Genomic DNA, 139953 nt, shown 5'->3' on the forward strand with positions numbered 1-139953 from the left:
GCTGAAGGGAGTGACACAGTGTCTCTTCTTTAGAATACCTTCCCTCCTGCAGTCGCTTGTGTACCTTTCTTCCTACTGCAGTCATACACAGCCCACTTCCACGAAGTGATTAGAATTGTGTTTGGAACATATCACACTCAAAAACGATAATAAGTTATTGAAATATTAGAATGAGGGCTAGAGAGATCACAGTAAAGGCCCCTGTTCTTGTCCTGCTCTGCCTTCCAGTCAGCAGCTACACAGCAGCTCACAAACCATGCATGATTTCAGTTCTAGGGAATCTGATGCACTCCGAGAGCACCAGGCATGCAGGTGGTGCACATACATATACATGTATGTATGTGTGTGTGTATATATGCTAGCAAAACACTCATACACATAAAATAAACAAGGCTAAGAAAAACATTTAAATGTTAGAATAACTGTAATAAGACACTTTTGCCTTAGAAATTTTCGTTTAAAACAAACAAGCTGCATTCCGAAAATAGGAATTAGTGACTCCAGAACACAAAACTGCCATCCTCAGTCCCTAATTCTAGAATTTCAGCCAATCCAAATCCTTTGCCAGACCAGAGAATTCTAGTATTCATCTTCCTCTGCGAGGGATTTTTTTATATATACATGTATGTAGGTCTGTGGAGATATGTGTGCTATATTATATATTTATTATTGTGTGTGCGTGGCAGACGACAACTTTTGGGGAGTCAGCCTTTTACACGGGGTCCAAGGATTGAACTGAGTTGTCTAGATTTGAGCAGTAAACACTGGCCGCTCCTCACTTCCACAGTGAGCCATCTCGCCGGCCTACATACTTTTTCCCCCCTTCAAGTTAAGAGGATATTTAACGCTCATTTTCGTTTTTTATATCTCAGTTCTCTAGCCTAGAATCTCAGTCAGAATAAACCGAAATTCTTTCAACGGTACTATTTCCTCGCCGCTTCCTCCACGCAGCAAGGCCATGCCGCTGCTCCCTTTCAAAGCCTCTCATCCCTCTCTGTCTAAGGCTTGCGTGAGCGACAGCTCCGCAGCGCCTTGGAAGTCTCTACTTCTCCGGTGTGTAAGTCTGGGTCCGCAGCATCTATCCTTGGGACCTTACTTCCGGCTCCTGCTATGAAGACCTGTGGGGAAATAAAATAACGTGGGGCGTGGTTGCAGTTCCGCGAGGAGCACAGCCAGGCCAGCTCCCAAGTCTTGCATTCCAGGGGCTAAAAGCTGGAGCGGCCGCTCCGAGAGCGCCAGAGCGCAGGCGCACTCAGGCTCCGCTCATTTCCGGAGGCTCAGCGCCTATTGGCTCAGAGCCGCGGTGACGCCCTATGAGGGATGGTTACGTGCCTGGAGGCGGGACTACGCCGCCGCGTCCTAGCTGTTGCGAGCTCTCGTGTATGGCCCAGTAGCGCGGGTGGCCGGGTGAGCCTGGATGGTGCCTTGCCAAGGGCTTGCTGACCCCTTGGCCTCTCGGCCTCTCGGCCTCACCCTCTCTCCCTGACAGACGCTGGGACCGAACCCGCTGCCGCAGCGTGCGCGACCCGGAAGCCCCGGCTGCAGGGTCCAAACGCCGGAAGTGCCGCCCAGGGCGGCCGGGTAAGCTGGCGGCCGGGCAGCGCGGCCTTTGGCGATGCGGGGATCGGGGACCGGGTGCCACGCCTCTGATGTCAGGAGCACAGTCAACGAAAAGTTGGCAGGAGAGCCCGTAGGACTGTCATGGCGGTAGCAATGAAGCCGGGCTTGGAGGCAGTCTGTAGGCTTCCTGAATGTCGAGAGAGCCAGGGGCGTTGGGAGGTCCCTCCCCCCCCCCCCACAGTCTTAAGGGCGGAGATTAGTTAAACTGCCGAGGAATCTGTTTGCAGAATCTGCTTGGTCAGAGCATTACATAGTCATTTTTAGGGGCCTTGATTATAAGTAATCTTGCATTCATGTATCATATTCCTGGAGTTTTAGTGTGCGAAGAATGAATCCTTGATCTCAGAAGTTGAAATAATACTGTACCTATCAGTCACCTCAGCGTTTGTGAGTTGGAGGCAGGAGGATAGGGAAATCAAAGCCAGCCTCAGCTGCCTAGCGAGTTTGAGGCCCGCCTGAGCTACATGAGACCCTGTCTTAATAGCAAAAAATAAATGATAACAAACAAAAAGAAGTAACAGGAGGAAGACAAGGCCTAGGGTTTTGTTGTAAAGTTAAAGTTTCTCCGAAAATTTCTTGTTATTTTTTGTAGCGCATGTCAGAAAGGAACTGCTTCTGGCAGAAGGAACTAGTATAAGCAAACATGAGAAGAAGAAAAATATGGCTGAAGGATTGGAGAGTGCATGGGACAATACTTAAATGACTTGCTGTAAAAATTTGTAAGCTCTGCAACCCTGTTCAACATTGTTGCTTTTTCCTCTAGGAGAGGGAAGAATTGAATATTATGAGTAGTTCTGGATTAGAAACCTGGTGGAGCCAAAAGAAAAAGTCATTGAGTTCTTGTTATGGTAAGTGGTATATATCTGGTTTTATATAAGTGAATTTTGAAGTAGGGATGGGATAAGAAAGAGGTTAAAACATACTTGAGGAAAAGAAATGGCTTTATTGCTAACATAGTGGTGATAAGACCAGACCCTGTCATACCAGTTAGAGTACACTTTACTTTTCCAGCAAGCGTGTGTATGTTCACAGTAGGCGTGCAACGGTTGTCCCTCTTTTGATTTGCCATACAAAGAAGGCACTGTGCCCAACGCTCGGGCAGGCTGTGGGAGAGGATGGATATTGAAACCCTGGCTCTGTTACTTAACTACCTGTTACGTCTTGCATAACTACCAATAGAAACAAGTGTCCTGTCTGTAAGATGCAGACATTGGTGTTGATAGTTGATTTTACATTGGTCTTGGGAGGATTACATGTCCATAACCCATGTAAACAATGAAAATAAGTGAGACAATCCATGGTCTAGGGCTATACAGCAAGTGTGGGTTTTCAGATAATAGTTTAAATATTTACTGTGTGATTGTCCCGTATGTCCTTTAACTGAAAAAACTCTTGAGCTCTGAAGTTCTGTTGCTCACTTTGTATATTTGAACTTTTGTTTGCTCTTTGCTTATGAAATGGTCTGATGTTGCTCATGAAAAGAGAAAAGTTGCTCCTTCCTAGGAGGGGGTAAGAAAAGCATTTTAGAGACAGCAACCTGGAGTTAAGATTCGGAGGATGTGTTTGTGTTTGCCAGATGGACAACTTAGCTTGTATTGTTGGAGACCCAAGGGTAGTGATAGTCCTTTTTTTATTCTGATACTTGTTTATTTATGGGTTTTTGGTTTTGTTTTGTTTAGCAGATATAGTCTAAATGGAACAGATAAGAAATTGCAGTAACCAAAAGACAATGTCTTAACTTTAGTCGATGTTATGATATAGTAGGAGAAACAAACAAGGGAACGTACATAAAATACATATGGTAAAGTTGGATAGTGATGTTGAGCAGTAAGGTGGTATGAAGTCTTTCAGAGAAGGTAATCAAGGTATGCTACTTTTTGAGGTAAATTTCAGTCTCACAGTGACTCACACAGTGGAGAACTCTTCATGAACGAACAGCAGTGTAGGCAGAAGAAACAGTGTTAACTTTCTGAGGTCCTGTGAGGATGAAGATGGCAGAAATTCCATATTATGGAGGGCAGTAAAAACCTTGGATTTTATTCTAGATAAATGGTAAGAAACCACATTTCAAACATGGGAAGTGTCATGGTCTTTTGAAGTTCGACAGCCAGATTGTATTTTGTTTGCACAGGAAAATTGTTTTCTGGTTTTAAATATTTTTGTTTGTTTTGTTTTGTTTGTTTTCCTTGTGCACCACACATCTTGGCAATTGAGGGCAGTTGTGACACTTTGGATTAGTAGCTGAATGAGACAATCTGGTCCATTTTCCAAGCTGTGAGAAAGCTCAGTTAAAGAGTTGACTGTAGGGTTGCAAGTTACAAAGCTAGTTTAGGTGACCTAGGGAAAACCTTTCTCAAAATGCAAAAAGTATAGGGTATATTGCTCAATGGTACTGTGTAAAAGTGTTTTGCAGGCCTTGGGTTCAATCCCCATTACCACAAGACAGTTAATAAATAAATAAATAAACAAACAAATAAACCAGCAAATCACATTTCTGTTTGAACATGTCTACATTTTGGTTCAACATGAATATTAATTTTAGGCTGGTTTGAAAACTCATATCTAACATGTCTCCTGATTCCTTTCAGGGACGAATGGTGTCTAGAACCCAGAATCTCAATGTTCACTAAGTACATTATTGCTGGGATTGCATTTCTATAACGTGACAACTGACAGTATTAGGATAAAAACACGTTTTTATGTGCACACACGTCTGTTTTCTCTATAAGTACAAACTGTGACCTCATTCTGCCCTTCAGTTCCATCTAACTACGATACAAGTTTATTTCTATCTTGTTCTTTTGTACTTGTAACTTCCCCCTGTGACTGTGGGGAATCTGTGTTTCATTATTCCACTCCGGTAGACACATCAGTTGGTATGTACTATGAGGAAAACCCTCTAAAACTCAGTAATTCCCTGCAGTTTGGAAGGCTGTGTGGGCCTTTAATCTCAGTACTCAGGGATCTGAGGGGTCAGAGTTTAAGACCTGCCTGAGCTACATAGTGAGCCTATTTCTAAAAAAGTGAAAGAAAGTAAAAATAGTAATTGCTTATTATTTTATTATCTTTAGCTTGAGTTAATATAGTCTCTTACTGTGTCAGAGTTACTTTTTCCATTTCCCTTCTTTTGGGTGATCATGTTATTTGTTTGAAACAAACTGTCTTTTGGTTTGTTTTGAAACAGGGTCTTACTTTGTAAGCCAAGCAGGCTTAGAATTTTATAGCCCAGTGTAGCCTCAGACTTGTGACAGTTCCTCTGCCTCAGCCCCCAGGTTCTAAAGCTAAGGTGTGAGCCACCATACTCAGCTGCCGTTTGCTTTTATGTGTCACTTTGTAGCTCCCCTAAGCTTTGCTTCCTTGGCAGTGCTAGTGATAGAGCCTAGAGTCCCATGCACGCCGCACTACAGAGCCCTGTCCCAGACCACCCGTTTTTTTTTTCTGTTGAATGTATATGTATGCAGAAGTGTGTTCTTAGAGAAATATGACTCTTCCTATTTCAGTCATATGAATTCTGTCTTCCTAACTTTTGATCCCATTTTCACCTATGTTGTGATGATCAAGTACAGTCATTTCTTGTTTTTCTAAATTTATTTTTTTGCTAAATCATAAATATTTGTACAGTTTTTTAAATTTCTACTTTCTTACACAAAATATAGCAGCTGTTTGCACTTTAAAATTTTTAAAAATAAATACTAGGTGGTGACGGTGCTGACCTTTAATCCCAGCAGTTAGAAGACAGCAGCAGATGGATTTCTGAGTTTGAGGACAGCCAGGGCTACACAGAGAGACCCTATCTTGAAAAGCAAAAAATTTACAAGTGGAGGTGGAGAGATATCTCAGTTGTTAAGTGCATTTGCAGAGGACCTAAATTTAGGTTCCAGTACCGATTGTAGCTAACAGCTGTCTGTAACTCCAGTTCCAGGGACTCTGGTACATTTTTCTGGCCTCTTTGGGCACTGCACATTTGTGGTGTATGGTTTGAATGACAGTGGCCCCCACAGGCTCATATATTTGAATACTTGTCCCTAGTTGATGAAACTGTTTGGAAAGGATTAGCAAGCACTTTCCTGGAGGAGGTATGCCACTGAGAATTGGTATTGAGATTTCAAAAGACTCACACCTCACTAAGATGTGTCACTAAACTGCTGTGATTGGCTTTGAACCTGTTCAATTTTTATGATTCTCTTTCTTCATCCCCCCCCCCCCTTTCCAAGCAGCCAGGATCAAACGCTTCTGTCCTCAGGCTAGACATAGTACTAGTATTTTGATTTATAACTAAGCTTATTGGATATAGAGAGATGAGTCAGTAGTTAAGAGCATTTATTGCCCTTGCAGAAGACCCAGCCAGGTTCTAGTCCAAGTACCCACATGGTGGCTCATAGTTTTAGGGGATCTTCTCATGCCCTTTTCTGATCAGGCATGCACTGTTTCATATACATACATGCAGATATACAGGCGAACAAAACAGTTACACACATAAAAGAAATCTTTTTTTTTTCCAGTATTTTTTCTGTTTTCTAGTTCATTGATTTCCTAGTTTATTTTCATTATTTCCTTCAATTTGTTATTTCTCAGTATTTGACCTAAGAAGTTTATATCTATGTAATTATTTAATTGTTTCACTTCAAGTAGTTCTACACCTATAGTTATGCTCTGAGTTGGGTCAGTGAGATTCCAAAAGAAAATTCATGTGCTTTTTTTTTTTTTTTTAATCTTTCTTGAGATTTCATTTCACGTATATGAGTGTTTTGCCAGCAGGTATGTTTGTGTACTGTATATGCATGCCCAGTGCCCAAGAGTGGTGTGTGAAGTCCTTCTATATGTGTTATTTTTATTGGTTAATGAATAAAGAAACTGCTTTGGCCTATAGCAAGACAGAACAGAGCTGTGGGGGGGGCACAACACAGGGGGAGGGGACACTAAACCGAATTCTGGGAGACAGAAGCCAGAGTTGGGGAGACGGCAGAGGGGGAAGAAATGCGAACTGCTAGTTAAAACCTTGCTGGTAGGCCACAAGCATCATGGTAAAATATAAAATAATAAAAATGGGTTAATTCTAGATGTAAAATCTAGTTAGCAGTGTGTTTAAGTGACTGGCCAAACAGTGATTTAATTAATACGGTTTCTGTGTGATTATTTTGGGAATGTGGGCGATCAAAAACCAAACAAGCGGCCTCCTACAACACAAGAGACCAGATGAGGTTGTTGGATACTTTGGAACTGGAGTTACAGAAAGATGGGTGTTAGACACTATGCTGGGATTGAGCCTGGGTCCTCTGGGTGAGCAGCACATGCAGCTGAATATGTCTCCAACCCCCATCAGTCCCTCCCCCTTTCTTGGGGGCGGTGTTTGAGACAGGGTTTCTCTGTGTAGCTTTGGCGCCTGTCCTGGCAGTAGCTCTGTAGACCAAGCTGGTCTTAAACTCACAGAGATCTGGATTCTGCCTCTGCCTACCAAGCGCTGGGATTATAGGCATGGGCCACTACTACCCTGCTCTCATTAGCCCTTTCTAAGGAAAATGTTTACTCACTGTTAAGTCCTTTGTGTATAAATGACCTAGCATAAAATTTGTTTTGTCCTTGTGTTTTACAGAAAACTGTTTTTTAATTTTGATTTCCTCAAGACCAGACAGTGAATGCTGTTTCTCGTTTGTCTAGATTCTGTGTAAGCGACAGTTTATTCAATCTTTAGACCACTCTTTCACCAGATTAGGGTCCATCTTTGTGATGTGTTAGCCTCTTTAGTTTGTCAGCTAAGGGGGGAATTTTATTTCTTTTTTTTTCTTTTAATTATTTTATTATGTGTATTGGTGGTTTGCTTGGAGCACACAGCTCCTTTCTCCCCATGCCCTTACAGTCCTCACTCTCTGGGTGTGCATCTTTGCTAACTCTGGTATCCTACTCTCTTGTTAGAACATTGGTCCACTTGAGTCAGGGCCGTCCTCATTCTAGCTTTAGTCATTCTTAAAGATCATGTGGTCAAATGTATCACATTCTAAGAAGGTAGGGATTAGAAGTGACACACAGTTTGGCCTATAACAACCAGCTAAGTTATAATACTCCACAGGAAAAGGAAGAGTGGTTTGAACCAGATTGGTAGCAGCAGAAATTGGTGAGAAGTGGTTGGATATGGATTTATGAATTTTGAATTGGAGCCAACAAATTTTTGATACCTTGATTGTGAGGTACAAAACAGAAGAGATTGCAAGGTAACCCTTCAGGTTTTTGGATGAGTTGAGAGTTTATTGTCAGTGTAAGGCAGGCTTTGTTTACTTCCTTTGACTGGAAGGCAAGAGTAGATTCTAGACAGATTCTAGGAACTCATTTCTGTAAATGCAGCCTCATAAGGTAGGAATAATGTTCTCTGGTGGTTTTAGGATTTGAGGGTTGATTGTGACAGGGACAAAGCATGCTCTCTGCTCAAGACATTAGTGGTTTTTCTGGTAACTGTTTCCTACAAGGCAGTCAGTATTTGGTGCAGCTTCCTTCCGCCAGGCAGACCTGCAACCTTTTGATACCCACCATGCGTGGGTCAACAAGGTGAACTCTGATTCACCATGTTGGTAAGAAATACATAGAGAAGTATCTGCTTATGTGACAAGGGTGGATATTCTATTGTCTAACAAGGATTCACTTAATGGGTATATTCACACACCCTAGGATACTATCAAATGCTGAGTGAAAATTAGAAATCTGGAGTTAGTAAATTGATACAGTAGGAAGTCATGCATTATCTTAGCAGGGGGTAAGAATAACCCTACTGTGCCTTTGAGATCCCTTTGGTGTGATATCTGAGTTCTGCTCCATTTTATTTATCAGTGTGCTGAATTTGGTGAGCATTTACATTTACTACATACCATTTTCAGCCAGTTTTGATACTGTTTTCATTTATAAACTTTTATGTAGGCTCCAGTCCATTCTTAGATACTTGAGCTTTGTGACATTCTCCCTAGAAAAATGGATGTATAGTGAGCAGTAAATGATTCATAGGTTATACAGTCGCCTATAGATGCCAAATAAGAAGGTCTGTTGTGAGTTTGAGAACTTCACGTGTGCCAGGCATTGTCCTAGGTGTTAAACAGCAGTTAACAAACTAAACAATAATGGAAATATGTATGGAGGATCTTGTCTATTAGGGTTCACATTCAGTGGAGAAAAATAAAAAAGAAAGGATGGAAAGGGTGTTATGTAAGTCGAGGTGGAGAATAAGGTGATTAGAAAAGGCCCCACTGGGTGTATGTAACAATTGAGCAAAGATTTAAGTGAGGGAAAGGAGAAGCATTGAAGACATCTAGAGGAGGAAAAGTCCTTAAGCAAGGGGGGTGGGGAGAGAGAGGGACAGAGAGGGAGAGAGACAGAGAGACAGAGAGGGACAGAGAGAGACAAAGGACATTAAGACCCTGAAATGGAAATACTTCTGGCTTGCTTGAACTGTGGCAAAGACCCGGGTGACCAAAGTAGGGGAAGAACACAGAAGTGACTTAAGCTGGGAACTAGGGTTCAGATTTCCTTGATGTTTGCAGGTTTCTAAAGGAATTTGGGTAGAAGTTAAGGGTCAAATGTCTAATTGGAATATGTTCTAGAAACCTTAAAAGACAAGATTTGGAGGCAGATAGTGGGTGATTTTTCTTTTGGTAAGTTCTAATATAAAGGAAACAGAATGGGAAGACTAGTTTGAGGCTGAGATCATTAAGGAATTTTGCTTGTTGGTTGTGCCTTTTTTTTTTCTTAAAGAAGAGAAAGGATAGCCTGTTTACTAATGAGAATGACCCAGTAGAAAGGAATAAATTGATAATGCAGGAGAGTGGCTGTAGAACTGCAATCAGGATGCAGATGTGAAGGAAGCAGGTGGGAGTCCCATACAAAGATGAAAGTTTATGGGTTGAGCAGCAGCAACTTGTCCTCCTTGGTGAGAGATGGAAGCAGGCCCTGCTTTAGCACACCTACAGGCTTGCTAGGTGGTGGCAGGAACACAAGGAAGGGTGTCATTTGCACTGATGTGTGTGCTTTATTCTTATTCTCCTTGTTTACTTTCACTTTCTTAATATAGTAAGTTGAAAAGTCATATTTATATTACCAAATAAAAGATGGTGGTGCTGCGTGAAAAAGACTACACACAACAACAAATGTGAAGGACCAAATAAGTTGGCTATGAAACATGAATAAGTGTTGTGTAGATATGCATCCCATCTCCAGGGCAGCTCGTTATGTATATGCAGGTATTTAAAAATCTCAGATCCAGAACATTTTGTTCCCAGGCATTCTGGATAAGGAATCATGCAGAATATACAGTTTACTCCTCCTCCCCTCCTTTCTTTTCCTCTCTTCTCTCTTCCACCTACCTCCTTCCCTCCCTTCAGCCTTCCCTCCCTCCCTTCTTTTCTCCTTTCCTTTCCTTTTTCCTTTCCTTTCCTTTCCTTTCCTTTCCTTTCCTTTCCTTTCCTTTCCTTTCCTTTCCTTTCCTTTCCCCTTTCCTTTCCTTTCCATTTATTCAGTGTGAAGGAGGTGCGTGTTGCTACATGGTACCAGAGTGGATGTTGGAAGACAGTGAGTTCTCAACCTCTACCGTGTAGATTGATTATGGGAGTAGAACTCAGGTCATCAGGTTTGGCAACAAGCGCCTTTATCCACCGAGTCATTTCTCCCATCCCAAGAAAAAGTTTCTATCAGTCTTTCCTGCAGTGATTTTTTCTTTTAGACTTCTTAGTGATAGAGATATAAATAATATTTCTACTTTGTCTCATAGGTTTGGAGGTTCCACGTAAGAAATTAATTATATGATGCTGGAAATTTGTAATCGCAAGCTGCTAATGAATGAAAGGCTTGAAACAGATATGTTTTTGAAGTTACCAGTAAAGTGACTATGAAAACAGGGGTCAAGAAGACCAATGGAAAACCACTTAGGAGAGAACCATAGAAAATGTACACTTCAGATGAGAGATGTAACCAGAGAACTCAAAAAAGGAAAATATACCATGTATGCCCTCAGAAGGGGAAAAAGATTTATATTCATGTTCATGAGATTACTCAAATAGATAATCAAATTTGTCAGTGCCTTGACCGTGAACAAAATTTTTGTGAAAACTTAGCACGTATGTGTGAGAAAACATATACTGGGGAGAAATCTTACAGATGTGATATGTGTGAGAAAACCTTCATCCAAAGTTCAGATCTTATTCTGCACCAGAGGATTCATAATTACGAGAAACCTTATAAGTGCAGCAAATGTGAGAAGAGCTTTTGGCACCACTTAGCCCTTTCAGGACACCAGAGAACACATGCAGGTAAAAAGTTTTATACCTGTGACATCTGTGGCAAGAATTTTGGTCAGAGCTCTGATCTGCTTGTCCACCAGCGAAGCCATACAGGTGAAAAACCTTATCTGTGTAATGAGTGTGATAAATGCTTCAGTCGAAGTACAAATCTCATAAGGCACCGAAGAACTCACACAGGTGAGAAGCCATTTAAGTGTCTGGAATGTGAAAAAGCTTTTAGTGGGAAATCGGATCTTATTAGCCACCAAAGGACTCATACTGGTGAAAGACCCTACAAATGCAGTAAATGTGAGAAAAGTTATCGACACCGTTCAGCCTTCATTGTACATAAAAGAGTTCATACCGGGGAGAAGCCGTACAAGTGTGGTGCCTGTGAGAAGTGCTTTGGCCAGAAATCAGACCTTATTGTACATCAGAGAGTCCATACTGGAGAGAAACCATATAAATGCTTGGAGTGTATGAGAAGTTTTACTCGGAGTGCCAACCTAATTAGGCACCAGGCAACTCACACTCATACTTTCAAATGCCTTGAATATGAGAAAAGCTTCAACTGTAGCTCAGACCTTATTGTACATCAGAGGATTCACATGGAAGAGAAACCACATCAGTGGTCTATGTGTGAGAGCGGATTCTTCCTAGGTGTGGACTTTGTTGCCCAGCAGAAAATGAGGACTCAAACAGAGGAGCTGCATTATAAATACAGCGTATGTGATAAAAGCTTTCATCATAGCTCGGCCCTTCAGCATCAGACGGTGCACATCGGTGAGGAATACATCTGTAATGTGGGTGAAAAAGGACTTGATCTCAGCTCTCGTGCATCAGAAACCTCACGGATGTCTTGACAAGACGTCACATTACCTTAAAAAGGGGATTTACACATCAGAATTCATTAAGAGAAAGACTCCTAGGTGAATTTCAGATTTACCTCAGACCTCAGACTTCATTGGGGACCAGAGAGAGAGTCTACAGTCTTTGGAACTGTAACAAAAGCTTTATGCAGAGATTGGCCCTATTAGGACACCATTATTAGCCACATTTGCGAAGAACTCCACAAATGCTTTGGGTTTTGAGAAACCTCCCACCCAAGAAGGTTCATACAGATAGGAAGCCTTACATGTGCAGTATGGGAAATCTCCAGCAATGTTAAACCATCACCGTTACAAGAGAATTCACACCAGAGAGCAGCCATTTAAATGCTCTGTGTCAGCAGTAGTTTGAATAATATGTACGCCTTGGGGAGAAACCCCAGAAATTGCAGGAAAATCTTCTGACAGAATTCTGACTCTCTTACCCATCAGAGAAGCCATACTGGTATAAATGGATATTTGTCTTGAGTGTGGCAGAAACATTTATTGGAGAGTCTTTCTTGGGTTTGTATCCACCTAAACAAAAATCAGAAGAAAGATACATGTCTGACTGAGAAAAGCTTGTTAATTTTCAGCTCTTGGGGGTGTATCAGGGAACTCACATCAGTGAAAAACGCATAAATGCTTTGTGTCTAAGAAGCTAGAAGCTTTCATCTAATCGGGCCCCAGAGAACCGGTTCTACGGAGGAGTTGCTCCAGCGAGAGATCTAGTTGTGGGTGAGAATCTGTATATATGCTATGTATGAGAAAGCTCTTATAGTTATAAAGAACTAAATAGAGTTGTATGGGAGGGAACAGTGTCTTAGTGACCCAGAAGCTTGTTCTGGAGGAGCTGGGACAGGTCAGCATGGATCTGAAGGGTAACTCAGGTAAAGACACTTTTCTTTTGTCTGAACCACTTAATGATTGCTCTAGTTTCACTCTTAAAAACTCATAAATTCAATAAAGAAAAGGATTGTAATCTTGTGTATAAGGTAGGGCATGGGTTATTGTTCTAAGAAAGACGTGCTTTTGATTTTTGCTTCCTTTCTTTTTAAAGTCTTATCTAGAATGGGAATGGCGTGTTGCTAGCAGGATATGAAAAGAACTAAGAAGCTAGGGAGTACTTAGTATGGGTTAAAATTCTCAGTTGTTTCCCCTTTGCATAATCAACCTCAGCAAAAAGCAGAGTACTCAGCTCTTAGTGTTGAGATCTGCCCACAAAATGGTCCAAAATTGTCCCTAAAGTATTTTTTTTTTTGAGTTATCACTGGTCCTTGAAATTTCAGATTTAGAGGTTCATTTCTTTTCAAGCCCAAACAACCAATTCCTGGATACTGGTTATGATCATGTTATAGTATCCAGCTTTTTGTGACTTACTACATCTCAGTGATTGATACTGTATCAACTGGCTCAGAGCAGAAGAAATAGGGGAAAGTTGTAAACCAGAGAAAGCAGAGGAGAGACAATGAAGCATTTTTAATAGAGGAACTGGACACAGATTTCGAGGGTCCTGACTCCAAAGCTCATGTTCTTCTTCATTCTATTATCCTGATGCTTGCAGCAAATTAAGCTTCATAATGACACATTTTTTTCATTTATTCCAGTTCTGTCAAGGAAAGAAAAATACAGTTTAATCCCAGGGAAAGGATTGCAGTCAACACAATATAAGGTATATTCTTGGCTTGAAATGCAGGACTATAAATGTTAGAAAAGTGGTTGGCAGATTCACCTGAGGTTTAAGGATAACATTTGTTTGCAGTACAGTAGGGTAGTTGATTGTCTTTATCATTCCTTGGATAGCTCATGACCCAAGCATCTTATGTTCACTTCTCATTGTTTTTTATTTAAAAGACCTTTAATTCAACTATTTCAAGTTCCTGTAGTATTTGGGACTCTGTAGAGTATTATTTTCTTGCTAATTATAGTCCTCTAGTTTTGTTGTAATTTGTATTCCATGGGGTATTAGTGTTTCAATTCATGCAAGTGATCTGGTAATACCTTACATTCGGCTGGCTGTAACCTCTTAACCTGATAGTTGTTGATAATCATAATCTTAAGGCCAGTGAATTTAACTCAGTAAAGAATCTGGTTCCAGTGTTTTTCCTTTTAAGAAACAGGTTGTGTCAGTTTTAATCAGACATGTTCTAGTAGTTTTTACAAATAACTTTAGTACTATGAAAATTTATCCATTGTGATAAACACACACTAGATATGTATTTTTTTTCTTGAGGAATATCATGCTTATTACTAGCAAAAGTTTGATAATTGTGATACTTAAAATAATATTGGATATATGACAGTGGCAGTAAAAAATAAATTAGTCATTGTGACTGCTTATTAATCAGTAAAGAGACCATGGAGAAAGAGACAAAGCTTAAAACATTAGTAGGTTGGTGACTTACCCTTCCTTCAGCCTGTCTCACTGGAAATTGTCTGTAGTCTCTAAATAAACTAACAGTGGACCATTCCTCAAACAGAACTTTGAGGATGTAAAGCAGGCCTGAGGCTTGTTAACTATGGTGAGAAGGTGTTGGTATTACGTAGCGTAACCTGAGGTTGGAGAGGACCACTTGGGAGCCTGTAACCAAAGCTAGAAGGTAACTTCTGGGATGGATGGAGGTTCCCTTGAAGCAGTGCCAACCCAAATCTACCTCAGGTAAGTAGTTAGAATAACTTTTTCAAGATTTCAGACCAAATGAAAATAAAGTATATTCTGTCCATGTACTCCTCTATGCTTTATTGTTTTGTTTACCTTTAATTTTTAAATAAACATTTGTTCTGAAAAACTCTATTTTTGTCTTCACTATACTATGAGAAATTAACTAGTCTCCTGCATTTACATTGGGGTATTGTACTTAATGATGGATGTGTAGGTGGTAGCCATAACCATTGTAGAAGGGCAGAAGGCAACCAACCACATTCTTTGCCAAAATATCACAAGAAAGATCTTTAGCCCAGTTACTAATATTCTTCCTCTCTGAAACCTCTCGAGCTTAGTTTTTTAGTTTCCACAGTCTGCATAGCTCTCAGCACTGCTGTCTTCCAGTTTCCTGCTATGATGGCCCATTAAGTTCTGGTTACAGAGTGTAACTGCCTTTCTAGTTCAAAATCCCAAATTCTGCCACCTTACTTCAGGAAAACCACATGGTCAGGTCTGTCACAGCAATAGCCCACTCTCTGGTTCTGTTCTGGTTACTTTTCTATTGCTGTGACAGCATACCATGACCAGGGCAACTTATAAAAGAAAGTTTAATTTGGTTTGCAGTATCAGAGGTGTGACTCCATGATAGCTCACATCTTAATCCACAACCACAAGTCAGAGAGAGCTAACTGGGAATCACAAGAGTCTTTTGAAACCTCAAAGCCCCCCTCCCAGTCACACATACCTCTCCAGCAAGTTCACACTTCATAAACCTTCCCAAAAAGTTCAGCCAACTGGGGACTAAGTATTCAAACCACCACAGCTAAGATAACCTGAATGTGGGTCCCCAGTACCTGTGTAAAAGTCAGGCACAGTGGTGCTTGTAATCCTAGCAGTGAGAAGGCCTTTGTTAACCAGTAATTTTTGCTGGCTCACAGACAACTTGTGTAAGTGTGAAGTATTTTTTATCAGTTTTGTTGGACTGCTATTGCTTCATATATATCCAAGAGTATAATTTCAGACAATGACATTTTAAGAGAAGAGAACATTTTTTTAAGTAAAGATGGTCATAAAGGAAGAGACTGTCGTCCGTTAGCTCAACAGTGAGTAAGTGTAGTAGGTAGAATCATTTCATTAGAGAAACTCTTAGCTTCCGAGAAGCTCCTGTCATATCTGAGTAGGAGAATGCTCACATTTCTAATGGAGTAGCCATTGTTGGAGTATAATCTTTATTTTGGGAAAAACTATTTGGAAAAATTATGGAACTTTATAGCTATAGACTAAGGAAGTATTATTTTGAAATACATTGGACATCAAGAATATAATTTGTAAGAAATAAGGAGGTATCCTAAGAATTCAACCGAAAGTTTGAGATGTGGCCCAGTGTTAAGTGCTTGCCCACCATGTTTAACACCAAAAGTAAAGAAAGAAAAAGAAAAATTTTTCATTCTAGTTTTTATAAACTAAATTTATCTTCGATTTTTTAAAAACCTTAAAATTCTAATTACATATACATGTGTGTGCATTCCTGTGTGGGGATATGTACACGTGTGGGTGCAGATACCTTAGAATCTAGAAGAGGACGTCGAATCTGGAGTGGGAATTACAGGAGGTCATGAGCTACATGATGTAGGTATTGGGAATGAAACTAAGTCCTCTGCAAGAGCAGCAAATACTTCTCTTCAGTCCCAATTATTGTATTTTTTTAATCTCAAAGTAGTAGCTTATTTCTAATTATAAATTTTCATACTAAGTCAAAAACACTTGTTTTATATAATACTATAGAGTCGATTTGTTCTGCAGGGAGTGTATACAGCACATAGAGAAATGTGTTGTGTTGTTGAATGCTGAGAGGTGAACTTAAACTCTTGCTCCAATGAAGAACCACAGCCCTCAGGTAGTGCTTGTGGTATGATAGGCACAGTCACAGAGAATAAGAGCCTTCAGAATGGTCAGCCCTAAAAAGAACATGTATCCCCCATGCCCCTTGAAGCTCACACCTTGAACTGTGAGCTTGAAGCAGAGAGAGCATACTGGAAATAGATGATGCTTTTTAACCTTAAAACCTACTCTCAGTGATGTACTTCCTGCAGCAAGACTGAACCTTCTAATCCTCCCAACAGTACCAGCAAATGAGACCAAATGGACTATGGGAACCTAGGAGAGACAGTTCTCATTCAAACCACAAAAGTGCCTTTTAAAAACATGTTTTCTAAAGCATAGACGTCCAACTTTGTGTCCTATTTTTTTTAAAAAAAAAAATCCTCAAAACAAATTTGTGCTGCCCTTATGTCCTTAGATGGTGGTCTTTTACTACAACATAGATGACTCACCAGGGTCTTTACTCTTAAACTGACTCTCCCAACACTAACAATCACTAATAGTTCCATGGCTAGGAATGAGGTTGTATGCCCCACCCTGTTCTCCATGCTGGGATTTGATCTGTCTAGGGCATGTGTGGGTTTTGTACATCATGCTGTTTCAACCATTATGAGTTCATATGCTCAGGTATTCTACTGTATCCAGAAGATAATGTTTCCTTGTAATTTTTCACTGACACTCTCTCTCTCTAACATTCCTTCCAGATTCTATTTCACAATGAGCTTTGCAGGAAAGTGTGGGAGAATTATCTGTATTCTGTCAATCATATTTTAAATAAATGCTGATTGGCCAGGCAGGAAGTATAGGCGGGAAAACCAGACAGGAAGTAGAGATGGAGCAAAGAGAACGGGAGTATTCTGGGAAGCAGGAAGCTTCCTCTGCCATTCCTGCCCAGACCACATACATGTTCTCTTTAGGGATGAGAATTCTGAGATCTATTCTTCTCTATAGACCTTGACCATTGTTACTTTGTTAATCACCGTCTATTGCAAAGTAGAGGCTTCTCAGATGAGGGCAGAGAGGTGCATTGATGTATAACAATAAGTCATTAGTGCTATATCAATTTAACAATATAATAGCAGTAGGTTTTCCTCTAGGGCCTATGACCTGTCTAGCCATAGGTTCTTTGCCCAGTGATGGTGCCAATTATGGGTTTCATCCTGTGGAACTGGATTTAAAACCAATCAGTGGTTAGTTATTTCCATGGTGTTCATCCCACTACTGCACCAGTAGACATGTCTTGTCAATCCAGTCATTATTGGAACTTGCAGGGTTCAAATAGCTGGGTATTAATGTAATCATTTTTCTCCTCTGGAAGCTTAAATAGCATCATCCAGTACTATGAAATTTAGCCAGAGAAATGAGGTTTCCAGGTCTATACAAGCTTAAATTTGCCATATTCTATGAATCAAGTGGTATTTTCAGCAATAGCATCCTACCATCAAGTTCTGGAGGCTACCCAAGAGCAATGGCAATAGCTTGTACCGTTTAGTGGTCTATGGGGCTTTGCTGGACAAAGCTCCCAAAGGAGTCACGAGTTCTGCCACTGGGATTATTGGGGGGGAAGGGACTCTGGTATGTTCATGTATACATAATAAAGAATTAAATGGAGTCACCCTATAATAGCAACTTTTTTGTCTTTTTGAGTGCATCTTTTCTTTGTGCTGAACCTTTTGAATACCTCTCTTCTAGTTCTATGTACAATATGTCATTCATTTATCATTTATGCTTAAGCATGCATTGTCAGCCCATTTATAGCAGTTCTCCAGTTGTTCCTATCTTGGGCAGTCCTAGATGCTTGTGTTACTGTCATACCTGAGGTTCCACAGTCTTCCTTTATGCTGTCTGTCTATCCAGCGTTTTGGGCCACCACCTATCTGCACGTCCATCTCCTCATGCTCCAGGGCTGTTGCTATTTTTTTTTTGAAAACTTTTGTGGTTTTATTGTATCATGAGGCATTGAAACATCTGAACAAATCAATATCTGGGTGGTGAGGCAGCTGCTTTCTCCTTCACTTCTTTGGGTTACTAGAGCAACTTGTCAGTAGATTAAAAAACGAAATAAAACAAAAACCGACAATCTTTTGCATTACTTAAGTCTTTCCAAGGCATGCGCTGGTACAACACAAACGTCTCCTGTCAGATGCAACTAGTCTAGCATCCAAACATCATGCACAACACCGTGGTAAAAGAAGCGCACTGCACCCACTCCCACCTCGACCCTGCTCATTTGTGTATGATATTTGGAGCATCTGGAGGAATGAGATAGTATTGGGAAGAGGAGGGAGGAGGAAACAGCGTGAGCGTCTGGCCAGGAGGTCAGCCGAAGTTGTGCAGGGCAAGCCTGAACATGTCATTGGTGCAAACCCAAGCGTCATTGATGTTCTTTAATAGAAACATCTGGTGGAAACCCATGATGGGATCTTCATCGGCCTTGAGCTGGCCTACAACCATACTGATGATACAGCTATCTGGTGTAGGCTGATGGTCCTGCGCCGTGATACTATGCTGGATTTTCTGGAACGGAAGTCTAGACAACTCCACAATGGCAGCTTTCCCCTGGAACTGCTGTCCTTCCCACGTAAGGCATGATGCATCAATGTAAATTGCGCCTAGTTGGGTTCTGTCGTTATCAAATAATTGGTAGTAATGCTGAATAAAGCTGGATCCAATCTGCTCCCAAATTGGCTTGTCTCCCATCCTGGAGAGTCACCCACCTCACCAAGACCCGTGGGGCTGGCACGATGGCGGCAGCGGCAGCGGCAACCCAGCGCGGTCTGCCCAGGGCTGTTGCTATTATTAATTCCAGGAATATATTAAAGAGTAGTGGTGAGAGGACACATCCCTGCACCACTCCTGTGATTGTCTTAAACTGATCACTTAGTTCCCCACAGACTTTGACTGATGCAAAAGTATCTTTATAGGTGTTGTCCAGTATCATGATTTTCTCGGGTACCTCATTGTTTCCCAAAGTCCTTTCCTACAGATGCTATTGAATGTCTTCCTGAAGTTGATGCAACAGACATACAAATAATTTCTAGATTCTTTGTACTTTTCTGCCAGTTCTCTCAAAGTGAAGATCTGATCTATTGTGCTCCTATTAGCTCGAAATTCTCACTGGGCCTCTGCTTGGATTTCCTCTGTTCTGCCCTTGATCCTTTGCAGGATAATGGAGAAGATCCTGCTGCTATGCCACAACAAACTGATGCCCCTGTAATCTGAGCAGTCCAACTTGTCCTTCCTCCTGTGTCTGGGAATTATGACTGAGTGCTTCCACTCTATGGGAATCTCTTCGTGTTCCCATAGCCCTCTCAGGTCTGAGAAGCACCTCAGCCCAATACGGGCATACAATATGTAGCAAATTGTAAATTGGATCTGCTCCAGTGTGCTATAGACTATTAGTCTTTATTCCCATATACATTTCATCTTGTTCCATGATGTATGTGTACTAGGGGCCTCTGAGGAGCCAGAGAAAAGAAAACAGAAAATAGCCACACAGAATGAGCAATGACCTTGAATTTATGTAAGTTGCACCACATCCTCCCTGCAACCTTATCTTTACTTAGGAAGTCTTCCCAGAAGTCTTAGGGGGAAGGACAAGGAGACCACCACACCATAATTACTGCCAAAATGCTTATGTGTCCTTGCTACACTCCTAGTAACCCTTTCTTCCTCAAAATAAGTCATTTTCAGAATCTCAGTAACCAATAAAATTATGTATTACCATGTATGGGAGACAAAGAAACGAAACCCTGAGTGTGGTGGCGCATGCCTTTAATCCCAGCACCCGGGAGGCAGAGGCAGACAGATATTCTGATTTCTGGGCTACAGAGGTAGTTCCAGGACAGCCAGGGATACACAGAGAAAATTTATCTTGAGACAACAAAAACAATAAAATAAATAAGTAAATAAATGAAGCAAGAAAAAAAAAACCTTCTATAAAAGGTTCTGCTTTACTAGGTTGGGTCCTCTGGAAGAACAGTATGAGTCATTTCTCCAACCCCAATTTGCTCATTTTATTTTTGGTTGTAAGCCTATCCTTTAATGGCTGAACCATCTCTCCAGCCTCCATTTGCTCATTTTAAAATAAGAATTTGGAGCTGGGCAGTGGTGGCTCACATTTTAATTCCAGCATTTGGGAGGCAAAGGCAGGCAGATATCTGTGAGTTCAAGACCAACCTGGTCTAAAAGAGCTAGTTTCAGGACAGGCCCCAAAGCTACAGAGAAACCCATTTTCAAAAAAATTAAATTAAAAAATAAAATAGGAATTTGGGTTTGTTGGTTTTGCTGTTGAGTGATTTGATTTTCTTATATATTAAGGGTAGTGACCAAATGAATCATTTGCAGTTGTTTTCCTTCCATACTGCAGTGTCTCTTCAGCTAAAGATTTCCTTCATTGTGAAGAAGACTCTTAATTTAACATAATACTATTTGTTTACTTTTGCTTTTTTTTTTTTAATCTCTGCTTGTGGGTTCTTATAAGTCTGCCTGTTCCTGTATCTGGAAGTGTTTCCAGTGTTTTCTCTAGTACTTCGTAGTTTCGGGTCTTCCACATAACTCTTCTAATTTAACTCTTAAAACTCTGTTGTGACTCTATGTATCTGGTGACAGAAAGGGATCTAGTTTCACACTTCTGCCTGTCAACATCCAGAATTTATTTTGGAATTGGTTCTTCCTAAGTGGAGAAAATTTAAATCTGTTTTGAAAGCTCTCCTGCTGGTTATCTTTTTCCCTTTTAAGTTTTCCATGTGGGTCTCGTACTAATCTCAGCCTCCCCCACCCTGCTCTCCAATACCACAGGAAGGGATATAAGTCCCAGGATCCTCTGAAAGCTTTGCTAGATACCTTCTTTTAAAAATTGTTTTAATATGTAGTGGGGTGTGTGTGTGTATGTGTGTGTGTGTGTGTGTGTGTGTGTGTGTGTGTGTGTGTGTAAGCATGCCACCGAAGACAATTTGCAAGAGTTTGTTCTCTCCTTCCACCTTATGGGCCCTCGAAGTCAAACTCAGGTTGTAACATTAACAGCAAGTCCTTTTACTTGCTGAGTCGTCTTGCTCTGACCCGTTTGCTAAATTCACTCCTGGTTGGCACTTTCCCGCCTTTAGTACTTTACACACGTCTTCTCTCTGCCTTCTCACCTCTGTCACTTCTGAAGAGAAATTGGCTATTAATATCATTGAAGAATATGTTTTACTAAATTAATTGCTTCTCTTTTGCTGCTTTTAAAATTCTGTCTTTATATTTGCCCTTTGGGGTTTGATTGTAATGGATCTTGTAGCTTTTTATCTTATCCTGCTTGGAGTTTGTTGAGATTCTTGGATGTGAATATTCATGAGTTTTGTCAAATTTGAGAAGTTTTCAGCATTAGTTCTTCAAATACATCTCTGCCCATCCAGCTCCTCCTTCAGTGTCTCTCATGAAGAGTGGCAGCCCACCTGCCACTAGCCACAGGCCATTTAGACTCTACTTTCTGCTCTTTAGAAAGCTTGTTTTTTCATACTTTCTGCTTGTTTTAAAAGTTTCTGTCAAGAACTTAGTCTCCTAGTCTTCCATCTTACTCCAAAGGCTTCTTGTAGAGCAATTCAGACCCTTGCAGGGAGATATTTCTGGGTTGATTTTAAAAATTCAATGTAATTGAAGAGCTTTTCCTTTCCTTCAGCTGAAGAACAATATTTTTTAATTAATAGTAATAAAACCCCCCACAAAACATTTCAGATTGCCAGGTAATAAATAGATAGCGCTTTGTTCATTTAAGACAAAAGAAGCCCTCAAAACAAATTGTAACAACTTGAAGAAGCTGAGAGAAGACAGGAGGGGAGGGGAGCAGGAAAACACATTTGGTGGCTGCTCTCTGGAAAACCGCTACAAGCTGCAACATCTTACAGTAACTGCTCAGCCATCTTGTCACTAGGGACTTACCAGAACCAAGAGATCTGATGAAGGCTAAACCAAAAGACAAGACTTTTTGGCATTATTGCTTTCTGAATAAAGTGGCTGTCCTTTGCGTAGAATTTTTGCTGTAGCTGACTCTCTTTCTGTTGCATATTTGGGAATTAATTCCCATAGTTGAGAACAGTTTCTTTCCCCTATGTAAACGCAGAGATCCACCTTTCTGCAATTATCTTTACCAGCGGGTATTCGGTCAGTGCTTAGGGTCCAGGCATAGACTATCTCATTTAAGATATGATCTCCAAGGACATAGAATTACTACCTGCCCAAGTTGCTGCTCTGGTTTTACCTCACTCAAAAGACTCTTAACTCCTTACACTCACCTTCACCTCGGTTTACTGATGACTTTAGTTCAGGAAATTTATGGCTGTGTTTTACTCACAAGGACAGCAAAAGAGATAATTGTCTGCAACCCAGAGGAAGACCCACAACACCCACGAACATAACGTTGATAACTGCATAACCTGGAACTCACAATTTAGAGGGCTGGGGCAGTAAGTCTAACTCCAGACATCGGCCCATTGAAACTACAGCATTTGGTGTATGTGCTTATCTGATCCAGAGCCATCAGCTTCTCCCTGACTGTTTAGATAGGTTGCCTGGTTGCCTGGTAGCCTCTATGCATACTGGGAGAAAAGAAGTGGCATACTGATTTAAGCTATCAGTGCCCTATTCATAATTTTACTGAAAATAAACCCTTTGGCTCCTTCTAACCCTCTAAAAATGTAACATGGAGTGCTAACCTTCCCCTCTAGAATCCCCTGATGATTTAATTCCTTTCTTAACTTTCTCCATTAGGAGTTCACTTGATGTGTGCTAGCCACTCCCATAGATGTGTGTGTGTGTGTGTGTGTGTGTGTGTGTGTGTGTGTGTGTGTGAGAGAGAGAGAGAGAGAGAGAGAGAGAGAGAGAGAGAGAGAGACCCTTATCTGATTTTCTATAGGGCAAAAGAATCCAACCCTGGAACCTGCTAGGGCTGGGGAATTGCTGGTTTTAAGGATATATATATATATCATATATATATATATGAGAATGTTTGTAACATGTAGAACAGGGAACAAGAGAGAACAAGGAAGAATAAAGATTGAGAGAAGAATAACCATGGACAGATGATTCCCGTTGTGAGTAGACTTCTTTACTTTTTAATTTATTTTTTGCTTGGTGTTTTGAGACAGGGTTTCTCTTGTTGCTTTCCTGTCCTGGAACTAGCTCCTGTAGATCAGGCTGACCTCGAACTCACAAGAGATTTGCCTCTGTCTGTCTCCTGAGTGCTGGGATTAAAGACATACAGCACCGCTGTGAGTAGACTTCTTTACCCTCAGAGTTGTAGCCCTCCTTTAGCACATCCTGGCATCTTCAATTGAACCCATTGGAAAACAACTAAATACAGTCATTCAGCCAACACTCTAGGTCTGCAAACAGCTCTGCTCACACACCTGGATGCAAAGAGAGCCTGTGGTTTTAGTTTACTTGAAAGTATGTAACAGACTCTTGACTGTGAAACTATGCCTGTGAGGGAAATTTTCTCCTAACATTCCCTTACAAGACAGACATAGCAGTTCTCGAGACAGAGAAGACGGCTGGACCCTCCCTGTATTCCAAAGGCAATTTTTATTGATGTTAGAACAATCAAAGGGTTGACCATGTGGTGGTATGATGACGCCGTTGGAGTGTTGCTGTCTGTGTTCCATTGGGAGAATCCTTTTTCTTCTCTTTCCAGCTTCTAGGTTTCACCTCTTCCACCATTTTCAAAGCTTGTATAGAAGGACCAGTTTGTACTCACATACATCTCTAAATCTCCTGCCCTTGAATTACTTTGCATAATAAAGGGAGAGGTTCTCTGTTTTTATCGACTCATCTGATTCTATTGGACTGACCTGGGTAATCCCAGACAGTCTGTCTGTGGTGATGAGGGTGACAAATGCCCACCTTAGGCTCAGGAACCTTGAAGACTTGGTCCCCAGTTGGTGGAGCTGTTGGCAGAAGCGGTGCTGCTTTGCTGGAAGAGTCCCAGGGCTCAGCTGAGACTTCAGGGACTCACCCTGCCTCCTCCTCTCTCTGCCTGGTGCTTGCAGTTGAGCTGTGATTTCTTGACTTCCTGCTCTTGCAGCCATGTCTGAGGCTTCCTTGTCAGTCTCTCACCATTTTGGCCTCTTAGCCCTCTGGAACCCTAAGCTAAATTAAACTCTCTTCCCGACTCTGTGACCTTAACACAGCTACAGAGCCATCTTCCCATGCAAAGCAACTCCTCATTGGCTCCAAGAATTCAGACAAGAGGATCTGGGGAAGGGATTTTACAATGTGTACAATTTCAGGTCAGGTGACTGCAGTGTAAGAAATTCTAACATAGGCCTCAAGGCAGGGACATCTGGAAGACAGGAAATGCAATTATTTAAAGGGTAGAAATTTAACAGAACCCCTGTTTTGTCTGCTTAAGCTATTCTTAAGTGAGACACTTTTTTTTTTTTGAGTGTGAACTAAGTAAGAGCAGGATGGGTACTATAACTCAGCAGGACCACACCTGGTTGCTGCCTTGTCCCCACCCCCACCCCCAAGAGACAGGATTAAAAAAAAAAATCCTTTATCTTTTTTGGTCATCAGGGTTTTTCCATAGCAGATTATCCTGATGTCATTGTGGAAGCATGGCTGGGCATTTTGTCTCCTCAGAAATATGAAGACTTCTGAGGCCACAGTTAAAATTGCTAACTATGCAATATCTCCTTAAAGACAGCGCTCCTCGGGGTCGGACCTCTCTCTTTCTTGGACTACTCCTACAAGTCCCGTGTGTCAGGTCCTCCTTAGGATAACAGAAGCTTTGCAGTTTTTCACCTAGATCCACCTGACCCCAGACCAGTTTTCTCACAGCCTGGATTCTCCCTGTTCTAGACGAGGGTTAGCCTGTTTCCCAGTTTATTTCAGTACAAATACCAAATCAGCTAGCCCAGTCTTCTAGTTACCCTCAAAGTTGACTTCCGGTTGCTGGTAAGTATGGAACACTGGAAAAAGGAAGTCCAGCATCTTGTTTGCCCCCTCCCCGTCAGACCTCGTCGTAGAGCGTTCCTGTCCTAAGTATCAGAGGAACCAGAAATACACTAGGGGACAGTTCCATTTACTGAACCTTCATGTCTCTGTCTCTACGTTCTATAAAGGTTCACACAGAAAGACATCCTGTTAGGCAGTTCTCAGTCGCAGGGTTCCTAAAATTTCTGCAGTACTCGTTTGTCCATGAGTCTAGCTTTAAGAACGTGTTGAAAGGGAAGTCATCCAATCAGCAAAAACTGCCCTCTCTGAGGCTCGAACTCAGGACCTTCAGATTATGAGACTGACGCGCTGCCTACTGCGCTAAGAGGGCTGTGGAAGTTAGCTTTTGGTTATACCACATAGATTCAATCCAATGTGTTCTATCTGTTCCCATTTCTATCATCAATTCTCAAGTCTGTATTTTTAGGTGTTTGTTTTAAGGTGGGGATATTTCCAAGAGAACCAACAGAGACTCTCTTAGCCCTGTGCCCTTGATAGCCTCACAAGCCCTGAAGTCATGATGTAGGACTGAACAAGGGTGCCGAGTTTGCGCTACTACTTGTCATCTTACTGTACACATTTTACATCTTCATTGTTCTCAATCTCCTTTTCTTTCCTGTCAGCCCTGCCCTGTTGGAACAGTGCCTATCACTGAATACTTAAAAGTGTAAACAGCTCACATCAGTTCTTTGAGACAGGTGTGCAGGACAGTTCATGCAAGCTTGCAGGTCCAACCATTTTTGTCTTGAATAATCCCTCAAAATGTCACACAATGATGCTAGTGTGTGTGTGTGTGTGTGTTGTTTTTGTCACACAATGATGCTAGTGTGTGTGTGTGTTTGTTTGTTTTTTGTTTCTTTTCTTCTTTTCCACATCTATGACCCCCAAACCCATTAGAGATCTTGATATTATTTCTCTCAACCTATTTTCCCCACTAAGCCTATGCATCATTATTCAAATTTTACTGTTAAAGCCGAGGCTCAGTAGAACTAATCACTCACTGGTGATTGACAAAGCCAGATGAGAAACAAAACAGGGCCAACCTTTCATTTTTGTTTCCTTGAAAATTTCATCCAGGTTGTCGTAGTTAGGGTTGTCTTTGTTATGATGAAACACCATGACCAAAGCAACTTGGGAGGAAAGAGTTTATTTGGCATACACTTCCACATCACTGTTCATCATCAAAGGATGCCAGGACAGGAGCTCAAGTAGGGCAGAAAACTGGAGGCAGGAGCTGATGCAGAGGCTAATGAGAAGTGTTGCTTACTGGCTTGCTCCTCATAGCTTGCCTAGCTTGCTTATAGAACCCAGGACCAGCTGCCCAGGGGTGACCCCACCCACAATGAGCGGAACCCTTCCCCATTGATCAGTCACTAAGAAAATGCCCTACAGGCTTGCCTAAATCCCAATCTTATGGAGACATTTTCTGAATTGAGGTTCCTTTTCCTTCAAGGACTCTAGCTTGTATCAAGTTGACACGGCCAGCCAGCGTACAGGAATACAATGTTTCTTTATCATATGCCCCTCCCACTCTTTCCTACTTTCCCTGTGCTGCGATTCCTCACCCAATTTCATGAGCTCATGAAGGTGACGCTTTATTGTTGTTATTTTCCAGAAGAAAAGCTTCTGCCTTCTGCGTATGTGTCAACACAGATTCAAAAGACCCCCCCCCCCCCCCCCGCTGCCCAGAGCAAAGAAAAACAAAACAAAAACACATGGCAGCTCCATACTGTCTTACCTAGGGCATTTGTCTTACCAATTTGCTTCCCCCTCCCCTATCCCCACTTCTCTTTATTTCCTGGGTCTCATAGTCTGCCTGGTCCTCCTCACAGTCTTTCTAAACAATCGAGTGCCAAGAGAAGAGAGGAAGCAGAGTTCAGTGCCATCCACAGTTTTTCCTCACCGAAGCAGGATTCTGGCTCAATACTGAAACATGGTCACTTTCTCTGAGTATAGCTAGTATCAGGGTAAGCACTTGATTTGTGAAACAGCAAGGTCTACAGTTTAGTATACATTCCAGGATAGCCAAGATGACAGAGAGATTCAATCTCAAACAAAACAAAACAAACAAACAAACAAAAAGATACGTGGAATAAAGAAGTGCTAGCTAGGTAATTTAGAAACCTTGAAGTTTCAGGAGAAAAGGTAGACAGAGACAGGGTCTGAAAAACTGGAGCCTGAGAAATAAATGTCACGGGGGAAGAGTGGGAGAACATTGTCCTCAGAGTGACTGCTGGGAACAGACAGTAGCCAATGCCTTCCACAGAACTGTAAGTGCTTTGGAGCAGGGGTTCAGGACCCTTGTTTATGAGTCTATTTGGTAAGAGGGCGAGAGTGATTGTATGGACTCATGGAATTAGCAGAATGTGTCTTCTATTATGAGTCACATTCCACAATTGAGAAAGTCAATTGCGTGAGATCAGATGGGGGGAAAGAGACAGTGTTAAGGAGAGGGTCAGGGACCTGGAGGAGCTTCTGAAGCAAGCCATCCCTTATGAAGATCCAACACCCTCTCCAGCACACTGGCTGTGCTATGGATAAGTGGCCTAAATCACATGACGTGTAATTAATTCATTATCTCATGCAAATTCTTTAAACAGGAAAGGATGTTATAATTATAAAACTACATTGTAGAGGTGGTTAAGAGCACACACTTCTGTGCGGAGGAACAGAATTTGGTTCCCAGCACCCAGTCAGGGCAATCCAGTATCTTCTTCTGGACCTTCTTATGCATTTACACTCATGTGTACACAGATACACTTACATTTATAAAACTTTAAATAAATAAAATAATATATACACATTGCATTAAAATGAATAAATATATACCACTTTCACTTGCCTTCTATTTATTTACTAAACATTTTTTTTTTAACGACAGGGTTTCTTTGTGTAGCCCTGGCCATCTAAACCAACTCTGTCGACCAGGCTGGCCTGGAACTCAGAGATCCACCTGCCTCTGCCTCCTGAGTGCTAAAATTAAAGGTGTGCAACACCGCATGGCCCATTTGCTTTTTAAACCGTCAAATATACCCCAGGGCAGGATCTAAAGAAAGGTAAACCCCTTGAAGGTATTTACCAGAGAATAAGGCCCTAGAGTTGTAACAGGGCCCCAGACCATAGTATGCCCTCAGACCTTAGCACAGCTGACTCCATGATGGAAATACCATTCAGGGTGTAAAACTCAGCACAGAGGCAGCACCATCTGCTAAAACTGAAAACAAAGACTTAATCTATCAAAGTACATAGTTCTGGGGCAGTCCCTAATGTGCTAACTTTGTTTTGTTTGTTTTTTGTGTTTTTGTTTTTGTTTTTTTGCTGTTTCAGTCTGACTAACTGTTCTTGTTAAAGGAGGTGTGTCAACCCAGAACATGGTTTTTGTGCTTATAAGCTCACCATGAGAAAGACTCAGTGCTACACTCGGATCAGAATGCCCAGTGTCGTCACCGGCTGGCTAATAAAGACTTTCCATTAGCTTAAGCCCATGTGTGGAGTCTTCGCTGGGAGTACCTCCACCACAAGGACTAGGGAGGAAAGCGCATGCCTGGAGCTGGCTGGCATTCCTGCTTCTTCTCATTCTAGATCAGCCACTGCTCTACCCTAGAGCTGCCATCCCTCAGGCATAGGCCTTTCCAGCACGCAGTTATTGACTGTTTTGTGGTGCTGGAGATGAAGTCCAGAGAATAACATAGGCCAGGTCAGCTGCTCTGCATGGTCACCCCTTTAATCTGTTATGTGTGACTTCTGTGTTTGGAGGTTGAGGTCTTTGCTAATTCCTCTTTTCAATTTAAAATTGCCAGAAGGAGCCCTTTCCTTTTCATTCAGACTGAAGAACCCGGTTGCCTTAATTTCTTTAACACTGCTCAATACATAATGCGTGTAAGAACGGGTCAGCGGCACTGGAGCCGTTCGAGATTTTCCCACACTCTGGAAAATACTACAAGTGTCTGGAGCCCTGAAATCTGAACCTGAGGTTCCACAGTCTCCCCGATGGAGATTTCCAGATAAGAACCCGGAGTTCCGTTTTAGGGTGCGATTTCGCAGGCATTTTAGCAGTACTGAGACAGCTCAACGAGAATCAGGCAGGTATTTAAGAATGTTCACTTCCTATGGAGGTGTGAGGCAAAACTGATTTATGTTGTCTAACACATGCTAACGGGATCCGAGAATATATTTACAAAAACAAAAAAAAAAAAAACCTTCCCACTCACGAGGACCAATATTCTGAGGAACTCTGTCCCGGTCTCCCGAAGAAATTAACTATTATCCCGCTAAGATGTCCTAATCAAGCTCGCTGTGACCAAGAACCCCATCTCCACAGACCCTCAGTAGTTTTGAAAGAGGGTAAATGAGAACCCGAGACGCAGTTCCTGGGCTTTCTCTGGGATAAACCAGAGAAAGTTTGTAAGGTCCTTGTCAGCTGCGCACGCGCAGGTTTTCTAACCTTAGACAGTTACAGGATCCACATCTGAAGCAGGGCGTTGAAATGAGGGCCGCGCGGAGCTCTTGGCCCGGCCTTCGGGGACCTTGGCCACAAGGGACCTGACAGCCTGGCGGTGAAGCCGTTCGAGTTTAGAGTGGTGAAGTAGATTGTGACGTTCTAGGAACTGTGCGTCACGCGTAGCACTTTTCCCGAATCCCCCTTTGTTCGGGTCTCCTTCTGTGGTTGTTGCCTCAGCAAGACCCCCAGTTAGGGAGCGGGAGGTCCGAGGGTCGGTCCCTCGTGAACAGAATCAACAGTTCTTTTCACCAAAAGTGGGACGGAAGAACAAAGGTCTCGGTAGGTGGAGGCTGATGCCCGGCGTTGACCTCCTCGAAAACAGACTCCGAGGTTGGGGGCGACTTTGAAGTCACAGGTACTCCGTATCACCAAAGCTCCTGGTTGTGGAACGAGGGGCTCTTTCGGATGTCAAGATGAGGAGACTTCAAGTCAGCATCCGGATCGGAGGAAACCCAGGCTTCAGATCCTGCAGCCCCGGCTGCATTCAGTTCCGTGGGTGTCGCCTTGGGCTTGTTGCGGGTTTTTTGTTGTTGTTGTTGTTGTTTCTTTTGCTTTGTTTTCTTTTGTTTTCTTTTGTTTTGTTTGCCGAGGGTCCGCAACGCTCAGACCAAAAGCGCCCAACGTCAGTGTTTTTGGGGCGACTTGAAAATACTCATTTCAGAATCGCAAATAATTGCTACCTGTAGAGTTCGACAGTCAGATAGTTCTCAATTGGCCGGTTAGCTCAGTTGGTTAGAGCGTGGTGCTAATAACGCCAAGGTCGCGGGTTCGATCCCCGTACGGGCCAAGTGGAAATTATATTTTAGAAGCAATTCCATTTACTGGAAGCTAGTGAAGCATAGCACCTTAGAAAATTCAGCTTCGACTGCTCTGTAGTCCTCACATCTGCAGCTGGAGGAAGACTTGCGATCTGAGCAAGTATACTTGCTTGTCTAGGCTCAGCAATCATCGGAATGTGACACATACCCTCTTCGGTTTTCAGGTTTAGAACTCTTTTGTTTCATACCTCTTTTCAGAAAACCTTAAAAATTCAAACAAATAAAAACACAAGACCTAATGGTAATTGGCATTTGTATGCTTACCCTTCTGAAGTTGTAACAGAAACATCGTTCTTGTTGGCCGGTTAGCTCAGTTGGTTAGAGCGTGGTGCTAATAACGCCAAGGTCGCGGGTTCGATCCCCGTACGGGCCACGTGAGAAACTTTTTTTTTTAACTTGAACACACACATACACACACACACACACACAAAACAAAGCACAGTCTAGTCTACTAAGTAGTAGTCATTTCAGTCAGAATGCTTTCAAAGAACTTCATCTTTATTGACCCCAGCCCCACAACTGCCGAGACTTTCCGTGGTTTTAGTGGCCTTAAAGCACAGATGGAATCCATCTGAGAGCAGAGGGAAACAACAGAAAAATGTCCCATTCACTCCAGTGTCCCTTCCGTCCAGCCACACTGACCCGTCACCACCTGACTTCCTGGGTGGGTCAGAAGGCTGGTAACTCCTGTTTCTTTCCTGCCTTCTGCCTATCTAGAGACTCAGCTGAGGAATACCGGGTTCAGAACCCCAAGCCATTCACCAATGTGCAACAGCTTAGTGAGGTCCAAAGCGTATTTTCGCAGACATCTTTTCCTGTCAGTTTTGAGACTGAGCCTTGTTCCTCCAAGCACTCCTCGGCAGAGATCTGTGCTACGATATTTACAATGACCCTTTTAGTGATCTTCCCCATCCATTACAGAGACACGTGCAGATGAGTGCAATGCAATAAGTCAGATGTCCTCTGCTATTTCTCCAAACTTTAATTATGATGGCATTGAATTAGGTTGGGCTTTCCACACTAGGCAAGCACCATGGCATTTAGCCACATTCTCAGCCCTTAGATACTCGGAAAGGTCGTATCGTGAATTTGTGCTCCAAAAGAGAACACACAAGTCACCCCCATTTCCTGAGAATTGCTGTGGAGTGTGAGTGACTCTCAAGAAGCCTAAAAATTGGAGGATGTGGGCATCGATCCCACTACCTCTCGCATGCTAAGCGAGCGCTCTACCATTTGAGCTAATCCCCCGACGTCTTTCTTTCCTTGCTAATCCCTTGATGTTTTTACAATTTTCCATGTACTTTCTTGTATGCCAGATGAATCCATGCGTTCTCCTAAAGTTAACTGCTACTTCGTGGCCTAAGAAAGTATGCCGGGAGTCAAGTGGCAAATCAAAGACCCGAGATTTTTTTATGGTAACTACTCAAAAGTGTAAGGAATGAGTTGAGAATCTGGAAACAGAAATTAACAAAAGTAACTTTGTTTCCGCCCGGTTTCGAACCGGGGACCTCTCGCGTGTTAGGCGAGCGTGATAACCACTACACTACGGAAACTTCACTTCTACCTTCGCTTTGCCTAGTTTGTAGAAATAGATTCTTTCTTTACCTAGGAATAATTAACGATAGCGTACGTTGTATATCCTTGTATCATGGGTTAGCTAAATCAAAGTAACTAAGGTGACTGCGCCTTCCATGCCATGTTCTTGGTGACTCCGCTCTGCGGGTGCCAGATGAACACTCCGATTCCACGTTATAAGTGAAGTCCTGTGGAATTTTTCCCTCGGTGGATCGATCACCTCACTTGCCATGTCCTCAGCTTCTTGGTTTCGAGTGACAGAACCTCCTTATAATGTTGATCCTTCCCGGAATAATCCTTCTGGGAATTTGCCTTCTGTGGATGTGAAGAAGTCAGCGTCTCAGCAGTCAGGGATTCGTTCCCGTGAGCCAGCAAATGTCTCAGAACACCTTGTTACACTACGGTGGCCACGTGCCCACGAGAGAGATGACGCTGTGGCTGTTTTCAATTTCTAAAGGAATTGTCACGCTAGAGGAGCTTTTTTGATTCTCAGCACCCACATGGCAGCTCATCGCTATTTTAACAGTAGTAGGCGTCTGTCGCCATCTATTGTCTACCCTGGGGACTACCATTCAAATACCCACATACATAAGAAATAATTGACCTCTTTTCTGCGAATCCCCTGAGCCTTCCCTTCCTTTGGGTCACCTGCATGTGCATCCACACAGCTACCACCCTTGATTAGGATTCAGAGTGGGCAACAGCATCCAAAGAACAGAACACCCACCAGACAGGGACAAGATCAGATATCTACCCCAAGAAATACCTCAAATACCATAACTCCATTGCCTACATGGACAGGCAAGACAGCATGCCACCTGGAGAAAGCAGGGACCTACTGCAATAGGCCTTTAGAAATGCAGTAGAGAGGAAGCATAAGATGGCGTGGGCTGCATGGCAAATGGCCACCTCTTCTGCTTGACAAAGTTCCAGCATTTCGACATTGCAAACCACACTTCCCTAGCAAAAATTTCTACTTTCATTTTTAACAAATCTTGCTGTATTTAATTGGAGTTCTATATGCCTCTTTGGAAAATTTTGTGGGGCTTTGGAAAAGGATGAAAATCTATACAGTGGCAGCTTCTTTAAACAAAATAGTTCTTTGCGAAAAGTTCCCACCAATGTGGAACCATATCGCGTGATGCCTCTGGACACAGGATTCCCTGTTGTGTCCCCCTGACTACACCGCGAACAGGAAGGTTAGAGATTTACTAACTGGCACACCTGACCCCCAAGGATGAAAAGTGAACAATCTAGACCCAGGGCCTGAGGCCATTAAAGGCAAGAGTTCCATCAATAAGCAGATAGGAATCAGAATGGTAGGGTGTAATGGAAAAGAGTCAGACACCAGGACCTTTCCCTTAGGGAGCATATGAGAAGTGACAGTCCCAGTATAGGATGAGAAGACGCAAAGGAACGCAACTAGGATACACCTCAGTGCTTATTATTCTGCCCAGTGGAAAAGCTACAATACATCCCCCTTACAAGTTGTAGTGGAGTGTCTTGTCCCCAGTTTATTTCCCAAGGTCATGCATTTGCACAGGGGCCTCCATTCCTTCAGGGGTCCGAGGAAAGTCCCTGCTTGCCAAAGGGAGTCATTCTCCTTATCTCCAGCGGGAGGAACTTGTGGCTCTTGCCTTGACGGAGGAGGGTGACTGGTGGAGTTATTGAACCTCAGAGAACACAGGCACTTGGATACTAGCTGAACCTAGTGTTTTTGTCTCAGGGGAAAAGCTGCAATGAAGTTAATGATGGCTTTCATCCCTGAATCATCGAGTCTGCTTCCAATCTTGCCTGTAGCTAAGCTATTGCACAATTATAGGGTATAAAACATGCAGCCATTTTCTAATAAAGCGACATCCATCTGGTTCACCCTCAGGCCTGTCAGTCCCTTCCTTCCCTTGTCAGCAACTCACCTCCTCTTTGGGACCTGAACCCCCTGGAGTCCCTGGAGCTGGAATCCTTCAATAAGACAAGGACTTCAAAGTAGCAATTATGAATTATGTTCAAGGACCTTAAAAAAAGGATCTGAACAAATGCATTACCGAAAATGGTGAAAACGAAAACAGTTGGATCAAACAATGAAAATCGTTTAAAACCTGAACATCAATACGAAATTATGAAAGAAAACCCACACTGAACTAAAACTGGAGATAAAAAACTTAAGGTGTCAAACAAAAACCTTAAACTAAGCCTCATTATAAGACTATGACATTGAAGAATTACAATAATTTCTCAATTAAAGAAAATGTTAAATCTAAAATAAAAAAGATTTCCCCCTTTTTTCTTTTTTCTTTCTTTCTTTCTTTTCTTTTTCTCTTTCTTTTTCTTCTTTTCTTTTCTTTTCTTTTCTTTTTTTTTTTTTTTTTGAGGCAGGGTTTCTCTGTGTAGCTCTGGCAATTCTACACTCCCTTTTTAGACAAGCAGCCCTCATACTCAAAGAGATCTACCGGCCTCTGTGCCCACCACCGGATTAAAGGCATGAGCTACCGCCACCTGGGAAAAAAAAATGCGTTTAATGCAATCTTAGAAGAAAATTTAACCAATCTAAATAAAGAGGTTCCTGTTCAAGTACAAGAAGCACACAGAACAACAAATATACAGGAGCAGATAAGAAATTCCCCATAACACATAATAATCAAATACTTGATATACAGAACAAAGAAATATTAGAAGCTGCAAGGGGAAAAGATCATCTTATAATGTTATATCTTTATAAGTCTTACAAAAATATTTTAAAGACTTATAAAATTCTTTTAAGTTTTATAAACTCTTATAAATTCTAAAAGTTTTAAAAATTCTCATGAAGGCATGCATATTAGAATAGCACTGACTTCTCAGTGGACACTCTAAAGACAGTAAAGCCTGGACAGACAGACGTGCTAGAACTCAGAGAGAGGCCAGCCCAGACTGCTATACCCAGCAAAACTATCAATCACAGTCAACAGGGAAACAAAAACATCACCTGACAAGACAAATTTAAGTAATTTCTATCTCCCAATTTAGTTATATAGAAAACATTAGAAGGAAAACTTCAGTGTGGGGTTAGCCACATCCAAAAAGACACAAGAGAAAAATAATTCCAGGACAGGAAATCATGAGGGGGATAATCTCACACACGAACAGGAAAAGACAAGAAATCAATAAACACTGCTCATTGCTAACAGACTGACTAATTAGATTAGAAAACAGAATTTGTCTTTCTGCTGATTCCAAGAAACAAGCCACATTGTCAAGGATACATATCACCTCAGGGAAAAGGATGGAAAAAGGAATTCCAAGCGCAAGGACCCTAGAAGCAAGCAGGTGTGATTATTTTAATATCAGACAAAACAGACTTCTAGTCAAAACTGACCAGAAGAGATAGGGAGGGGCACTCCACACCCTTTAAAGGAAAACCCACCAAGAGGATATTGTAATAGTGAACAGTTATGCACCAAACACAAGGACACTCAAGTTCATACAAGAAATATCACTACAGGCAAAACCACACATTTGTCCTCACACAGCGGTGGTGGTGGCCTCCGTTCCATACCTTCCTGCGGACACAGGACACAGACACATCATCCTGCGGAAACCCGAGAATGCTGGAGATGACGTCACAAGTCCAATGGACCTAGCAGATGCCTACAGAACATTCCAGCTAAACACTACAGAATACACTTACTTTTCAGCAACTCACAGGACTTGCTTCAAAATTGGCCACGTACTAGGATACAAGGCAGTTCTTGACAGATACAAGAGAATTGAAATAACATTCTACCGTAGCCTATCCAATCCCCATGGACTAAAGCAAATTATCAACAGTAGCAGAAAGTATACAAAGGGTGGAAACTGAACAATTCACTACTGAATGAAAAATGGGTTAAGACAGAAATCAAGAAAGAAATTAAATCATTTTTAGTCTAATACAAATAAAGCACACCATATCCACACCTGTTGGACACAAGGAAGGCAGTTCTAAGAGGCCAGTTCACAGTTCTAAATGAATGCATAGAAAGTCTGGAGAGATCTCCCAGTAGTAACCTAGTGACACAAGTCTTGTTCTGAGAGCTAGAGACAATGACAAGGAGTATCACCCCACAGAGCAGTCGTCGGGAAACAAGCTCCAGCGTGAACTCAGTGAAATAGAAACAAACAAACATATAAAACACAATCCAAAGAATCAACGAAATGAGTTAGTTCCTTGAGAAAATCAACATGATTGACAAACGTTTAGCCAAATTAAATAAAGCACAAGGAGATCATCCATGTTAACAAAAGTAGGAATGAAAAGGGGACATTACAGTAAACACTGAGGAAGTTCTGAGAATCATCAGGACTTACTTTGAGAATTTTTATTTCACCAAAGTGTGAGAAACTTAAAGGAAATAAAAAAATGAATTTCTTGTATGCATGACCTATTAAAGTTAAGTCAAAATCAATTTAAATACGCCCAGGACCTCTAATAAAATAGAAGTACTCACTCAAACAAAACAGAACAAATAGCAAAAACAAAAGAAAACCAGTGCAGAAATCTACCAGACCTTAAAAGAAGAATGAACAGCAATTACTTCACAAAATAGTAGCAAAAGAACATATCTTAATTTTTTTTCAAATGTTCTATTACCCTGACACCAAAGCCACATAAAAACCAACAAAAAATTATAGATCAATATCACTTATGGACATATATGTAAAAATTCTCAGTAAAATATTTGCAAACAGAAAGGACATGTTCAACAAGGCAAAACGGCAGCCTACATAATGGGAAAAGATCTTTACCAATCCCACATTGAAGCGAGGGCTGATCTCCAAAATATACATAGAACTCAAGAAATTGGTCATCAAATAAGAACTAATCCAATGAAAATGAGGTACAGACCTAAACAGAGAACTCTCAATAGATGAATCTAAAATGGCTGAAAGACACTTAAGGAAATATTCAACATCCTTTGTCATCAGAGAAATGAAAATCAAAACAACTCTGAGATTCCACCTTACACCTGTAAGTATGGCCAAGATCAAAACACTAATGAAAATTTATGCTGTCGAGGTTGTGGGGTAAAGGGAACACTCCTGCATTGCTGGTGGGAGTGCAAACTTTGGAACCCAGTATGGCGATTTCTCAGAAAATTAGGAAACAACCTTCTTCAAGACCCAGTAATACCACTTTTGGGTATGTATCCAAAGGATGCTCAATCATACCTCAAGGACATGTGCTCAACTATATTTATAGCAGCATTATTTATCATAGCCAGAACCTGGAAACAAACTAAATGCCACTTGACTGAAGAATGAATAAAGAAGATGTGGGACATTTACACAATGGAGTACTACACAGCAGAGAAAAACAATGACATCTTGAAATTTGTGGGCAAATGGATGCAGAAAACATCACATTGGGTGAGGTAACCCAGACCCAGAAAGACAAATACAATATGTACTCACTCATAAGTGGCTTTTAGATATAAAGAAAAAAAAGTCGACAATTCACAATCTTAGAGAGCCCAGGCAACAAAGAGAACCCTAAGAAAGATATACATGGATCTAATCTACATGGGAAGTAGAAAAAGACAAAATCTCCTGAGTAAATTGGAAGCATGTATGGGAGAGGGTAGAAAGATGAGGGGAGAAAGGAAGGGGAGCAGATAAAAATATATAGCTCAATAAAAACAATTAAAAATATTTGCAGGGGCTGGATAGATGGTTCAGAGATTAAAAGCACAGCCTGCTCTTCCAAAGATCCTGAGTTCAATTCCCAGCAACCACATGGTGGCTCACAACCATCTGTAATGAGATCTGGTGCCCTCTTCTGTTCTGCAGGCATACATGCAGACAGAATACTGAGAATGCTGTACACATAATAAATAAATCTTAAAAAATATTTTCAAACAGAATTCAAGAATCTAGCAAAAATAATATCTACTGTGGTTCTTTAAAAGAAAATGGTCCGCAAAGGAGTGGCACTATTAGGAGATGTGGCCTTGTTGAAGTAAGTGTGGCCTTGTTGGATGAAGTGTGGCACTGTGGGGTGGGCTTTCAGGTCTCTCTTGCTCAAGCACTGAACAGTGTGACCCAAAGTCGTCGTCTTGAGGTATGCAAGATGTAAGACTCTCAGTTACTTCTCCAGTACCATGTCTGCCTGCATGCCGTCATGTCCCACCATGATGATAATGGGCTGAACATCTAAACTGTAAGCAAGCCACCCCAATTAAATGTTTTCCTTTATAAGAGTTGCTCTGGGAGTGTTGTGGGAGTGGGGAGAAGGGAGAGGAAACTGTGTTTGGTATGTAAAATAAATGAAAAATTAAAAAATAAAGTTCTCCTGGTCATGGGTTCTCTTCATATTATTAGAACCCCTAAGACATATACCATGATCAAAAAGGCTTCATCCCAGCAATGCAGGGATGTTTCAATATATGTAAATCAATCAATAAATTCTACCACATAAACAGACTGAAAGAAAAGAAACACCATCATTTCATTAGATACATACAGTGCCTTTGACAACATCCAACACCCCTTCATGATAAAAGTCCTGGAACAAATAGAGATGCAAAAGAATATAATAAAAGTAATTTCCAGCAAGTCCACAGCCAACTGAACCTAAACAAAGAGAACCCAAAGCATTTCTACCAGTATCATAGAGAAAATAACGATCCCCATTCTTTCCACATCTGTTCAGTAAAGTATTTGAAGTCTTATGAGAACATTAAGAAAACTGAAGTAGATCATGGGGATACAAATAGGAAAGGCAGAAATCAACATGTCTTTATTTATAGATGACATGATTTTATACATGAGAGACCCTAAAGAATGCCTCAGGAAACTTCTATAGCAGATAAACCCTTTCAGCAAAGTAGCAGGGTACAGTTTAGCACATAAAAATCAGCAGCTCTCATATATACAAATGACAAGCAAGCGGAGAAAGAAATCAGGGAGATGGTACCTGTCACAGTATCTTAAAAGAAAATATCCCGGACAACTCTAACCAAAGGAATGAAAGATGTGTGAAGAAGACCTTCCATGCTCATGGTCTGGTAAGATTAATATTGCAAAATGAACATCTTGCCCAAAGTAACTTACAGCTTCAATGTAATTCCCAACACAATTCTTCATAGAAATTCTTTTTAAAATCAACTTTCTATGGAAATTAAAAAAAAAAACCTCAGGATAGTCAAAACAAACCTGAATGATATCTCTGATTTCAAGTTGTATTATGGAGCCATAAAAAAGTCTGGTATCAGCATAAAACCAGACATGTTAATCAATGAAATTTATCTGAAGGCTCTAATCATAAGTTCACACACCTATGCACAACTGATGGTTAACAAAGAAGTCAAAAATATAACCTGGAGAACAGCAGAATCTCCAACAAATGAAGCTGGTCAAACTGGATGTCTGCATATACAAAATGAAAGTAGACCTATGTCTATCATTCTGCATAAAACCAAACTCCAGATGGATAAAGGATGTCCACATAAGTTCAGACACACTGAATATGATAGAAGAAAAAGTAGGAACTAGTTCGGAACCTTGTGTAGTTGCAAACCTCTGGACAGTAAAGGATACCATCGCTGGGACAAAAGAGCAGTTTAGAGGATGGGGGGAATTCATTGTAAATTATACTTCTAATAGAGGGTTAATACCTAGTATATATAAAATACTAAAAATCTGAACTTCAGGAGAATAAGACAATTAAAAACAGGCTATAGGGCTAAGCATGAAATTCTCCAAAGATGAAATAGAAATGACTGAGAAACACAGAAATGCTCAACATCCTTAGCATCAGAGAAATGCAAATCCAAACTATTGGAGATTTCATCTCACCCCAGTCAGAAAGGCCAAGATCAATAAAGCAAATGACAGCACATGCTGGTGAGGATGTGGGTAAAGGAGAACACTTATCCACTGCTAGTGGGAGTACAAACATGTCCAGCCACTATGAAAATTGAAGTGGTGGTTCCTTAGGAAGATGGGAATTGATCCACCTCCAACTACCTAAAACCAACACAGCAGCACATGTCTTAATTCAGCCCTTGTGATGCAGAGGCAGGCCGAGCTCTTGAGTTTGGGGACTGGTAGTCGACACAGCGAGTTTCTTGACTGTCACGGCTATGCAGAAAGACCCTGTCTCTAACAAACAACAAACTTTTAAGATCCCGCTAGACCACTCTGTGGCATACACCCAAAGAACTCTATGTCCTGCTACAGACATGCTTGCTCATCCAAGTTCATTGCTGCTTTATTCATAATATCCAGGAACTGGAAACAGTCGAGATAACCATTAACTGATGAATGAATAATGAGAATGTGGTACATTTATACAGTGGAATATTATTCAGCTGTTAAGAGAAATGATATCATGAAATTTGCCACTAAATGGATGGAAATAGTAAAAAAACAAAAAATTCCTGAGTGAAGTAACCCAGATTCAAAAGACAAATAGTGTTTGTTTTCTCTTATATGTGGATGTTGTTTTTAAACTTTTGATATGCTTATTACAATAACCACAATCTGAATAACTACAGAGATTAGGTACCTAGTACAGGACTGGGGCAGAGGAGAAGCTCTACCAAGGAAGGGGAAATAGAACACAGGGGGACAAAGAGGAAACTAGGATAGGAAACTAGAAGAGGCCTTTACTGTTAATGGGATACCTAGGAGGGTGTATGGGGAGGGACATTTAACAGTAAAGGCCATTTGAACAACCATATGGAAACCTACTACTGTAGAAGCTTCCTAAAATTTACTCATATATGAAAGGAATCTAAATGGAGTTAGCAATAATGAGAGAGACGGTACTCTAACAAGACATCCAATAACACCAAGTAAAATCTCCAGGACCAGGAATGGGTTACATCTTGTTGAGATACTAGCCTAAGGGGCCCCATGGAAATCTTCAAACATCACAGGCTTCTGCCAAGGGCATTGGTTATCCCTGCCCCCTGATGGTTAAGCCATATTGCTGAAGATAACACTTTTGTAATTGAACATGGAGAAGTCGAGGTGGTTTAGAGAGGGAGTTACTTCCTCCTCCATACATCAGGACCTCAGGGAAAGCCTCAGTTAATCAACCCAGCTCTCAAATATTTCTGAATTTTCTTTACTTTTGAAGCATTACAACCATAGCAACCATTGTACAATGTAGATCACCAGGATTCATTGTTAGATGAATAAATGAGAGAAGGAACGCACATCCCCCTCTGTGCCTTAACTGCAGCCGTGCATCTTCACCAAGAGCACCAAGCTGAGAAGGGATTTGCCCTGCTCGCTCCATCACACAATAGGATGGAAGAGCAAATATATTCTTTTTTTTTAAATATTTATTTGTTTATTATGTATACCACATTCCTTCCATGGATGATGCTTGCATGCCAGGAGAGGGCACCAGATCTCATTATAGATGGCTGTGAGCCACCATGTGGTTGCTGGGAATTGAACTCAGAACCTCTGGAAGAACAGTCAGTGCTCTTAACCAGTGAGCCATCTCTCCAGCCCCGAGCAAATATATTCTTGCAGTGCCCAGTGTAGCCTGACTCTCCTCACTACCCACCTCATCAAACAACCAGGAGTTGATGTCAATATGATCACCATCAGCAGTTGTGATTGTATTTCTTCAGATGAGACTCAGAATTCTCCACAGTCCTTCCTTGTCACCCACCATCAACACAAGCAACTAATAGATCCTGGGTAGAAAAGGAGGCCTCGTTCCTCTGAGGATGGACTTCAGGGTCTTCTGGTGAGGAGATTGACAGACCTGAGGTTGCATCAAATAGCCCCTCCCATCAGCAGCTTCACATTAGAAATACTGAGTCTGAGTCTCCAAGTACCCTGCACCCACTTGCAGCTTTTAATGATCATAGCATCACTTGGAAATTGCACCATGTCAGCTCGTGCTGAATCTGAAGCATTTCATACACAGAATGATGGTGTCCACACCCCTCTGATTTTTGTCTAGACAGCAGAAACAGTTACAACTGCCCTTTGCCCCTCTCCTCCCACTTGTTTCGGTCCTCTGGCTTTCTCTTCCCTCAGAAGTCTTTCCTTCCTGCTCTCCTTAGTTGAAAAATAAGATAGAGGGTTCTCCATTCCCTGAAGAGTAAGTAAATGGAACTCAAGGTTGTGCTCTGTGCTCACCATCCTGTTGTGCCATTGCTTCCATCTGGGTCTGCATGTAATGGCTATTCGAGATTGTCAGTGAAGAGCCAAAGTTCCTACATTTTGTCTTGTGTAAGCTATTTCTCGTAAAACATTCCAGTCCTCAGAAATGGCTAGGGGCAAAAGTAACAAGGTAGCCAACTAGAAAGTAGACATAACCTCGGAATGTCCCCACGGGAAGATCAGCCGACAAGCAACAGGTGAGGTTCGAAAATAAAATTTTTGAAAAGTCTCTAGATACAAGCCAATCAGGATTGAACCCGTCACCCGACACCCTACTAATGTAACTTTTCTGGTTTTTGCCTTTAAATAATGCCCTCTAGAAGGGTGGGGTACCTCCTCTTGTCACTGCTGTGCCCCTTGCTTTGACAAGGTCCATGCTGGCCTGCATTGTGCACACAATAAACCTTGCTTTTGCATTTAGTGAGTCGGTCTCCCTGGTGGACATGATAACCACTACACTACAAAAACACCTCTATGGGCAGCTTGTTACTCTACTATCCAGGACAGTTACAGTCTCCTGCTAAGCTGCCATCCAGAAGTTGCATGTGTACATCAATAGAAAGAATCACAAAGAAAGAAATCAAACCACAGAAAAATGCCATGGATGAGAGGCGAGTTAATGGCACAGGGAAAGTGCACTGGGTGATTTTGTGTGTCAACTTGACACAAGCCACAGTCCTCATAGAGGAAGGAGCCTGAGTTGAGGAAATGCTGCCTTGAGCCAACTGTAAGGCATTTTCTCTGTTAGTGAAATGAGGGAGAAGGGTCCAACCCACGGTGGGTGGTGTCATCCCTGGGCTACTGGTTCTGGTTCTATAAGGAAGCAGGCTGATCAAGCCAGGGGAAGCAAGTCAGTAAGCAGCATCCCTCCATGACTTCTGCATCAGCTCCTGCCTTCAGGTTCCTGACCTGTTTCAGGTCTGTCCTGACTTCCTTTGGTGATGAACAGCAATGTGGAAACATAAGTTGAATGAACCCTTTCATCCCAAATTTGCTTTTTTGTCATGATGTTTCATCATAGCAATAGAAACCCTGACTAAGAAGGAGGAAATAAGGAGCAAACAGATTCAAAAGTAACAAAACAGCGGGTCCTGGGCTTCTGCTCCCTTTTATTTGTACTGGCTTTCCCGCCCCCAGGGCCTCCTGGCTAGTCATCAAGTCCCAAAAGGCAGAGCCGAGGTTCTCATAGACAATATTCTCAAAAGCTGTTCAGACAAAAACTTATGCTTATTCCATTTATTAAGAGAGATGTTCTCAACCTGTGGGTCACGACCATTTCGAGGGGTGTGTGTGTGTGTGTGTGTTCGAGTCGCCCAAAATAACCTGGGGAAAAAGATATTTACATTATGATTCATAAGAGTAGCAAAATTATAACTATGAGTTAGCAATGGAAATAATTTTATGGTTGGGGGGGTCATCGCAATATTAAAGGGTTTCAGCTTTAGGAAGATTGAGAAGCACGGCTCTAAGACAAAGAGAAATGATGAGAGGGAAGCGGGGATTGAAGAAACGTGGAGAGTCAACAAATGACTGGTGGCAGTGGGATGGAAAGTCAGGCTTTCTTTGCTTGTTCTTCTTTGTGTTCCCTTAGGGCTGATCCAGAAAGAAGGGCTCCATTGAAAAATCAGAGACCAATAAAAAAAAAAAAAAACACTGTTTCCGCCCGGTTTCGAACCGGGGACCTCTCGCGTGTGAGGCGAGCGTGATAACCACTACACTACGGAAACCCACTGCCTTGATTATTTTTACGGTCAAAGACATAAATTTGTATACTTTCTAAAGAGCCTTCCAGAAGTTACAGATCCCCATTTAAGAAAGAACTGCAAGGGGAAGTCGACCAAACCAAACATAAAAGCTATGGTGGAGAGGCGACATGGCCCGGGGGAAGATTAATAAATGAGGCTTGGGCGGCGCGCCAAGCGGAGAGAGCTCAGGGAGGGAGAAGCGCGGGTGCAGGAATTCCGGGGTAGAGATGTAGCGTGCATCGCAAGGGAACTGCGTGCGAGAAAAACACACGGAGGGAAGGAGCCTGATCACCCAGAGACACCTCGAGGAGATCGCTGTTGACACTGTAGAGCTTTGGAGAGAACCCGGACAGGTGACGCAAAAAGGCACAGCAACCTGTTAAGCAAAGGATTTACACTTTCTCTCTCTCTCTCTCTCTCTCTCTCTCTCTCTCTCTCTCTCTCTCTCTCTCTCTCTCTCTCTCTCTCTCTCTCTGTCTGTCTTTAGCAGAGCTTAGAAATGGAAAATTGAGAGCAGTAGAGCGGATTCCACTCAGGCTGAGATTGTTCAGGCGAAGCCGTCGGTGGCAGTGCAGGGCTCCCTGCAGCAACAGGGTCGAGGGGGCAGAGAGAGAGACAGACGAGGAAAAAAAAGATTCCAGTAGAGGCCGGCAGGGAATTTACAGCACGGCGTGGATTAGGAGAAAATCCTAAGGCTGGTGGCCCAGGAGAGGTTCTGACTTAATGTCTGGCCAATGAAGTAACTAATAGAGACGCTTATGAATATTTGCTCAAACGCGCAGAAACGCGCAGAATAACCATATGCTCAAAAGAGTGATGAAACAAGGTTAATTTTCAGTTCTCAAATCAATGCAGTTGAGAACATTTCTAATCTCAATAGAAACGAGGTTTCAGAGAACAAATAAACTGGAGGATGTGGGCATCGATCCCACTACCTCTCGCATGCTAAGCGAGCGCTCTACCACTTGAGCTAATCCCCCGATGTCTCCTCCGGTTTCCTTGGATTTTTTTTGAGACCCATTGATCCTCACAAAGTTACCTGCTATATCCAGGACCCATGAAAACACTTCAGTGAAAGCAAAACTTAAGAGCCGAGATTCTTATGTGGTAACGACTGAAAAATGTACGGAGTGAGGGACGGTCTGAAAAAACCGAAGTGAGGAAAAGGTACCATTCCTGTTTCCGCCCGGTTTCGAACCGGGGACCTCTCGCGTGTTAGGCGAGCGTGATAACCACTACACTACGGAAACTCGCTGGAAGGCAGTAATTACTTAGTTTAAAGATACATTTCTAAAAATTGCTCAGTAAATGATTCGGTGATGGTATTTGTTGTCTACATTTGTATCGTGGGCTAGCTAAATAAAAGTAACTAAGTTGCCTGCCCCCTCCATGGCCAGCCCTTAGTGGCTCCACTCTTCTCTGCCGCTGCCAGCTGAACACTCGGATTCCACACTATAAGTGAAGTTCTGTGGAATTTGTCCCTCAGTGGCTGGTTCATCTCACTTGACATCGTGTCCCCAGCTTCATTCCAGTGGTTGCAAATGACAGAGCTGCTTTATAAAAGACTGAGTAGCTAACGTTCCATGTTTATCTGCTGTTTTCATCTGTCCTGACGGACAGTTAGCTTAATTCCGTATCTCGGTTGTTGGGAATAATCCTTCTGAGAATGTGGAAGAGCCTGTGTCTCAGAAGACAGGATTCTTACCATGGACAGAGCAAGAGTGAGCCAAGCCTGGCGGTGTGCCCTATTCCTAAATTTCTAAAGGACTTTTCAGGCTAGCGCCTTTAACGACTGTAATAATTTACCTCCCATCAAAACTGAGCAAGCATCCTCTTTTCTCCACGCCTCAGGAACACCAGCTCTTTTCTCTTTTCTCTTTCTGGTAGGACAGGAGTGAGGCGTACCTCACAGGGCTTTGATTCTCGTTTCCTTGGTCACCGATGAACTGGGCACATTTTCGGAGGTCAGTTTGTCATTTGTCTTCTTTGAAACGTGCCCATTCTGATCCTTTGCCCCACTTTGTCAGGCCGTTTGTTTTCCAGCTGTGGTGCTTGGTGTGCATGTGGGCGGCAAACCCTCATCCGATGAGCGATTGTCCCTGCTTTCCCCCACTCCGTAGGCGCCCGAGGCTCTGCCGGTTCCTTACTTCTCTGTGCAGAACCTTGTGTTTCAGGGTAAGAAACGCGTGCGTTCTGTCTTTGCTTTGGTAGCCTGTGCTTTAAAAATACACCCAAAATCTCACCCAGACTCATGCCATCGTGTTTTCCCGCTACATTCTTCTGGGAGTTCTATGGTTTCAGGTCTTACATTTAAGTTTTCAATACATTTGGTATTTGCACCTGCTGTGTGAGATGCACTCAATCCCATTCTTCTGCACGCAGATATCCGGTTATCTGAACACTGTGTCCTGGAGAAAGCGTTCTTTCCCTGTGTGCCCTCACATTTTTCTTCTCTTTTAGTTATGTTATTGTTTTGTTGTTTCTTGAAGATGGTTGCACCCTACAACCCCAAGCTGGCCTAGAGCTCACTGTATAGCCCAAGCCTGTTCAAACCTCCTATCAATCCTCCAACCTCAGACTCCTGAGTGTTGGGATTGCAGCCATGAGTCAAATCCTTCCCAGATACCTCGCCCCCTCCAGCTGTGTCTTAATAATCTTTTGAAGAATGGACTGAGTATATATTCATGGATTTATTTCTGGATTCTCTATTCCGTTTCGTTGGTCTACACGTTTTTAATGACGGTATCATAGTGTTTGGGTCACTATAACCTTGTAGGATATATTTATTTTTGAATCAGATAGTATAATGAATCTACTTTTTTTCCTTCTGAAAGTGTTATTGTTTCTTTCACTGATTTTATGCCATTTTAACTGTCTTATAGTTTTCAGCCTGCAGGATAAATGCATTGTTTTTTTTCTCAACCAGGTAGATATTTTATTAATTACTAAATCAATAAACATGAAAGTTATATAATTGCATACAACATTACCATGGAAAATTTTAGTAACTTTTTTCTAATATAAATGCATTGTTTTTATTTTATAGCTACTGTAAATGGAATTTTTTAACTCAGGAATTTTGTTGCTAGTGTCTAGAAACGCCGCTGCTGATCTTTGTGCTGATGCTACAGCTTCCCTGAATTTGTCCATTCTACAGTGTTTTAGATTCTTCAGTTCCCACCTGAGGTTACCATTCTGCTACCCAGCATGCACTTGAACTTTTTAAGTGAACACTTTTGCTTGCCAGTCTCCTGGGTCTCTGTCTAAATTCTTTTTATTGAAGGTTCCAAGAAAAGAGGCTGGCCTCCCTCATCAACTTCCCCTGTTCCAGCAGCCACATCTGCATTTCCTGAACTGGCTGAGGCAGGAGAATCTCAAGTTTGAGGTCAACCAGAGCTTCACAATGAGACCCTGCTCTAATGGTCCATACAGTCCCTTTAAGGATGGAACTAGAAAACATTATTTTGAGTGAGGCAACCCAGACACAGAAAGATAATTATCACATGCACTCACTCATAGATGGTTTTTAAACATAAAGCAAAGAAAGCCAGCCTACAAACCACAATCCCAGAGAACTTAGACAACAATGAGAACACTAAGAGAGACTTACATAGATCTAATCTACATGGGAAGTAGAACGTATAAAAAGACAAGATCTCCTGAGTAAATTGGGAGCATGGGGACCTTAGGAGAGGATTGAAGGGGGGAGGAGGGAGGCAGGGAGGGGAGCAGAGAAAAATGTAGAGCTCAATAAATATCATGAAAAAAAATCACCCACTCCCCTCCCCCCAGGAAAGCAGATCTTCCTTCCACTTCCAGCCTGAGTTCCTTCCTTTCCATCTCCTCCTGAAGAGGTAGCTGTCCCCCCCCTCTTCCCCCCCTCTCAGTTTCCCTATCTATCTATCTCTCCACCGACCTGTACACGCCCCCTCTAATAAACTCCTAAGCGGGTTTGCTGTGTGCTCCATATTTCCTTTTCACTCACACCAGGTAATTTCAGTGAGGGGAGTGGGGGTGGAGCTCTGTAATTTTGAGGCCAGTCTGGTCTACATGGTAAAGGCCTGGCCAGCCATAGCTGCAGAGTGAAACCTTTCCTCAAAAATAAATTTAAGAAAAGAAAAAAGATCTTAGTTGGCTCTATTTCCAGTTTGGGAGTGGAGCACAGGGCATTCTATAAAATAAACGAGTTTACTGGCATATATAACTGGGGCATATTCAAGGCCATCCTGGTCTATGTAGCCAGCTCCAGGATGGTCATGGGAATATATCACGTATGTGTGCAAACAAAATAATAAGGGAAAAAATATAAGAGTAAAAACAGAATGCCTATTCCCCCTAACCTTTTAATGTGGATGCAACAACTTCCCCTGCACTTTGACAAAGAATGGTTAAGCTTTTTCTAATGAATCTGAAAGTTCTAGTGTGGCTCTTCACGATGAATTTGATTTTTATGTGTGCACAGACTGTACTTACTTCACAGAGCAGAAAATGACTCTAGTCTGTCGGGGACCAACCTCGACAAAAATACCTCTTGCCAGCGTAGAGGCGTGGGGACTTAGAAAATAGTAAAGAATATGAAGACACGAATGAAAATAGTAAAACAGAGAAACATATAGGATAGTATCAGGAGAGAATTCCAGTGAGTACTGAAAATTTGCCTGCATTTAATTTCCAACTGCTTAAAATACCCCTAACCCAAAAAGGTAGGAGTAAGACAAGAAAACTGCATTAACAGGGTACAAGGAAATGAAAAGACCAGTTGAAGGTCATGGAATACAGTCATAGTTAAACATTCTGTTGCTAGAACAAAACAAGTCATGTTCACACCCTAGACCAAAACATTCTGTAGGCAAACCACTCCCTGGGGTAGAATCCAAAGTTATCTCCTTAAGTGAACTGAAACTTAGTTGGATCCTTAGACTTTTGTTTGAGGTAGGAACAGATCTACTTCTCTCTTCCTGAAGTACAGGATCTGGTTATTAGCCACACCTGTTGACAATAACCTTGAGAGAGCAGAACTCTCGTGGGTCTACGTCTAGGTGGGACCTTTGTTTGAGGTAGAAGCACAATAACCTTGAAGGAACTAGAGGTGTGTTCCAACTCTTTGACCTTTAGTCAACATGGAAATAGGCTCAAATTTTCAGGCCTCCACACTAGTCAATGGAAACACCCGAGACACACTTCACAGAGTAGAAAATGGCTCTAGTCAATGGAAACAACTGAGACACACTTCCACAAACAGAAGCCTTGAGGATAACTCCTGAGGTCAGCTCACATTTCAGGAGAATCAACATTGCTCCCTCTGGCAAAACTGAACGCAGGTGGGCTGAGAATGGGGTGAGGGTGGAGCAGAGGACTGTGCATGGTGCAGGTGAGGCTGGGGAGGGGAGGGGGCAGGAGCAGAGGGAGGACTGAAATAATTCCCCCTTCCACATTTGCTAAACATGGCTGTCTTGATGAAGGGGCAATGCCATCTTCAGTCAGCATCTGCGTCACGAAACATTAATACTGAAGCTGTCCTGGGACAGAACAGTGCGAGGACATCGCAGGGGAAGCTGCATTTTGTCACGAGTCATCACCAGGCAGGTGGTGACATCTGGAATTGACACGGGCAATTGTTAACACTGCGGTTTCACAACGGCCAAAATCTCAGGCTAAAAGTAAGAGAAGGTTATATTAGGAGTCGTCCTGATGAACATGAGGACTAGGGAGGTAAATGCAGGGCTTTCTCTCAGCATCCAGGCACTTGCTTCAGAGAGCCAAAGATGGAAGAGGTTTTGGAGGCTCAACAGGTCAGACCGTGTTTACCCGTAGAGATTCTAAGACAGCTGGAGGCATCGCTGTTACAGGAGGCCTGGCACCAGTGTGTTTGAAGCAGAGGAGAACAGGAGTGTGAATTCACAGATACTCTGCCCCTGAATTAGCACACAAGGACTAGGGGGAAGGTGGAGTGGGCAGCCCCAAGCTATGGCACTGACCTCGGAACTTGTAGCCCAGGAGCATATCTTCTCTGCCAACCTTCTTTTTAATTTCATAACACACACACACACACACACACACACACACACACACACACGGTAGGTTTATTCACCAACAATGACATAATTTAGACTTCTAACATACTGTGAAAACAAAGTTCCTCTGAATTTTCAGCTAGATTCCTGGCATGCTCTTTTTTTGAGATTTGGGACAATACATGCCAGGTATCATCAGAGTATCCAAAATTGTGACATTTTAAACATACTCCCTGTAATGGTCTGTCCTGTCCCTTTAAGAGACAAGCCATGCACCTTTCCCCATCTGCCAAGGCAAGCTATCTTTTGCTTCTAGCCTGAGTCCCTCTCCCACCCTCTCAGAGGCAGCTTCTCTTTTTCCCTTCTCCTCACTTCTCCCCTTTGCCCTCTCTGTTTCTGTTTCTCTCTTCTTTCTTTCTTTCTTTTCTTTCTTTCTCTCTCTCTCTCTCCCCTCTTCCCCCTTTCTCCTTCCCTTCCATAACCCACTAAATAAATATCCAACTTCACTCTGCATGGCATGACTATCCATCTCAGTCTCTCACCCAGCATAGGGTCCCTGCCTGGGACCCAGCTGCCTTCATGGCCTGCTATGCTCTTGGGGGCTTGCTGCCTGCCGCTGCTCTGCTTTGAAACCTGTCGTGTGGTCTCATGGCCCACTACCCACTGCCGCCACTTGGGGACCTGCAGCATTTTACTTAAACCATTACACTCCTAACACTCTTCACACACTATAATTCAAACCACTATGATACCTTTTATAATAATAAACTATAAATTATTGTAGTACAAAGAACAAACTACACTGCACGGAAACATTCAATGAAAAACATAATTAAAAACATAATTTTTAAAGTCTTCCCAATTAAAACAAACAAACAAACAAACTTGAGCTATACGGCCCCACAAGGCCACAGAACAACCAGAAGAGAGAAGACCCGCTGAGATGTCCAAACTCCAGTCTCCTTTTCTGGCCTGTATGAGCCCTGATTGAAGGGGCTCTAACATGCCTACTTGCACTCGCTGCTGCTGCTGCTGCTGCTGCTGCTGCTGCTGTCGCCTTTGCAGTTCCCCATCCCCGCTTGACCCTTGGGGTAATAATCTTCTTTGTGCTGAGATGTCTTCATTTATTTGGTTTGGGTATGTCCTGTGGGACTGTGAGGGGGGCCAACCTTCATTACATTGGTGATCCTTTCAAGGTGTGGATCCTTCCCTAAGGACAAATCCAGAGAGTCCTCCCGACACCGTGGGAACCCAAAGCGCAGAGGTGGCGCATGCACACAGTAGAGTATGGTTCAGGACCCACAGAAAAGGATAGCTCATTTTGCCATGCCCGGGACTTACACCTCAGCCCCAGGCCCTGGGCAGAAACACAATCCACATCGCCCCCTTGCGGCGGGAAGTTCCCCTCGGTCAGGACGATTAGATGCAGCTCTTGGGTAGTGGTGACACCTGCCTGTTTAGGAGCATTCCACTTGCCTACAAAGTCTCTCTCTGTTGGTTATGAAGCTGTGGTAACTTCTTTCGATGTGAACTGCAAAAGTTGCTTATCAAAGAAAATTGAGCTGTCGTTTTTGTGTTCATTCTCGGAGGGGAGGTTTAAAACAGAGCCAAGAGTCCTTAGATGGACGCTCTCCTTGCAAAGTGGGGCGGTATAGGAGATGCTGCTTGCGGACCGGTGACAGGTTCTTACCATTTCTTTCGGAAACCTTTTTGGACCTCCCCTCAGACCTTCCTAGTGTGTGGTGACCAAATGCAAGTTATAACAGAGCTTTTCGAGAAGCTTTCTGAAGATTTCGTGACGTGGGTGGAATATATTGATACAGACAATGTCCCAACTTACCGGCAAAAAGGGTACACTTTAAACCAGGAACATGTTCATGGTAGGCAAGTGCTCTCAACGGGCCACATCCAGGTAACAACAAGAATTTTTTGGTCCACAGACAGGGTCGCTGCCTATTGTTCTTGGAACGTTCTTGGAACTTTCCCGTACTTTCTCAGTGATTCACTTCCTTAACGTTGTTGACATCTACTGGCCTTCCCGACATTTGTCTACTCTCTAGCTTCTCAGCTTAGCAGATGTAAACAGTCTTCTGTTTTTAACTCTTTTACATGTATTTATTAGGAAGCAGGGGAGGGGCGAGTGGCGCTCTCCAGTGCAGAAATCAGGACAAATGCAGGAGTTGGCGCTCTCCTTCTCTCTCATGGATTCCAGAGACCAAACTCATGTCCTCAGGCTTGGCGGGAAGTGCTTTTACCTGCCGAGTTCTCTCATTGGTGCTAGATCATCTCTCTTGAAGCCCCGTTTTCTGACAGATTCAAATCCCTAACCTCATTGGAAGGGAGAAACCTAGAAACAGTCCATATGGTCTCCAAACAGGAGTCCAGGAGTCTGAAACTGATAGGAACGATCTGCCTGATTTCTCAGCACTTTGAGGTGGAGTAGGATTGAGAATTTAAGACCATCCTGGTCTACGGAGGAAGGCCCAAACCGATGAGGACTATGAGACCCTATCTTTAAGTAAAAATAAATAAATAAGTAAATAATAATAGAAAAAGGCCTCATTGGTTGGGTTTTTGTCTGTCCTTCTGGAGAGCAAATGCCTCAACTCTGATGCTCTTCACTCTGCTTGTTCTGCTGCCCCCCTTTTCCTGGTCCGTTCCTTGGAGCAGCACCCTCAGTGTCTACAATAACTACCCTAGGTTAACATCTGCTTGCATGAGGAAAGGGCTGAAGCAGACATGTCAGCATCAGGAAAAAGATTAACTCATGGTCTAGGTAGCTCATGGCGTGGGATTGTATGCTATCCCAAGCCAGGTGTTTAATGAAGAACAGTGGTGACCACACACTACAGTGATGTTTTCAGGTAGTAAGGTTTATAAGCCTTCTGCCTGTCTATTTCCATTTTAACTTTTTACCTTCAGGATTTCCTTCCATTTTAAGAGACTGAGGATAGAGTTGGTGCTGGCATGTATCAAGTAAGTAAGACCTAAAGATACTGACAATCGGGCAGGGCTGGGCTCCGGTTAATAGAGAAGTAGTCCTGAAGGGAAGGCCATCTCAAAGGGCGGGAGGTCTTCCTGACCCTTGGCACACAGTCTGTCACTGGCTTGGACTTCTCATGCCACTGGCTTGGACTTCTCATCAGGTAGAGGTCAGAGGAAGTGGGACACGAGGCTTCCGGTACTGAGCTTCGAGAGAGTGAGCCTTGAGCCTCGGAAGCTTTTAGCAGCAGCAAAGGCTTAGACAGAGTGGCTGCTACCACAGCCCACACACCTGGGGTGTGACAGAGATGCCGGTGGTTACCTCTGTGTCTCCTGATGTCACCGGGATCTCTGCTCCTCCTGAGGACCTGGGTTCCCAGCATTCACATGGCAGTTCACAGCTGTCAGCAGGGGATATAATGAGCTCTATGCACAGACATACATGAAGGTATACATACACATAAGAATTAAAAAAAAAAAAAGACTAGTTTAAGGAGCTGGAGAGATAGCTCAGCAGTTAAGAACACTGGCTGTTCTTCCAGAGGGTCCAGGGTTCAATTTCCAGCATCCACATGACAGATCACAACTATCTTTAACTCTAGTTCCAGGGGATATAACATCCTCACGCAGACATACATGCAGGCAAAACACCAATACACACTAAAAATTTTACTTTAAAAAGATCGTTTTTAAAAGTAAAAGCACTATTCCTTACATTTAATCCACATCAGGCTATAACTAACTTCCAGGGATAACCATCACAAAATCAAGCCAGTCCACATCCTGGATGTATTTCCAGCTGAGATCCAGTAAATATGGGCACAATGACTTTAACTGCACTCGACTCCACACTGACTTACAAGCTGGGGTCATTTTTGGCTGTAACTCCACACTCAGATCCTACAGCTAGTGACAAAGTAACAAGATACTTTCATAACCTGGCCTATACCAGGGAACACAGAATCACAGTGCGGAGCTCTGGAGTCAGTTGAGGGAGCAGGCTCCATTTTCCTCCACAGGATAGGATAAGAGCCCTAAACACCCAACTTTGAAAATCTGTAAAATATCTACAAAGTAGAAAATGCTCATTACTTCCCTGTCTTATTTTTGAAGCATCTCAACTAATGCTTGGTTTTTTATCTTGTTTTTTTTTTTTTTTTTTTTGGAAACAATATGGCCTGGTTGCCCTAGAACTCACCAGCAAACTAGCTTGACTTTGAACTCACAGAGATCTACCTGCCTCTGTCTCCTGCATTAAAGGGTGCACAAAGCCCCGCTAACAATGTCTCATTACTGCGCTCTAGTCACACAGAACCAGGTGTCTTCCGTTAACTTTCACTCTGTTCTTACCATTGCTTCTGTACAAGAGGCTTAATGTGGAAACAGTGGGTTTAAACAGCGACCCAGATGAAGATGCAACTCTCCCTTTTATTAGCTATGTGACTCTTTAGACAAAGAACTTCCTGCCACTCCTTACCACTGTCACAAGTAGAAATAGTTCCAGAATTGGTTGTCAAAGTAAACATCACAGGTAATGTGCAGAACATATTCTTCAGGATTTTTATAATCTCTCTCCTCACAGCAACTCAAAGAGTTAGTGAATATTTATTAACTGAAACCCCAAGGAGCGAAAGATAAAAGTTCAATCTTCATTCCTAAGAACACCAAGGAAGCAAATAACAATTACGGTAAAATAGGAGGAATGTCACCCCAGACAGAAATCAGTGTTCCAGCTCCACAGAAGCAGAGCACCCACCTAGGGAGGGGAAGCCAGGGAAGCCAGCCTGACATCCTATCTGACTTGATCACGAAGAAGAAATACACCTGAGCTTGTAGAGAAGGGAGCAAGAGGCCAGGTGTCAGGCTGTTGGAAGAGAAGTTTCAGAAGGTGCTGAGGAGGGTGGTTCATGTGACAGAGCCACAGTGTGGACTGGGCTGAGGAAGAGGAATGGAGATAGGAACAGGGGCTGTAAAGGCAGGCAGAAAGGACCCATGAAGGTCTGGCTCATACAGCAGCTGTCTTTTTTCCCTACATCTAGTAGTATCTTTCTTACCACATGTATAATTTTTATACATAAGGCACAAACCAAAATGAGTACTGAAACATTTTAAAAGATAGGGTTCATAACTTGTAAACATCTTTTCAAGATGAGAAACTTATCGTACAAAGAAAAGGAACATAAATTATTTTATGTATATATGTATGTATGTATGTATGTTTAACATTGAAGCTAGGTTTGTTGACACATACCTATAATCTCAGCTCTTTGGGAGCCTGAGACAGGATTTCAAGTTCAGGGCCTACCTGGCCACAGAGTTAGCTCAAGGCTTACCAGTAACTTACAGAATAAACCCATGGCCCTGAATACTTGAGTGAGGCCCTATCTCAAAATGAGTCATGAGTAGACAAGGATTATGTCTGCACCAGAGTAACTGAGTTTGGCTTCAAAAGAAGCTGAAACTCACTCAACGATTCCCACCTAAAAAACTAAACACATACAATTTTTTTGTTTTGTTTTTTTGAAACAGGGTTTTTCTGTAGCTTTGGATTATTTTTTATTTTCAAACAAAAACTTCAAATTGGGCCACTAAGTCAATTCCTGTTAATTCTGTCGCCTATCACAGTGAATGAACACCATAGATCACATGGACTTGTCATGGCTACGCTAGTGGAAGGCAAATCCACACTTTTCAAGCCAGAAATTGCTAGCAGCCCACTGAGAAAGAGGCAGGCAACCAGAAGTCCAACAAAAGAAAACAGGCACTTCCAGGAGTAATCAGCCTGGAGAGTAAGAGTAAGTTCTCAGCTGGGCACTTACAGGATTTGATCAGGGTGGGTAAAAGAGGCCTACAAAAAAAGGCCCTTTTACCAGACCCTTGGTCTGCAGAATAGAGAGAATATATCTTCCTGGGCTGTTGGTTACACTCTGTGGGAGAGAGCAGGGCTGGTAGGTACAAGTGGCTTCCTTTTCAACCAGGAGTCCCTTGCTGGCTATGGTTCTTCTTTGCTCTCTGCAGGAGGAGGGGCTCCAAATATCCTGGCAAGGAGCCCTTTGTTGGATCGGGCCTGGTCTTGGAAGTTTGCCAGTCGAGCTCGTTCCCGCCCTCCTGGCCGCGCTGCCTTCCGGGCCCTCAGCTCCTGCTCAGTGGGACGTTGAGCAAATGTCCAGGAGCTATTCGGGCGAGTAGCATCCCCATCAGTTGCAAGGAAGCGTTTTCCCCGTTCAACACTTTGAAGATAGAAGTCAGTCTCTCGCTTTGCTTGGGCAACCTCTGCTCTTAGGCGCTGCCTCCGCACCTGGCGCTCAAAGGCAAGGTGTTCGCTGAGATGAGACCAAGTAAAACGATGCAAATACTGTGGCCAGGAAAACAAGAAAAGGTCAGGACAGGGAAGACCAATCAGAACTGGAAAAGAAACTGGGAGCTGGGGAACAGTATGCTAGGGCTGGAGGGGACTAATTAAAGTGTGGCAGAGAAACCTAGAATCTCACCTTGAGGTTCCAGAGGTCATAACGGAAGGGGCTGCGCCTGCGGGCACCCATGGGCGTGTTATGTAGACTGGCTGCCACTCGCTTGGCTATGCGCTTGTCACGGAATTCCACCCAGCCTTCTGTATAGTCCTTGCTGTATTTAGCTGCCTTCTTCCCTCCTGCAGCCGCAGCTGCCTTCTTTTTGCGTCTCACAAAGCGGTCTGTGGACCAAACACAGCGAACATCCTGGTCAAGCATCCACCGAGACACACCTCCGCTTGATCGGAAGTTCAAACCTGCTAGCTCGGGTGTTAGTTCACAGCTGCTGATGGAAAAGGACGATCTGTAAGGTGCAGACTGTCCTTTCACTCACTTCTCTCTTCAAATGCAACTCCCTGAACACCAAGAGCCCAGTTCCCACCCCCGTCTCCAAACTGCGCATGTCAAGAGGTGGAAGAGGCTGAAGGAGGCTAATACACTGTTTCATACACTGTTTCATGGATTACCTGAATATCACGGGTATCTTTCAGGCCTTATTACTGCACTCTATTCGCCCACCCTCTCCATTTTCCTTCCCCTGCCTCAGCCTTCTAAGAGACGTGGATGGTACAGATTTCACAGCTACTAGGGAAAGTCCTTCCCACGCCTCATGCGTGTACACCCTTTAATAAATTGTGCCCACCTGCCTGCATTGCCACCCTCTTCCTTCGACGCAAGGCTTACCTTCGGCCTGGAAGAAAACGCGTCCCACCTCACCGTAGGCGCTGAGCAGGTTGCGAACGTGCAAGGGCCGGAATCGCGGCGGGACGTGTCCCAGGTAAACAATACCCGGCACTACCCTCTTCTTCTTCTTGCTGCTGCTGTCGCAGTCCGCTTCCTCGGGCTCCTCCTGCTCCTCCGCCGCATCTGTATTCCGCTCTGCCTCTTCCTGCGATCCTCCCTCCATCGGCGCCCTTCGCTCCTCCACCAACTCCGCGGCTTTCATGATGGCGGATACGGGGAGCACGACAGCCGTAAATCCGTCGCTACCCGATGACGCACATCCTGCGAGCGGATCTGCGTTCTGGGAGGGGAATAAAAGTGGCCTATGACGTAAATTTCGTGCGCTGGTCTGCAGCGTGAGGCTGGGACAACCCCGTGAATGCCAATCAAAAGATGGCGTTGTCGGTTGCGAGGCAGCGGAGCCGACAAGGTAAACGCGAAAGGACGTTCAAAGCCAGATTCCAGGTCTGGGGCGAGGCAGAGGCGGGGGCGGGGCGGGCTGACCTCACAGACTTCTCTCTTGCGTAAGAGGCGGAGCCACGGGCAGTGAGTCTCTGCAGAATAGTCTCGAGGACTATTTTTATTTTTTTTTTAAATGTGCACGAATATTTTTGCGTTCATGCACCAAATGCGTGTCCTGGTGCGTCTCACGGTTTTTTTTTTTTTTTTGCAGAATTTATTGGGAGGTTTTTATATTGTAGAGACCAAAACAGTATTTTATTCTAGGACGGTGGTGCAAATAGGGTTGAGGGGGATAACTCATCTTTTAAAAGCTTTGTGATGTTCGACTTGTAAAATTCAGTCAGAGCTTTGAAGTTTTCATTATTTGAAATTTCAACTGAGTTTTAAACATCTTAAAATTAAAGTTTTTGAAGCCGCTTATAAACTTGCACGTATAATTTTGGAATTGTAATTGGGTTTGTCCTTATAAATTTTAAACGCGCCTCTGGTGATTTCTAATTTAACTTGGTGAATATTGAAATCTTTAAATGTATTAGTTATTTGAAGACCTCTCTCTGACTACTGTCGTGCGCGAATCTATTTCTATTGCCTGTTGATGAGCGAAGGGTGAGGGGTAGCGTCGCTCAGTTTGCTCTCCGGCAGCTCTTCGGTCAGTACCCTGCGCAGCCTCTGGGCAGCCGCCAGGGGGCGCGATCCTCACACCAGTCGCTCGCCTGCGCCGCTAAGTGGCCGTCTCTTGGTTTTGGGACCCAGCGCGGTGGCAGCTGCGGTGCCTCTGGCTCCTAAGGCCGGCTGGCGAGGATGCTGCTAGAATTCGTGAAATAACCGTCCCTCCTGCTTTACGGAGCCTAGGGACGACCCTGAGGATTAAGTGTTCCCTCGCCGAGGCCCGACATAATTTCTCATCCTCCATAACCTCGAAAATTATAGAGAACAGAAGCCGGGACAACTGTGTCTGCAGGCTCCGGGCGTTATTTGTAAAACTCGGGTGCATCTGAAGGCCTAATAATTAAACCTGGGTTTCTCGGGAGTTTGTTTTGGTGCTTTCATTGAACTTCCTGTTGGCTACCTCTGCTCCTTGTCGGGTGCGGGGAGAACAGACTCCTGCTTTTAATTTTTAACTGACTACTTCACCAGCAATGGTGACGCTTGAGAACACCTCATAGAGTTACTACAAAACATTGAGAGCTGGGGGGAAGGGGAGCACATGTGAAAAAGATGCCAGAGTGCCTCACGTGGCGACTAAATGGCAACACCTAAAGCTATTTCTCTACTTTGTGTGTGCTTGGAATTATTGTTAACGAAATGTTTATACATATTAATTGCCAAGTCAGCCGGGAGTTGCAGCCATCATGTGATCCTCAGCTTTTGGGAGGTGGAAAAAGGAAGATAAGTTCCAGATCAGCCTGGCCTACAAGAGAGACCCTTTTAAAATTCAATTACTATTTTAAAAGTATGAATATTTTAAAAGTAGAGGATCGTGGAGAATCATTGACTCGTCAATGAGGAACATATAAATTTCATGGAGTTGTTGATTGCATTGCTTACTTCACACCAACTTCTGTAATTGTGTATATTCACATGACATTGGTTCACGGTGTTTTCCAATTTTCCTTTAAAATCCTGGTAATCCAGCGGATGGTAAGACAGTTTCAAAAGGCAATTCCTTCGAGCCGGATTCGAACCAGCGACCTAAGGATTACTAGCATCACACCTACAGTCCTCCGCTCTACCAACTGAGCTATCGAAGGAACATGCCAAGACTGTTTTTAAGATTTGTAAAATAGCTGGCAGACTTGCTGCAATTCATCTGATTTGTTGTAAAAATAAATGATAAGGAAATGTTTTTGAGGTAGTAGAGAATCTAAAATTAGCTAATGATCACACCGCAGGTGTGTAAGAACATGTTTGAAATGTGTGCTCTTAATGCATAAATGTTTCACATAGATTTCCAAAAACTGCTCCTAGGAATGTGCATGCACTGAATCCTTCCGGAGTGAACCATCATCCCCTTGATGCACGTTCCCTGCTGTGCTCGCCAGTCTCCTTACACCTCCTTTCTCTGCTAAAAGTGAGAGAAAATGACAGTGATACCATAGGCAGACAATACTATCCTGAAGCACAGCTGTCGCCCATTTCACCAAAGAAACGCGTGATTCGCTCCTTTCTGAACAAGGAAAACCAGGGGTAGACACAAGTGCACGAGAGACCTTTAACGTGGATCTAGAAAAGGAAGGAAACTTGCTATTTTGCACAATTGTAATGGAGCAAATAAATGAAACATTACACATACACCTCAAACAGTAATTTTAACCACTCCATTTTTAAGTATGCTGTCGTGCTTGGCTAATAAGCACCTATGGTGCCATTCAGCTTCCTGATCCTAAGACAGAAAATGAGTACCATTGGGAAAAACAAGAAGCCATCCAGGGATATTTGTATGGAATATATGAATTATGAAAGGTTTATGTTTATCTATAAAAAATTATCTCGTTAAAATAGCAAGTATAAACTGAATGTTGTTTATATGCACGAACTTAAATAGCCTCCAAATCTGAACTTCTAAAGTTGGTTAAGTTTAATAAATATCGGTGTATAGATACTATTTTTTGACAATGGAGTCAATTCAATTGAGTCTGTGCCACTAAAACAATCCTCCTTCGAGCCGGATTCGAACCAGCGACCTAAGGATATCAATTACTCCTACAGTCCTCCGCTCTACCAACTGAGCTATCGAAGGAAGCTGCTTAAGTTGGCTGTCAAGCACTTGATGATTTATGGAATAGCAGGTTTTATTCTACTTTTGGATTCATTCAAAATGACAGCTACCAGGAAAGTCTCTTAAGGTACTAGGACATTGCTTTTATTGTCCCACTGTGTTGTCCTGTCCCTCCTCCCTCTGCTAAAAGTGAGAGAAAATAGCAACAATATCATAGATAATGCGTCCTGATACAGAGCTATTGCCCAGTTCAGAGACAAGCCTGATTCTCTTTTCTGAAGTCTAAGGAAGGTAAGTGTGAATGCAACTGCATGAGACACAAAACTTGAGAGGCTTTTGACATGTATTTTAGTTCTGTTCCTGACACTGTGTTAACATGCTATGACCAAAAGCGACTTGGGGAGGAAAGGGTTTATTTAACTTACACATCTTGCTCAGTCTGTCATAAGGGAAACCTGGGCAGAAATTCAAGCAGGCAGGAAATGAAGCAGATAACATGGAAGATAGCGTGCTGCTTACTGGCTTGCTTACTCAGCCTGCTTTCTTATCCAAGCCAGGACCACTTGCCAAGCAGTGGCACCACCCACAGTGGCATCACCCACAGTGGGCTGAGCCATCCACATCAATCATTCATCATGAAAATGCCCGCGGAGACTTGCCTACAGGTCAATCTGATAGAGGCATTTTCGAGATGATGAGCTGTGTCAAGTTGACAAAACCTAACCAGCACTGCCATGCATTTAGGAACGGAGCGGCCCTTGTATATTGAACAATTACACTGGAACAAATAAACAAAACATAACATATACCTCAAAGTTAACAAATGTAATCACCTCATATTTAAGTATGCTGTTATGCTTGCTAGCGACCACCTGTGGGCCACTCAGCTTCCCGGTGCCAAGACAGAAAAATGAGTCTCGTGGGAGAACATGGCAAGGCGTTCGGGGCAGCTTTTATTTGTTTGTTGGAATTTATGCATTTTAAAGTTTATTAATTGTGAGAGGTAAGGAAAGCATATAACATTTATGGAAATATTTCTAATATTCTGGAGGTCTGCGACACGTACAGCAATGTCGAGGACTCCGGGTTTCGGGGCCTGAAGAGGAGAGAGGGTGGGGAGCTGAGGGAAGGTTGGAGGGAGCTGAGGCGGTCTAGGTGCTCCAGAAAGCCTCTAAGAAAGAAAAACCAAAACGCAGACACCAACAGCAAAATCAAAACCTGCAGATATTTACGAGTTCTGCCTAGATTCTCCCGCTTCAACCTTTCCAGTTGCTGGGATCCCAGCGTAAGTATCTACAGCCATCAGCTGTCGTTTTGGTGAACGTTCATCGTCTTCGCCCGTACTGGGAAGGAAGAGGGAGAGGAGGAGGACCAGTCCCTCTTTTATACCCTCACTGGGACCTTTTCTCAATCTCACGGTCTCTAGTGAGAGGATCTCACATTTTAGGTGTGCTGTGCGTAGTACTGTCAGAGGTGGGTGGAGTGTGTTGGGGACACACTGTGCAAAAGGGACTGAATTGATGGCTTTCTCTCAGAAATGGTACGTGGAGTTTTGCTTTGGGGTATGCTTGGCATAGCCTCATAAAATTCTTCCTGTGCCAAGACCAACTGATCCCGATCGCAGAGGACCCCGCTGGCTGTCACCTATGTCCTAATTCCTGGCAAAAAGTAAAGTCTTGGGAGCAGGGTCCCTTGACATTCTACATGCCCAGTGGATATAAATTAGAGAAACTAGAGCAACCAGGAGGCGGTAAGTGACAGGTTGTCAGAGTCTGTCTAAACGATCCTTACGCTTTAGGGGAGACTGTTATTAAATTATATGTTCATTAACATCAAAATACTTGTCCTTCGAGCCGGATTCGAACCAGCGACCTAAGGATATCTCAGGAGAGGGTGAAACTCCACTACAGTCCTCCGCTCTACCAACTGAACTATCGAAGGAGATGAGAGACTCATTCTTAGGAATACTGTATTATCTCTATTTTGCTAAGTTGTCATAGCTATTTTTAAAGGAATCTCTTTAAACACTTGAAATATTTTATATAATGATGTTGATAGTTTCATGGGTATATATAAGAAACCAAAACAAACTAGTAAGATTAGCTGTCTCCTAGATATTCTGTAGCCTGTCCTTTCTCTTAGACTTGTCCAGGTTTGCTAGATAAATGATATGATTGCATTACCGTTTGAGACAACTGAGGAACGTAGTTGTGCGTGGGGGAGAGCAATGACCTTTGGTCATTTTGGTGCCCTGGCATTTCTTCCCGAAAGTGGGGAAAGTGGTACCATTTAACAACTGTCAACACTTCAGTGTGGGTTGTAAAACATTCCTCATCTTCGAGCGCCCTGGAAACTGAGAGTTTGGAAAGGTAACACCCATCCCAGTGTTATTGGAAACCCAAACTTTGTTCCCGCTGAAGACCTCAGGCCAGAGTGTAACCAAGTCAGCAGATGGGAATGCGCCTTGGAAGTGGACTAACCTGCCCCTGTTGCACGCCTACACTTCTCATTGTCGTTTGAAGGTTAAATATTGGCCAGAGTGAGCAGACTCTGTCCAGTAAGGAGAAAGAATCTTGACAGTAGTGAGTAGCAAGTCAAGTCTATGAGAGGAATAATAGTTCCACAAGATCGGAATACAGTTTTAGCATCTGAGATTTAAAATCTCTTATGTGGAGGGAGCTTCTTTCCACGGAAAGTAATTTTCTTTTTGTCAACCTTAACTGTAATAAATAAGCAAAAGAGAGAAGCAAACGTTAAGGGTGGTCTAAAGACCCTGGAAAGGCCTGCTTGGGCGCCTTGCACAGCTCAGAGACACAGGATCGGGTTTTTGATTGTGTGTTTCTCTTTCTTTCCTTTTCCTATTTGTTTATTCATTATGTATCCTATTTAAAGGAAACGGTTTTCTAGTTCTGACTGACCTGGTATTCAGGAAATTACCCAGACGGGCCTCCAACTCAGCCCCAACCGGCTTAGAACCACTGGCTTAAATATGTCTCATCTTCTCCCTTTCAATTTTTATTATCTTACTCCGATTTTAATGATTTTTTTAAATAAAGTTTAAGCTCACAAGAGGAAGCCTCTTTTGAAGAACTTTCAGAAGAAGAGGCAGTTGTGCTTATTGAGTGGGGTCTCACCTGATATTCTCCATGTCTCTGAGCATGTCTAGCCCAGCCCTCTGCTCACCCCCAGAGAGAGCCCTAGCTAAGACCTGGAGCTCCACCCGATACTCGGCCTCCAGGTCCGAGATTGGGCTCTGGGCTAGCCATTGCCAGCTCCGTAAGTCCAGAAGGAAAAAGCAATTACTACTTCTCTCTTTTTGCAAAAACGTCTCTAGTCTGGAACCATATATATATATCCACTTCTAGCCGAAGGTGGTGGAATATTCCTGAAAGAAGGCAGGGCGCCAAAGCCCAGCCTCGCCGTCTGGGAAACTATACTGTCTTTCTCGGCCGAAAGCTTATTTTCCCTCTGGCATCTGGTTTGTGTACACAGGGTCCCAGCGTCAATTTCTTGCCAATTCCAGCACCATTGTTTCAGTGATCTCCGCGTCCTGTCCCCCTGTGCCCTCCGCAGAACCGGCGGTACCGTCTGCAATCTGTCCTGGCAGAAGTCACCCCGGAGCTGTTCCGCGACTACCAAACCACAGTCGCACATTTTTAGCTTCGTTTTAGCTTCGTTTTGAGACCCAAGCTGGTCTCAAAAAGGCCATTTTCCTCCTGCCTCAGGACCCCTTTCTTCTCCCTACTTGCAGTTCTGGGGTTACGGAACACCACACTCAGCCCAGGAAAAACTTTCATAAATACGACATTTCACCTTCTCCATTTCAGTTTTATCATCTTGTCCATATTTCACTGGGCTTTTAAAAGCAAACGTTAAACCCCGAAAAAAATAAAGTCTCTATTCGGTGGATTGAAAATACTGTCTGGTGTTGAGTTACATCCAGATATGAAAAGGGAGCAAGGCAGCAAGTGTGCACCACCAGGTGGGGAATTAGCTCAAATGGTAGAGCGCTCGCTTAGCATGCGAGAGGTAGCGGGATCGATGCCCGCATTCTCCAGTTTTTCCACCCTTCGGAGTTTTTTTTTCCCCCAATGATATTTTGCCAAAGCAAGAGCAGCCTGCTGGAGGCACCACCTCCCTCACTCAAAAGACCCCTTTTAACTTCTTGGGTTCCCTCAACAACCCGGGAGGGCCTGGTTGTTGCCACACACTTCCATAGGAAATGGCCGACTTCTTCGAGAGATTTCCCTCACGACTTGGGAGAGCTGGAGTTTTGTTACTTTTGAGAGAATTCGCAGGCCTACATTCGCAATAGTTATTTGATAATATCTTTTTATTCACTATTTCCCGTTTTCCTATCAAGTTCTTATAGCATTCCCCTTTGTTAGTAAGAAGAGGAGTCTAGGTGTGTCTGAATCTAGGTTTGCTTATTTCCTTCAGTTCACCCGTTCTAGAATATCCCAGAACACCGTACAAGGTATGGAAAGAAATGGGTGGGAACTTACTGTGCCTTGCAGAGAAGCCCAGTCCAGGGCTATCTAATACATTTTGTATCCGAGGCCCAAACATTATCTTTGAAAAGAAAATTGGATTTTTTTTTTTTCCCCTCAACACACTTTCAAAACACAAGAGCTTCCGGAGCTGCCAGCTCAGACAGGTCTGCAAGTAGGCCGACCTCGTGGTTTTTCATGTTGGTAATTTAAGATCGTTATGGTTTACAACGAAAATTGAAAATAATTTGCTACGAGAATAAAAGTTCTGACACATGGGATGGAAGGTACAAGAAATCTTGTACAACTTCTCATCGACCTAAAACCTTTGTCAATTACGTTGTCTTACTTGCTCTGTTTAACAGTCTTCCACAGTGTATCTGAGAACCACATTTTTGTATCTGAGATCACATTTTTGAGAGCAGGAGTAACGTAGTTTAATGGAATCAGCACAAAACTAGCAAATACGTTCTACTGATACTGAGTTGTCTTTAATCCCCTTTTGCATTTCTCTCCTAAAACTGCCATTTCTTTTCAAGTAGGGCCTTTTGTTTTGTTTTGTTTTGTTTTGTTTTGTTTTGAAAACAAAGGTTCACCTTACCGCCAGGGCAGGCCAGAGACTCCTGGCTGATAAACCCGCTGCTACACCAGCCTAGCAGTGTTTTAGAAGCCCTTGCAACTCATTAAAATCATCTGCATACCTTTTGAAATTAGCACCGGTTGTAAAATATCTCCAGGTGATTCTGGTATGCGCCAGGTTTTCCCAACTGCGTGAAAACAAACAACAACAAACCACGGTAATATGATATGGCATACATAGCCAAGCAGACTGAATGGAGCGTTGCGGCTGAGGAGCTTGAGCCTGAGGTCCGGCTGCTGAGAACTCTCCGGCCACTGGAGGGCGCGCGTGCCCCACCGATTGCCCTAGGGTCCCGCGCGGGGTTTGAGGACGCACTCCCGGCTCCAGACCCGGCCGAGACGACGTTCCTGGTCTCCGTCCTCAAGGGACAAGGATCTTCAAAGGGATGAGATTATGTGAGCTATGAAGTCGAAGCCTGCTTGCAAGCATTAAAAATTATTACAGCGAACGAGTTTTAAAAATTATATTCGTTTCTCTGTACATCGAGAATAGTGTTAGTCTGATTCAAAAATTGAAGACTCCACCCAATTCTCTAGAGGGTGCACAGAAAAATAATCGCAAAAACTAGGGACTCCTTCGAGCCGGATTCGAACCAGCGACCTAAGGATGTCTGGATTGTTCAACTACAGTCCTCCGCTCTACCAACTGAGCTATCGAAGGGCCCACGTGTATTTGCTTCCCACTGGGGATGCCATCTCTGTGTCGTTAGACCCTGTGTCTTACTCATTGTTTAACAGTTCTCTCTCTCTCTCTCTCTCTCTCTCTCTCTCTCTCTCTCTCTCTCTCTCTTTCATTTTTCTTCTTTTTCTTAATTTAGTGCCTCCTCAAAACCAAATTTCTGTCGCTTAGTGCCTTGGCCCCAGAAGAACATGGGAGTTTGAAAATCAAGGAAACAAAACTATTCAGGACTTTGCGAGGACCAACTTTTATTGTGGTGAATCTAAACAGCCAGGTTTTGCCCCATATCAGCAAGATTTGAAACGTGTTAACCTCGATTTGCAGCAAGAGTCTATGACTGGCCCTGATGTAGTTGCGTACGCCTCCAATCCCAATACCAGGAAGTCAGGGCAGGGAGAACTCAGTGAACTCCAGCCCAAGCCTGGTTCACGGAGTGAGTTGAGGGACGGTCAAAGTGAGAGCCTGTGTAAACAAACAAAGATAGGATAGGGTAGGGTAGGGTAGGGTAGGGTAGAACAGGCTAGGATAACGGGAAGGATTTTCTGTTTCCCTCACTTAAGGCCCAGTCTGCCCTGCAAAGTGCGCTGAGTCCCTGCATCTCTGTATCCTTTTTTATGTCTCTCAAATTGCCACGGTGGTCTGAAGAACGCACTTGCCTGGACGGATGGAAGAAACACTGTCCCTGAATAGGCTCAGTTGCTCACAGTGATTTCTCAGCCTGTGCCTTTCATCCAGAGCCTTGCTAAGTTCAAAGCTGTACCTATACGGTCCAGCCCCGGGCCCCTCGGATGATTACCTTCTGGTTTGTGTTTCTTATCCGACCACTCTCTCGCCAAGGAGCACGTGCGCTGCCTGCAGATGATCTCTCATGAGAAAAGCTCACAGAAGACTTTTTTTTAAGTCAATCCAATCACATTTACTGACCTATAAAAGATGATATGCATTCAGTCAAGCAAACATTCAAGTGCCTCCCACACCAGGCTAAGCTCCTGAATCATAGGTTGTTTAGCTTGGCTAGTTAGTTGTCTTCCTGTTGTGAACTAAACTGTGTCTGTATGGATTTCAGAGCATGAAGCCTTAACCCGCGGTGGAGCTGTATTTGGAAGAAGGAAGTAATTAAAACTAAGTCAACCTAAGAAGACTTCAGGCCGGATCTAATAGAACTGTGTCCCCAAAAGACCCTGCGAAGGAGCTTGTGCCGCACCCCAAAACAGCCAGAGCATTGAGCACGGACTTCCTGGTCTTCCACTAGGAGAAGAATCCATCTTTTTATTTAAACCACCTGGAATCAGCTAATTCCATTTGTCAGTCGATTTGAAAGACACTAGGTCTTCCTGCACTGTAGGTTAAATCCACTGTTGATGTTCGGGGCCCAGTTTCACTGCGTACATTCGAACAACATCAACAAATCTAGGGAATCCATCCTCGTAGTTTTCTATACATGATTGTGTTTGCCAGACCTAGGGAGCTGCCTTTCTGAACAGGGAGCACGCGAGTTGGTGTTGTTGTTCAATGGAATGGTTAGAATATGGTGAGACATGACATATCAAATGGAGACATTAATATTCAGGTTCTTAGGGAAAGGGAAAAGGAAGACGTGGATGGGAGAGGATGGGGAGAGTGAAGGTCACTCAGAGGTGGGTGTGTCTGCAAGGCAATCTCCATGGCCTCCTGACAGGTTTAACGCGGTGTCGAGTGTTAACTGGATTTTCGAAATGATGTAACCGTGACCATCTAAGCCCCTTCGCTTTGATTACCTACCAGTCTACTTTGGCTAAGAATTGGGTCTTTCAAAATTTGAAAACAATTGAAAATGTGTCAAACCACATAGTTCTGTCTCTTGCTATGAGTTTATGAATTTGACAGACAATCGAGCCGACTCGGCCTTCCTGACAGACACGTGATCAGATGTCTTACGGCTACTTTGCTGCGGCTCTGCGGTGGGTCATCACCTGCCAGCAGAAGCCTCCTCACCGAACTGGTCTGCATTATTGTTCCTTCAGGTCTGTTCTTAACACAAAGAGGAAGGAAGCGGGTCGACTTGGTAGGTGGTGAGAACGCCAGCAGAAAGCATTGGTGGATCACAGAGAGGGAGGGCCCTGGATGAGGCCTTCGGAACTGAGCTCCTCTGGCACTGTGCGTAGAGTCAAGTTAGCAGCGAGGTCTGGGCTCTGGAAAAGCCCTAGTGATCCAGGAAACATTCTGTAGTTAATGGGGGCGGTAGGGAAGAGGAAGAGAAGAAGGAAGAAGAAGAAAAAAAGAACAAGATAGAAAGAGAAATAGAAAAAGAGGAAAAATAGGAAAGAAAAGATGGACACCAGTGAACGAGAGTGTGAAAAGAAGGAAAACGTAAAGTAGAATATAGAGTAATAATTTGCTGAATTTTTTTATTATTGGAGTTTCAGCTTACCTAGAAAGCTAATGTAAATGATAAAATAAAATTTAAAATTGCAATTCATGACTACCTTAAGGGGGCGGAAACGATACACATCCTCCTATGAAAGTGTAGAGACACATTAACACATGTGCCCGGCTAGCTCAGTCGGTAGAGCATGAGACTCTTAATCTCAGGGTCGTGGGTTCGAGCCCCACGTTGGGCGCAACTTTTTAAACTTGTGACAATTTTATATTTTTATGTATCGTCACCATTACTACTGATAGAAGCAAAAATTATTTTCAAAGTCTGTAACTTTAAAAAAATCTATTCTAAGTATGACATCACTGCGAGCAGTTATGGTACTGAATGTTGCGCCATGCAGAATTTAGAACCCCTGACTTTGGACGGCGAAGAGACCTAGCGAGACTCTGAGACCCACTGAAGGAAAAAGTGAAAGTCAAATCTGAAAACAACCGATTTTAATTATGAGATTTCAAGATACAACTAAAAGGAGTGCATAGAAAGCGGGCTTACAAAAAAGAATGCGACACTGCCACCATTATGGGTACAGCTGAGTTTAAACTTTCAGTGACGGAAAGACAAAAACTGGGCTCGTCCGGGATTTGAACCCGGGACCTCTCGCACCCTAAGCGAGAATCATACCCCTAGACCAACGAGCCTCTGATACCAGCCGTTTGATACTTTTCTTAATTATTTAACAAATTCTATTTCTTTCTCCTGAATAGATCTTTAGTAGATATAATTTTCATTGCCTTTAACTTTGGTGATGTTTTGTTTTGTTTGTTTTTGTTATTTCCGATAAGCCTGGTTACTTGGCCCTTCCGGAAGTTCCTTCGGTAAATCTCTCTTGACACACCCTTGTAAGAGAAACAATTGTCCTGTTTATTAAGAACAGTCTAATTCCTTCTCTGATTTACTTAATGGTTGTCTAGAAGCGAAACCCAAAAGGGCCCATTTGTGAGCAAACACGAAACTGAACACGTGTCAGTGAGAGGTTGATGGGGAAGCCGCCTGTACCGTCCACAAAACCACCTGGACCTCAAGACGACTTGACCTGGGAATTTAATCCCTCGGAAGATGGAAAACTTCACTACCCGAGATATACAACCAGGAGTTCACGAACAAACAGAAAAATCAGCTGTCCAAGGAATGTAGCGGTTAATAGGATTGGAATTCCGAAAAAAGACAGAAGGAAAATGGGTCCGGTGAAAGGAGAAGAAAAATGTCAAGAAATAGACTGAGCGAAGGGGCGCCTAGTTTCACCGAACCAAATCAACGCTCTGACAGGCTAGAGCAGATTACGGAATGGGGTTTAGCCTTTTCTTATTGAGGCATCAAAGGCAGAAAGAGAGAGGGGGGAGGAGGGAGAAGGAAGAAAGGAAGGGAGAGGGGAAAAGAGGAAGAGAAGGAGAGAGAGAGAGAGAGAAGAGGCGAGGGGTTCCTTCCCCAGTCTCGCCCCAGCAGAGACACGCAGTGTAGTGTCTGCTCACACTAACCCTGTATGCCAGGACTGGATACTTTGTTTACAGACCATTCCCAGACAAGGTTCAAGCCCTCAACAAAGCGGTGAGAGCCTTTTTCCTTCTAATGAACTCATACTCAACTCGAAAGATGCACTGCACTGTTCTGCCAGTCTCAACGTGAAGCTACTGAGCACTCTGTCTAGGGAAAATGAGTCTCTTACAGTTTAGCGTAGTGAGACGGACTCGCTGCAAAACATTTGTAGCCTGGTTGTAACAGCTGTCCTTTAAGACTAATTCTTGAGCAATTTGCTTTTCCCTCTGGAAGTTTCATGCAGTTCATTTCACGAGGTTGGAGGAGAAGCAGCAAAAAAAGGCACAACTGGCCCGTACGGGGATCGAACCCGCGACCTTGGCGTTATTAGCACCACGCTCTAACCAACTGAGCTAACCGGCCGGTGGTGTTAGGCCCTCTTCAAAATTATCATAACAAGTTTATACAGCATTTTTTTTCTCTCGGTTCTGCTGGAAATGATGTTGGTATATTCGGGCACCTGCATTTGCCCTCAAGGAACTAGACTTTCTCCGTTTTCTCAGTTCTATACTGAACTTTTTTTGTGCCGTGAAATATTGGATTTGTGACATCTCGTTTTTTATTTCAAAACAATATTACTTCTGCCCCAGCCAAACACCACAAATAACCATTCATTCTGGAAAACGGTCCATTTTCCGGAATTCTTTGCTTCTTTCATCATGCATGGGGGTGTAGTTTTCGACGCTCTAGAATACGTTTGTTTCAGATAAAATGATATTAAAATACCTTAAAGCAGTACTAGGCGCCTCGGTACCAGCATCCGGCTCTCTTAGCTGTAGTTAAAAACAATAATATTGTAGAAAATGTATGTAGTGCAGGACGTAATATATAATGATTTGAAATTTAAAAATGTTAAGTATCCTGTTTGCAGAGACAAAATGTAACTGGAGATGCCGGGGATCGAACCCGGGGCCTCATACATGCGAAGCATGCGCTCTACCACTGAGCTACATCCCCAGGCGCTGTCATGTAGGCTTTAAGGATCGCTCCAATTCCTGAAATCGTTTTTTTCTTCTGAAACTAAATTTTAAATGTTTTTGTTTCTATTTTCTGCATAAAACAAAATCTTGGGGAAAAAATCTTGAAATGGTTAGAGAGACAAAAGTCACTAGCCTTTTAAATACAGGATACCGTTTAGCCAATTTCCCTACCTGTATAAAGAGGACCACTTAGAAATTCGACGAGAAAAAGGAGAGAACCCTTATTTAAAAGCTTCTTTCTTTTCCATTTATTTCAAAAGCTTTCACACTTCTTCCACCTCTCATATCATATTAAAAAAGTGTAGCCCTGAACAATTCAGTTGCTCACTTACAAGGTTCAGCAGAAGTTTGAAAATGATTTTGCTTGGGCCTACATGTAAAGTATTGGTATTGTTCTAGGAAAAACCTAGGAACAGAATGTGGGCATTGTTAGGTCTCAACTAACATAATTCGATACATATATACACTACACGCGCGCGCGTGAAGAATATATGTGGTAAAGCATAATATAATGTTCATCATCCTCAATTCCCCTAGTCTAACAGTTCATATACTAGTGGCAGTGGATTAAACTAAGAGACATATTACCGATTTTCCCCATTCTCTTCATCTCTAAACCTCGTGAGCTTGGTTGGTTTCAAACACAGAAAACTCCACTACTGCGAACAATTCATTGTTGGGAGACAGCTCTCTGTGGGTTTCGTAGCTCCGTGTGTTTCATATCTCCGTGTTTTACTGTTGACAAACTGATTTCTCTTTGTTCCAGATTCTTTTCGAGAACGATTACAAAGCAAGTAGCCTTAGAAAACAATGTCTCCAAAGCAGCGGGCAGTTACACTTATTGCTTGCTTTCTAAGAAATGGGATTCCCAACTTTGTAGTTCCTTCCCCAGACACAACTCACTACATATACAGGGTCCTATAGCTTTATTGGTGTTTTCTTCTGAGAACCCTGAGCGGGGAACCAAAGTACAAATACTGATACTCCGCACCTCTGTTAACTGTTTCCTGTTCTTTCCTTCTGCCGTATGGACCCTGCGGTTGGAACTTAGTTCATCTGCCTTGGCTCCTCACGCTGAGGCACTGAGTCATCTCCCTGGCCCTGGTTAGCTTTTTTGAAACAGGGTCCATATAGCCCAGGATGGCCTCTAACTCACAATGTTATGGACATTGCCCTGGATCTTGATAAATTTCCTTCCTGAGTGCTGCTATTCCAGGTCTGTGGCTCCTACCCAGGCCCCTTGCAGTCCATCAGTCTCCCCATCCCCCTTCTTCTCATATATTCCTTACCTTCTTCCCCATAATAGAACCATTACTTAAATTCTAAAAGATAGGCATTCGGATGCCTTCCTTCCTTCCACATCCTCCAGAATTCGTGTACTTTACAATGTTTAAGTGTCGGAGGAGGGTAGCTTTGGAGATTTTTGTGAAAGTCAGCTTAATTGTTCCAAAGGTAACATAAAGAGAAGCATGCAAATTTCCTTCTGCTATGGCGGTATCCTAGAAACCATAGAGCACAGTCGTGCGTTTCTTCGCTTTCCTTTTGTAAAAGCCTGTCCACAAACGGGATAGCTTTCCACACTATGAAGTGAGTCCCTGACTTCTCTCTCTGGTGAGGGAAAGCCGTGGGCCTGCCATACAGTCTTGGCACAAAATCAAAGCTCTAAATGTTCAGTGACTACACCAGGAATTAATTTTGAAAAGCATGTCCTCTTCTGAGAAGTTTTCCCCCAGCCTGTCTCCTCCCATTGTCCAGATTCAGCGGCCATGTCTGAGTGTTCACAGGAATAGGCTGGACTCTGATTGATCTTTGTGTGCTGTCGATATGTGCTGGGTTATGCAGTCTGCCAAACAAGGTAGTCACTTCAGACTGTGATTCAGGCTTAGCAATCAGCAACAGGGGAGCCAACTTCTAGTGAACTGACTGTTCAGAGCTTTGGAAAAGGCCTTTTTATTGTCACACAATTTATACCTTTTAGCAAGTCAATTTCTGCATACCAAAACCCCTTATCTGAAGTTGTTTGAAAGAACCATTTGCTCAAGTAATTCTTAACCATGAGACTGCTTGGTTTGCTAAGTACTCTCAGAACTAAGCTTTGCAAAGGCACTAGGATCCTTCAGGAAGGCCCCAGTTAAGAATTAAACACTTGAAACAAAAAGTAACAATCACATCTGGCGTTGGATGGCGATACAGACGGAGACCCACATTGGAGCACCAGACTGAGCCCCCCAAGATCCAAATGAGGAACAGAAGGACGAAGAAAATGACGAAGGACTGCGAGGGATGCTATCACCCACTGATACAAGGGGTCGGATCTAATGAGAGTTTACAAAGGCCAGTTGGACTGCGACTGAACGAGCACGTGATCCAACCAGATTCTCTGAATGTGGCCGGATTCTCTGAATGTGGCTGGCCTGGAGTCTTTCTGAGAAGCCATTGACAATGACACTGGGACTAGTTTCCTCTGCATATACTGGATTTTTGGGATCCAGTCTGTTTGGATACTCACCTTCCTGGACCTGGAGGGAGGGGGGAGGAACTTGAACTTCCCACAGGGCAGGAAACCCTGACTGCCCTTAGGGACAAAGAGGGAGGAGGAGAGGGAGGGGGGGAGTGGGAGGGTGTTGGGAAGAGGGGCGTAAATGGAAACTTTTATAATTTAATAAAATTACTTTCAAAAAAAAAAAAGACAGACAAAAAAAAAAAAAGTAACAATCACAAAAGGTAGTTCAACCACTAGATGTTAACAACACTCCAGAATTCAAGCCAGATGCACTGGCTCTGTGGGATCTTCTTCTACAGTACACCCATGGCCCTGCCCAAGAGTCCAAGAATAAGAATACAGAAATGTAGTTTCCAGAAATAAGAATGTAGAAATAAAGAAATATAAAGCATAAGCCTAGGAGGATGAGAGCAGACTGTCAGCAGCTGAAGGATTAACTATTAACCGTGGGTTACTTTGCTCTACAACCGATAGTTCTGTCTGCAAGGTTGAAGCTGCCCTCTGCAAACTGAGGTTAGTTCTGCGTACTGAGGGTCAGCTTTTAGATACCCTCCCCCTCACACAGGGTACTCATGACCAGCAATTGATGTGAGCTGGGTTAACTTTTAAATGACGGGATGTACCTTTTCGGTTGTGCATTTTCCAATACCTTCCCTACACAAAACCAAAACTAGCAGCATTGGGAGAGTGCAGGGCTTTGGTAAACAACTTCAGGGGACGCCAGGAGAGAACAATGGCGTAAATACAAGCACCCTGCAACTAAAAATACTCTGTTAATGAAAATTGCAAAGGGTATTTTGTATCTGAGTTTTACCTCAAATTTTTCAAAATTCCTTTGTTCATGTCTAATGCTTGTTGCTTCTTGCTATAAAAGGGGGGAGTTTGGAAACTGTCCTTTGCCACAACCTTACACGCCCATCTCTGGCTGTGGTCTCAGCAAGTTGATAAGCTTTTTGTGACCCATGAAGATTTTTTTTATTATTATTTTCCTTGGAATAAAGTTTGCTTTTGGTTAATAGACCTTGGTGGTCTGTCCCCCATCTCTGCACACCCCCAGTGGACCTAACACCCAACATAGCTCCTAGTCCCTACCATAGGAGCCCTAGTGATTGAATGAGCATACATCATTATGATGGGACTTAACTATTTCTCTCCCCATCTTTCCTGTACTCAGTATTTCCTGAGGAAAGACAGAATAGCATCAAGTGTGCAGAGAAAGTTCCAGCACTGCAGTCCAGTCTAATCTTACACGCTATCATCATGTGGTTAATTCCATCACAGTCACCAGGAGAGAGAGAGAAAGCATACCTGAGTAGGTGGAAGAAAAGCAGAATGACCCACCCTTCTGGAAGTTTATACACAGCTCAACAGCCGAGTTGCTGAGAAGAAGGGATAAAGATGCCATACACCTATAAACAACTCTTCTATGTTCCTCTAACCAACCATGATGAAACTCTCTCTCTCTCTCTCTCTCTCTCTCTCTCTCTCTCTCTCTCTATCACACACACACACACACACACACACACACACACACACGTGTGTGTGCACCGACTTCTATGCAACCGGAAGACGGGGAATGGGGGTGGCTAACTGGGGAAAAGGGAATTATCACGAGTGAGAGGGAGATAACAGAAGGTAAAGGAGGTATGTGATCATCAAATGACATTATATACATGGATGAAATGTCATTATGAAACAATATAATGCATAATTAATACAAGCTAATACAATTTTTTTTACCATACACAAAGTTTTATTGACAATTTTGATTACAGAAAAATAGAAATGCATATTACACAACTTCTTATACGGAATAAGCTAGACAGCTAACATAATTACCAGGCACCATCTGGTTTTTCATGAGAAAAATCCTGAAGAACTTTCATCCTGAGTACTGGTGTGGGCCACCTCGACTTGAGAAACCGTGTTTTTAAAAAGATTGGGAGTTATTAGTGTAAATTTTAATTACAACCTGCTTCCCCCTCCCCCCCAAAAAGAATTTGGTTTCTCCGAGTAAATTAAGAAAGTTGCAAGATACCATTGTGCAACTATCTGTTTCGAGTGATTACAGCATTCTGCAAATTCAACAATTAGTTTCCAGCATAAAGGAATAAAGACAAAGAGACAGGGAAGGACGTCAGCCCTTCCATGGCAGCACAGACTCTGAAGGATGAATATATTAGATGTATTATTTGCCACGGTGCATGACTTCACATATGCATGCATGAATATACACAGATAATATTCCTGTAGTGGGAACTGGAAGGACCGCCTGCAGTGTTCTATATAGTACAGGTAACTATGCTTGGCAATTAGTTGAGTATTTCAAAGAAGTTGGTAGAAAAGATTTTAAACGTTAACATAAATGTCAGACATCTGAAGTTAATACCAATCATGTTACTAGGTATTGCATACACATATTAAAACCTCAACTTGTACAGTACAGATATGTACAGTAATGTGTCAATTAAAAAGAAAACATTACAAAGAAAGGGAGGCAGAAGGGAGGAAGGAAGGAAGAAACAATGAATGAATGAAAGACTATTTTTTTTATTGTCTCATAGGCTCATCCTGTCTGTAAATTCATAAATAGCATCCTGATTTGTTTCTACTTTGAGCATTTGCGTGCCTGCCATGAATCACGCTGAGTGCCCAGCAGTTTTTTTGCTTTGAACCTCAGCTATTGGCGCTGGAGAAGGGAAACATTTTCTGTACTTGCGCTCGACCCCAACACCTTTTCTTCAGCTGACATGGTTATCGTGATCCCAGTAAATTACATCATTCCTTTGTCAACATCCCATCTCCAAAGGGCTTCCTTGGTGGCTCATAATGATCTCCAAAATTCCCTTTCAGCTTCAAGCAAGAAGCAACCGGCGGCAACCCTACCTCCTAGGACACCTTCCTAGTCAGTGTCCTAGGCCCTAGTCCAGTCCTGCGCTGGAGGTGAAGCCCAACAAGCCTCCCTCTTCTTAGTGGGTCTGAAGGGAGAGGTCATCAGCTCATGGGGACCACGCACAATGTTTGACAAACAATAAACACTTCAAGGCTTATCTTTTATTAGAACAAGAAACCTACTATAACTTATTTTCTTATGTATTTTAATTATTGTCTGGGCAAAATAGTTCATTGAATATTGATTACATCTTTGAGCGTGGTATCAATCTTAGAAAATACATTTTGTCACTTTCTGACTAAGCAAACTGTTACATCCACTTTGGAAATCAGTGTGGCGATTTCTCAGAAAATTAGGAAACAACCTTCCTCAAAACCCAGCAATACCACTTTTAGGTATATACCCAAAGGATGCTCAATTGCACCACAAGGACATGTGCTCAACTATGTTCATAGCAACATTATTTGTCATAGCCAGGACCTGGAAACAACCTAAATGCCCCTCGACCGAAGAATGGATAAGAAAAATGTAGTACATTTACACAATAGAGTACTACACAGCGGAAAAAAATAATGACATCTTGAAATTTGCAGGCAAATGGATGGAACTAAAAAACATAATATTGAGTGAGGTAATCCAGACCCAGAAAGACAAATATAATATGTACTCACTCCTAAGTGATTTTAAAACATAAAGCAAAGAAAACCAGCCTACAATTCACAATCCCAGAGAACCTAGAGAACAAAGAGAACCCTAAGAGAAACATATATGGATCTAATCTACATGAGAAGTAGAAAAAACGAAGATCTCCTGAGTAAATTGGGAGTGTGGGGGTCAAGGAGAGAGTGCAAGGAAAGGGGGAAAGAAGGGAGGGGAGCAGAGAAAAACAATTTTAAAAAAGAGCTTGTCTAAAAAAATTAAGTTCAGGGCAAACTAAAGACAAGTGTGAAAAACAAAACAAGAAAATTACAGGGCAGTAAAGATTATCTTTAAACTCCAGGTATAAAATGTTCCCTCTACCCCATCAAGCCTGCCTATATCTAGGTTTACATTTGTCAGTTACAGATCCTCACAGCAGGGTGTGCAGGGTGTGCAGGGTGTGGGGGCTGCGCAGCAGGCAGGACTTTATCACAGTTTCCAAGCTCCTTCCCCCCAACCTCAGCAGCGGACAAAGTGCTTGCTGCTCTGAGAAGGAAAAGCCACGGGGGCAGATGCTCTCACAAACCACATGAGAGCTTTTCAAGACCAGCTCTGAGGAGGAAATGAACTAACGTGATGATTATTCTTCACAGGATGGCCGACAAGACAAAAACAGGAATCTTTGTTCCTTTGAGTGGCGGCATCACGATGTTGTAGAAAACCCAGTTATTGTTACTTGAGGCGGGCATGCCTGTGGCTTTTTGTTCTTGTTTTATAACAATTCTCTGCCAAACGTTTTCAAGTATGAATTTCAGAGAACTTTTCTTGGAAACCAGTAACGAGAGGGAGAGAGAGAGAGAGAGAGAGAGAGAGAGAGAGAGAGAGAGAGCGCCCCATTTCTCTCACTTCAGTTCAGCTTTTGGGATCCACTCATTGGTATCCCTGCACCTCCACCCTTCCAAAAACTAAGTCTCCTTATGTACTAACAATGTAACTTCGAAAAGAAATAAAATTCTACACATTAAGGAGAAAAAAATAAATTTGATTTTCAAAAATATTATTGTAAGAGTAGGGTCACTAACATTTTACTTGGCCTCCCTAGTGATGTTCTCTTCCTGGGGCTGAACTGTGGAAGCATGCTGAGTTTTTGCAGGATTGTTCCAGCCATTGCCAGCATCTGCTTCCCCTTTTCCTTCCGGGTGGCTCTTTCAGCTTCTTTCCAGGGACCTGTTTCGGCCTGTGACTCAGACTCCTTTCCTTTGTCGTTCTTGTTGTCGCACTTTGCGTACTTACTTGGCAGGCAGCTTGCCAGTCGTGGATACTTCTTTCTCACACCACTCCTGGGAAGACACAAAGCACACAAACCACCAAGGAATCAACACGCTTAACACTTAAAAAATAAAATTATACTACAGCTAGCAACTTGTGGGTATCAAGTAAAATACAAAGAATATAAAACACTCTGCCTTCCAGTCCTCTCAGATAAGCGCCTACCGTCAAGACTGTGAGCTCCACCTGCCATCATGCCTTATACCCCAAAGTAAGAGTTAAATAAATCCTCCTTCTTTTAAGTTGCTTCTCGTCGAGGATGTAGTCATTGTAATAAGAAAAGTAGCTAGTAGTTTATAAGCTGACATTTAATTTCTTGGGTCACTTTTAAAAATTAGATTCAGTTTGTCAATTTACATTCTTTATTTTTATCATTGATTATAGCAAACGTGGATCAGTTTTGATCATATTTAAAGTTGAAGCAATTATCAGGATTGTGTGAGAACTAAGTTATCGGGCAAACATATTTGTGACACATACCTAACAAAGGCTTAGAATCTAGAATGTAGAAACATTTTTGTAGATCCACAAAAAGGGCACAAAATGTAAATTTAAAAAAAAAAAAACCACCTATGGCTAAAAGTGCTAAGTACTACTTAGATCTAGGAGCAGAGGATGTGTGACCCAGAAAATGCATGTGTGAGCTACAGGATACAGTTTCTTACCCACTAAATTGATGAACACTTGCTGGGAGCCATGCGACTTTTGGGGGGACAAGACCCGAGAATAGCAGGAACAAGTGCTCCTTTTGCCAAGGCCTGGGAGAATTTAACCCATTTTTAGCGAGGCCTATGGGTAGTTTGCTGGATAATTCTGGGCATGACCCCAGGAACATAAGTGCTACCTGCTCTTCTCGCTTTCCTTACACAAACGGTTGCCTCTAGTTTCACTTTCTTAGAGCCATAGATGAAATGACTATTGCATTAGTCAAACTTTTCCCTGAGGACCCTTCTCTGGGTGAGCCAGAGGGGATGTTGTTTAAAATACACAGCAGATCTGAGTCAGCTCCAAAGCCTTTGATGTTTCAGGTGTGACCATGAATTCAGGCTTCTCAAGAACACGATGTTGCCTTTCCAATTCACCTCGTGACTGGCCTGAAAGAGTCACAGACGTTCATGACAAAATTACAAATTTGCAAAATTGTCCTGGACAAATTGATTTTAACCACAAGGGTCTAGGAGAAATGTTAATAAGTAGATGATATCAGGAGGTATGGGAACAGTCTAGGAACAGGGAATGATGCAGAATCATAGAAAACCACAGCGCCCTCATCTCTACAGCTGTGTCAATACCGAAGGAAGCTGAGAGGAGGGGACCTGACAATGAAATATAAGCAGAGCCAACTATTAAGAGTACACTTTTAAGTTAAGTCGTTTCTAGGATGACGGGAGAAAGCCTGGTATATCCCCCATGGAAGACTGAGTAGTACAGAATGAAGAATGGATTGATGCACCTTGGCTGATGATTTGCCTGCGAGAGTTTAGATTTGACCAGAGGAAAACATTAACCATTAGAGGCAACACTTTCTCTCACTTTGCATGATGCTGTAACTGCAAATGCTGCCGACCGGGCACACTGTTCTGCCCGTAGCTGTGCCAAGTTAGAAAGATTCCTTTGTTGCTTGCTGTACTGCTTATGCTTCTAATATCAAGGCTATGAATCAAGAAGGCAATGATTACAGGTGGGGAAGATGAGGGGTGGAAGGGGAAGGAGGTAAGAGAGCAAACGGGCAATTATTAGAATTATTATTAGAGACTTACGGAAACAAATGATTATAAAACTGTTCATGCAAGCTATTGAAACTGTATAAATAAAAATGACTCAGGCTATCCGGGGCCACTTGCTTGAAACAGGTGGCCAGACTTTTCTTTGTTATGCTGACTTCACACATCCGTCCCAGGTCATCGGACCCGTTAAGAGCAAAAACTAAGTTGCCTGACAATATGAAGGGCTCGGTAGATGTGGAGCAATCAAAACATATACACACTGCTGGAGGGTGTGTGTGTGAAATTAGTAATAGTTGTAAAACAAAGTTGCATCATGTAAAGCAATTCTTCTTCCTGAAGTATCTCTATAGGAAGGTTGAAAATTGTGGACAGATGGGGTTAATGATAGTATTATCATTTTTAAAAGTTAGAAACCACCCGAATGTCTTTAATAGAAAAGACAATATATTTTAGTAATGTGTGTGCAAGAGAATACTACTCAGCAGCAGAAATAAGTAGATAACAGCTACATGCAAAAAACATAAACAAGTACCAACATAACACTGAGCAAAACCAGCAAGTTGCAGAGGAATATAGACAACATGAACCTATTTACATGATGTGACACATGACAAGTTCAGACTTTAATAGAAATAGAATAAAGCTATCTTGCTATGGTGGTGAATGCCTTTAAGACCAGCATTCCAGAGACAGAGGAAATGGATCTCTGTGGGTCCAAGGCCAGGTCCGCAGAATGAGTTCCAGGCCTGCAAGACCTATGTGGTAGATCTTGTCTCAAAAGCAAAGTAAAATAAAGCCCAGATAAATAGAAAAATTGGAACAGTGATCAATTTTACAATTGGAGGAAATGTGGAGATGAGGTCAGAAATAAGACATAAGGTGGGAATGATGTTCTGATCGAAAGGAAGTGGGAAGGCATGTCACGTGTATATTCGCCATATATCACACAGAATAATTTATCCTTTGCTCAAGAACTCATAGTAAGTTCAGAAAGGGGAAGTAATACAGAGCATAGACTTAAAGTCACAGGTAGGAATAGAAACATCTTCTGAGATTGGGTAATAAGGCTGACATTCTGGAATAGTCTGAATCTAAAGCTCCTGCCACACCACTCAGAACATTCCCTGGGAGAATTCACTAGATCCCCATCTAAAAATGTTTTATTTTGAGAAAAAAAATTAATTATCTTGTCTTTTGCTTATCACCTAAACAGAGTCAGCAAACATGGTCACATGCAAGCAAGTTGAGATTTGATCTGACCACTATGAGGCTAACAGAGTGGTCATCTATAAACGGTGCTAACATGTTAAACTCTCTAGAAATCCTGAAAACCTTACACCTCTCCTCCTTTCGTGTAGAAAATAGGGAGAGATGGGTTAGAGTGAAGAAGAGGGGCTAACTAGAGCGAGTGTGCCTTGACTCAGTCGTCACATCTTCCCTGGGAAAAGGGATTAAACTTGAGGAAAGAAGTGCCTGGATTCCTGTCAGGTAGGTCTCCACTGCAAAGGCACTGTGAAATCTGCTGGACCACCCTCACTTTCCTTCCGACTTCCCTTGAGGGAGACTCAACTACGGAGTGGGTCCCCACTGCCACCAAGGCACACGGCAATTCTACTAAGCCAACTATGGCCAACTTCCTCTTTTGAAAACGTTGTTCCATAAACAGAGCATGAATTTACATGTGGCTTTTTCCCCCCTCTATCCCCATTGTACATATAAAAAGGCATTAGGTTGGAGAGACGGTACAGTGACTTAGAGCACTTGTTGACTTTGCAGATCTGGGTTTGGGTCTCAACATCCACATCCCTAACTCCGGGTCCAGAGAACTCTGTGCTCTTCTCTGAGAGCACCAGGCACGCACGTGGTGCACAGGCATACATACACGCAGGCAAAATGCTCACACATATGAAGTAAAATAAATATATCTAAAAAATTAGGTGATAACAATCCTTATAGAATAAAAGTTCTTTGAAAGTATAAATTTGGACACAGTAAGAAAAAAATGATTATAAAAGAAAAACTGAGAAATAATGCCAGAGATCAAAGAGGTCATCTTCTAGTATGTTAAGAGAATATGACCAGAAAGGAATGGGTAAAAAAAAACCTACTCCTTTTAAAAAGGAAAAAGGAACCAGTCTGGTGAGATGACTCACTGGGTAATGGCACTTGCTGCCTAGCCTGACAAATGGAGTTGAATTCGTGGGCCCATAAAAGGAGTAGAGAAATAATTATGATTTTCACACTTGCCCTGGCAGATATGTCCCTCATCCCTAAAAAAAAAAGAGGAAAAAAGTGATTTTACAAATACAGTTGACAAATATACAAGTACTATTACAGGGCCAAAGGAATCAAACCTCATTTCATTTCTATCAAGAACAAGGAAGGATGGGAAGGGCAAGAGCTCACATCACATAATAATGTTGAGAAATCATTTGAGGGCCGAAGGTGTAGCTATGTGGGAGAGCCCTTGCCCAGTGAGCTCAAAAGATCCTGGGTTCAAGCCCCATCACCACAAAAGGAAGGGAGGGAGGGAGAAGAAACAGAGATTTAAATGCCAATGTACAAATACTTTGACATTGTCCGTGAACGGCTTTAATAGCAGCCGCTGTATAATGGTTGAGAGCCCACAGGGCATCACAAACTGAGTGAATTGTCAGCCCTGGATTTTAGAGACTAGAAATGTGGCTCTTCCAGAGAACCTGAGTTTGGTTCCCATAACTTCAGCTATGCAGTCCCTCTTTGGCCTCTGCAGGCACGCACACATTCATACACACAAATCCTACCAATAAGAATTAAAACCGGCCCGGGCATTGGTGGCACATGCCTTTAACTCTAACACTCTAGATAGATCCCAGCGGATCTATGTGGCCTTCAAAGCAGATGCCATAACAGTCAGGACCGTTACACAGAGACAAACCCCAACTCAAAAACCACCCCCCCCAAAAAAATAAAAACGAAGTGCGTGGTGGCACTTCATACACCTTTAACCCCAGAACTGGAAGATGAGGTAGGTTACAAAGTGTCTCAGAAAACAAAACAATATCATTTTTAGGGGGAGTGATATATAGGAACTCTTTGTTTAAATCTTCTCTAAAAATGTCTAGTGATATAAAACATGCAGTTTAGAAACTACTTGATTAATAATAAAATTATTAATTTTATTATTTTATAAAATTATTTTTATATAAAATTATTAGAAATACTTGCTCATAAATGTTTAGAGAAAGTAGTTACTGCCTAGCAGATAATTCTTACATGTGATTTTATTGCCTATAGAACTACACGTATGGGGAAAAGTACAATATTGACTTTTAGAGGTATGACAAAGGCAATAAATAAATAATAATCAGATCATTATTTTACTAAGATTTGTCAATCACTTTTAAAGACGTAGGGCTATAATAATTTTTTCTTCAAGAACATTTGAACTACTTACCTTACATTACTTGTAAAGAACTGGGCTTTTTCCCTCCAACTTCCCTATTTAACTCTTCTTTCTTTCTTTCCTTTTTTTTTGGTTTTGTTTCGCTTTGTTTTTTGAGACAGAATTTCTCGAATATAGACAGAAATTCTGTATAACAGTCCTGGCTGTCCTGGAACTTACTTTGTAGACCAGGCTGGCCACATAGAGGTTTCCCCTGCCTCTGGAGGCTGAGATTGAAGGCATGTGCCACCACCACCCAGCTCCAATTTAACTCAATTGCTCTCTTCAATGACAAGTTCAGGTTTGTGCTAGGCAAGAGATACATTCCCACTCAAATTGCTAATTTCATAGTATTTTATAATATAGAAGAGTGTTTCCCTCCTCTCAGCAGTGGCAGGGAAGAAGGAATATTAGCTTTATTCTTCTTTTGAGACAGCGTCTCAATAGCTCAGGCTAGTCTGAAAGGTGATCCTCCTGCCTCAGTTTTTCCAGCGCTGGGATTAAAGGCATAAACTACTACAGTCCATTGGATATACTTTTCTATCTATCCTAATGAAGTCTTCTAATAATGGAGGATTCAAAGTCTCAACTGTGTTGCATTCAATCGAGTTGTTGGCCAAGGGGATCATATGGAAATCCCTAATTCAGATCCTGATCTTTTTTTTTTTTTTCCCCCAAAGCTGAGATTTGAACCCTGTGCCTTCTACATTCTGGGCAAGCACTTACCAATGAACTAAATTCTTTCCCCTTAAATTGGCAAGTTTTCATTTGGGAAAAAAAAAAAACAAAAACTGAAGTTTACATTAACTGACAGAAATAGCTTTTGACAAGTGAAATAAAAAGCAATAGTATTTTCTTCCAAAATAAACACATATAAATGTCAAATGAGGACATATATATATCACATATTATATAAAACATATTATGTATTAATATATAATATAATGTATATATTTTGTTGTTGTTTGAGGAAATGTGACTTCCGTTCTTAAGCATGGGTCCTTCAGAGTCCCCTCGCGCGAACCGGCACCAGGCCTGCGATGGCCTTTTTTAGATCCTTCCAGATGCCTTCATGAGAGCATTTGTGGAAACGCCGAGGCTTCTTTACCATCCTCGCCAAGCATAGACGGAGGCCGCGGCGCACTTACCTGAGTGGTGGGAGGGGGCGATCCCGGGCGGTGGACACCTAACCGTCCCGGGACCGGAAGAAGCCCCGGATGCACTTCCGGCAGCAGGTGAGGGCGAGAAAAGGAGTCTCCATTCGTAGAAAGCGGTCTGGGCTAGGGTGTGGGAAATGGGATCTGCCGAGAGAAGCTTCAAATTGCACACTGGGAGCAAGAGAGAATATATTAGATGAAAATTGTTTAGAATTAGTTCTGAAGTACTAAAAACGGAGAGCTGTTTCCGCCCGGTTTCGAACCGGGGACCTTTCGCGTGTGAGGCGAACGTGATAACCACTACACTACGGAAACGAGCTGCGCTTGTGCTCTTGCCTCGAGATATTCTTTCGATATGTTTCGTTTCTGTTGTCAAGTGAATGTTGGTGACCTGTAGAGGCGTCCCTCGTGTTTAGCTCCGAGAAACAGGGAGAAGCACAAACTTTGGGCTTCATAAACGGGACCTGAAATCAAATTCTTATTCTACAAACGACTGAAAAGGAAAGACTGAAACAGAAACTTCAATAATCTCTCCAGATTACCCTTGTTTAATTAATTGTTCTGAACAGATTTTAATGAAATAAGAGGTCACTTAAAATCACCTAAAGCCAAAATGGACTGGCGAAACAGCCCGGCCTGGGGATCACGGCTCCGCAGATAACGCTGGTGCCGCCACCGCATGGCCGGACGTGGAATTTGGTCTAAAAAAAAAAAAAAAAAAAAAGCGCTGAGCCGTAAGGGAAGCTGTGGCAGGAGGATTGCTATGAATTCAAGCCGGCTGGGTTACAGAGTGACCCCAAAACACCCAGCTACAATAAAAGTGACGGTCTCATCGTAATCCTCATGTTTCTTGTTTTGTTTCAGACAAACTCAGACGTGTATGGATTTTCTTCATTAAAAATCCGTGTAGTCAAGAAAAATATGTAGTATGCACTCCGAGCCAGCCAGGAGTCGAACCTGGAATCTTCTGATCCGTAGTCAGACGCGTTATCCATTGCGCCACTGGCCCTGCACACGTAAGCCTTTGGGTGGGGCAGACAACTAGTGATGCTGCTCCCCGAGTTTAACACTGCAGTGTCTTTTTGATTTATGTTTTATTTAGGAGAGACTCTATTATTTTTACTTCTAGATTTGTTTCTGCCCCACCCCCTCCTCTTGTCACCCCCCCCCCCCAACAAAACAGCGGTGAGAGGTGTCCCCATGTGGCTTTTCTACTCAAGCCCACATTCATTCAATCCCCTGCTGGATGCACGGGACATAAAATAATGAAGAAAACGGATCTTCCTGTACCCTACAGAAAACATGATAGTTTTGACATAGACAGTAAAGCTCTAAATAAAACTGTGATAGATATGGAGGAAAAAATAATACAATAAGGAAGGAAAGTGGAACATATCATAGTCCCGAGGCTCCCTACCCCAAACATTTACCAAATAAGACCTCAATAGGCAGTCTCCACTACACGTCTCAGCATGCTATATCTTTCTAGGAACTGTCAATTCCGGTACACATTTGTATAGATTTTCTAAGCAAAGATAATTGTCATATGCGTGTTTCAGTCTTCAGTAGAGACTTTTGAAAAGGGTATCTATTCATGCCCTTTAAATAAATCAAGGGCTGTTAAAATAGAAGTAAATTGCTTGATATTGAGGCTATACATCTTAAGATTAGAAAACGATTTAGTTTGGGTTCATACAGTTTCAACAACTCTAAGCACGTGTGCAACTGTTTTTACACTTAAGCATTAAGGGAAGCCTACTTAATGCTTTGTCCTAAAAAACATGGCTCTTTCCCTTCAAGTTTTGTACTCAGACCCCCAAGGTAATTTGATGTCTTTTTCTACTCCATCTCAGAACGATGCTAATATATGTAAGGAAAAAGAAATGATTTCAAAAAGAAACCAATTATGTTGAAATATGTTACCAACACAAAGTCACAGGCACACATGGTTACACTTCCAGCATTGAGGAGGTGGAGGGAGACAAGATGGTCAGAGCTAAAGCAGTCTTCCGATTCTTCCTTTAGCAAGCATCTTTCTACCTCAAACTCTGTCTCCAAACAAACAAACAAACAAAGCATGAACATTTGTGTGCTTAGATTTTCAGTAATGAAGCAAAGTTCAGCGGCTCCAGGTCCTGTTTATTCCCATCACACTCAGAGATGGGGCTAGATCAGAGGGCATCTCTGAAAGTTATTGGGCTCATTCTGTTTGTCCAAAATAGCTTTAACCCAGATAGCTGGATACTCTGTCCACATGCCTGTCTTATTGTTTTCAATCTACAGAAACGCCCTTCATTTTGCAAAATTTCAAGGCCTTTTCTATCTGCCTCAATTTACTGAATAATGTCCAAAGCAAGGTGTTGCTTCACCTTATTTGGGTGAATCTTATTTGGCTCCAGTGTGAGTGTGTGTGTGTGTGTGTGTGAGAGAGAGAGAGAGAGAGAGAGAGAGAGAGTTCCAGCTTTTAGTCAGTGATTGTATTAGGTAGAGAAACCAAATCCAGAAGAGTACATCATTAGCTGCCTTACATGATTGACAGGATTAAAACTTCTACAGCCTGTCTGCTGAGTAGGTAGCCTGGGTTTTGGGTGAGCCCACTATGCCCAGCTATGTTAGTGTTTAAGTACATAACTGGGCATTACAGCCTGACCAAGCTGACGTACTAATCTACTACTATGTTGAACTCTTTCCTGGGTCTCAATGTACTCTCTTTTGGTTTTGCTCCAAGGCATAAGGAAAACTGCTGTCTGTCTCTTTTCTTTTCTTTAATGTGAACAGTATGTGACGTAAGACTCTGTCCTGTCTCCAATCTCAGATGTGTGGAGCAGAGTAAGTATGAGGTTTCTATGAGCCTGCCTTCCTACTCCATAGTGGGGGCTGCAGGAAAATAACATCCACTCTCTTTATTTCTGTTGCTTACTTACTTGTTTTGATTTCTTGAGACAGAGTCTCCTATTGCAAGGCTGACCTCACATCCTCTGTAGCTGAAGAAGATGACCTTGAACTTCTTAACCTCTGGTCTTTACTTCCCAAGGGCTAAGATTATAGTGTGAGCCCAACTCACGCAGGTCTGTAAAGGGTTAATCAGAGTTTCGTTATTTTCCAGGAGTTCTCTCAGGCTCAACAATTCCTTGACTTCTTAGAAATTCCATGCAAATGTCACCAGTTTTCAGTCAGAGGAAATATACAAACCAAATACAATGTTGTTGTCTGACATCTGCCACAATTTGGTTAAAGCTGTATTTTGCGACTGAGCCTTTGAACACACCATTAACAACATGCTGGCTAACTATAAGATTAATAAGTGGGGTTTGAAAAGATGACTCGGCTACTCTTCCAAAGAACTTCCGTTCAGTTCCCAAGTTAGGCCTGAAGCTCCAACTCCACGGGATTTAACTGCCCCATCCAGACTCCTCAGGCGCTGCATTCAGGGAAGCACACACATACACACAATAAGACATCTAAAATTTAAGATGAAAGAAACAGGTCCTTATTTCATCAAGTTCATCATAGATCATAAATGAGTTCATAGTTCATAATTCTTCTAATGAAAGTAAGAGCCCTAGCACTCTCAGACTGTCACCGTGCCCCACCTTTGTCGTCCAGTGGCTGGCTGTCTTACAGTCTGATAAATTCTTCAACTATCAACACAGTTTAGAAATATTGAAATGTTGAATTTAGCGTCATTGCTGGGACAATCGGTCTTAGGAAACCCAACCGACCGTACCTGCAGGTTTCGTTTGTGAAGTTACTTTTACAACGCTAACAACAGTTTGTAAACTGTCCGTTTTCCTTTGTCTGAATTATACTCCAAGGATGGGAGAACTGAGTAGGTTGGAAGCAGACACAAATGCACAGCTCCGGAGACAATACGGAAATGTTGCAAATGCTCTTTACTCGACCTTTTGTCAAACCAGACCCTTTGGCCAAACGTACGAAGGCTTTTCCTCCACAGCTGGTGAACACCAGCCTCTCCTTTATTCCTTTCCATGTACGGGCTGTTGATTATGAAGTCAGATTACAAATTTTTAAGGCTTGTGTTTGGAATTCTTTTCGTTAATTTTAGAACAAAGAAGGAGATAGTTGAAACCTAAATTTACAGGGGGACGGAAGAACATGGAGGTAATTAAAAAATGACCAAAATCTTACATTTCAGGTTAACTTAAAAATCATAAAACAAAAAAACTTGCTGCATGGACCGTTTGGGAATTGGGAACATAGGTGTAACACACACACACACACACACACACACACACTTTTGAGGGCCCCGACTACTCGCTTTTCCTGGGTTTTATCAGCGTGTTGATGGGCTGCAGAGGTGCATCCAGCCTTCACCCGGGCTTCTCCCAAACCGCGCCGACGAGGACTCACTTCTATTGCAACCGAGCGGTTTCTTAGGTCTTTGACGCGTAGCTGGGACCATTTTTAGGATCGGAGGATCTGCTTGGGCCGCCTTCAAAAAGAAAGCTGTAAAAATAAACAAAAGCGAGGTTCATTCCTTTTCTTTGTTGATTTGAAGCCCGAAACGCGTGCGGGCTCCGTGGCTTAGCTGGTTAAAGCGCCTGTCTAGTAAACAGGAGATCCTGGGTTCGAATCCCAGCGGGGCCTTTTTGTGGTTTTTCCGGTGTTCAATGAACCGCTCTGCCAAGTGTAACATCAAAATTATCTTCATGCACTGTATGCACTTCACGAAAGTATTAATGCAGATTGGGACGTGAATTCTAATAAAACAACAATAACAAGGAGATGGAAGCTAAAGTCATTTCTTTAGGGACAAATTTATGCATTTATTAGTGTTCCTATAATTTTGTTTCATGTAGTATACAACCTCCCTCCCACCAGCAAACACAAAAATTATTATCAGGGAAAGCAGACAGAAAAGAAAAAAATCCTGCAAGAACTACAGGACCTCTGGCTATTCTATTTTCTTTGCCAGGAATCTTGAATAGGTGTATTCTCATACTCTGTCCCAAATGGCTTGTTTCTTTCATTTGTTTATTTTTTAAAACCCGGTTTTGAAGTGGTTGATAAATCTGTTGGGGAAAGCCCCATAGCACCTCTGACAACTATATAAACCTTCATGATTCATTTTAAAGCTGTATTGTGTTCAGAGCTTTTTGGAAAGGAACATCTGAAAATCTGTAGCATCATTGACACTCTGAAATACAGAGACTTGAAGAAGATTTAGGACTGGAGAGCCTTCTGCAGCATAAAGAATTTCAGAAGTTTGAAAAAATAAAGAAAAAAAAATGTATAGTTATCTTAGCTGAGTGTTCTCACAAGATCAGGAAAACAGGAACTCACTGAGTAGTTGCCAAACCCCTACTCATTTCCCAAGATCCAGCTCCCAGCACTTGGCACAGAAAATTCCACATGCCTGACTTGACTGCTTTTGTAGAAACAGAGCGTCCTGATACTCTGAAGGACAGCTCCGGAGGTAGTTATGCTTTCTGACTCCCACTGTGTTGTAAGCAGCAATGATTATGAGAAGGCAAATTCTCTGATTTTTCTCTCTGCCTACACTCCCCCTTTCTCCATTCTAAGAGTAAAGACTATTCTCCACTTCTTGCACACCGCGGTCTCCTCCTCTCACCAGACCTGCCTATCTGCCCCAGGCTGACTGCAGAAACTGAGCACTTGGGCACCATTTTTGGATGGTGGGTCTAGCACAAAGCTCAGAGGCATGGTATGCTAAGATCACAAAAGGTTCATCCAAACAGCCTGCCTTCACTTTAAGACTTCAGCTTTGTTGTTGTTGATAGTGGACCTCAGGGAAACAGGTTACACCAAACTGGGGAAATAACTGCTATAGATTTTAAATGCCTCTGATGTCGTTCTTAGCTTTTGGGTTGATGAAAGGGAAAGCTTTCCTAAGTTAATACATTCCCTGATCAATACAGAAAGTAGTCGATAAATGGTTATTTGGGGACTAAAGATATAGCCCAAGCTAATTTTGGTACTTGATTTTTAACATGCCAACTCCCCAAACCACAGAGGGCTAATCATACCTTTCAACACAAATGTGTGATCTTTTTTGAGGGAACGTCAGTTCACACACTAAAAATGTCATTGAACCTCCTTTTGTCACAATGTGTATGGATTTCTCTGTCATAATAGAACTACCAACATTTTCTTCCTTCTCAGATTTACCAAAAGCTACCCTGGCCTGTTCGTGCATATCATGCTTTACATTTTAGTCTTTGTGGTGATTAGATTTTGCAAGTTTGACAAACTAGTAACTTCAACTGAAAAAATGCCTCCATCAGAACTGCTCCTAGGTGTGATCAATTAATGACTGGAGCAGGAGTGCCCATCACAGTGAGGGCAGTGCCACCCCCTGGTAGATGTTTTGGGGAGCAAGGCAGTAAGCATCGGTCTCTGCTTCAGTTTCTGCTTCCAGGTTTTGGCACTGACTTGGCTTGATTAGTTATAATGTGTAAACTGGAATAACCCTTTCCTCCCCAGGCTAATTTTCATCAGCATTTTATCAGAGCAACAGAAAGCTCATAGACTAGACTTTACTTCCAAATGTGCCAAATAAAATTCTTTTCTTAGAGGTTCTTTTCAATATTTTTCTTTGAAATATATACCTGAATAATATACCTGAGTAATACACAAGGTCTCCTGTGTCTCCGACATCCACAACTACACCCAGTTCGTGTCTTTGTAACAGTTTCTTACAAATCTCCTCAGGGCTGGGCCTGAACATGTCCTGTTTACTTGTCTCTCTAGAGATCAGCCCTTGCCTGGCCATCAACCATGTGACCACCAACAGTGTGATGGTTAAATTTAAATGTCTAATTGAACAGCCGTGGGGTCTCCAGAGTTCTGGAACTTCCTAACTCAGTAGACTGACGGTTCTAGTATGGTCGGGCTTGATCCAGGCTTAGACTGGGTGTGGGTGTGGTAGGGTGTGGGTATGGTGGGGTGTGGGTATGGTGGGGTGCGGGGATGGTGGGGTGCAGGGATGGTGGGGTGCGGGGATGGTGGGGTGTGATGGTGGGATGTGGGGATGGTGGAATGTGGTGAATGTGGGGAGCTACACGATCTGACTGACTTCATAGCCTCTGCTCTCTAGACTTTCAGTCCTTCATATCTGGACTGAACTAGGCCACCTACCTTCCTTGTTCCCAACTTACAAGCAGCAGATCATGGTGATTCTCAGCCTAGATAACTGTGAACCCTGCCTTCGTGTTAAATCTCTTTATGCATCTGCCTTTCTCTGTCTTCTTGTATCCCAGTAGATATTGATAGATAGACAGACAGACAGACAGACAGACATATACATACCAGTTCTGTATCTTTGTAGGATCTTAACTAGTATTAGTATATATGCAATTCTGACAAAACCAGAAACTTAAAAAAAAAAGTTCAGACCAGTGATTTGCGTAGCCAGTAAGGATGCAGACATAAGTGATGATAGTGAGTCATGAATTAAGAATTAAAATTCATCTAAATTTTCTTGTAAACAAAGAAAATATTAAAATCTCTAGCCTCCAAGTTATCTTGCAACTACACAGTGCATCTATTGTTTAAGTTAGACTAAGAAAGAAAAATAAAATGTTTACTAAACAAAACAAAACTAAATTAAGTTTGAGTAAATTTTTAAAAACAAACATTTGTCAGGAGTGGGATTCGAACCCACGCCTCCAGGGGAGACTGCGACCTGAACGCAGCGCCTTAGACCGCTCGGCCATCCTGACTCGTTGTGAACCAGCCTGCTCCGCTCTTACTTCTATCTTTTCCAAAATGCTATTCGCCACGCTCTGCCACCTTTCAGTCGAGGTTTGACAACGTTTCAACTCTGAACTAGTCGCTGTAGCTAAGTGAACACCTCCTGCCGCGACCACAATTAACAGCTCGGAACCCTCCGCCTTCTGGCCGGGACGGAGCGCGGGCTGGGTTGCAGCCTGGTCTGCTCCGAGTCCTCAGCGGGAAGCCGGTGGGTGCTCACCCGCCTGTCTTTCCCGGACGGGGCACTCTGTCACCAAGGTGACGGTCTCCCCGTGTAGGCACATCCAGAGGCTGAGAGTCCGAGCTGTGCACCGCTGTGTGCATTGGCCTAAGGCAAAAGCTTCTTAGAGACAAAAACAAAAGCGAAAACCAGAAATCGTTTCTCTCCTAAACCCATCAATGTACTTTATAGCGATCCTCGACAACAGTGGATTTTCCAAACGCAAATCAAGAGCAGGGCGACCGATTTCCCTACTGTTCGACTCAGCCGTGGGGATGGTGTCCCCGGAGTCTCACTGGAAGTCGAAGGAACCGAGCTCTGGTTTCAGACAGCTTTAGGTCCAGTCACCGAACTGCCCGAAGGACCCAGACAAATCGTTCTGTCCCCGTGGCCTTAAAAAACTGTTTCACCCATTCCACCACGACCTTAGTTTTAGATTTTGAGATTTAGGAAACTCGTGTCGTCCAAGCCGGCCTCGGCTTCCGAAACACTGGCCTCACAGGCTTCAATCTTCGTGTGTAGTCTAGAAACTGCTTTTTTCTTTCTTCTTTCTTTCCTTACTTTTGGACGGTTTCTGGTGTTCAAATGTCATTGACGAAACATTGCTTAATCCCTTACACTGTGAGTGAAATGTCCAGCTCTAGATATCGAGGTAGATGCAGGCGCTCAGCTCCACCCAGACCTACTGAATCTGAAATTTTGCTGTTTAAAAACAAGAATATGGTTAATAACAATGTTCCACATACTTGGTAATTGCTGAGAGATTTTAAAGGTTGTCGCCACAAAAATATGTGTGGTAACAGTTATGGCTTGTAACTTCAGCTTTTCTGCAATGTTCCACATATCAGAACATTTTGTACACCATAGCTTTATATAATCCTGACTTGAGAATTTTAAGTAAGTTTAGGAGATAACGTTCCACATTATGGGTCTAACAGTTCCTCCACACGGTTGTGAAATCCATGACTTAAATAAATCATAGTATTTCTGTAATTCTTAGAGAAACTCCCCCAACATTAGCAGAAAGTAGGGAAAGTTTGTAGGTAACGCTTTTGACAACGCTTTAGGACAACAGTTCTTTCCTGATCAATTAAATCAGAATGTCTGGGAGTGTCACCAGATGACAGAAATTTAAAATTTATTGTTGTTGTTGCTATTATTATTATTATTATTATTAAGAGGAACACTCTATGTCACCCTGACGATGGCTGGGTTTTTAACGTGCCCTTATTACCTGAAGAAACTCTGTATGCATCCAGATTTGAGAGCACGTTTTCAGGGTTAAACTTTAGTGAAAGCCGGAATCTCTCTTTTAAAGTTGAGAGTGTAGCCACATTCATAACAGTGTTCAGGACAGTATGGAACAGGACTCTGGCTCAAATTATGCTTTTGTTTTGTTTTGAGGCAAGGTCGCATACAGCTCAGGTTGACTTTTACACCACACCAGTAGCTGAGGTTGTTGTTAAATTCTTAATCCTCCTGCCTCCACCTCCCAGGAGCTGGAATTACAGACAGATACTACCACATCCAACTGAGTTTGGTTCTTTTTAAAGGCTGCTGTTACTGTACAAATGAGGTGATGTTGGTGAGTAACCCTCCTCATTACTTAGGGTGATACAGGTGACATACAGGTCACCTTAGGACATACAAGTGACATACAGGTGACATACAGAGGCTAGAACTGGAGCAGCAGGAATCAGGACTCGGTGTCCCCTAGGAATCTCACTGTTTAGTACACCCAAGACCTCTTGCCTTGAATACAGTGGGGCACAGGGAAGCAGAGGTAGAGCTGACTGAGATCTGAGCAATCCTTTCTCCACTCCACCATGCCCCCTTTGGTAGGGCCCTAAAATTTACTATGTAGCTCCTCACTCAGTTCCCAGAATGCTGATATTACAAGCATGCACCACCATGCCCAGTTCTGAGACCCCTTTTCTTTCTAATCTCAGAGATACCGTTCCATATATATTCCGTGGGAGATTTTTACAGATGCCGGTTAGGATACATATTACACATTAAACACAATGACGCACTCGTCTACCTTTCCTAAGCATGTAACATTTTAATTACATTTATTCACATATTTAGCATGTGTATGTGTATGTGTGTACGGGTGAACATGATCTGGGCAAACGTGTGACCATCACCCATTCCACTGTGTGAGTCACGACAACTCCTTCCACTGTGTGGGTCACTGGGACTGAACTCAGGTCATCAAGGTTAGCAAGTGACTTTATCTGGTAAGTCATTTCCCCAACCCGCCAATGCCTTTTTTAAAAGGATGTCTTGACTATGACTTCTATGAATTTCTACAAGTAAAATCTGAACACAAATAAACACACCTGCTTATGCATTTATTTACTGAGATGGTGTGTGGCTATATGTCCTGGGTGGACCTCTGAACTGACTGTGGAGTCCAGGCTGCCTTCAAATGTGACAATTCTCTTGCCTCTGTCTTCTGAGTTCTGGGAATACAGGCATGTGTCACCATGCTCACCTTAAATTCATTCTTTTAAAGCAAAGGTAAAGCTTTCCCCCCAGGAATACAGTGTACGACAAGCTGCATAGGGTGGCTAGTGTTTGAGAAAGAGAGAGAGAGAGAGAGAGATAGAGAGAGAGAGAGAGAGAAGGAAGGGAAAAAAGAAGACACTTGGTGCTGGGAGGTGATGGAGGGAAGAGCCTGCAGTGGTCTGACTGTGTCCCCCAACTTTCATGTGTTTGGAGACTTAATTGTCAAAGTCATATGGGGGGAGGGGCAGCGCCAAGTATGGAGTACAAGACTGGGGCACCGTAAGCAAGAGCTCTGCTGGGAGCTGTACCCTCCTGGTTCATCTGAGCAAGTGACCAGGTTTACTCACCAACACAATTACCTTAGCAGCCATAGAAGTGAAGTAAGTGACCCTTGGAACAAGGCTGAGAGCAGGAAGCTCTCTGCACAGCGACCTTTTTGAAGGTAGTTTGATCCCCATGAGTAGCTACCGTCCCCGCCTGAATCTGGTGAATCTCTCCTGCAGGCCTAGACCTGGGACCACACAGATCAGCACTGGTGGAGCAGGCAGAGGGTCCCCGGGCAGCTTTCAGTCCTGTTTCCCTTTAATCTAGTTCCTCTTACCGGGATAAACAAATGAAAGTTTGGAAGCTGCCTTCAGCAATCAGACTTTATTTACTTACTTATTTGTTTGTTTGTTTATTATTCTGGAAGCTGGAAGAAATACAATAGAAATGGAAGTGCTTGAACACACAGGCAGGCCATTGGATACATACAATTCCAAAACAGGCAGGAGGACACTGAAGCAGACACAAATAGGAACAAGCTGTCCAGTTGTGTTGAACATCATGGTGCAACACTGGGGGTCCTAACACAAAACAGGATTTAGGAAGGCTGGGTAGGCTATATTAAGCAATAGCACAGCATGGAAAAGAATGGTGGTGGAAGGGAATTGAAGGTACCTGTGAGGTGGCTGAGCATTGCAGTGGAAGCTGAGGGAGCATGCAGCTGAGACTGACAGAGATAATGATGTTACCCTGAGCAGGCTGAATCAAAACTGGTGGATTTACTAGGCATGCTGGACACGGCTGAAATTCTAGCACTTGGAAAGTGGAGGCGTGGGATGAGGAATTCAAGGTCAGTCTGAGCAACACAGTAAACCTCTACCTACACCCCCCACACACACACACCTTCCTACCTAGTGAAGTCAATCGAGTGAGGTCGGATTGACCTTGAAGGGAGGGAGACAGAGGAGGGCACAGAAAGAAGAACAGGGCCTGACACCTGCGTAAATAACCTGCAGGCTTGATTCAAATCCCCCTCTATCCTAACCCTGTCTGGTTTCTTCTCTAGCCCTGCTCATTCCCACTCCTCTCAGCCCTGCCTGGCTTGCTCACAGCTCTACTCCCTTACAAGTAGGGCCAGCCTCCTCTATCCTATAGAACACGACTTGGAAAATGTAAGATACAGTGTTCAAGACGCGTCCTGAAGGAGAAGACTAAAGAACCTAAGATCCAGAGGATAGGGAGAACGGCTGGGAAGTGCGCTCTTTGGGGTACATACAATCATGACCTCACAGGTACTGTAGTTTCCTGAATTAGACCCGCACAAAGCTGGCTCTGTCAACAGTTAGCCACGATAGGGACCCTACCTACTGTATCTACTGGAAACTGTCAGATGTGGGAGAGGAAAATCATTGTATTCAGTTGTGCCTGTCCTCTTGAGCCCAGCAAACTTCAGTGGAGAGCTCCAAATCCATGTTCCCATGAGAGCCCTCATTATATCCCTGAGTTAAACTCAGTGTCAGATTTGAAGCAAGAAGGGGTATTGCTGAGGGGGAGAGGAGGGAAATAAGAGAGAATAGAGACGTGTGAGAGTAATTAGAATGCATTATATACATGATTAAGTTGTCAAAAAATTTAACTACTAAAAAAAATTTGAGATATGGTTCTGAAAAACCCTAGGACAGGACACATGTACCCAACTGGACCAAGTTTACTTCATTCACTCCTGTCAGGCCTTCTCTAAATTTCTTTATGGGATTTTTAGTCTAAGATCTTCCTTTCCCAGCATCCTATTTTGTTTTGCCCTTGCCTAAAACCTATTGACCCACATTCCAAATGTTGATGCCACCCTTTTATGCCAGCCTTGGACCCTCTTGGACCCTCCGGTGACCGATCGTACCAAGCCCTCCTATGTAGGCTCTGATCTGAAGGGATGTGGCTACTAGAAACAGTTTGGAAATCACCTCTCAATCTCCCCAGTATTGGTGCGAAAACAAATTAGGAAAGCCGTTCTCCCTGCCTTCTCTAGCAGCAGCAAACCCTCCTGCCCAAGGCGAATTAATCACCGCCCACCAGAAAGAAACAGGACTGCAGGAAGCGAGCGACTGAAGCTTCAGAACACGTGGGAGTAGACAGAGGAAAGGGAAGTTGTGGAGCTGGTACATTAAGGTGCCACTTGGCTAGGCGAGAAAGGTATCAGTTTAGAATGGAGAGTATCTGTTTCTCCAGAAGCGGAGCCTTCCCCCAGTGGGGACAAGGGCACGGTATCCTGGACATTAGGAATAACTGTGATTTTCTCAGGCCCCTTGGCAGTTGGACAGATGGTCAGGGGTTTTTTACCACAGGACCACAAGCAAAAGAAAGGACGTAGTGGTGCCGAGAAAGAGGTGCTAGGGAAAGTGTAGATAAGAGAGCCATCACTCATGTTGTAGAAGGAAATGTCTCCTGACTCATAGTCCAGAAAAACCCCAACCCGGCGAGGAGGTGCTGCTAAAGGGAGAGGGGTCCTGAGTGGGGTGAGGGCCCAGTACCCGTTTCCATATAACTCCACAGCCCAGAACCCATTCTCGGGAGTCATAGGGTCAAACCCTTTCTTCACCACATTCTCTCTACACACACCAACGGCCCAGTCAGTTCTATCTCCCACCTCCACCTCCCAGTAATGTCTCCCTGAAGTGAAGATCTCTCGGCCTAATACACAGGGCCAGGAGTCAAATCTCTCTGGTCTATCAGGCAGGATCTGACGTGAATCTTCCAAGCGAACTGATTTTGAATCCTCATACAGAAAGAGGTGGGGGTGCGCTGTGTCTGGATCCAGGGTCACGTCCACTGGAGGCAATGAGAGAGAGAATCAACGATGGTACTTGGCCATTTAATCTTCCTTCCCAAATACGTGGAGCAGACTTAGGAGTTGATGAACCCTGTAGTAGGAGAGCTGCATGGCCCCTCACTTGCTGCCCTTCTCTCCAGACCCATCTCTCACCTGCAACTATGGAATGACTTAAGAACCGACTACCTAGTGGGATAGCCTCAAAGGGGCTTTTCTGCTAGCCATTCATCTGTGATGCCTCCCGGAAGGTGCTGAGGTCATTTACTGTCACCTTTCCCCTTTCTATGCTGTCACTAAAGGGAACATTTGCTTGTTCTTGTGTTCAAGCCTCACAGGTCCTTGACTCCCTCCCGAGACAGGGCTTCAGAGGCACGGAGGAGCTCAGAACCACTGACCTTCATGCAGCGCAGTCTTTTTACACCCTGCGATTTGTAAAACAGAGAGACTGTCAGTGCTGTGTTAACAGACAGGAGGGAGAAAATTGTGGGTCAAAAACAAGAAGACAACTTACTGAGTTCTTCCAGAAGTCTCTCTGGAAAAGAAACAAAGTTATTTCAGTGACTTTTTATAACAGGCAAGGGGAAGGAGGAAGACTAGAATGAGAAACACATAAGGAGAAACTGTTTAATCCGCGGTGACCCAGTGAACCAGGAACAGAAATGCTGCCGGCAAAAACAATATTTCTAAGAAATCATCTGGAAGTTCCTCCTGGCTTAGGACTAGATCTTAATCATAAGATTCTTCCTGAGATGCGGGGTTAGAATTGGCCAGAGGGCCTGAAGCTGGCTTGTGAGAGGACAGAAGGTATAAAAGAACAGTGAGAGCTGAATTTGACTCTGCCTGGCCACACCCAGTTTTCTTCACACTAGGTGCCCATTGTTTCAGAAGGCTCATAATTCCATCCAACTTCAGAATTCTAAGATCCATCGTTTTCCTGTTGGACGTTCTTGTTGGAACTGGCCTGAGTCCCACTTCTCTGGAAGCTGTGACAAGAAGCCCTGTGGGCACTGTGACTTACCTTTAGAGCCAAATTCACTCTTCTGCTCTCTGGATCTTTCCTTGTATAATCGCCAAGTGAAAAATATGGACCCAATGGTCAGAAATCCTAGGGCCAGGATGATGACGGCCACAGCTGCTACCCAAGGAGTCAGCTGGGGCACAAAGGGAGCTAAACAAACAAAACAAAACAAACTGAAGAAGGGCATTGTTTGGAAAACTAAATAATTTCAGCTTCCCTTCTGGTGCCAAAGGAGATAGAGATGGGGATGCCCTCAACAGCCCCCAACCCCCACAGCAAGGATTGCTCTTCCATACTAAACTTTTCAGAGAGATTTGACTCTGGGGGGAAAAAAAAACCCCAAGCTTCGAAGAGCCATTTAGGGCCAGCATATGTGAAATAAAAATCTAATGGGCCACTTGGTGTTACAAAACCCCTTGCTAACTACCACTGAGGTGCTGGAGGTAAAGGGAGCAGAAGGGTGACCACATGCATCACAGAATAAGCCGTGTTGGCCAATAGACAGGTAATGATTCCTGCAAAACCAGAGGTAATAACCAGGGAATGATAAAAGAGCTTACTTCCTGGAGGAACTTGGCAGCCTATATGGAGCTCCAGTGTGGGGTGAGGAAGGGAGCAGAGGTACAGGGAGGGCAGAGTCAAATCAGAAAAGTAATTTAGTCCCTACTTATTGAAGGATAAGGGTTCAGTCAAGAAGGCCCCAAGGAGAGAATTTCGCTGTCTCACTCGTTTATCCTAAAATTCAGCTCTGGAATGTTTACTGCATGGGGATTGTGTATGGAGTATTAGAGGAGGAGCCTAGGACCTTGGGCACGCTCCTGCTCCCGAGCCTTCTATCACCTAGACACAGCTCAACCCTCAGCATCGTTATTCAAATGAAGGTGGCAGGGCTTCCTTCCCTCGAGTCAACAGGCAAGAGCCGTGGGGACAGGGACGATGGAGGCAACTCTACCATGAAGCCCCCTCTGACCCGGGGCCCCAGGTGATATTGTCCTGAGTCTCTGTCAACATGGCAGTCCAATATGCGTTCCGCTGACCTGGTACCGAGATCTCTACTTCCTTCTCCTGTCCGAGGAGGAGATTCTGGATGCAGCAGGACACATTCTTGACGGAACTGTCTGTGAGGACCACCGAAGCTGCCACAGTGAACAGGCCTTCCTCATCACGATTGCTGGCCTCTGCTACGGATGGAAGGCTGTCTCCTGAGGGCGTTCTCCACTGCACTTCTGGCTCTGGGAACCACCCAGAGGAGGTGCATTTCAGCTGGATCTGTCCATTCTCCTTAACTCCCAGACTGATGTGCGGATCAGAGCCCAGCGCTATGGAGAGAGAAGCTGGCTTTAATCTTCCTGTGGGTACTTTCCTGGGAGCATGATAATCTTAGTTTGAGAAAGACAGAGAGGAGGCAAACGTGGGCTGGGAATAGGTGGGATTCCTCTAGTCCTATGTGATGAAGAAACAATAAAGATAATTTCTTATACCTTATCAGAGACGGTGCTTTATTGGGAACAGCCTTTGAACACGAGCAAAAGTCTATGGGTAGACACGGGGGTACTTGTCCAGCCAGCATGAGCAGCAAGAACAATGACTAAGAGCTGGCTTAGGAGCTCCAGAGTCAAGAAAGAAGTCTGTAGTTAGAAGTTCATGTAACGATTTGGGAGATGAGGCAACTATGGTTAGAAATTTTAGGGGTGGATAGAAAGGTATTTTCCTTTTTAGACAGGATCTCGTGTAGCCCAAGCTGGCCTCGAACTATGCTGCTGAAGATGACCTTGAACTTCTGGTCCTCTTGCCTCTACCTCCCAAGTGCTGATATTACTTCTAGGGGCCAGCACAACCGTTTCATGCTGCTTTGAAGATCCCACCCAGGGTTTGTGCATGCTAAACAAGCACTCTACCCACCATACCTCCATCTCCAAAAGACTTTGGAAGGCTTTTTTTCTTCCTTTCTTTCTTTTCTTTCTTTCTTTCTTTCTTTTTTTTTTTTTGAGGTTTATAGTCAATAATTTAACTTTCCTTTACCTAAGCTGATGACTCGGAATTTCCCTAAATGGGTTCAACCTCATCTTTCCTCACACAATTATGCCCTAACAAAAATCAACATAGGGCCAGGCTTGGGGACACACAGCTGTAGTCCTAGCACTCAAGAGGTGGAGGAGGAAGGATCAGAAGTTCGAAGCCAGCCTCGGCTACATAATAAGTTTGAGACCATATCTCCAAAACAGCAGCGTGTGATGGTGGGGGATCTCAGTATTGAAGAGGCGGTGGGGGATCTCAGTATTGAAGAGGCAGAAGCAACTGGATAAGTTCTAGGCTAGCCTGGTCAGTACAGCAAGTTTCAGACCAGCCAACTGCTATTTAGCAAGTCTCTCTCTCTCTCTCTCTCTCTCTCTCTCTCTCTCTCTCTCTCACACACACACACACACACACACACACACACACACACACACACACACACAAAGTTCAGTAACAACAAAGTAAACATATAACTACTTTTTCCATGTGAAAATGGCCATCATTTAAAGGTTTAGCACTCATAAAAGATAATAACAATATCTTTTTTCTGTTTGTTTTTTGAGACAGGGTTTCTCTGTGTAACCCTGGTTGTCTTAAAACACATTCTGTACAGTGAGGGTAGTTAGGCTGTCCCCGTACTCACGAAGTCCTGCCTCTGCCTCCCAAGCGCCAGCACCATCCGACTTTGTTTTGTTTTATTTTTTGTTTGTTTTTCGAGACAGGGCTTCTCTCTGCCCTGGAACTCAAGCTCTCTGTAAACCAGGTTGGCCTAGAACTCGGAGATCCTCCCACTTCTGCCTCCCTAGGGCTGAGATTAAAAGCAGACACCAACAACGACCGGCTAAAGATAGTTTTATGGCATCAAATACCTAGGTAAGTTTTTCTGTTATTTGAGGCTGGGCTTTATGCTGCGAAGCTGCCCTGGAACTCATGAGGTTCCCAGTAGCCAAAACTGATTTTGATTCTTCTGCCTCTATCTCGCAATTGCTGGAATTGCAGGAGGTCACTTCACCCAGTTTAAATTTAAGCAAGCAAGCAATCGCGCGCGCACACACACACACACACACACACCTCACACGATTATATACGCAATCAGTCTTTTTAAGATGCACTTCCCTAGAATGACATGAGAGTTATATGTGGTACTTTAGATATGGCAAAACATGGCAACGCACTTTAGGACTAGGGGCAGCAAGACTTAAGTACTTTCGCTTCCTAGCACCTAAAACAAGTATGGTGAAAACCTGTAATCCTGTACTTTGGAGGAGGAGGCGAGAGAAGGGTATGTACAGCATCTCCCACATGGTCTAGCGGTTAGGATTCCTGGTTTTCACCCAGGCGGCCCGGGTTCGACTCCCGGTGTGGGAATGCACTTCTTTTAAGTAGGCTGGTTGTATAAGCATTATTGGGCAATTGAGGAAAAAAAAGCTTTTAAAGCGTTTCTAAACTGCCCCGTTCTCAAAGGAAATAAACGAATCAACTAACAATAAATTAAGAAATGCAACATTTATGTATTATACATGTTAGTCTAAGATGTAGCAGTTTCCTTAAAAGTATATAATGCTTTTGCCATTGGCAAAGTACTTTTCACTTATTAGGTAATAAGTGGATAATAATAAATTTTATTTCCTCTTTGCGAATTCTTGTTGGATATAGCTTACTGGTTTCACAGCAGGAGACACGGAGTAGGAGGTTTACTTGATTCTGATCATAGCAAGCAGGGAAGTCAGAGCTCAATGTATTCTTTCCATATTATCTCGCGGTGTTGAGGGGGGATATGAGTTAAAGTAAAACCTTTTGGGGGTGGATGAAGAACATTAGAGACGCACCACACTCTATAATGCTAGGGTGTCAATCCTTAGGCACTAATCCACGAAGCTGCTCAGAGCATCTGAGACGCTCACCACAGCCTTATATAATTGCGTGAAAACACACGCAATTTAAACCAGTTCTGGGAACTGATCTAGTGAATTACGGTGTACTTTGTAGAAGGATGCAATCGCCAAAAGCGATGGTGCACACCTGTAATCCAAGCACTGTGTAAGTAGAAGCAGGGGGATTGTCAGAGCTACATAGCAGATATTGTCTCAAAAAAAAAATTCAATTAAGAATGTTATATATTTCTTGGAGGAAGCAGTCTCTTCTAGACAGGGAAAGTGCGGAGAATTAAAATGAAGTATCCGCAGGAACGCCATCTCACTCTGCCTCCCGCCCCCTTGGTGGAGCCCCCTTCCCACTCATCTCCCACTGGGCGCCGGCCTGTCTTCTTCAACCTCAAAATGATTTGGAGAATGAACCCGGTAGTTTCCAAAGCGAGCGTCTAGGCGCGAAGTGACTCGGCGACGCAGCCCTCTGTGTACCCACCAGTCACTTTGAGATGCGCAGAGGCTTCCTCGGAGTAGTCCTTGTCTTTGAAAAAACACCGGTACTCCCCCTGGTCCGAGACCCTGACACCTCGGATCCTCAGAGTAGCGCGGCCGTCCGAGAGCCCGTCGGTCACCAGCGTCACCCTCCCGTGGTACTCGGTCATCTGCTGGTCCTCCTGCTCCTGACCAGCCCGGTAAAGAAGCACAGCTGGCGACCTAGTCTGTCGAAACCAGCGCAGCTCCTCCATGTGCTCCGCGCTCGCGTTTGGGGAGAAGCGACAGGTCAGCTCGGCCTCTGAGCCCAGTAGGGCCACCACTGCCTCCTGAGGTGCGATCACATCGAAGGGAGCTGCCAGAATAAATAAGGTCAGATGGGACGATGGGATGGGATAGAGGACCTACAGACCAGACTGGCTTCTAGTAAAGTAAGAAGCTCAAGCTGCCTACTATTCCTTTTGTTGCTTTGTTTGTTTTTTAGACTGGATCCCACAGATTCCAAGCTGACCTCCAGCTCACCGTGTAGCCTGGATTCTCTTGCCCTCAACTCTCAACGAGCATTGCAGGTGTGCACCACCACACCCAGCGTCCCAGTTCCTTTGATTTAAAACAACAACAATAACAAAAGCAAAAAACCTGGGGTCTCCCTATGGTAGCCCCAGCTGGTCAGACTATCTCTGTGCAGACCAGGCAGGTTTGAATCCATAAAGATCTGCTTTTGTCCTCTTAGTGCTGGAACTGCAGGCATGCACTACCACCAGGGTGCATTTTCGTTGAATCCACTGAACTCTGGTGGAGGTCCCCAACTGGAGCCACACTGGGTCACTGACATTTACAGGGACCTTTCATCCTTGCATCAAAGAGATGACTAGAACACAGACATACCTGAATCCAGCGTGGGCAGCTGCAGGACCATGAAGGTGAGCAGATAAGCTAAGAGGCAGGAATTGGGGGGAACTGCCATCTCCAACCTTGCTGGGGCAACAGGCTGCTGATGGAGTCGTCAGGAGCTTCAGGCTGGGAGATAAATGGTCATGCGGTAACTATTGGCTCTGCAAGGGCCCTGCTCTCCACCAGTTCTTTCCAACCTGGAGCGCACTGTACCTCCCCCAAACGGTAATTTTTCAGTCCATGTTACAAGAGTGCCCATCCACACCCTTCTCTAAGTCCAGTCAGGCATGCATAAAGTAGCAAACTCAGTCGTCCAGTCCTCAGTTGTCTCCAGAAGGGGGGTTCTGAGACAGTTTCAGATAAATGAAGAAATGGCGAAATCTCTTCATTTACAAGTAGGAGGAGGAGGAGGAGGAGGAGAAGAAGAAGAAATAGAATCAAATCATATTGAGTAGAACATTTCGTTATCCATGCTTAGAAATGATAATAAAGATAAAGCCATGGAGGTAGACATGGATAACATGAAATGAAATGAAGGAGGAGAGAGAAAATATGGGAAGGGGTGTTTCACACCTGTAAGCTCAGCACCTGGAGGATCTCCGTGAGTTACATAGTGAGCTACAGTCCTGCCTATCTAAAGAGAAGAGGGGGGCAGCGCTGAGGAGCGTGAGGAGCAGAAAGCCCAGCCCAGAGAAGCTGGACAAAGACAGCTGTGTTGTTCTGTGGCTCGCTGAGCCGAGAGTGAAGCACCTACCCACTTCAGTGGTCAGGGAGGAAAAAGGAACCGGAGCCAGAGTAACCAAAAGAAAAAGCTGTTTGTAGCCCTAGGGTCAAAGTGAGAACCAGCAGAAAGGGAAGCCTGCCCGCTGAGTGGCCAAATGTATTTTCTTAGGAAAAAACAAAAACAAAAACCAGTTCTCCGAGGATGTGAACTAGGGATTGGTAGTCCAGTGGTTCGCTGTTCCTCCTCTTCTAAGAGAGCAGATTATGCACTGAAGAACTGGACTGAACATAAGAAATGAGGAGAAAAAGACAGAGAACCTGAGTAACTAAAATGATGCGTGAGGCCATCAGCAGTTAATTTACCCCTGTAGCTTCAAGCTTCAATTCTTTTAGCATTGAAAAGGACAATAAGCCCAGTGTGGTGGTTCACCCATGTAAATTCAGGACTCAGGAGGCAGGAGGATCATTGTAAATTTAAGGCCAACCTAGGCTACATAGCAAGATCGAGGTTTACAAGAGCTACGTATAAAGAACTTGTTTGAACAAAAGAGAGTTGAGGTTTTTTTTGTGTGTGTGTCTTTTTATGGTTGTTGTTGGGGTAGTGGGGTTTGTTGTTGTTGCTTGATTTGTTTTGTTTTTAGCAAAAGACTAGTGCTAATAATACCTTGTTTGAATTATGCTGAGCAAGGAGGCATTTGAAAGAGTACTTGAAGCGAAGCAGGCAAAAGAATAGGAGCCCACCCGGTCGGGCCAGATGGTGGCCCACGCCTTTAATCCCAGCACTCGGGAGGCAGAGGCAGATGGGTCTCTGAGTTCAAGGAGGCACATGGATTTCTATGAGTTCCAGGACAGTCAAGGCTACATAGAGAAACCCTGATTTGAACAAACTAAAAACCAAAAGAAAGGGAGTGGTATGGGAGGATAAAAAGGAGGAGGAAGAGGAAGAAGAGGAGGAAGAGGAAGAAAAAGAAGAATTGGAGCCCAGAAAGTAAATTGCTTTATCATGACATTTGTGAATAATTAAAGGGTTGAGGCCACAACGACTCGGGACACTTTCAGGATTTGGTGTGTGGGTGGCAGGATTCTACTGGACACCCACCTTCACGGTGGCACAACTGCCCAGCTCACAAGGACTTTGAGCTTCTCCCTGCTAAAGTCACTCATGAGATCAGCAACTCCTCATTTTGTTTTGAATTTACATGTGTTACCAAAAAATGAGAAAATGAAGAAAAACATTTTTAGAAATGAAATCACCGCAAACCCATCAATTAGTGATAGCAGACATATATTGTTCTTGTGTTTATTTTATATTTATGTAATCATAGAAACAATTAGTAAGTTTTCCTGAATAATTAAAAGCATTGCTTTTTTTAAAAAGTATGTAATTGCCAAGATTATGGAATGTTTGGTGGGTTTTTTTTCTATTATAAATAATGCACTTGTCATTTGGAAGCGTGTCCTCTTTACATTAATGAAGCCTTGAGTTTGATCCTCAGTGGTGTTTAAAATCAGGCATGGTGGCTCATACTGGCATTCCCAGCTGTAGGCAGGAGGATCAAAAATTCAAAGCCATTCACAAATATAGACTAAATTTAAAGCCAGGGTAAGCTACTTGAGACCTTGTTAGAAGCTACCGTTATCATCCTTCGATAGCTCAGTTGGTAGAGCGGAGGACTGTAGAACAACCACATTGGATATCCTTAGGTCGCTGGTTCGAATCCGGCTCGAAGGAGAAGTGTTTTGTGGCTCAGAGTCTAGGACACACGATGGCAGGAGAATGAATGTATTGGGGGAGGCTCTATTTGAGGTCAGGTCTTTTTTTTTTGGCAAAGGTCCTTCCTTGTTCATAAATTTGATAACTCCTTCATATGCTAGCTGAGTATTTATATAATTTATAAATATTACCATTTGATCAAAGGATATACATGTTATTTCTGAAAGGATCATACATTTGACTCTGCCAGCAAAGAGAGGTATTATATGCTTACTATGGAAATGTAAAATTTGTTAAATCATTATTATTATTATCAAGTTTTCTTATGATAGCAAGGCTGGTCATTTTTCACACACTGACAAACCACTTGGTATAATCTAGGCCGGAGCTGTCCAGACCAGTTACTGTCTGTTTTGAGGATGGGGCTTCATGATGCTTCATGCTTCCTATTGGTCCGGGTGAACATTTTAGAAATTAAAGTTAATAACTATATTGTAATTTTGAAGTCTGGGGAGATGTCTCAGCAGTTAAGAGCTTGACTGCTCTTGCAGAGGGCCTAGGTTCAGTTCTCAGCGCCTACATGAAAGCTCACAACCATTTGTAACTAAAGTTCCAGGGGTCTCCTGGGGCACCAACACACACGATAGATATACATGCATACACATAAATTAAAAAGAATTTTAAAGTAACTGCTTTATATTTTTGACAAAATTTCTTCTGCTTTATTTTTCTCTTAATCATTATGATTAAGATCCAAGCCAGCTACCCCAGTTGGCTCACTGGACTGCCAGGATGTGGGTTGTTCCCAAGCACAAATCTGGTTATACTATGTTTTGCTTAAAATTCTCTGCACGTTAAGGACCGGCAAGAGGGATTAGAAGGTAACAATCCCTGCATATCTGATTGTCGATCAGAAACGCCACATTCAGCTTGCTCATACCTACAGGATATGCACATTATCAAAATACCAAGTCTTTAGTTCTGAATTCTTGCCTCATCAGTTGTGGGTAATTTGTGTTTTAAAACGTTTTATGCAATACATTTAAATACGCCCTGGCTTATCAGACTGAAGAATAAAAATGTCAGTTGGGCTGGAAGGAAGTTTCAGCAGTTAAGAAAATGGACCGCTCCTGTAAGGACCTATGTTGAGTGGCTCATGAGCACCCCAGGGCTCTGATACCCTCTTTGGACTCCTGAGCATCTGCACTCATGTGCACAAACCCACACTTGGGTGGACACACACACACACACACACACACACACACACACACATATATATATATATATATATATATATATATATATATACAATTAAAAATAAGTCTTTAAAAAGTTGTTGCTGCCAGACAGTGGTGGCCCAACACCAATGTGTACTTTGCAGATGACAAAGATGTCTCAGTGTCAAACGGTTGCAGAAAGGGAAAAGTCTTTTTGTTGTGGGATATTTTGATGGAACTCTGACACTCCTGAGACTGCCCGATAAAGTTAAACCTTGAGTCAGAGGGTGGAGCCAGTGACTAGCTAACAGGAATTGGTCATAGAGAAGTCCTGCAATTAGGATAGAGAGGACACGGGAAGGAAAGGGTGGGAACTAGCGTTTGAGCTCTCGATTCTCTTACAGAGTGTCCCACCAAAAGCCAAGGTCAGTTAGTTGCTTCTTAGTCTCTCTGAGCTAGCAGATTTCAGCCTGCCTTTGACTTCTGACTCTTGTTGATAAATAGAATGATAGAGACTTAATTTAAACCTATATATCGAGGTCGTGGGAGAGCCTGGGGACCAGAAGCCTTACCAGACTATAGTCTGAGTGGCCAGGGGGGCTGACTGAGGGGCCATGGGACAGCAGGTGATAATTAGAATATCTGTACATTCACATACAGCTGCTAACTTGATAGAACAATTACGTCTTTCTCTTTCTTCCTCCTGTACTCTCCCTGCTGTCCCACCAATGGGCAGAATTTGGAGTTGGTGTGGTGACTCAAACCACTACCTCTAGATAACAGTGTTTATCTTCCCTCTTCCAGAACATTCTGTCCCTTCTTGTTTGCAAGATTAATTCCTCTTCCTCCCCCAAAAGTCACTTGAGGGCGGTAACCTCTGCAGCTTCTTCCAGAAGCAAACAAATGTAACTATTCTTCATCGGGGTGGGAGGGCTGGATCGTATAGCCCAGACTGGCACCAAGCACATTATACAACTAATAATAAACGGGAAGTGATTGCATTACTTCCACCTTCCAAGGCTGGGATTACAGATAGGCATGTGCCATCAACTTGGTTGCACATCACTTTTATTATTTTGTTTTATTTTTTTATTCTGAGACAAGGTTTCAGTCTGTAGCCCCGGCTCGCCTGACACTCACTATGCAGTCTAGAATGGCCTTGAAGTCAAAATGATCCTCCTGCCTCAGCATCCTGAGAACTGAAATTAATGTACGGGCCACCACGCTGGTCTGTGTAATATGTTTTATCTGTCACTTTTCTACATGTTCAATAACTCATTTATGCTTTTCTTTCTCTATTTAACCATTTACATGTTTGATGCGTGTTAATTTAATTTGTGTGCGCCATGCTGGAGATGGAACTCAAGGCCTCCTGATGAGGAGCAGACGCTGTGCTGCTGAGTCACACCCGCAGGCGTCTGCTGAGTCACACCCGCAGGCTTCTGCTGAGTCACACCCGCAGGCTTCTGCTGAGTCACACCCGCAGGCTTCTGCTGAGTCACACCCGCAGGCGTCTGCACCTTTTAGTTTTATTCTCATTCAGAATCAAGTGACGAGGCAGCAACCAGCTGTGTGACAGTTCTGGTTAAACTGAGCCAAGAGGAAGGGCTGGAGTGAGCAAGGGCCGTGCGAGTTCTGTGCTCGTAACTGGTTTGCCACTGAACGTCGTGGCCAACTGCTCTTTTAGGGCGCACACACGAGTAACATACACCAGATATGACAGTGTGACATTTTGACAATACGATTCTGAAATCATGTTCCTATTTACCAGCCCCGTGCCTAGGGTAGTATGGGGGAATGTGCATATTTGTAAGGGATGGGGAAATGAAGTGACACGGAGATGGTCTGGAGAAGGTGGAAGGGTCACCAGAGTACTTAACAGAAGCCAATGAACCGAGGTTGGACTGAACAAGATCGACAGAGAATTCAGGGATGTTATTAAACAAGACCTTCTCTGAGCTCTGCCCCTTGCAGACTCTGTGTTATCTCTGGCTATTGTTCACTCTGGTCTTTCCACTGTCCTGTGGCTTTACTGCACAACTGGCCAAAGCGGGGGCCGCCTTTTCCCTCTAGCTGACAGGCTGGGATGGTGTGAGCAAAGCCACACTCTGATGGTTCAGCAACACCTACACATTTGCTATTCGGCCCATTGTGGTGGTGCACACCCACCATTATGCCCAAGTTTCTGGTCTGCAAATGAACTCACGGAGTTGGATTTCCGATGCAAATTACATGACTTTTTTTAATATCCAAACTCATATTTGGATCAACCCCTTTCCAGCACCGCAGCATGGTGAGTGCGGAGGAAAGCGTGGCACGGAGCCCTGGGAGGGTAGAACTTTTAAAGGGGAAACACCGTAATCAGGGAGTTCACATCCTGTCATCTAGGGATTGGATAAGGAGGGCATAGGGTAAGGTAGTTTCTGAAACCATTGGTCAGTTTTTGGGTGTGAAAACCTAACAATGAGCCATGAATAACCGACAGGGTATCTTCAAGAACAGGAGGCCTCCCAGGGACATCTGGACCTCGTTAAATTTTATGGCCCTGTTCCTTAGCTCTCTGATGGACTATTTTTGGGGCATTTGTTCAAATTCTGCCATTGCAACACATTTCTAGAGCTGAGATCAGCCCCCTGCTCATTCTATGCCTTAAGATGAAGCCCCTTCTTTAAAATGGAGTTTGCAAAGTCAGGCTCTCACACCACCACGTGTCAGGATCCAGCAGCATTCAGGACATTCAGGTGCGGCAGTTGAGGGTGGGGGGGAGCAGAATTCAAGGCCAGTCTGGGCTATATAAGACCCAGATGCATTTAAAAAATGGCCTTCTCTCATCCTCTTACCACTGAGGTCGCTCTGTGGCCCCTGATTATGCCTTGTGTCAATTTGTCTTCACCAAAAGCAGACCCTGAAACAAAGACTTGGATGCCTGTAATTTACTGGGAGAGGATCTCAAGAAACACAGTGAGGATGCAAAGAAAAGACAAGGAAGCGCTAACAAAGGGCAGATTCACTGGGTGGCTGCTGGGAGTTCCGCTTTGCTGGGGACTCTGTCTTGAGACAGGGTCTCACTGTGTTACCCTGACTGCCCTGAAGTTCAATATAGAGACCTGGCTGACCTTCAGCTCACAGGAGACCATGTGCCTCTGCCTTCTAGGTGCTAAGGTTAAAGGCCTGGGTCAGGATTCCCTACTACTGGGGACTCTTAAGGGACCAGGTGGGATTAGAAACTCCGCACCTCAGAACTGAGTGGAAATCTTGCTGCCCATGGGGATTTGTGAAGTGATGCTTGTCAGAGAGATGCCAGACGCAAACCGGGAGACAACGGGATGGTACCTTGAGATTCAAGGGATGTGAGACTCAGAAGAGAACTGCCTCTAAAGAAAGGAACACTACGCTGTAAACTGTCTGTCAGTATTCTCGGGACTTTTCTCAGGCCCACTCACCACTGTTAGTACCAGCTCCGGGTCTCTACTTCTCTTAGCCACTGCTTCTCCAGACACACTCTGCCTGAACTCTCCCCTCCCTCACTAGCCAGAGCTAGGAGTTACCCTGCCTTCAAGCAACCTAGGGAGGAAGAAATGGATCAGCTGCTGTTGTAGTCAACTTCCAAGAGAGGGTTTGTGACCTGTAACTTCAAAAACAATTATTACCACCTCTTTCCTTTCTGCCCTTATCTCCAAAATGCTGTCGGGTGGGTTTTTGTTTGTTTTTAAATCATCCTGAGGCTTAGAGATCTTGGGGGTGTGGGTTTGGAGTTCTGACTCCCTGTGCAGTGAAGTCAGTGGCCCACACACACTCTGTGTGCCAGTTCTGGGGTAGCAGTGGTGCTTATGAAAGGCTTGTTGTTTGTAGAATAGGGACAAGAACAGCCCAGACTTTCCCAAGCCCCTTTCTTAGTTTCTCTAAAAAGTGAGCAAGACTGAAATTCAATCAATACCAGGTGAGTTAAGTGTGTGGAAAGCAACTGAGCGTGTTAAAGGTTCGCGGTTCTGGGAATGTACATTAAACTCACAACGGAACAGCTGTTCCTTCCTAGGAGTATCTGATTATCAGCGCGTCCTGAACGTGCTCTATGTCTCAGCTTTTCTTCTGAGAAACCTGAGGGAAGTTCCTTTTGGCTTCAGATGCCTAGAGTTTACTGTATCTGACAACTCAAAGTGGGGAGCCAAGTTTGGGGTGGGTGCTGTAAGTGCTTGTGGACTGGTCGTAGGGTCCTGACCGCCTGTGGCTGTGTGAAGCCTGCTGGCCACGGTCCACCAGCTGCCCATCTAGCGTTTGTCTGTGGCTGTGGAGACTGGATGGGAAGCACAGCTCCCCAGGGCCACCTACGGCAGCCTGAGGAAGTCTTTCTTTGTCAGATACTCAAGTAAAGATGGGATTCTTGACTTTACGACAGAAAGGAATTTCAGAATGAACCAACAAGAAGCAGAATGGAGTTTTATAGGAAGGGATTTTAATACAGATTAATTTTTTTGTTTATTTTGATTGATTGATTGACTGCTTGATGAGGGAAGATGGGTGTAGGAGCGCATGCGTGCAGAGGTTAGAGGACAACTTTCGGGAATCAGCTCTCTCCTTCATGTGTGTCCCAGAGGCTCAACTCTAAGTTGTCAGCGTTGATGGTGAGCGCCTTTACCTGCTGAGCCTTCAGTGTGACTTAAACATGGGAGATACTAGAGAAAGAAGGGGCAACCAGGGAAAGGAAAAGACACTCCAGTGTGAGTGTGGGATCTGAAAGGAGAGTTACACTTACTATGTGTTACCAGAAGCCACACACCTGCTTTTAGTGGCTCTCAACTTACATCTTAAAGGGTTGCTAAGGAATTTGATTTTCCTTTCCTCTTCTCCTCTTTTTTTGGTAAAGGAAGTTATAGGTGACCCCTGTGGTATCCTGGGTAGGATTTCCATCTGATTAGGTAAAATCATTGGGCCACAAGGTTTGAACAAGAAGCCAAAGACATGTTCATAAGTATAGTTGTTTCTTGTGAGATTCTGAAAAATTTGTAGATTTACAGTTGGGAAAGGCTGTATGTGCTGAGGTTTGAGCATGAGTCAGGCTGTTTTATCATTCTAACTCGAATTACCTCTATGTAGAGAAAATGAGGTCTCTGTGTAGACATTCTTTGCCACCAGTGTTAACTGTGCTAGAATTAGCAAGAATAAACTTCAACCAGACTTTATGGTGAGAGGCTTACTGCCTTTCCGTGGGCACAGGGAGGGTGGAATGCTTTTTTTTCATCTTCACTTTCCTAGGCTAAGATCTTGGAGGCTGCAACCAGCCCTGAGGTTACCACCTGAGTTGCTAAACCAACAATTTAATGAGAAATGCTGGGCTGGAATCTGAGGTGTGTGTGTGTGTGTGTGTGTGTGTGCACGTGTATGCGCGTATGTGTGTTGGGCAGCTGGAAGAAGCCTTTCGGTGTGACTATGGTGGAGACCCCACTGGGGCTGTGGGAGTTGCTGAGCTCTGGAACTTAAGATAACAAACCAACAGGACCCAGTGGGGCAGTTTGTCCTCACCTTGTAAGGATCAGGTTGCACAGAACCTTGTGATCAACGCCTGTGAGAGTTTAGCGCCACCTCCAGGTCTCCCCAGAGTATGCACACGACAGCCCATGGCTTCTCGAATCCCAGAAACAGCCATTTCCAAACCTTCACTCTCTATTTCAAGCCTTAGTCTCTCCCCCCGCCCCCAGCTTCTTGGTGAATTGTTTGCTCCAGATGCTATTTACCACCCGAAGCTGAACGCTTGCACTGATTGTTCTAAGTGTTCGCAGAGACAAGACTGGTCCTACTGGGTGAGCCCCAAGTCAAGTGGGGGCAAATAAGGCCTTCCAAGTATCAGAGCTCGGGATAAAACACAGCTGTACCTCCAAGAAAGCCCACCAAACTGTGACGACCCCCCACAGGGTCAAGACCATTCCCACAGGCTATTTAAACTGCTCCCCACCAGAGAATAAACATGTGGTCTCCCCTTTCTCTCCAGAGGTCTTTCAGGTTCTCCTTCTCCCTGCTCTGTGTTTTCCTAGGGGCCACCCAGGAGTGCTGACACCCATTAAACCTGGCATCTTTTAGTTTGGTCTGATTTGGTTTGATTGCAATTACTGGGTTACTGGAGACGTTTGTAGGTTGGAAACTACTTCACAGAACGGTGCAGGTAGAGAGGGGAGAGGGCTCTGCTTCAGGAAATACTATTAAATGATGAGGGAAGAGATCTCTCTCGTAGGTTCTCAGATGTTACCCTATTATAGCATAAGATGGTTCCCAAGTACTGTCTCATGAGATTCTCATGAGAATCTGCTATAGGACAGGTGAGAAAGTCACAGATCACCACACATATAATGTTAAATTGAGTTCTTTATTTTTGGAAGGCCAACACCTCAGAAAGTTCTTGATCCTGAAGCTCAGGGGTAGTGTTTTTAAAGTAAAAACCAAACCACACCAACCAAAAAAAACAAAAACACAATCACATCATTGTTTGATGAGGGCCAGAGTAACTATGCAACATTTATTTCAGCAGAACATAATAGCTATTTCACATTGATTTATACCTTTTCGGTAAGTTTATGTTTAGTTTGTATGAACATTGGCCAGGGTCATGGAAATGCCAAATGAGCTGCCAATGCTGATGTGAGTGTTGGGACACTGAGGGCTGAGAATGGTCTAAGAAGACACAGAATGGAGTACAATAAGATGGCGCTACTTTAGTAACTTCAAATTCAGTCAACCAATGAGGATAACCTTGTGAGTTTCCCTTAAACATCCTTCCTACAATCTGGCTGCAGGCTAATCTCACTCATTCTCACTGGACCTTCATCAGTGTACTAGAAGAATGGCTGGGACACCATTTGGTTCCAGCTCTGTCACTTACTGCATTAGAAATATATTTTTTGGGATCACTGTGATAAAATACCTCAAAGAAGCAACTTCAGGGAGGCCGAGTTTACTTTGGCTCATGGCTGGAGAGGGGACAGGCTACTGTGGCTGGGGGACAGCAGCAGGTCTATGACTTACCTGTGGTGGCAGTGGGAGTGTGAGGCTGCTTGCTCATGGCTCAGTGGGTCAGAAAGCAGGGTCAGTTCATCCTCTCGGCCCATCTCCAGGAACCTGCATCCTCTAGTTAGGTTGTACGACCTGTTAGTATTCAGGCATCTTGCTGGCCTGCCCTTGGGGTCCTGACAGGATATGTCCTCAGCTGCAGCCACAAAGAGCACCTCCTGTGCATATTTACTACGCTCCCTTTTAAAATGGCCCTGCCGACCTCCCATCTCTCTCTGTCTCTCTTCTGCTGTTCCTGTCCCCGGAACCTCCCTCTTTTTAGGTTCCCTTTCCCTTAATAAAAATGCCTCCGTGTGAACTGTGTTACATGGTGTCTTTCTCTCATGCGCCGCTTTTCCTGAATTACAACACAACCTCCCAAAAGAGCAGCTTCAGCTGGGGACTAGCTGTCCCGCGCTATCGTCTCGCCAGTAAGAACTACGTGGTACATATAGGATATTTTTGTAGTAAAGCTTTAATGCCCCTTGGGAGAGCGGGCATCAGCCAACATGGCGGAGACCCAGATAAGATGGAACCCATCCCTTATAAAGGAAACAGACCCTGCTTCGGACGTGTCATTCTTGGATAGGTCCGTTGCTCCCAGTCCCAGGTGATGCCTCGGGAGTAGGCGGGGACTCAGTGGGAAATTACCGAGCATATGTGCGTTCACCTGGCGGTGAAGCCGGATGTCAGCGCCATCTTGATAATGGAGAATGTGGCTGTGGCCTTCTACATCTCCCCCTAATTTTACTTCTTTGCAGAAAGGCAACTCCCTAGGAAGGTAAAGATAGAGGTCGTACTTTCCAAAATGAAAACATTAAAATGGGCTTACATGGAATCTGTCCCTAGGCTCATGACATCTGGAACCTATCCGGCCTGCCCTCTGTCAATTTTCTGGGAAAGGGAAATATACGGCAGGAAACCCTTAAGCAGAGCGACTTATCTCTCAGAGAGGGCCATTCTCTGTGCGATGCTTTTCAGCTCGACAACCTTCAGGGCTAGCTAAGCCAAGCACTCCACCCTGTGCAATGGACCACAGTCCTAGGGGTGCAGGAGCTGGTTGGCTTAAACCTTATTGCTTTAACATAGATAACCACATATCAGAAGAGGCTCCCTGTTCCAGGGCAGCCAGCACTGTGTAAAAACCACTTTGTCCCTAAGACTTTGGGATTTGAGTCAGCAGACCATCCAGAGGAGAAACATTATTCCATAGCATAGGACTGTTTCAAACATTCCAACCCCCATCCATTCTTTGAAGTAGGAGATGAAGGACATAATCCAGGACTGGAATTCTTTGGCCAGGCTTATGTCCACTCGCGTGGAGTTGATTGTCATGATGGACCATCTCAAGGAGGACAGCAAATCATCAAAATTTTCCTGCAAGATATAAAGACAATTTTCGGGACAAGTTAGCCATTTTTATAAAGTTCTCATATGGTACATTGGTCATATATAAGGCTGGAGTTTTCCATTTACAGTCCAATTGGGCAAGCTGTCATAAGATATCCACCTGTTCTTTATTCTACCTCTAATAGATGTATCTATGGTAGCTTGTTGATCCAGGGCTGTAGCCACTGTGGTAGATACCTGATTGAGGGTCTCTGTTTTTTATGATATAGGCCGTGTTGCCCCAGTGGCGCCTAGGAAAAACCCAGGCCCTGTTTGTTGATATAAGGTTTAAGATTTATTGGCTCCCGTATTTCTTGTTGGTATGGTGGCCTCGGGCTCCAGAGCCCACCCGCCATCCAAGGGCTGTGTGCGGCTGCATGACTCCGCGTGTCCCAGGCCAGGAAGTGGCGGCTCCACCCCCAGGCGCCCCTGCCTTCCTTGCGGGGCTAACCTAGTTCTCTGAGGCTGTGTTGGTGGCGGAGTGTGGCGGGAGCCGACACTCAGACCGAGGCGGCATAGGCGGCAACATCTCAAGGTTCGCGCCAGAGCCGCTGCAGCTCAAGGGGCCGATGGGAGAGGCGGCGAACAGGGCCGCTTCCCTACTAGCAAACTCTCAACATCTGTGCCATAGCAAAAGCGGTTGTAAACTCTCACAGATCCAGCCAACGACCCAATCATCCTAAAATCCAAGGGCCCTTCGCATCCATCTCCCTGCGGATCCTGAAACATCAGACAAGCCAAGCGTATACACAGCAATCTTTTAGGAGGACTTGAGTTTTTAAAATGCTAAGCTGTTTTTAAAAACTTAAGTCGCACTATGTAGATGTAATACGGTATTGCCTGTTTATTGCGTCTAAACCTTAATTGCGCTTTTATCATGATAATTACGACCAGCCCTGCCTGAAGTCAGCATAGTTTAGCGTAGCCAAATGGAACCAGAGCCATTTTAGCCTCAGAGACCCTCACAGTTTTAGGTACATTGTAAGCCCTCTGGCCCGGCTGTCTGTGGCACTGCTCTCATTTTTGGCATTGTTGTGACATCCTCCAGGCCAGGCACCAACCGAGCCTGCGCAATATGCCTCCCACCATAGCCATAGAGCAAAGCTCCGCTCCAGTTGCCCTCCAGCCCCAGCTGCATCCATTCCGAGCCCAAACCGGTGTATGGAGCAAAGCGGAATTCAGAGAAGCAGGCTTGCTGCTCTGCAAGGATCTCATTTAATCTTTTAGGGAATTTGGGCGTCGTTTAGTCTCTTTGGCTGCTTCCTGTTGTTATTGGGCCGCTGAATTTTAGGGGTATATATTATAACATTTTAGGAGGTCTCGGTGATTCAAACCATATAAATCCCAAGTACACCCTTAGGCTCTCCTTTTCTGTGGAGATGAAAACAGAACCTCTTTCCCAAAACATCATATCCTTAGCAATTTTTAAGTTTAAATATCTTTCTCCTATCCAGTACACAAAAGACAACATGAACAACATAACATAAAGCTTTTGACCTTGTAAATCAGCCTTCTCCCCCATTTTCATTTTTTTAGAATCATTGGGGGGTCCTTTTTAACTTATTTTTTTTTCTGTTTTCCCCATTCTTTACCGGAGGGTCATTTTTAACTTATCTGGGTGCGCGCACAACCTCCCACTGCTGTTCAGTTTTTGATATGCTCTCTGGACTTTAGAACGTACCTCTCTAAGCATGTATGCCTGCAGTTCTGAATCCTCCTTGTGTCCAAGGGGTCTCCGGCGGTGTAAAGTTTTTCTTTTTCTTCCCGGGTTTCGGCACCAGATGTCCCGCGCTACCGTCTCGCCAGCAAGAACTACGCGGTACATATAGGATACTTCTGTAGTAAAGCTTTAATGCCCCTTGGGAGAGCGGGCATCAGCCAACATGGCGGAGACCCAGATAAGATGGAACCCATCCCTTATAAAGGAAACAGACCCTGCTTCGGACGTGTCATTCTTGGATAGGTCCGTTGCTCCCAGTCCCAGGTGATGCCTCGGGAGTAGGCGGGGACTCAGTGGGAAATTACCGAGCATATGTGCGTTCACCTGGCGGTGAAGCCGGATGTCAGCGCCATTTTGATAATGGAGAATGTGGCTGTGGCCTTCTACAACTAGCCTTCAACCATGGGAGCCTGTCAGGGATGGTCCGCACTCAAACCAGAACACTTGCCATGCGCCTTTGACTGAGAGTTTTCATTTTCGTGGGTTCAGTGTCTTTATCTCTAAAACGAGTTACTTGAAAATCTGGAACCTGGGGCTGAAGAGATGGCTCAGCAGTTAAGAGCACTGATTGGTCTTCCAGAGGACCTGGGTTCATTTCCCAACACCTACATGGCAGTTCACAACTTTCTGTAATTCCAGTCTAGGGGACCCAACAGCCTCATACTGACAAACATGCAGGAAAAACACCAATGCACATGAGGTAAAAAGAAATAAATCATTAAAAAATTCAAAAAATATGGAACCCAACCATTTAAAAGACTCACGTTTTTGCAACAACTGAATCAATATTTTCCAGAGGACGATAAACTGAAGCGAATTCTTCAAAATCAAAACTCCAAACACTGCAGTTTATGGGAATAAAAAAATAGAGGCAACCAGAATTCATAGAGATGGTTCCAGAACACTGTATAAATAGTAATCATTTAAAAACAATAACAGCTTCTAATAAATAAAGGTTCTTCATAGTCAGCATAGTGCTTTACCCTAAGGTTAGCACAGCATGATACAAAGGGTTTCAGGTTATAGGGAACCGGAAACCACCCTGAAAGTGTCTGATCTAGTTGCTACTTGGATGGAGAAATGGATTTAATAAAAAGAAAATGCAAAATTATGGAAACAAAGCAGTGGCATACAAATAAATTATGTTCAGAAAAAAGACATGTTTTACATTGTTGTCAAGTGTTGCCATGAGTAAGCTTCCTCTCGTTACAATTCTTAACATTGTGTATCAGGTAATGTCTGACTTGAACCTGCCAGGCAAGCTGATTTGGAATCAGGACCAGCTGGGGGAGGGCCGTGTTCTCATCCAGAGTGACATTAACTGGAGGCAAAGAGAAAGCACATCAGCGGATGCCAATGGACCGTGGCCCATCCCTCCTTCTCTAAAAACACGCAGCAGTGTTCTAGGGGCTGACAGGTATCCTCAGGGAAGAGATGCCTGCCCACAGCTTCTGTCCTCTCAGCAGCAGCTGTAGGCAATGCCAAAGATGACAGCATCCAGAGTTTGCTGTGGTCTACCTCACCCTGTCCCAAAGGTCTGTTAAGAGTTCCAAGGAAATACCAGGCTTTCTCCCACAATTAAAAATCTCCTTGCGATCATACTGTAAGCGTATCAACAGTTTCACTTCTGTTTATTCTTGGTCTTTGAGTTCTTAGGAGGCGTGCTTGTTTAAATGGCAATTGGCCCTCAGAGGTTCCTATGTTTTGAATACTTGGTCTCCAGCTGATAAAACTGTTTGGGTTGGGTTAGGAGGTGTGGCCTTGCTGGAGGAGGTGTGTCACTGGGAGTGGGCTTTGAGGCTTTGAAAGACTTGTGGCATTCCCAGTGTACTCTCTGATTCCTATTGTAGTTCAGGATATAAACTCTCAGGGGCTGCCCCAATGTCATCCTCTGAATGGCTGCCATGCTCCCTGCCATGATGGTGGTAGATTCTTATCCCTCTGGAAGTGTAAGCCTGGAATATACCCTTCCTTCAAATAGTTGCCTTGCCATGGGGTTTTATCACAGGAATAGAAAAGTAACAATATAGCTAGGGGGCGCTAGGGCACCTTTAATCCCAACACTTGGGAAGCAGAGACCAGCCTGGTCTACAGAGTTCCAGGACAGCCAAAACTATACTGGAGGTTAGATCTCTGAGCCCAGAGAAACAAGTAAACTGACCTGCATATGACTGTGCCAATCTCCATTCTAAAAAACAAAAACAAAACCAGAAGTCACTACCACATTAAAGGAGAAATATTTTGTGAACAGTACAACAAAAGAAAATGGAAACAAATGAAATGTTCAGAAGTTTTTTTTTTTTTATAAACTGAGCAAATATACCACAAAGGCCTCCTAAAGATAGAAAAGATAGGATGAGAAAAAATAAGAGGGCCAGTTACAGAGAAGACAGCTCTAAGTGTACCGGATGTAACATCAGTCATAAAAAACAAGTCTTTGATCCTATGAAAAGGACATGGAAATCCTTGTTAGCCTGCAATCAATTCTTCAGATGGTGAGAGACTGTTGCTCCATCTGTGGTGGCTGAAAGGCAACATTGGGTCAACAGTGCTTGCTGCAGCCAGCACCGCAGCCTTTCCAAGTCGGAGGAAGCTCATTAAGACATAGGATGTTAAGGGGAGGGAAAAACAACAGGATATACTAAGGGAGGTGGAAGATCTCATCCTGCAGGGAAGCTTGTTAAATTTGGAAAATAACTCAATACCTGTAGGAAGTCCCTGACCAGATACACTGGCCCCTACACCCCAACTAAGCATATTATACTGTAAGGATTGCTTACATTTTCAGATAAGTTGAACTCCCTTAGAAGTCGAGACCAGCTGTCTGGCTGGAAGAAGCAGAAATCAGGCAAGCTGCCTTCAAGAGGCTGGGAACAATTGTGTTACCTGGACAGACTACTCTCCAATCTGCTGAGATGTCTACAGGTTTCTAGCTTTTATGAGCTGTCGCTAATGCTGGTGTTGGTGAGAGAGTTGTCTTTGGATCATTTCTGCGCCTATAAGTAACGCTTCCCTTTATTCCTATACGTAGTCTTATAGTAATCCGTTTATTGCTGTAAGTAACTAATAATGTCTTAGTTACTAGTGACGTGATGAAACACCACGATTAAAGCAACTTGGAGAGGAGAGGGTTTTTTTGGCTTATGCTTCCACATCACAGTTCATCACCAAAGGAAGTCAGGACAGGAACTTAAGCAGGGCTGGAACCTGGAGGCAGGAGCTGATGCAGAGGCCACGACAGGGTGCTGCTTACTGGCTAGGACCTCATGGCTTGCTCAGCCTGCTTTCATAATAGAACCCAGGACCACCACCAGCCCAGGTCTTCCTGTATCAATCACTAATTAAGAAAATGCCTTACAGGCTTGCCTACAGCCTGATCTTCTGAAGGCATTTTCTCAATTGAGGTTTCCCTCCTCTCAGATGATTCTAGCTTGTGTCAAGTTGACATAAAACTGTTCAGCACAAACCCTAATAAAACTCATTGGTTCACCAAGTTGGACTTTAATGGTATCTGTATTTTGTTCTCTCCCTGGTTCTTTTTCTGGGGTGAACAGATGTTTGCTTCTATCTTCACAGGAAGATGCCACACAAGACCACTTCCCTAGCACCACATAAGCCAGGAAAGGCAATACATGCCCGCACTCCCAACACATAGGAGTATAGGCAAGAGGATTAGGAGTTCAAGGCCAGCCTCAGCGACATATTCCATCTTAAAACAAAGCATGGTTATAATTAGACTCTTCCCATTCACGAGACTGGCCAAACTGTCACCAGAAGATCAAAGGAAGAAATGCAGAGGAGAGGACAAGCGATCTATGGAGAATACTTCCATACTGGATAAATCATAAAGCCAGTGTAGTGTCAGATGCCTTTAGTCTCAGCACTGAAGAGGGAGAAGCAGACTGGTTTCTGTAAGTCTGAGGTTCACCTGCTCTACATAACTAGTTCCAGAACAACCAGGGCTACATAGAGAGATCCCATCTCAAAGAAAAAAAAAGAAAGAAAGAAAAAAGAAAAGAAAGAAAGAAAAGACAAGGAAGCTGTTCTCACAATAACAGGCCTGCGTAAACAACCAACACGTGAGAAATCAATCCACCAAAGGACATGCTAATGAGGAAGGAGAAGCCAGAAATCCACTCCTAGATAAAGACTACAGATAAAAACTAACAACTACTGAAAGAAGATCGCATGATCCTCCTGCCTCTGCCTCTTTCAGCAAATCTTACAAGCATGTGCCACCACAACTGGCACAGATAATTAAACAATGAATAGCAGGGAAGCTGAGCTCAGTTGATGTGAGTGCTTGTATACCACACATGAAACCCTGGGTCAGATTCCAGCACCACATATACTAGGCATGAAGATCATCTGTAATCTAGCACTTGGGAGCTGGAAGCAGGAAGATCAGAAGTACAAGGCCATCCTTGGCTATAGCCTGGCCGACCTAAGACGCATTATTAAAAAAAAAAAAAAAGAAAAAAGAAAAACAACAACAACAAAAAAAACCCAAAACCAAAACAAAATAGCAGGGTTTGGGGGTATACATCAGTGGAGAAGCACTTGTCTAACATGCACAAGGCATTATATTGAGACCTAGAAGTGAGAAAAAAGAAAGAAAAAGAGGTGATTTCTATTCTATGAAAGAAGGTAAATGAAGATTCCAAGGGTAGAAGGAGAAACTAAGGAAGAAGACACACCTGAAAATGCAAAGATGAAGAGGTACCAAGCGCACAGATCATCAGACAAGAAATGCTGTTGCCTAAACTAGACACAGAATCTGGGAACACACGCAATGGCTGGACTCTGGAAGTCCTGTGAACTCAGACAAAGTTTGAAGAAAGTCAGAGTTGAGAGTTAATTGCAAAATTAGTAAATGTAAAATTTCTGGCTACATCAAGAAAGTCTTTGCCTCAAAAATGAACGATACTCACTAACAAAGTTTACTCATGACGATGCAGGTGTCCTTTGGTGTGAGTGGGAAACGGCTCCAGGGTCCCCTTGAATACCAAAATCTGCAGACGCTCAGGTACCCTGAAGAAAAGGGCGTTAAATCTGTGTTTACAGATGCACATCTTCCAGTAACCCATGCCCATCCTCCTTTATGCTTTAAATTATCTCTGCATTAATTTAAAATGCCACTATAAGGAAAATGCTATGAAAACAGCTGGTATGCAGGACCAACAAGAACAAAGTCTGTACATGTTCAGTACAGGTGCATATTTTTCTGCTGAATGCTTTCTCCCCCTGCTGGTTGAGTCCACAGATACAGAACCCAAAGGATCTCTCTATCAACGAGCATAGAGAAGCATAGAGAGCATAGAAAGCAAGAATCCTGGGCTGGTGGGATGGTTCAGTGGGTAAAGGTGCTTACTGCTGAGCTTTATAACCTGATTTTAATCACTGGGAACTACACAGTGGAAGGAGAAACCCAGCTCCCAGGAGTTGTCCTTTGATGTCCTTTGATCTCGCACACAATGCAGCACCCACACATGTAGGTGTGGAGGCCTGCCAAGATGAGCTAAGTATGGGCAGGTCACCCAGAGGAAGTTCTTTACTTCCCACCATTATCACCTGCCAGAGTAAAACTCTGGCCGCTGATGAATTTAAATGGAGGCCTGAGTCTCAGTAGTTTACCCTGAGGCAATGTCTGGTTGCAGAAAGAACCACAAACTGAGATTACCCAACCTCCACCCAAGAACAGACCATTCAAAGGAAATGCCTGGCATTTCAACCACTACAGATAGGAATACCTGCCAGCACACACTCACCAGGACACCTAGACAAATGTCAGCCAATCAGGGGTCTTAAAACCTCAGAAACCCCTCACCCCACCTTTACTACTATAAAACCCTATTCTAAGTTGATGGTGCAAAGGGTCCACTGTCGTGGGCTGAGAACTAGATTTCACCAGGATTTTTTTTAAACAGAACCATGTTTGAAGCCAGATGTGGTGGCACCTATCTGTTAGCCCAGAACCTGGGGGAAGAAGTCAAGAAAATCAGGAGTTCAAGGGCAGAAACTACAGTATCAGATTTTTTTTCCCCACTACTAAAGCTTATAATTGTTATGCTCAGAGTTTAAAGCCATACCCATACACATTATTGTGTCGCTGAAGTCAAAACCTGTCTACTCACCAGCTACTTTCAGATAGATGAAGGCTTCTCCATGGGCTTGTTTATCCCTGAAGGAACACCCATAAACCCCTTCATCAAAGTCCTGGTGTATCTTCAGAGTAACATGCCCCAAAGTGACGTTGTACTGCACTGTTGTCACCGTCCTTGATACTCAAGCGCCTGCTCTTCCTCCAGCTCTTGGCCTTCACGGTGCACCAACACTGCAGGCGAGAATGGATTCTGGAACCAGCGTAGCTCCATATATTCAGCACTCACACTGGGTGAGCGGAGACAAGGCAGTTCTGAGTCTTCACCCACTAAGATCAAGATGAGATCCAGGGATTCATAGACTTCAAAGTGACCTGCAAAAAAAACAAGCAGGATCAGGCAGGATATGGAGATAGGTTAGACCTGACTGAAAGGAAACCAAAAGCAAACCCCTTCAAACCACTCTTATTCCTCCTCATGGACCCACCAGGATCCCCCGTGAGGATGTCTGGGAAGAAGCACTGCAACGCTTTGCATTGGTAGAAACAGCTCAACCCAGCGACCAGGGGGAATGGGGTGGGGGAAGAGAGGAAGATTTACCTGTATCTAGCTTGGGCAGCTGCAGGACCACAAGGGTGAAGGGTTTTGGAGGACTGCCACCCACATCTTTCTGAGCAGAAAGATACCAATAGGAGTCTGCCAGGAGCTTCAGCCTAGGGGGTGAATGGAATAGCTAGGAGGTAATTAAGGTCTCTGTGGACCCCTTGGTCCCCACAGTCCTCCAGATGTGCCTTACAAACTAAGGTGCTCTGGTCATTTGCATCTGAAATCTTTGCGCCTCCTTCTCCAGTAGGATTTTCAGTTCATGTCAGTCGGCATCAGTACCTGCCTGTTCACTTCCCCAAGTTTAGTCAAGTGTACATATGACAAGAGATAAGGCACTAATTACTAAGAGATACACAGGAGGCAGAGGAAAGCTATGATTTGTGAGATGCACAGAAAAAGGGGTGGGATTTTTTTTCAAATACAATAGCTTGTCATTTGTTTTGATCAATGAATAAACCAGGAAATTCAGCCTTGGGAGACTGAAGAGATGGCTTAGCAGTTGAGAACACTGACTACTTTTGCAGCGGGCCCAGGTTTAATAGCCAGCAATTACATGGTGGCTCATCATTATTTGTAACTCCAATCTCAGGGGCTCCAACATCCCCCGTCTGGCCTCTGTGGGTGCTGCATTCATGGGACACACATGAAGGTAAACAATCATATACATAAATTAAAATAAAAAAAATAACCAAGTATAGTGGTGTACACCTTTAATCCCAGTATTAGCCAGGCAGATGCAGGCAGATCTCTGTAAATCTGAGGCCAGCCTGGTCTAGATAGTGAGTTCCAAACCACCCAAAACTGCATAGTGAGATCCTATGTCAAAATCCAAAACCCCCAAGTAAGTAAATAAACAAAACAAAATAGAAAGAAAAAAAATTAATTCAGTCTAAGAAATGAACAGAAGAGAAGACCTCCATTTCCAATCTGGTACAGATAAACATTTAGAGTTGTCTGGGGCTTGACTTTTGAGAAGATAGGTAGGTGGTCATGGCTGGCCTGGGATTTGCTATGCTGAAAAGCAGGCAGTCCCAGAACCTGTGGCTGTCCTTCTGTTTCTTGTCCCATGGTACTGGAGAGGGAGCAGGAGTTAGACAGACCACCATGGCTAGGTAATAAAGGTGGCAAACTTCCAAGATGACCAGCTTCTTCCTCACCCTCCTGACCCGAGACAAAAGCCAGGCATCTTACAACTAAGGCCTTACAGGCTTTTGTCTCCCAGCAGCAGGCCCCCGTGAGGGACTGGCTCAACAAGTTCAGGGTTGGATTGGAACATGTTACATAATTATGGGCAAATCAACCATCCTATTTCTCTTCAAACAGAACGACACTAAAGTAGGTGAGGAAAACCTGTCAGACTTAACCCCAGCCCTCAAGAAGAGAATGGATCTTTATGCTCATATTCATGCACAACGGTTAAGAACTTTAAGAAGTTAAAAGTAAGTCATCGTTGACACAAGCTTGTAAATGTTCATCTTAGGGCACACCATGCACGCATAATTGCTATGGGGCCTCCCTCTCCCACCGACTTCATCTCACAATTCAGAGACCCTGCCAGCTCCTGCTCTAACAGCAGGCAGGCCTCATTCAGCTCCTCCAAGGCTGCCTGACCGGTCTGTCTGTAGTTAAACAGGGTCACAGGCTCTGACAAAGGGCTTAGAGTAAGCATATAAAGAAAGAAATGAATAAATATCTCTGACCTCAAGGCAACTTAGGGTCTTCTTTCATTGATAGATAAAAACCTACAAGAAGACCTCTATGGACTCTGTGAACCTATAAAAAGCTATAAAAAGTCAGATGGCAAAGAGATCACTTACCACCTAATTTCTTTCATTGACTTACAAAGATATAATTCTGGCCCGGCCTTTGAGCGTTTCTTTATAAAAATCAGGCCTCGCCTTTTCCTAGAGCTAACAGGCTTCCTACTGGATAAATAAACGCACAAACAGCTTTCAATGGGAAAACATACTCAAAGCTACCAAAAAAAAAAAAGCTATTATTTTGACCTAAAAACTGCCTCTCTTCTACACATTTAAAGGGATAGTAATGAAAAAAATTTGTCTTCTCAACGACTACTCTGAATAATCAAGCACCTGGTATTAAGGAAAAACAGCAAATTAAAAAAATAAACTTTAACAGATGTAAAGATGCAAAGAATTTTAGTGATGAGGGGTCTGTGCTGAAAGATTAAAATGGTTGGAAGTTCCCAGATGGAAAGGAAAGGGAGAAAGTCCATGCAAGCTGTGAGGGTCTGAGTAAATGACTGAAGGCAGGTGAATGATAAGACTTAGAGATGACATATATGTGATAGTAAGTTGCCAAGTCCAAAGTTTAACACACCGACATCACGCCTCTACTCAAATCAGTGGACTTCTCTTAAATTATTAATCTATTCCCAATAACAGTTTAAGCACTAGCTACTAAAGCTTCACAAAAACAAAACTACCATAGACACAGTCTCAAAAAAAAAATAAATCTCCTTTGTTCATTTAAAATTTGATAATGTGAAGCTGGAGAGGTGGTTCAGCGGTTAAGAGCACTGGCATTTCTTCGAAAGGAGCCTAGTTGAGCAGGGTTCAGTTCCCAGCACCCACATGACAGCTCACAACTCTCTCACTCCAGTTCAGATATTCTCATACGCAGGCAAAACACCAATGTACATAAGAGTTCATGGAATAAAATACGTTTATGTTAACTTTTCAGGCTTTGTTTTTGGTATTGCTCAAATGAATGAGTCGGTTCGAAGTGTGTGCTGACACTAATTAACTGCTTTCTCTATTATGAGGATCCTAAAGCAGATGAAAACAGACAATGGTCCTGCTTATGCTTCTAAAACTTTTCATCTCTTTTTGTCAACTTTAAAGAGTTCATGTCTCTTTCAAGGGTGGTAAGTAGCTCAAGTCTTAGATCCCTGTACTGGACAGGCAGAGGCAGGGGGATCTCTGAGTACAAGCACAGCCTGGTTTACACAGAAAGCTCCAAGCCAGCCAGGGCTCCAGAGAGATCTTGTTTCAAAACAAACAAACAAACAAACAAACAAACAAACAAAGTTTATATTTCTCATAGCATTTCCTAGATTTCAAAAGACAAGCCATAATTGAGCAAAATAATGTATTACTTAAAAAAATCATTTGATTGGTATTGTGGCCCAGGTCTTTAATCTCAGCAGTAGCACTAGGAGGCAGAGGCAGAGCCTGGGGGGAGGGGAGAGTAGGGGAGAAGACGGAACGGAAGGGGAGGGGAGGGAAGGGGACCGAGGGAGAGAGAGGGGGAGAGAGAGAGAGAGAGAGGGAGGGAGGGAGGGAGGGAGGGAGGGAGGGAGGGAGGAAGGAAGGAAGGAAGGAAGGAAGGAAGGAAGGAAGGAAGGAAGGAAGGAAGGAAGGAAGGAAGGAAGTTAAAGAATGTACAAATGTCTGCACTGGGTGGTCCTGCAGGACGGAGCTCCTCGGGGTCGCACAGCGCGTTCTCCTCGGCACGCCAGGCCAGTCGCTCATCACCGCAGCCCAGCTGTCATTTCCTCACTCACCTCCTGCCCCCCATTTATAATGCACAGCTCCGACACGGTGGAGGACGTCAGGGTCAATATTTTCCCTTTGTTCGGAATTAGCGCGCAGTCATCCAGCAGCCTCCGACCCACGCGCTTCCTGAGCCAGCAAGGCGGGAGCTCTGAATCTGCGGTGCCATTGGCTAAACCGCTTTGAAAGACTGCCTCTGATTGGCTGTAGCTCGGTGGCGTTTCCTTATAGGAAGAAGCCCTTAGGCGCCTCTCTCAGGCCAAATTTAAAGTTGATCTGGAAGAAAGGAAACTGCCAACACGTGTCTGTGACACTCTGAGCAAAACTAACAATCTTTTTTTGTCAAAGTAGTTATTTGACTGAAAGGTGTCCCCAGCCCAGCTGTCATTCCCCATTTATAATTCACACGTCGAACAAGGGGAGTATTAGGCCATCAACAGTCTCCCACGCTCAAGAACTTTGGCAGTGTCTGTTCCCGCTGCCTGCCTACACACGGGAGGCCAGTCCGCGCTGCTGAAGCTCTGAATCAGCGGCTCCATTGGTTGAACCGCTTCGAAAGACTGCCTCTGAACAGCTTTAGCTTGCTGTGATTGGCTGAGATTACTCCGCTCAGTTTCTCTTTGAAATTAGATTGTGATGCCTTACAAGGGAGAAGCCAATAGATGGTTTTTAGCAGGCCCAATGTAAGTTGGTTTGGAAGAACGGAAGCTGCCAACACACATCTAAGAACACTCCTCTGAGAACGAGTAACGCAATCTTCTTTGATCAAAGTATTTGATTGACTAAAAGATGTTTTTCTTTTCTTTCTTTTCCTCCTCCTCCTCCTCCTCCTCCTCCTCCTCCTCCTCCTCCTCCTCCTCCTCCTCCTCCTCCTCCTCCTTCTCTTCTTCTCATGAAAAGTCAGTAACCAAGTGACATCTGCAGAGTGCCCCTCAGTGCCTGGGTCACAGGGTGTGTGTAGAAGTGAGGAGAGGATGCAGTGCTGAGGCTGGACAGCGGCAGAGAAGACGATAATGCAAGCCCTGCTCAAGGGAAGAGTTTGGAACCATGAACCTTTAGAGCTGCATTTCTCAATCTGTGGGTCACAACCCCTTTTGGGGAGGGGGGTCAAATGAGGCTTTCACCGGATAGCCCAAGACGACTGGACAATAGATTTACATTTTACATTTCTTTATTTACATTTCTTTATTTGTGCTTGCTTTGTAGTCCAGGAATTGAAAAGGAATTTGCAACCCTCCTGCCTTAAACTCCTGTCATCATGCCCAGCTCTCTGAATTAATTTCTACAAACCCAAGTCCCCTGCAGCCACTCCTTGGCTCTCGTGACACTGGTGAAGTCAAGGATTGCACAGTGAATTTCAAGGCTGTTATAGATTTTGAAACCACAAACTCAGTTCAGATCATAATTAAGCTACATCTATCGAAGCTGCTCAGGGTTGCATTCTCTAAGCCAAACTAGAGATGTGTTATTCCAAGGCAGATGGAGGAAGGGTTTTTAAAGGTGAAAACCATAAGGAGTCCCTGAATACTGCAAAAGCAAGCTTCAGACGCCTATTCTGCTCTGCCAAGATTAGGCAGTCAAGCAACCTCAAAATAATCCTGAAATGTCTGTATAAGCGGGATACAAAGGCCAAAATTAGTAGTTAGGCACATCATAACAAGCACATGACCACAGCTGCACAATTCTGAGTGTGTGTGTGTGTGTGTGTGTGTGTGTGTGTGTGGCAGGGGGTAACATTGAGTCAGAAACAAATGGCTAATGGGTACAAAGATGAATTGAAAGACCATACTTGAAAGACCCCCATGTCCACATACTATGTTAAACTCTGCTGAAACTTAACTGAGCCATAGAAAAAAAAGCCCCCAGGCTCAGCTAATGACTCTGCGAAATTTAGCTGAGCCATGGAAGGAAAGCCCCCCCCCCCCACCAATGCTAAAACAGGATATCTATGGGGCTGACTAGGCTGAGGAGAGGGAGTACCCCACCCCCAAGGCATTCTATCTAAACTGTCAACTTGCTGCAGGGTTCTCTATCTAGCTTTGTGGTTTTTCGGGGGAAATTCGGGAATAGACATGGGGCCATTCCCCGGGTGACCTAAGCCTGCCAATTTGAGAACCAATGAAATGCTTGTTGCTACACAGCCTCTTATGTAACTCTTAAATCCCTATAAATACATAATGTGCCTTCAGCCTGGGATGCTCAGTCAGCTACGCTGCTGAAGCATCCATAGGCGCCTGTGTATATTAAATAAACTGCCTCTTGCTCTTGCATCCAATGGACTGGTTCTTGGACAGAGAGCTCCAAGTGAGACCCCCTGACATTTGGGGTCTTTCAGAATGCCTAATCCAAAAGAGTTTCTTTAGCCATCACTAGACCATAAGTGCTGGGGTCCATACGAGAGAAACAGCAAGCAGCTTCGGAACTCATGGAATAGGGCCTAGCATAAACACACTGGGTGAGCTTTGGAGAGTCAGACCCCTGAAGACAACGTGTCCTGAGGACCTCATGCTGTGGTTGAGCATAGTTCTGCTTATTGCCCTTGCAGTCACTGTACCTCATAATCCGTGAGTTGTGTGAAAACTCTCAGGGAGTTTCTAGCTCCTCACTGTGCAGTGTTACTGATACAGCAATAGCGATCGACTTTTCCCAAGCATTACTGCTGGAGCGGATTAATGATTCAAACACCACCCTTAGAAAAAATTCAGATTCTTAGTAAAGTTAGGTTAAGATGTCTTTGTTAATGACTTTGATGCAGAAAATCTGGGCGAACAATTTAAAGTTTAGAAAGGCACACTTTTAATAGTTGAGTGAGGGACTTGTTGAGATCAGGAAACAACACAGTGGCAGGCTGTCTATTGCTGGTTGATGTACCTTTCTTATTAGGATAGGTTGGTGACCAAAGGTGACTTTGTACCCATTTCAGTTTTCACTAATAAAAAAGCAATTGACAAGTGGGTGTGCACCATGAGATTTAAACTCATTGTTTTTCATATACAGAAGTTTAGATTTGTGATTTTTAAAAAATTTTTAGTAAGATTACTTTTTGAGATAAATAATAAGATGATTGATCCTTTCTTTGTAACCATAAAATGCAGCCTGCCAGTAAAAGAACTGGCTGAAAAAGATACCTTACTTGCTTACACTCTTGTTAATCTATAACAAGTTGCTTAGACATGAATGTATGTGAATCCTTGGAAAAAAGTTTTCACTGTAAAATATTTAATCACGTCAGGAAAATGGTGTTTTTAACTTGTATTCATTATAATCATTCACTTGAAAAATAGAATGTAACCACATTGTAATTTTTATACTGCTTGAAAGATTTTGCTGCAGCATATAAACTGTAAGGGGAAAGAATAAAGTAATACAGAAGGGGTACATCAGGAAAGGGGTAAGGAAAGAATTGAAGAGGATAGAGAGACACTGACCTGGTGAAGATGTGTGTGTGTGTGTGTGTGTGTGTGTGTGTGTGTGTGTGTGTATTTGTATGTTTCCCTTTTTTGTCAGCCCCAGAAAATTAAAGTTTTGTCCTGCTCACCGAGCCCAGATGTAGAGCCCAAGGTTCTACCCCTCATCTCGGGGTTCATTTTGAGGACAGTTTCTGGTCAGACATCTTGTTGTAATTTCCAGCTAAACATCCTGTTTGTCCCTATGTTCCCTCTGCCCCCCTGGTGGTTAGCTATAGGCTTATTGTTTACTCCATTTTGGACTTGGTAATTTCCCACCTTCCCACCTGCCTGGGGGGAATTCCGTTGTGCCCCAGCTAGGTATATAAAGTTTTTCCTAAACTCGAATAAATGGTAGTCCACATTATCTCCTCATGAATGATCCGTGTCTTGCGTGTTCCTTTAATCTCCAGGTCCTTGCCCTGCTCGCGAAAGATACAGTAGCGCAAACTGTAGCGTAGAGAACAACGTCGGAGTTACACCCAGAGAGTTAAGTTTTACTCCGTCAGATTAAAAAAAAAAAAAAAAATCAATTGAGTGATTATTCACCGACTCCTCTTCAGTTCCTGAGCTGCTGAAAGCTGGTCTTATAGCAGCACACATGTCATATTGTGACTGTATGCAAGACGGAGCAGTGACGAAACTGCCCACATGACCTCTCCAGGGTGTGGGTCAAGGAAGGATTCTTATTATAGATACAAGAGGGAAAACAGCCAGAGGCATCTGGAAGAGTCCAGAACAGAACAAGAAAGTAGATTGAACACAGCCCACAATGTTATTCCTTTGCTATGGTCCCTTTAAGGGCTAACCACGCCACTTCTGACCTTGTCGCCATCTTGGCTTTCCCCTTTTTCTGTCTGTTGGCGTGTGCACACGTGTTTCTGACTCTCTCTATGTTTGTCTCCATGTCTTTATGCCTCCCTTTCTTTAAGTAATAAATGTTTACCTTTATGTCTAGCCTTATGTCTGTTTACTATTATCCGCCGCACCTGCCTGCCTGACTCTCCCCTGCTGCATGACGGGACCAGCTCTGCTGCCACCGGTAACCTGTACCGCTCTGGCAGCAGCTTCTGCCTGGATTGCAGGCCGCTCGGGGCACTCCATCATCATCATATTCTTTTTAAAGAACAATACACAGACTATTTGTGAGAGAGGGGAGACTAACAGGTGATGTAGAATAGAGACAACAGCAAGGTTATAAGGAGGGTGACTGGCTGGGGGTAGGGAAGGGCCAGGAGATTGCTGTGGGAGCTTTGAAATGTGTAACAAACACTGTGGTATTGAGGGAGATTGGCAGCTGGTATGTGCCTGTGATTGCAGGGTCAACGGAGAGCCATTGTGTCCCTTCTGAAAGATGGGAGCCGGTTTTACCAGTTCCTGAGGAAGTCTGGCCTTTATCTCGCCATCAATATCCTTGTTGTTCAGCTTGAGCTCCTTTCTGGATGTTTGGACTGCACTTTGGAGTTTGGGGAATTGGAGTTTCCTTTGGACCTGACGGGGACCAAATAACTCACTAAGTTCCCTCTCAGTCCCAGTTACTTACTGACTCTAGGCATGCCAGCCTTGTTGTCTTCGCACACCTACGCACGCTTCCCTCATTCTTTCTACTTGGAACATTAGTCCTCTAGGTATTCCTGTGCTTGCTCTCCAAGTTTAGTACACTGACCTTTTACACAAATGCTGGGGGCTTGACCTACTTGATAAGTGTACTTTTAAAATAATTTCAGCTCAATACTACAACAATTATATTGCCTTGAATCCCAAATACTACTTTATGCAAGAGTTAGGAGGCTGACTCACCTTCAGTCCTTTCTAGCCTTTCTAGTCCTTTCTAACATGAACTGCAAGATGACCAGGATTGCCACTACCTGCACACTGGGGTACTAAAGCTCCAGCCATCATCCAAGGCCTGCCCAGAGCCTTTTTTATTCCAGGGACATCTGAACCAAGCTGGCTCATTATGGGCTTGTGTTGTAATGAGGCTTCTTATTGGTTCCCGGTTGCTCAGCCCGGAAATAATCACACAGAAACTGTATTAATTAAATCATTGCTTGGCCCAGTAGCTTTAGTTTCTTATTGGCTAACTCTTACATCTTAATTTAACCCATCTCCATTAATCTGTGTAATGCCACGTGGCAGTGGCTTATGGGTAAAGTTTCATCTGGCTCCCATGGGGCTACATGGCTTCTCCCTGACTCTGCCCTTTTTTCTCCCAGCATTTAGTTTACTTTTCCCCTGCCTAGCTAAGTTCTGCCCTGCTATAGGTCCAAAGCAGTTTCTTTATTCATTAATGGTAATCACAGCATACAGAGAGGACTCCCACATCACCTCCCCTTTTCTGTTTAACATAGTAAAATTGCATATAACAAAACAGGTACCGAGCAAGAATTACAGTTACAATATTTATATATTTTATCTTTTATCATAACTAAGGAAAATTATAACTATAAATTCTTAAATTCCATCAAAGATTCCAGAAGGATATAATATTACCTATGTAAACAGGAAATGCATTGTCAGCAATTTCCAAAAGTCTAAAAGTGACAGACACATCTCACTGTCAGGACAGTCACCCAAAGTTCTTCTGTACCATAGGGGCATCCAGTCTTCAGCCCACAGGCCCATAGTATCCAGTAGACTTTTTCACAAAGCAGGAAATTTCAAAGACAGTTCTGCCTATATTGGCAGTTTGCCAGTCACTTTCTTCTGTGTCCTGCAGAGTGTCTGGCAGACTCTTTTATGAAGCAGGAACTCCAAGGACCATCTCACTTCTAGGCAAGTTTGACAGTCATTTCTCTGTGGGTCCTGCATGTCCAGTTCATCAAGCAGTCCAGGCAAGAGCAGTTTCTTACCCAAATGGCTAACCAACTCCATAAGGAGCCTCTTCGATGCCCATCTTCTTCAAGTGATTGGTGCTGTCAGGAGCAGATGTGTCTCATTGTCATGATAAGTACTAACTTCTTAAATATTTTAAATGCCATATTCTGAAAGATTTGAAGAATACCTATCTAACTGAAATATCTCTTTATATCTAGAAAACCTAACTAACATGACTACAAGCTTGACTATTATAGATGACTATTAACCTATATTTCTTAATTATATATTACACTTTTAAATGAGCTGTACAAACACAAAACCTTAATCAAGAGTAGAAATACATGTATATAGTATAACAAAATTGACCTTAAATTTGTATCACTAAACCAAGATCCAGACCAATGCAAATCTCTATGGCATATCCCCCTTTAAATGTAAAGAAACATTTATAAACAACATTTGGGAATATGGGCGTAGTTCTTCTCCAAGCTACTTCTTGCTTTTTATTGGGCAAAGTAATTTGTTGAGGGGTAGTCAAGGTGACCTTTCAGGGGGTTTTGGTCAATCAAACCACATTAGTTCGGAAGGATTCTACAGGTTCCCATCCTCTATGGAAATAAAAGCAGAACCTCTTGCTTGTCTTACTGAGCTTCCTCATCTCAGTTCCAGATGAGGGAGTTGCTGAGTAGAGTAGAAATTTTCTGCACTGAGTAAAAGTGGGCCATAAAGTTCAGAAGCCCCGCAACTGTTCCAGTGGGATGTCACCACGACTGTGGCTTCTCCCAGCTCGTGGTTCCAGTTTTGTCTGTGACTTCCATTTGTGGATTCCCCTGGCTTTCAAGGCCCTGTGGTGTGCTCTTCAACATTGGGATAAAAATGTCAAGAGGTGACTTCAACAATGTTTTTGTTTTGTAATTCCCCACCACCCCGACACACAGTAAATTTCTTGTATGTCCTTTTCTCACTTTTCTTGGATATTGCCCTGTGGATATCATCTGAGCCGCAGGTCTGTGCTGGAAGAGAAAGGTGAGGCATGTCTGTTTACTGCCATGCTGGGGATCGAACACAGGGACTTGGATGTTCTAGGCAAGTACCCTACCCAGGAACTACATTGTTATCCTCAATGCCAAGATTATGTTTTATTTTATTTACTGAGAGACTCTCAGATGAGAGATGAGATTCTGAGGTGAGAATCAAGGGTAGCAGCTGGAAGATGCCTTCTGATATGACTAGCAGTTAGTCATCTAACAAGAAGTAATGAATATAAAATTCCAGCAATAAGAAATGAATGAAGGTTGGAGCTGAAGACCTTAAGTGCTTGCTTTCTGTTGCTTAACTGGATGAATTAGATCCATCTACATTGTTTATTCCACACGGTGTTTGTTATTTTTACCTAAAGACATCTCCTTATCAGTAATGTTTGTTTGTTTTGAAAAGAAGCAAATTTTTTTTTTCAAATACATTTAAAGGCTTTAAAATTGTTTCAGGTCTGGTCAAGTTGAGGTATTTTCAGAACTTTATTTTTAATTTAGGTAAAATTTACAGGGGCTACAAAGTAGATAAGGTGCTTGCTATGCAAACATGAGGACCTGAGTTCAGATCCCTAAAATCTGGAACTCAAAAAACAAAAATAAAATAAAAATGGGGGCAGGGTTGGAGAGATGGTTCAGTGGTTAAGAGAACTGGCTGCTCTCCCAGAGGACCTATGTTCAATGCCCAGCACCCACATGGCAGCTCACAGCTGCCTGTAACTCCAGTTCCAAATCACCTTCCATATGACACCTTCATACCAAATACACATAAAATAAAATTAAATAAATATTTAAAAAACAGAGTTTACAACTTGATTTTTTTAAAAAAATCAATAATTCCAAGTACCTGTTAATAAAGGTTTTAAAAAATAAAATAAAACCTAATTTTAGCTCTGAGGATAAGAATGTAGCTCATAGGTAGGGTACTTGCCTAGAATATCCAAGTTCCTGGGTTCGATCCCCAGCATGGCAGTAAACAAATATGCCTCACCTTTCTCTTCCAGCACAGATCTGCTTATACATGGTGGTTGTCTTTTTTATTCATTTTTAAACTTTTTTGCTTGTTTCTTAGAGTTTCTCCATCTAGCCCTGGATGGCCTGGAACCTGTTCTTTAGACCAGGCTAGCACTGAGTTCAGAGATCTGTCTGCCTCTGCCTCGATAATGCTGGGATTAAAGGCATGCACCACCACACCTGACTTGAACATAAGTTCTTATCTCATGAACTTGAAAGTAACTGAGGACCCCAAAGAATTGTTATTCACGAGGGCTGCATCTATCAACATTTAGTATAATAGAAATTAAAGTCAATATTATGGGCGATAATACAAAGCCTACGTTCCAATGGGTAGGATATTGTCATCAGTTAACATCCAGAAAACTCTGAGCCTAGACGCAATGTGCAAAGATGTGAACATTGCCTTCAGGAGTGTTGAAGAGTTCTGACTTCTTGGATCCCCTGCAATTGTCCTGGGCTGAAGCATACTTTTAAGAATCTGTGTCTTTGATGGTTCCAGAGGAATTGTAGGACAGTTACTGGGGAATACCTGTGAATCAACGCTGGGGAAGTTAAGGAAGAGGGTCAGAGGTGCTGAATGGAATAGTCAGCAGAGGCCTTTGCCCTGGGAGCTCTGGAAGTATGGCCTTCAGAACTATGGACCTTGGACAAAGCTACAGACCTTTATACATACAGACTGACCAGTCATCGCATGCTCCTTGTAACACCATGATTAGGTAGAGAAATCTTGGGCAGGGAGATTTTCTTTGGCTGAGATCAATTCCACAGCATGGCCTTAAGCCGCCAACATCCCTGTTCAAGTGATGCCTGCAGTCAGTAGGGATTCATGAAGACTGCGGTGGTTGGTGCTACAGACGCTGGCGCAGACAGTGGTGCTGGAAGATTGAGCCTATTTCTTCCTGGGTGTGAAAAGTTGTAGAACAATCTTTGAACTCTGGGGGAAAAACGTTGCTAAGGATGAGCAGCTGCCTGATTCACTCAGAGTACTTGGTTTGTTTCTGCCAAAGTGTTCCCCCATTCTATTAGCTCTAACCTCATGGGCCACTTCTTCATGAAGTCTCTTCTTGCTTTGATGCGCTCTGCTTGCTGTCCATACTGCTTCCCCCAAACTCCCCCAGGGCTCATTCTTCCTTGGTCCCCATGCCACACAAAAACTTATCTTCCACCCAGGAGGCCCTTCCCAAACTGCCAAACCTCACAGACTGCCAGGACCCACATTCCCCTGCCTCAGCCTCCTAAAGTACCTCCCACTCCATTGCCTATTCCTTTCCGTTCTTTCCCAATAAATTCCCATCTTCTTCAGCTGTGCTCCTGTGCATGACCAGTTGGTCCATGACAGACGCTAAATACAGTGAGGCTGAATTAGGTGTGGATGAAAGAAAGGCAGTGCAGGGTGGGCAGGGCCCATGTATCGTATGTAATGTTCTCTTAGGTATGGAACTGGCGTGTCTAGTTTCAATCGACGATCAAAACTTTCTTATTTTAGGTGTCAGAGATCCCTTAGAGGTGAGGGTGATTTATTAAGAAGCCTTGAATGTGTTGATAGACTCAGGACATTGCTGTAAACTGGAGACCAATCATCTTAGTGTTTCTACCGCTGTGGACTAACAGCACCTTGACAAAGAAAGGGCTTATTTCATCTGACAGGTTCAGCTCACAGAAAGTCCTGAAGGGAAAGTCAAGTCAGGTCCTGAAGCAGAGACCATGGAGGAGTGATGTTTACTGCCTTGATCCTTAGCCTGCTTTGCAACACATCCGTGGATCACCAGCCCACAATGGACTGTGCCCTTCTACACCAATCACTAAGAAATGATGCACTGGCTTTGCCCACAGGGCAATCTCGTGCAGGGCATTTTCTCAGTGGAGGTTCTCTCTTCTCAAATGACTCTAGCTCCTGTCAAGTTGACAAAAACTTAGCCAGAACACCAGTGTGTCTGCTGTAAAAACTCAAAACAATGGAAGTTTTAAGCCTTAGTTTAGGAATAGGGACATCCATAGCTCAAAGGGTCTCTAAGGTTAATATTTATCTCTTACTAAGTAAGGCATTGTCACTCTCTAGTGCACACTGTAGTCCCCTAGATCCTGTATGCCCTTGGATATCCCAACAAATTAAATCGAAACACAGATCCAATGCTATTCCCAGTCGGCTGTGTGCCATGAGGAAGAAGAGAGAGACAACACTTATGGGTTCCAAAGACTTTAATAAATCACCATCTAAGCGGGTCAGTGGTCAATCAGGGCTGCAGGACAAGGACTCGGGAGCCTTGCTTTTCCTGGCAGCCCTGAGCAGGGAAAGAAGCAGGGTTTATAAGCACAAATATTTAGAAGCACAAACATTTGGTGCAAAGTTACAGTTACAATTTTCACCAATCAGAAGTCACAGAGGAGAGACTTTCCTTGTGAATCCCAACACAGTCAACTGGCATAGAATGGAAGCCTTTCAGTGCAACTGATCAGATTCAGTCCTTCACGACTTCCTTTCACATTGTTTTTTTTTACTTTCATTTCTTCCTTTGCCGTCAGGATCTTCTCCTAGAATACAATCATTGAGGGATTGGAACTGGTGGTGTGATCTCCCGTGTTTTATGGTTTAAGGAGCTGGACTCCTCTCTGATCAACCCCTACTCCTCTTCTGAGCTCTAGACATGGTATTTCATGTCTTTGTTTTCCCATTCTACTTTGGAAAGCTGAAATAACAGGCTCAAGAGAAGTACAGTCTCTCTAATGGGATAGTTATCCTACCCACCCTTAAAAGTGGATCCACCCTCCCTAAGTCACCTCATTTTCTGTGACTTACCTGTTTGTTTCCCATCTGCCCATGTCTTTATCTTGCCTCTTATCTTCTTTTCCCAAAAAATTACTCCTATTACAGCCCCCACGATGACGTATGAGAACATCAGTCCTATTGGGGAGAATTGAAGAAGATGGTGC

At 43.5% G+C, this 139953-nt stretch overlaps 4 protein-coding genes, 2 long non-coding RNA genes, 22 other non-coding genes and 1 pseudogene across 37 annotated transcripts in view; 7 read left to right on the top strand and 22 right to left on the bottom strand.

Moving 5' to 3' along the window:
- The first annotated feature begins 1343 nt into the window (after positions 1–1343).
- Znf322 (zinc finger protein 322) lies at positions 1344–14534 on the top strand. Of its 4 annotated transcripts, XR_015005093.2 has the most exons (5): positions 1345–1581; positions 2384–2468; positions 10367–12478; positions 13348–13412; positions 14221–14534. XR_015005093.2 is itself a non-coding variant. In XM_085699290.2 (3 exons), exon 3 carries the CDS (start codon positions 10541–10543, stop codon positions 11735–11737), a length of 1197 nt encoding a protein of 398 aa, XP_085555416.2. In that variant the 5' UTR covers positions 1344–1581; positions 2384–2468; positions 10367–10540; the 3' UTR covers positions 11738–14534. The 4 variants fall into 4 exon arrangements, 1 of the variants encoding a protein (XP_085555416.2); XR_015005092.2 differs by having other exon boundaries at positions 10367–13412; XR_015005091.2 differs by having other exon boundaries at positions 13348–14534.
- Positions 14535–18347: 3813 nt separating this feature from the next.
- LOC148119834 (nuclear transport factor 2 pseudogene) lies at positions 18348–19040 on the bottom strand (annotated as a pseudogene).
- Positions 19041–25493: 6453 nt separating this feature from the next.
- On the bottom strand, positions 25494–25566 carry Trnam-cau (transfer RNA methionine (anticodon CAU)). Its single transcript has one exon. It is a non-coding gene; the product is annotated as a tRNA-Met (tRNA).
- Positions 25567–30449: 4883 nt separating this feature from the next.
- Trnai-aau (transfer RNA isoleucine (anticodon AAU)) lies at positions 30450–30523 on the top strand. Its single transcript has one exon. It is a non-coding gene; the product is annotated as a tRNA-Ile (tRNA).
- Positions 30524–30853: 330 nt separating this feature from the next.
- On the top strand, positions 30854–30927 carry Trnai-aau (transfer RNA isoleucine (anticodon AAU)). The gene has a single exon. It is a non-coding gene; the product is annotated as a tRNA-Ile (tRNA).
- Positions 30928–31729: 802 nt separating this feature from the next.
- Trnaa-agc (transfer RNA alanine (anticodon AGC)) lies at positions 31730–31802 on the bottom strand. Its single transcript has one exon. It is a non-coding gene; the product is annotated as a tRNA-Ala (tRNA).
- A 232-nt stretch (positions 31803–32034) lies between these two features.
- Trnav-aac (transfer RNA valine (anticodon AAC)) lies at positions 32035–32107 on the bottom strand. Its single transcript has one exon. It is a non-coding gene; the product is annotated as a tRNA-Val (tRNA).
- An 11822-nt stretch (positions 32108–43929) lies between these two features.
- Trnav-cac (transfer RNA valine (anticodon CAC)) lies at positions 43930–44002 on the bottom strand. Its single transcript has one exon. It is a non-coding gene; the product is annotated as a tRNA-Val (tRNA).
- A 925-nt stretch (positions 44003–44927) lies between these two features.
- Trnaa-agc (transfer RNA alanine (anticodon AGC)) lies at positions 44928–45000 on the bottom strand. Its single transcript has one exon. It is a non-coding gene; the product is annotated as a tRNA-Ala (tRNA).
- A 197-nt stretch (positions 45001–45197) lies between these two features.
- Positions 45198–45270, bottom strand: Trnav-aac (transfer RNA valine (anticodon AAC)). Its single transcript has one exon. It is a non-coding gene; the product is annotated as a tRNA-Val (tRNA).
- Positions 45271–54424: 9154 nt separating this feature from the next.
- Abt1 (activator of basal transcription 1) lies at positions 54425–57507 on the bottom strand. The gene is made up of 3 exons (XM_048428062.3): positions 57210–57507; positions 56508–56707; positions 54425–56371 (listed from the first exon to the last, which is right to left on the bottom strand). The coding sequence occupies exons 1-3, from the start codon at positions 57469–57471 to the stop codon at positions 56009–56011; spliced, it is 825 nt and encodes a 274-aa protein (XP_048284019.1). The 5' UTR covers positions 57472–57507; the 3' UTR covers positions 54425–56008.
- Positions 57508–59374: 1867 nt separating this feature from the next.
- Positions 59375–59461, bottom strand: Trnay-gua (transfer RNA tyrosine (anticodon GUA)). The gene is given in 2 exon segments: positions 59375–59410; positions 59425–59461. It is a non-coding gene; the product is annotated as a tRNA-Tyr (tRNA).
- Positions 59462–60366: 905 nt separating this feature from the next.
- Positions 60367–60450, bottom strand: Trnay-gua (transfer RNA tyrosine (anticodon GUA)). Its single transcript is given in 2 exon segments — positions 60367–60402; positions 60414–60450. It is a non-coding gene; the product is annotated as a tRNA-Tyr (tRNA).
- Positions 60451–62273: 1823 nt separating this feature from the next.
- Positions 62274–62370, bottom strand: Trnay-gua (transfer RNA tyrosine (anticodon GUA)). The gene is made up of 2 exons: positions 62334–62370; positions 62274–62309 (listed from the first exon to the last, which is right to left on the bottom strand). It is a non-coding gene; the product is annotated as a tRNA-Tyr (tRNA).
- A 2043-nt stretch (positions 62371–64413) lies between these two features.
- Positions 64414–64486, top strand: Trnaa-agc (transfer RNA alanine (anticodon AGC)). Its single transcript has one exon. It is a non-coding gene; the product is annotated as a tRNA-Ala (tRNA).
- Positions 64487–66131: 1645 nt separating this feature from the next.
- On the bottom strand, positions 66132–66219 carry Trnay-gua (transfer RNA tyrosine (anticodon GUA)). Its single transcript is given in 2 exon segments — positions 66132–66167; positions 66183–66219. It is a non-coding gene; the product is annotated as a tRNA-Tyr (tRNA).
- A 3003-nt stretch (positions 66220–69222) lies between these two features.
- Positions 69223–69294, bottom strand: Trnap-agg (transfer RNA proline (anticodon AGG)). The gene has a single exon. It is a non-coding gene; the product is annotated as a tRNA-Pro (tRNA).
- Positions 69295–70478: 1184 nt separating this feature from the next.
- Trnai-aau (transfer RNA isoleucine (anticodon AAU)) lies at positions 70479–70552 on the bottom strand. Its single transcript has one exon. It is a non-coding gene; the product is annotated as a tRNA-Ile (tRNA).
- A 522-nt stretch (positions 70553–71074) lies between these two features.
- Positions 71075–71146, bottom strand: Trnaa-cgc (transfer RNA alanine (anticodon CGC)). Its single transcript has one exon. It is a non-coding gene; the product is annotated as a tRNA-Ala (tRNA).
- A 4256-nt stretch (positions 71147–75402) lies between these two features.
- On the bottom strand, positions 75403–85004 carry LOC148119840 (uncharacterized). Its single transcript, XR_015734854.1, has 2 exons — positions 84833–85004; positions 75403–78544 (listed from the first exon to the last, which is right to left on the bottom strand). It is a non-coding gene; the product is annotated as an uncharacterized LOC148119840 (long non-coding RNA).
- Positions 85005–85083: 79 nt separating this feature from the next.
- Trnav-cac (transfer RNA valine (anticodon CAC)) lies at positions 85084–85156 on the bottom strand. The gene has a single exon. It is a non-coding gene; the product is annotated as a tRNA-Val (tRNA).
- A 621-nt stretch (positions 85157–85777) lies between these two features.
- On the bottom strand, positions 85778–85850 carry Trnar-acg (transfer RNA arginine (anticodon ACG)). Its single transcript has one exon. It is a non-coding gene; the product is annotated as a tRNA-Arg (tRNA).
- Positions 85851–89375: 3525 nt separating this feature from the next.
- Positions 89376–89449, top strand: Trnat-agu (transfer RNA threonine (anticodon AGU)). Its single transcript has one exon. It is a non-coding gene; the product is annotated as a tRNA-Thr (tRNA).
- Positions 89450–92461: 3012 nt separating this feature from the next.
- Positions 92462–92544, bottom strand: Trnal-cag (transfer RNA leucine (anticodon CAG)). Its single transcript has one exon. It is a non-coding gene; the product is annotated as a tRNA-Leu (tRNA).
- A 3391-nt stretch (positions 92545–95935) lies between these two features.
- On the bottom strand, positions 95936–105432 carry Btn1a1 (butyrophilin subfamily 1 member A1). Of its 2 annotated transcripts, XM_048428097.3 has the most exons (8): positions 105259–105432; positions 104680–104811; positions 103796–104146; positions 100453–100734; positions 99416–99565; positions 98909–98929; positions 98793–98819; positions 95936–98396 (listed from the first exon to the last, which is right to left on the bottom strand). In XM_048428097.3, the coding sequence occupies exons 2-8, from the start codon at positions 104756–104758 to the stop codon at positions 97732–97734; spliced, it is 1575 nt and encodes a 524-aa protein (XP_048284054.2). In that variant the 5' UTR covers positions 104759–104811; positions 105259–105432; the 3' UTR covers positions 95936–97731. The 2 variants fall into 2 exon arrangements, with proteins under 2 accessions (XP_048284054.2, XP_048284055.2); XM_048428098.3 differs by lacking the exon at positions 105259–105432 and having other exon boundaries at positions 104680–105040.
- On the top strand, positions 102728–102799 carry Trnae-uuc (transfer RNA glutamic acid (anticodon UUC)). Its single transcript has one exon. It is a non-coding gene; the product is annotated as a tRNA-Glu (tRNA).
- Positions 105433–107051: 1619 nt separating the features above from the next.
- On the top strand, positions 107052–107140 carry Trnay-gua (transfer RNA tyrosine (anticodon GUA)). The gene is given in 2 exon segments: positions 107052–107088; positions 107105–107140. It is a non-coding gene; the product is annotated as a tRNA-Tyr (tRNA).
- A 7538-nt stretch (positions 107141–114678) lies between these two features.
- Positions 114679–128866, bottom strand: LOC125396219 (butyrophilin subfamily 1 member A1-like). 6 transcript variants are annotated; one of them, XM_087896461.1, is made up of 9 exons: positions 128720–128862; positions 125188–125300; positions 124621–124961; positions 123418–123517; positions 120648–120674; positions 119655–119807; positions 119251–119328; positions 118448–118578; positions 114679–116754 (listed from the first exon to the last, which is right to left on the bottom strand). In XM_087896461.1, exons 1-3 carry the CDS (start codon positions 128731–128733, stop codon positions 124756–124758), a joined length of 333 nt encoding a protein of 110 aa, XP_087752587.1. In that variant the 5' UTR covers positions 128734–128862; the 3' UTR covers positions 114679–116754; positions 118448–118578; positions 119251–119328; positions 119655–119807; positions 120648–120674; positions 123418–123517; positions 124621–124755. The 6 variants fall into 6 exon arrangements, 3 of the variants coding, with proteins under 3 accessions (XP_087752587.1, XP_087752586.1, XP_087752585.1); XM_087896460.1 differs by lacking the exon at positions 119655–119807; XM_087896459.1 differs by having other exon boundaries at positions 119251–119807.
- A 10337-nt stretch (positions 128867–139203) lies between these two features.
- Positions 139204–139953, bottom strand: part of LOC148119841 (uncharacterized) — a 1045-nt gene continuing 295 nt past the window's right edge. The window contains exons 2-3 of the long non-coding RNA XR_015734931.1: positions 139820–139924; positions 139204–139554 (exon numbers count right to left, since the gene is read on the bottom strand). This is a non-coding gene — a long non-coding RNA (uncharacterized LOC148119841). The remainder of the gene's footprint in view (positions 139555–139819; positions 139925–139953) is intronic.

The sequence above is a fragment of the Myodes glareolus genome, chromosome 14 (assembly GCF_982192425.1).
Source record: "Myodes glareolus chromosome 14, mMyoGla1.1, whole genome shotgun sequence".
Classification (NCBI taxonomy): Eukaryota; Metazoa; Chordata; class Mammalia; order Rodentia; family Cricetidae; genus Myodes; species Myodes glareolus.

What these genes read in the sequence shown, in the direction of transcription:
- Znf322 (XM_085699290.2), top strand. Translation starts at nt 10,541, where the DNA reads ATGTACACTTCAGATGAGAGATGTAACCAGAGAACTCAAAAAAGGAAA.
- Abt1 (XM_048428062.3), bottom strand. Translation starts at nt 57,471, where the DNA reads ATGAAAGCCGCGGAGTTGGTGGAGGAGCGAAGGGCGCCGATGGAGGGA. An exon ending in CGTTTTCTTCCAGGCCGAAG is followed by an intron (nt 56,708 to 57,209) that starts GTAAGCCTTGCG and finishes TTTGGTCCACAG; the next exon opens with ACCGCTTTGTGAGACGCAAA. An exon ending in ATGACCTCTGGAACCTCAAG is followed by an intron (nt 56,372 to 56,507) that starts GTGAGATTCTAG and finishes TCCTGGCCACAG; the next exon opens with TATTTGCATCGTTTTACTTG.
- Btn1a1 (XM_048428097.3), bottom strand. Translation starts at nt 104,758, where the DNA reads ATGGCAGTTCCCCCCAATTCCTGCCTCTTAGCTTATCTGCTCACCTTC. An exon ending in GCTGCCCACGCTGGATTCAG is followed by an intron (nt 104,147 to 104,679) that starts GTATGTCTGTGT and finishes TTATTCTGGCAG; the next exon opens with CTCCCTTCGATGTGATCGCA. An exon ending in GAGACTTCTGGAAGAACTCA is followed by an intron (nt 98,820 to 98,908) that starts GTAAGTTGTCTT and finishes TACAAATCGCAG; the next exon opens with GGTGTAAAAAGACTGCGCTG.
- LOC125396219 (XM_087896460.1), bottom strand. An exon ending in GCTGCCCAAGCTAGATACAG is followed by an intron (nt 124,962 to 125,187) that starts GTAAATCTTCCT and finishes TTTTTTTTGCAG; the next exon opens with GTCACTTTGAAGTCTATGAA.